The following is a 144,179-nucleotide window of genomic DNA, read 5'->3' as shown; positions in this document are numbered from 1 at the left end:
TATGTTTATTGCGGCACTATTCACAATGGCAAAGACTTGGAACCAATCCAAATGCCCATCAATAATAGGCAGGATTAAGAAAATGTGGTACATATACACCATGGAATACTATGCAGCCATGAAAAACGATGAGTTCATGTCCTTTACAGGGACATGGATGAAGCTGGAAATTATTCTCAGTAAACCAACACAGGAACAGAAAACCAAACACTGCATGTTCTCATAAGTGGGAGTTGAACAATGAGAACACATGGACACACAGAGGGGAACATCACACACTGGGGCCTGTCAGGGGTGTAGGAGTAGGGGAGGGATACCATTAGGAGAAATACCTAATGTAGATGATGGGTTGATGGGTGCAGCAAACTACCATGGCATGTGTATAGCTATGTAGCAATCCTGCAGGTTCTGCACATGTATCCCAGAACTTAAAGTATAATTTTTAAAAAATGAACTAGAAAAAACAACAAAAAAAAAGGAAAACATAGGAATGCTCTGAAAGATGGCAAGAAGGCATCACACTGGCCAGGGACTTCAGGTCCTGAGAGATAACATGACAATGAGTTTCCTGAGTTTTCTTTCTGCTTCATGTATGTCCCACTGGGTGCTTAAATACTGGAAATACCACATGTGTTCAGACAAGAAGGACCTAAGAAAAGCTTACTCTTTCTAGTCAAAGAAGCAAGAGAGATGCAGCATAGCAAGACACAAAACTTTTAGACAGCAACTGTCCTACTTCAAGCAAACACTAACTGAAAAACTTTGGCCTTAACTCATCTTGGTCATCAACAGTTGAGTGGAGGAACTTAAACTTCCACCCTCACCTGGCTGTGTGTGGTAAAGCACTGCGATGGGATCAGAGAAGTCTGAGTGTGGAGCCAGGACTTTCATCTACACACTGGATAATAACAAGCACTGCCCCTACCCTGTAGTGTCAGTGGGGGCAATTTGAGGAGGCATAGTGAGATGTCATCCCTCACCCAAGGTATAAACAGAGACTGAGTGAGAAGTCTAGATTATCCCCTCAAATTGGCATAGGATTTTTTAAGGACCAAAAGAAAAAAGAACTGTCAACCCAGAAATTTGTATCCAGTGAAAATGTCTTTCAGGAATGAAGGAAAAATAAAGGCATTCTCATATGAAATAGAATTAAGAGAATTTGTTACTAGCAAACCTATGCTAATATAATTGTTGAAGGAAATTCTTAAGACAGAAATTTAGAAAGGAAAGTATTTTGGAACATCATGAAGGGAGGAAGAGCAATGAAAGGAGGAAAAGATGGGAAATACAATAGACTTTTATTATCGTCTTAAGTTTCTAAATTATGTTTGATGGTTGTGACAAAAATGACAATAATGGCTCTGCTATCTGGCTCCTCTGGAACCATGACCCACCAACCTAAGAATCAGTCAGACTCTTGCATGCACCATGTCTGGTTCCTCCAGTGTAACCACTTTCTCCTATGAAAAAAGTGGTTCAACAGCTCTGGCTGGAACCTCGGCTCAACAGTATAAATATTTCCCAGGTAGCTACAGACTTGAAACAATTGTGTCTGCACAATGTTCAACAAGACAGACCTCCGCTGACTGGAGTATCTTCAAGTATGAATCCCTTTAGTCCCAGAAGGTCTGTTTCTTTTCATAGTAAAATGAATCTTTCAAAGGTTTCCCAAAGTATTTTTCATGAACCAGTGAATATTCAAGAGAGCTAAACTTGAAGCCTGTACAAAAGCTTATTCCTGTAACACATGTGCCATAATACACAAAGTCTACTTTTGTCAGTCCTTAACGTCTACCTTAAAGTCTACCTCTCTGAATTTCCATGAATTTCTATTTCACAAGGTAATTGTTTTATATACACTGGCAGCAACATACAATAAAATACTTAGTACAAAAAATGACAATATTGTCTGACAAGATTTTCAACATATATAGAGAAATATATAATATCTTTATATGATTAATGAGAAAGATTAAAAGGACTTAAAGGAGAGGTATGATTTCTAAATTTTATTCATAATGGTAAAAAATCAACACCAATATACTGTAATAAGTTATGTCTCTATAATGTAATATCTATTGCACCACTAAAAAATACACACAAAAATATCTAAAAAATTATAAAAGTAAAACTACAGAAAAGTAAAAATTAAATTCCAAAAAATTCAAGTAGCCTATAGGAAGGCAGGAAAAAAAAGAAAACAGAAAAGGAAAAATAGAGGAAACAAGCAGAATAGCAAGAAATATGTCAGATATATCAATAATTACATAACATTAATAATTTAAACATGCCAACTAAAAGACAAAGATTAGCCGAGTGAGGATAAAAGACCCACTACATGTTTTTGTTTTAGTCTCCAGATTTATTGAGTTTGCTGCATTTCTTTCACACCATTCATATTTCACAGTACTTTCATATATTCATAGTACTATGAATTTCATATATTCATAGTACTCCCAAGGTTCCTGCTTTCCTCTCTTTACTTTTTGAAAAATTTTTTATTTTAATTTTTGTGGGCACATTTCTGTGTGTATTGTATGTCTGGATTGAAACATTTTTTATGTACTTTATAAACACCTACCATGTACCCACAAAAATTCAAAATACATACCTACTATTTTATATCAGGTAAAATGGGGTATCCATTCCCTTGAGTATTTATCCATATTTCATATATTCATAGTACTCCCAAGGGTCCTACTTTCTTCTCTTTACTTTTTGAAAAAAGTTTTTATTTTAATTTTTTGTGGGCATATTTTTGTGGGAATTGCATACTTGTATCAAAACATCTTATCTACTCTATAAATATACACACGTACCATGTGCCCACAAAATTTAAAAATATATACCTACTATTTTACATGATGTAAAATAGGGTATCCATCCCCTCGAGTATTTATCCTTTGTATTACAATAAATTACACTCTTTTAGTTACTTTAAAATATACAATTAAATTATTATTGACTGTAGTCACTCTGTTGTGCTATCGAATACTAGGTTTTAGTCATTCTAACTATATTTTGTACTCATTAACTATCCCCACCTCACCCCCTCAGACCCAACTGCCCTTCCCAGTCTCTGGTAACTATTCTTCAGCTTTCTATCTCCATGATTTCAATTGTTTTTAATTTTAGATCCCACTAACACATGAGAACATGCAATGTTGTTGTTGTTTTTTTTTTTAACCTGGCTTATTTCACTTAGTATAATGACCTTCCCTTCCATCCACCTTGTTGCAAATGACAGGATCTCATTTTTTTTATAGCTCAATAGTACTCCACAGTATATATTTATGACATTTTCTTTATTCATGTATCTGTTGATGTGCACGTAATTTGCTTCCAAATCTTGGCTATTGTGTTTACTGCTGCAATAAACATGAGAGTGTAAATGTTTATTCGATATGCTGATATCCTTTCTTTGGGGTATATACCCAGCAGTGGGATTGCTGGATCCTATGGTAGCTCTATTTTTAGTTTTTTGAGGAACTTCCAAACTATTCTCCATAGTGGTTGTACTAATTTACATTCCCACCAACAGTGTACTGTGTTCCTTTTTCTCCACATCCTCGCCATTATTTGTTATTGTGTGACTTTTAGATATAAGCTATTTTAACTGAGGTGACATGATATGTCATGTAGTTTTTGTCATTCTCTGATGATCAGTGCTATTAAGCACTTTTCATATGCCTGTTTGCCATTTGTATGGCTTCTTTTGAGAAATGTCTATTCAAGTTTTTGCCCGTTTTTAAATCAGATTATTAGATTTTTTTCCCCAGGGAGCTGTTTGAACTCCTTATATATTTTGGTTATTAATTCATTGCCAGATGGGTAGTTTGCAATGGGTCTTTTTCTCCCATTCTGTGGGTTTTATCTTCACTTTGTTGTCTGTTTCCATTGCTGTGCAGAAGCTTTTTCACTTGATATGATTCCATTTGTCCATTTTTGCTTTGGTTGTCTATGCTTGTGGGGTAAAAATTCAAGAAATTTTTGCCCAGACCAGTGTCCTGGAGAGTTTTTCTAAGGTTTTCTTGTCATGGTTTTATAGTTTTAGGTCTTAGATTTAAATATTTAATCTGAGAAGGGAGAAAAATGGCAGATAGGAGGCAGGACTGAATTGCAGCTTCCACTCAGACTCACAGAGCAGTGTGTGGATACGTGTACTTTTGCTCCGAGAACTACCACAGGAACATACCAGGAAGGCCGAGAGAATCCACAGACACTTTGAGGGAAGCAGATTGCTCCTGCAGATCCCAGGAAACAGCCCAAAAACTGTGAAGTGCCCAAAGTGTGAAAGTGGGTAAGAGGGATAGTCCATCCCCAGACACACACCCTCAGTGGGGAACCTGAAGGTCCAGATTATGGGAGAAGGATTTGACCTCACCTGAAGCTTAGACAACTTGAGAGAGTTAAGCGAAATACAGGGGTAGAAGAAGCAGCGGGAAGAGCCCTGTGGGCTTTCTCAGTTACCAGGAAGGCCACTTCTGACTTTGTCTCACAGAGGTCCTTGGGGAGGGCTGCCAGAGGAACTGAGAAAAGACCACAGAAAGAAGGAAACTTCCAGCTGAACTTTGTAACAATTTTGACCGAATGCAAAGATTCCTGGACAGAACTCCGAAGAAGAAGAGGTGAATCTGGAGTGCAGACACAGCACAGAAGCCACAGCAGGTGCAGAGGCATGAAACCTGAAAGCCAGGAGGCTGGTAGCCTGGGGCAAGTTCTCAGTCCTGCTCACCCACTGCCTTTAAACAAACTCGGTGCTGTTGAGGGGGCAGGGTGAGAGTGAGACCATCCTTTTGGGTTGCACAGGACCTGGGTGAAGCCTGTCACTGCCAGCTTTCCCCAGTTCCCTGGTGAGCTGCATGACACAGCAGAAGCAGTCATAATCCCCCTAGGAACATAACTCCATTGGCATGAGAACCACACCCCCATCTCCCACAGCAGCCACAGGAAGCCCTGTCCAAGAAGACTCTGAGCTCAGACATGCATAACCTTGCCCCGACCTGATAGTTTTTCTCTACCCACCCTGTGGCCAAAGATAAGGGACATATTCTCTTGGGAGCTCTGGGGCCCTACCCACCACATGGTCACTTCTATATTACCAGAGCTGATGCTCTCTTGAAAGCACCACCTCCTGGCAGAAGGCCAACCAACACAAAACTAGTGCAATAAACTACAACTTAGGACCCTCACAGAGTCCATTTCACTCCCCTGCCACCAGCTCCACCAGAGCAGGTGCTGCTATCTACAGCTGAGAGACTGAAGACGGCTCACATCGCAGGACTCTGTGCAGACACCCCCCCAGTACCAGCCTGGAGCCCAGTATCTCCATTTGGTGGCTAAATCAAGATGAGAAATAACATGCACTATAGTTTGGCACTAAGGAAGCCACATCCCTAAGAAAAGGGGGAGAACACTACATCAAGGGAGCACCTCATGGGACAAAGGAAACCTGAATGGCAGCCCTTGAGCCCCAGATATTCCTGATGACATAGTCTATACAAAAAGGAAAAAAAATAAAACAAGTCTGGTAATATGACAAAACAAGTTTCTTTAAACCCCACAAAGATCACACCAGCTCACCAGCAATGGATCCAAACCCAGCTCACCAGCAATGGATCCAAACCAAGACGAAATCTCTGAATTGCCAGAAACAGAATTCCGAAGGCCAATTATTAAGCTAATCAAGAAGTCACCAGAGGAAGGTGAAGCCCAACTTAATGAAGTTAAAAAAAAAAGTGATACAAAATATGAAGGGAAAACTATTCAGTGAAATAGCTAAATAAATAAACAATCACAACTGGAAATGAAGGATACACTTAGAGAAATGCAAAATACACTGAAAAGTCTCATCAATGGAATCAAACAAGCAGAAGAAAGAACTTCAGAGCTCAAAGAGAAGGCTTTTAAATTAACCCAATTAAACAAAGACAAAAATGAATTTTAAAAAATGAACAACGCCTCCAAAAAGTTTGGGATTACATTCAATAACCAAACCTAAGGATAATTGGTGTTCCCGAGGAGGAAGAGAAATCTAAAAGTTTGGAAAACATATTTGAGGGAATAATCAAGGACAGCTTCCCTAGCCTTGCTAGAGATCTAGACAACCAAATACAAGAAGCTCAAAGAACACCTGGGAAATTCATCGCAAAAAGATCATTGCCTAGGCACATAGTTATCAGGTCATCTAAAGTCAGGACAAAGGAAAGAAGCTTAAGACCTGTGAGGCAAAAGCATCAGGTAACCTATAAAGGATAACCTAACAGATTAACAGCAGATTTCTCAGCAGAAACCCTATAAGCTAAAAGGAATTGGTCCCTATCCTCAGCCTCCTTCAACAAACAATTATCAGGCAAGAATGTAAGCTTCATAAGTGAAGAAAAGATACAGATTTTTTTTCATACAAACAAATGCTAAGAGAATTTGCCACTATCAAGCTAGGATCACAATACCTGCTAAAAGGAGCTATAAATCTTGAAACACATTCTCAAAATACAGCAAAATAGAATTTCCTTAAAGCATAAATCTCACGGGACCTATAAAACAACAACAATAAACAAATTTTTTTAAAAAGTATTCAGGCAATGAACAGCACGATGAATAGAATAGTACCTCACATCTCAATACTAACATTGAATGTAAATGGCCTAAATGCTCCACTTAATTGGCAGAATGGATAAGAATTCACCAATAAAGTACCTCCTATCTTCAAGAGACTCACCTGACACATAGGACTCACATAAACTTAAGGTAAAGAGGTGGAAAAAGATATTTCATGGAAATGGATACCAAAAGCAAGCAGGAGTAGCTATTCTTATATCAGAAAAAATAAACTTTAAAGTAACAGCAGTTAAAAAAGACAAAGAGGGACTTATATAATGTTAAAAGGACTTGTCCAACAGGAAAAATATCACAATCTTAAATACACATGCACCTAACACTGGAGCTTCCAAATTTATAAAACAATTACTACTAGACCTAAGAAATGAGATAGATAGACAGCAACACAATAATAGTGGAGGAATTCAATACTCCAGTGACAGCACTAGACAGGTCATCAACACAGAAAGTCAACAAAAAAACAATGGACGTAAACTGTACCCTAGAGAAAATGGACTTAACAGATTCTTACAGAATATTCTGTCCGACACCTGCAGAACAGACATTCTATTAATCAGTACATGAAACATTCTCCAAGATAGACCATATGACAGACTGGAAAAGAAGTATTAATAAATTTTTAAAATTTGAAATTATATCAAGTACTCTCTCAGGCCACAGTGGAATAGAATTGGAAATCAACTCTAAAAGGAACTCTTAAAAACATGCAAATATATGTAAATTAAATAACCTGCTCCTGAATGATCATTGAGTCAACAATAAAATCAAGATAGAAATTTTAAAAGTCTTTGAACTGAATGATAATGGTGACACACAACCTATCAAAACCTCTGGGATATAGCAAAGGCAATGCTAAAAGGAAAGTTCATAGCAATAAATACCTACATCAAAAAGTCTTAAAGAGTTCAAATAGACAATCTAAGGTTACACCTCAAGGAACTAGAGAAACAAGAACAAATCAAACCCAAACCAAGCATAGGAAAAGAAATAACAAAGATCAGAGCAGAACTAAGTGAAATTGAAACAAAAAAGATACAAAAGATAAATGAAACAAAAAGCTGGTTATTTGAAAAGATAAATAAAATTGATAGTCTATTATCAAGATTAACCAAGGAAAGAAGAATCTCCAAAGAACCTCAATTAAAAATGAAACAGGAGATATTACAACTGATACCAGAGAAATACAAAAGATCATTCAAGGCTACTATGAACACCTTTACATGCACAAACTAGAAAACGTAGAGGAGATGGGTAAATTCCTGGAAATATGCAGCCCTACTAGATTAAACCAGGAATAAATAGAAACTCCAAACAGACCAATAACAAGCAATGAGACTGAAATGGTAATAAATAAATTCCCAACAACAAAAAAAATCTAGGACTAGATGGATTCACAGCTGAATTCTATCAGACATTCAAAGAATTGATACCAATCCTATTGATACTATTCTGAAAGAGAAAGAGGGAATCCCTCCTAAATCATTCTATGAAGCTAGTATCACTTTAATACCAAAACCAGGAAAAGACATAACAAAAAAACAAAACTACAGACCAATGTCCCTGATGAATATAGATGCAAGATTCCTTAACAAAATACTAGTTAACTGAATCCAACAGCATATGAAAAAGATAATCCACCATGTTCCAGTGAGCTACATACCAGGAATGCAGGGATGGTTTAACATCTGCAAGTCAGTAAATGTGATAGACCACATAAGCAAAATTAAGGCAATAATCACATGATCATCTCAATAGACAAAAAATAAAATTTGACAAAATCCCAGCATCCCTTTATCATTAAAATCTTCAGCAGAATCGGCATAGAAGGGACATACCTTAATGTAATAAAAGGCATCTATGAAAAATCCACAGCCAACATAATACTGAATGGGGAAAAGTTGAAAGCATTCCCCATGAGAACTGGAACAAAACAAGGATACCCACTTTCACTACTTCTATTCAGCACAGGACTGGAAGTCCTAGCCAGAGAAGTCAGCCAGGAGAAATAAAGGGCATACAAATTGATAAAGAGGAAGTCAAATTGTCACTGTTCACTGATGATATGATCATATACCTAGAAAACCCTAAAGAGTCATCCAAAAGCGCCTAGAACTGATAAATGAATTCAGCTAAGTTTCAGTATACAAAATTAACATACACAAATCAGTAGCTCTGCTATACACCAACAGTGACCAGGGCAGAGAATCAAATCAAGAACTCAACCCCTTTTACAATAGCTGTGAAAAAAAAAAAAAAAGAAACAAAAAGAAATACTTAAGAACACACTTAACCAAGGAAGTGAAAGACCTCTACAAGGAAAACTATGAAACACTGCTGAAAGAAATTATAGATGCCACAAACAAATGGAAACACATCCCATGCTCATGGATGGGTAGAATCAATATTGTGAAAATGACCATGCTACCAAAAGCAATCTACAAATTCAATGCAATTCCCATCAAAATAGCACCATCATTCTTCACAGAACTAAAACAATCCTAAAATTCATATGGAACAAAAAAAAACCCACATAGCCAAAGCACTACTAAGTAAAAAGAATAAATCTGGAGGCATCACAATACCTGACTCCAAACTATACTATAAGGGTGTAGTCACCAAAACAGCATGGTACTGGTATAAAAACAGGCACATAGACCAGTGGAACAGAATAGAAAACCCAGAAATAAAGCCAAATACTTACAACCAACTGATCTTCAACAAAGCCAACAAAAACATAAAGTGGGGATAGGACACCCTATGTAACAAATAGTGCTGGGATAATTGGCTAACCACATGTAGAGGAATGAAACTGGATCTTCATCTCTCACGTTATACAGAAATCAACTCAAGATGGATCAAGGACTTAAATATAAGACCTGAAACTATAAAAATTCTAGAAGTTAACATCGGAAAAACCCTTCTAGACATGGCTTAGGCAAAGACTTCATGACCAAGAACCAAAAAGCAAATGCAATAAAAACAAAAATAAATAGATGAGACTTCACTAAACTGCATTAGTTTAGTTTGTCTTGCACAGAAAAAGAAACAGTCAGCAGAGTAAACAGACAACCCACAGAATGGGAGAAAATATTTTCAATCTGTACATCTGACAAAGGACTAATATCCAAAATCTGTAAGGAACTCAAACAAATCAGCAAGAAAAAAAACAACCCCATCAAAAAGTAGGCAAAGGACATGAATAGACAATTCTCAAAAGAAGATATACAAATGACTAACAAACATGATAAAATGCTCAACATCACTAATTATCAGAAAAAGCAAATCAAAACCACAATTCAATACCACCTTACTCCTGCAAGAATGGCCATAACCAAAACATTAAAAAAAAAAAATAGATGTTGGCAGGGATGTGGTGAAAAGGGAACACTTTTACACTGCTGGTGGGAATGTAAACCAGTACAACCACTATGGAAAACAGTGTAGAGATTCCTTAAAGAACTAACAGCAGAATGACCATTTGATCCAGCAATCCCACTCCTGGGTATCTACCCAGAGGAAAAAAAGTAATTATACAAAAAAGATACATGTATACATGTTTATTGAAGCACAGTTCACAATTATAAAAATATGGAACCAACCCAAATGCCCATCAATCAGTGGATTAAAAAATTGTTTTTTTAATATATATATATATATACACACATATACATATACACACACACACACACATACACACATACACACATACATAATGGCATACCACTCAGCCATAAAAAGGAATGAAATAATGGCATTCGCAGCAACTTGGAAGAAATTGGCAACCATTATTCTAAGTGAAGTAACTCAGGAATGGAAAACTAAACATCATATGTTCTTACAAGTGGGAGCTAAGCTATGAGGATGTAAAGGCATGAGAATGATATAATTGACTTTGGGGACTCCAGAGAAAGGGTAGGAGGGGGTGAGGGATAGAAGACTACAAATTGGGTACTGTATATACTGCTCAAGTGACGGATGCACCAAAATGTCAGAAATCACCACTAAAGAGCTTATTCATGTAACCAAACACCACCTGTTCCCCCAAAACCTATGGAAATAAAAAGTATATATAACATACATGCTTAAGATAGCTTTGGCAATTCTGGGTCTTTTGTGGTTCTATATAAATTGTAGGATTGTTTTTCTATTTATATTTCTGTGAAGAATGTCATTGATATTTTGATTGAAACTGCACTGAATCTGTAGATTGCTTTGGGAACTATGGATATTTTAACAGTATCAATTCTTCTAATTTATGAACATGGAATATCCAAGATTTTCCAAAAACTACAAACACTGGCGAGAGAAATACAAGACAGGCTATACAAATGGAGAGGTATTTATGGATTAGAAGAGTCATTGTTTTTTTGAGACAGAGTCTCACTCTGTCACCCAGGCTGGAGCACACTGGTGCGATCTTGGCTCACTGCCACCTCTGTCTGCTGGGTTGGAGCAATTCTCCTGCCTCAGCCTCCTGAGTAACTGGGATTACAGGTGTGTGCCACCATGCCCAGCTAATTTTTATATTTTTAGTAGAGACAGGCTTTCATCATGTTGGCCAGGCTGATCTCAAACTCCTGACCTCAGGTAATTCACCCACCTCAGCCTCCCAGAGTGCTAGAATTACTGGCCTTAGCCACCGTGCCCTGCCTCATGTTGTTAATATATCAGTTCTCCCCAAATTGATCTACAGCATCAATACAATTCCAATTAAAATTCCAGCAGGTATATTTTTAATCAACAAACTGATTCTAAATTTTATTTAGAAAATGCTAAATACTAAAATAGCCAAAACAACTTTGAAACAGAACACTATCTGATCCAAAATTTACTATAAAATTATAGTAATAAAAACAGTATAGGGCTGCTATAAAAGACAAATATATCAATGGAACAGAATAAAGAATCCTGAAATAAACCTATATGTGTGTGTGTGTGTGTGTGTGTGTGTGTGTATTGATTTTTAATAACTGTCTCAAAGCAATTCAATGGCAAAGGATAATGTTTTCAAAAAGTTGTGCTGACACAAGCAGATATTCATATGCAACAATATGAACCTCAAACAATATATGAAAATTAACATGAGCCACAGACTAAATATAAATTAAAGTGATATAAAATCCAGAGATACATTTAGGAGAAAAAGCTTAGTAACCTTAAGCTTAGCAGTGATTTTTAAAAATATGATATTTAAAAGCATAAAGTATAGAATAAAAGATTAATACATTGAAATTTATTAATTTTAATAAAATTTTCTTCTTCAAAAGACAATGTTAAGAAGAAGTAAAGGTAAGTCATAGATGAGGAAAAATATTTGCAAAATATATATATAAATATATATTTATATTATATGTAATTATATATTACATATAATATATACATATATAATATAGTATATTATATATGTAATTATATAATTATATATTATATGTAATTTATATAATATATAGTATATAATTTTATATAATATATATTTATAGATAATTATATTTAATATATATTTATAGATATATATAAAAATATATTATGTATTTATATTATATATATATATATATATATAATGCTAGCACTCTGGGAGGCTGAGGTGGGTGAATCACCTGAGGTCAGGAGTTTGAGACCAGTCTGGCCAACATGATGAAATTATATATATATATATTTATATATATACATTTATTATATATATATTTTTAAAAGATGCTTAAACTTGTGATTCTGGAACCAGAACTATCACAACTATTTGCTAAACAATCACTACAGCGACTGAAATTAAAGACTAACAATACTAAATATTACCAATACACAAACTAGAATTCTCATATGCTATGAGTACACAAGTGTTTGAGAGTCTGCACTAAAGCAAAAGTGTGATGCCATATGACCCAGTGATTTCATTCCTAGATGGGTGTACACAGGTTTCTAAAAGTATATATGTTCAATAAATGTTTATAGCAGCACTTTCTTTATTACACTAATCAGAAACAACCTAATTGCAATGGTAATAGCATAGTGGTCCAGTCATATAATAGGATATTATATAGCAATGGGAATTTATTGGCATATGGATGGATAATTTCACTAACATACATTTGGCAAAAGAAGACAGACACAGTAATATATACTGTATAATTCTATTTACATAAAGTTTAAAGAAGGTTGCAATAAACAATAAACAATTTTGATAGAAGTCAGGATGGTATGTAATTTTGCAGGGAGAGGATCATGACTGAGGGCACAGAGGTTGTCTAGAGTGCTGCCAATATTCCACTTCCTGTGATAGTGGGTGGCAGTTTCATGGGTGTGTCCACTTTTTGAATGTTCATCAAGCTGCACACTTACCATTTGTGCATCTTCCTATGTACAGAACCTGTCTGGCAAATAAAATGACCTTTCTTTAGAGGACGGCAGGGGAGCCAGAGGAAAGTGGAGATGAAACAGGCATCAACCAGACCTGTTGTTTCCATACTAGTAATGAGAGATGTTGTACTAATAATTTAGGTCTACTGTACCCTGATTCTTTGAAATGTTCTCGGAGTTTCTTTTCCATGTAGTTCCAGTGTGTGCTGGCAAATGCATCTTGTTTTGTTTTTGCTAAAACACACCAAGAAGTTGTGCCTGAATCTGATCCTCTATGCTATTAGCAGTTCCCAGATACCAGGCCCCACCTGCATGAGTACTACATGGACAAGCTACTTTGATGGCTCTCAAGTCTCATCTGCCCTGGAGAGGTCTCCACAGTGTCCTTGAAAGATTCAATTTTACTTTCCTCCTCCTTCCTCTTCCCCCTCCTACCCAAGGTTTCTTTAGGGAGAAGAAACCCTTTTATTCTTCCCTACTATCTGTTTTATTCTCCTAGAAGGAATTTCTTCTTTTTTTCTAAAACATTACCATCAGAAATCAGAAATGGTCACAATTAGTTTGGAAAGAAAAATGCTTTGTTGAGGTATGACAGATATTCACAATGCTGTGTATATTTAAAGTGTATGATTGGATGAGTTTGGCAGTATGTATACACCTGTGAAACCATCACCACATTCTACATCATAAACATCCATCTACTCCAAAAGTTTATTCCCATCCTCTTTATTACTATTTTTTGCATGCAATAAGAACACAAGAGCTCTGGTCTTAGTGAGTTTTAAATATACAATACAGTATTATCTATAGGTACTATGCTGTACAGTGATCTCCAGGACTAAATCATCTTGTATAACTGAAACTTTGCACCCTTTGACTAATTCCTCTGTTTTCCCCCGTCTCCCTCAACCCCAGCAATGACCACTCTACTCTCTGCTTCTTTGGCTATTTTCATTTCCTCATATAAGTGGTATCAGGAAGTATGTGCCCTTCTCAAACATTGATAAGTTATTAAAGTTGCTAAGAGAACATGCAAATGTACATTTCTCCTGAGGAGAATTTTTTATTGGAGTGGAAGTGCTATTTGTCTCAAAAAATGTCATTGTCTTGTTTGATTTTTCAGAAAAGGGGATGAGGAGGTAGAGAATATTTGTGTTTCTTTTGTTCAAATACATGATGTCAAGTGTTCTCCACCTGCTGTTTATATGAATGTAGACTGGTTCAACAGTAATGCTGCTGTCAGCCCTGGAAGAGGATCTCAACTTCTGAGGAAAGCATATTGGTAAATAAATATTGATACATCCTACAACCTTTCATAGATATTGCTTGGATAGACCCAGAATGTAAAAGGTGCTTTCTTTTCTCTTTCCTTTTCCCTCCCCTTTTTCCTTCCTACTTCCTCATTTTCTTTTTCTTTCTTATTTATTTTCCTTCTTCTCTGCTGCCCAAGCAGATCACTGTCTAATGCATACTCACACATATTTCTGATTAAACCAAAAACTTGAAGGACAAAAATGAATTTGAGCAATGGCCATGTTTCCAGGCAGTTTATTTCATTTCGAGTGGAGACCGGGGTCCTGGAATAAAAATGTGAAGAATTTGCTGTTCTAGTAGTTGGATTGAAGAAGGAAAAATTCAATTCAATTATCTTAGAAATCCATTAGCTAATGAAGAGTTTTATCAGTGTTCCCAGAAAAGTTTGGCTCAAATGCTTTGGTGGACAACTGCTCAGCTTAGAAGAGACCGAAGAGGGGATGTACTAGGGGAGATGTGGCCTGCAGAAACTTACGTTGTAAGCCAGAATCTGTCATTTGGTAGGAATCATTTGGTGGGGAACATCAGAGAGCTGGGCTGAAGATAATGTAGCCATAAATTCTATTAGAGCACAAGCACAAGGCTTCTGAATTTGTAATGCTTTTCTTTGAAAGGTGAATGGGTGATTGAATTCATTGAGAACCTGTACCAGTTACATGCTTTGTGAATAGGGATTGATTTGATAGAGTATTGAATCTATAAATGCTTACTTCTCAAATTTATAGCATAAGGCTCAAGTATTTGCATCATAAACTCAGAAGGGCAAATTCACAAGTGCCATATTATTGAGGATTCACATTACATATTCCTTTCTCAAAGATGCCTTCCTCAACCCTTTAGGGAATGAATCCTATTTCTAGTTGCAGTGCTACCATATTATGCTGCTATTTTCTGTTTATTGTCTGCAGACCTCCTACACCACAATGCAAGTTTACCTTATTTTGAGAGCAGGAACTCAGCTTGTCGAGTCCAGAACACATAATTTATTAAATATTAAATTGAATAATACGGCAACTAATTGTCAAACATCCTCATGATGGTGTCCATGCAGATGCATTTTAAAATCTCCTAACACTAAGAATAGAGGCAGATGTATAGGAATAGCCTCTTAAAAATTTGTGAATAAACAGATAAATGGTTCAGTGACTGAATGAGTACAGGTACATAATCAATCGAAAACCCAAGTGTGGGCTGAGAGTAAGAAATAATGCGTCAGAGCTTTGATGGCTTATTAAATGACAGTGACATGTTTCAGGGACATTTCCACCTTGTGTGCCTGAGATATGCACATTGAATACCTGAGGTTCTAAACCAAAGTATAAAAACAATTCAAAGTTCCTGGTACCTTTTAAATATTAGTAGTTCCTGGAAGCTCCTCCACTCACCTCTGTCTCCTCTAACTGAATGTGTATCAAGTGACCCTTTTCCACACCCCTTCTTAGGTTGTATACTGCTATATGACTTCTCTTCTCTTGAGCTCTCTGAACAATCAGCTAATCACTAATTTACTTTTACCTTCATCATCTCAGTCACCACAAATAACTGTTGAGCTCCTGTCTATGACAGATAAGCACATTGGGATGGGCAGTTAGGAGGGTCTGCATTGCAGTGGGAAGGATAATGACCCCGATAGATGCCCACATTCTCATCTCAGAACCTGTGAGTATGTTACATGGTGAAGACAACTTTCTAGCTATGTTAAATGTTATAAGATGGGGAGATTAACCCTGGGTTATCCATGTTGACCCAATGAAATTACAAGGGTCCTCATATGAGAGAGGTAGCAAGGTCAGAGTAAGAACAGATGATCTGACAGCAGAATCAGAGGTTGAAGGAATGGAGGGTCATGAGCCAAAGAGTGGGGGCAGCCTCAGAAGCTGGAAAAGGCATGAGAACAAACTCCACCTTGGAGCCTCCAGAAAGAACTCAGTCCTGTTGACACCTTGATGTTAGCGCAGTGAAACCCATTTCAGATTTCTGATCTCCCAAACAGCAAGATATTAAATTTATATTGTTTTAAGTCACTAGGTTTGTGAGAAGTTGTCACAGCAGCAAGAAAACTAATTCAACAGAAGAACCTTAAGGAGCTTACAAGACAGTTTATCTTTGACTTTTCACATATGACCTTTTACATAAAGTAAGTTATCTAGTCTTGAACACACCTGCATGCTCTCTTTACATTCTCTATAGCTTTTATTACAACCTTTACATCCCCACCCAGGCTTTCACCTTCAATTTCCAGTTAATGGTTTTATTATTATTATTATTTCACAACTTAGCTAATGTAATAGCCTCATGATGGTTTTCTCTCTTTCTGAGTCTTTCATCCTTCATGGAGCAACTTGGTTAATGTTCTTACAAAGCCACCTGATCACGGAGTTAGACTCTCAGAGTTTATGGGTTAAAGAGTAAATCTATCATAATTATCATTCAGTGCATCAACAGAGCATCAGCCCTGCTCAGAAACATTCAGTTCTTCCACATTCCTGCCACACACAGAGCCTTCTCTGTAGGCTGGAGTGTTAGTAAGTCTTTTGTTATATTAAGTCTACTTTTCTATTTATATCTCTCTCCATTTATTCCCCAAAACTAGTGAACTAAATGCTCAAACACACCTTCTATACCTTCTTCACCAGTTCTCATGGCACTTCTTTTCCTAAACATGTGCTTCTCACAATATTATCTATCAGAATTGTATTTCCTCCTCAAAGTGGTGGAACCATTCACCGAGAGAGGACTAGGTTTGAAGTTTTGTAGAGTGTAAGATACCAATCCCTGTAATTGTTTATTTCATGTGGTATCTTTCAGGGTCAATCTTGCACTGTTGTTTTAGTATATGCGGCATCCCTATCATCTAGTACTCACTCCACAGCACCTAACTACATACTTGCACATGGTAGACACCCATAAAATATTGATTTAAAATGAGTTCACAAAAATATTGACAATCCATTAGCCCACTTGCAAAGGCAAGTTATATTAGTGTTACGATGATTCACAAATAATATAAGAAGTACAAGAAACAAATTGTATACCTGTATCTTCCAGTTTTGTGCAAGATTAAAAGATCAAATTCTAGGAAATGATTTCAAATAATTAAAGTGGATAATCTGTTTATAACATCTTCAGGGTTTATAATCATTGACAGTTTTTATTTAAACAGGTTATCTTAGCTGTCACACTTGTAAATCCCTGGAGCTGAAGTTGTAAGGCGAATAGAGTATCTGGCTCCATAGTTCTGCTTTAGGCCACGTATATTTCCATGTTTTCTGAAATGTATTTATTTCCTAACTAGCTCTTTCCCACTGTTACTGTGAGGGCACATCACGGCTTTTAAGTGACAGCTTGTCTGTCTCCCTGGGTGTATGCCTCATGGACTATAATGAGTGAGGCAGCTAGGGCAAGTAAAGAAAGCTCTGGTCTAAGAGCAAAAAATCCTGGCTAATTCTCCTGACTTTGCCACTATTGATTTATGTAACTGCATCAAGTCACTTACCTTCTTTGACCTTCAGTCTTCTCATGTGTGACTGAGGAGTACTCCCAACTTCAAAGGAAGCTCTAGAAGTGGGATTCATATGATTATAGATGACTTAATTCCATGCTTCTTTATATAACTTCTTCCTGGGGCCCCCAGCACTGGGTCTCCCTAGTGATATGTCTTCCGTATACCCAGAGTACCTCCTTCTGTGAGAGAGGAGAGGGAAAAGTCTTCATGCTGGCAGTACTCTGGATAATGGGAACTTGGGGTGTCTCTTTGTCGCCTCCTGGATAAGGAAGAATTATGATGGGAGGCTCTCAGAGCCAGCACCTGCTGCCGGCAGTGATGGTGGGACATCCCACTCCTCTCTGTTTGCTTGGTCTTAACCATATAATTTTTAAAAATTTCATCGGAGATAGAACAGGGTGGGAATAAAAGCCTAACCTTGCAATCAGACTGCCTGCTGTCCTGACTGTCAAGTGTTAGCTGTAATGGTTGGCAAACTACTTAATCTTTATGTGCCTTAGTTGTTTCATCTGGTGAATTTAAGATGATATTAATAGTACCTAATTTCAAAGGTATTACAAGGATTGAGTGAATAAATGTAAAATGTTTAAAACAGTCCATGGCAGATAGAAAGTAAACCATGTCATTTAGCTATTATCATGAAACTATCAGTAGCAGGAGTTAGCAGGAAGAGGAAGAGAAAGAGAAGGATGAGAAGGAGTAAAGGTTCAACAGCTTTCCTTCCCAGCAGAACACAGCCCCCAGTGCTCTGCAGGGCACTCAAAACCCACGCCACCTTGTCCTGGACATGCTCGTCTCCTTCCTCCATGTCCTCCAGCCAAGTAGCCTGACTGCTCTTCTAGAACCCAACATACACTTCCTATTTTCTTTGCTGTTTTCTTAGTCAGAATGTTCTACCTTTCCTTTTCTGCATATCAAAATTATATCCATATTCCAACTTAAAGCTAAATGGCATCTTTGTAAAGCCTTTCCAAGTCATCCAGTCATATTTAAGTTCTCTTTCCCATGTTTGTCCACCCTTTAATCTTCTCATGTGGTACTGCTTTCCATTCTCTTTCATATTGGAGTTAGTGGTTTCCATTTTAGGATCCCCAGCTATACGGTAATTTCCTAGAGGCCATAACCCTCCAGGGCTTACATTTGCCCTCTCTATCTTCTGGGCTAAACTACCCATCAGCACAAGGCACTCAGTGGCCAGGGAAGCTGGTGCCACACATCCTTCTCCATGTACATCTTCCTTCCTTAGACAGTTCCTGCTTGCATGCTATACAACTGTGGGCCAAGAGAAATCAATGGAGAGCAATAACTATAGCCATCCTCATCGCTTTGAATAAAGCTAATAACTAAAGAGAAGGAGAGAAATTTGCTGATACTACATTGTGATTCTTTGATTGGGACAAAAATGTAACCCCTCTACCTGTTATTACCCTCCAAAAGGTTCATAATGTACCATCCTTAACATTAAGCAACACTCATATTAGAAGTCAAACATAAAGATAAGCCTAATTGCACAGTGATTCCAAGTTTGAGCAATGGAAGAGAGATGGGTAGAGAGCAGAGGGTGAGACATTGCAGGAAATGGAACAGAAATTGAAGCCTGAGAATGAATCCAGGAGTCAACAGATAAAGTCTATCCTTAAAACCTAGGCTATTTTACATATTCTTCATGACAGACTCTAAATACAGATTTTATTTCTGTCAATTGAAAGAATTTTCTATTTTATATCAAAAAACTGAAAGAAAGAAATTCAGCCGAACTTTAATATTCATACTTCTCTCTGGGGAAGACATACTGTCATATTGAAAGGTTTTAAGTATTTTGCATTTTTTTGCATCTGATTTCATCTCCCTTCAGTATTTAATATTCTGAGTGTTTCATTTTTCAATTATAAATTACTTCTGTTTAGTTTCTTGGCCACATCTCAATGGTCTTTGTAACCAATTTAATTTTTTAAACACTTGAAATAAAAGAGGATTTCTCAGTATTGAAAAAAGGAAGGTTTTCCCTTCATCCACACAGATCGTTTTATCTTTTTTTATTTTTAAAAGAATTGTTGTTAAGCAAGTAACTGAGAAACAGGTCTAGATATTATGTTTGAAAGTAATGTACTAGAGTTCTTTAAATGAAAAGACTAGAAGAATTTTCAAAGGACATTGTCTCCCATATGAGTTACTTATATGCTAAAACCATGTTTTCTTTTAGTTAATGTCAATTATATGATTTCCATGCTCAAAAGGAAGAAATTCAGAATTGAGGGCAATGTCAAGGTTATGCCATGAAGGAAGATCTAATTCCTAAAGTGAGGGAGAGAACTGAACCTTCTCACCTCTTGCTCTTTCATTGCTACAACCTGGAGAAAAAACAACTTGATTTTGCCCTTTAGTGTAATGGACGAGGTGGGAATAAAACTTGGCTTTTCTTTCAGCACCTCTGTGCTTTTCAGAGAGAACTCCTTGTGAATAGGGCAGTAGGGACTTCTGAATCTAGGGAACGAAAACCCTTTACTTAGCCTTTTTATTTTCAGGGAGGGTGAAGGTGGGGGTGTCAATTCTATTCAGTATAATTCTGTTTGAGACAGAGTTCTAGTTAAGTTTTTATTCTAAAAACCTGGTCATCATGGTATAGCAATTATCTTCCTCAAACTCTCAAGCCAATGTTTTTCAATATGTGATCCCTGAGCATTGTGGGCAAACAGGGCCATCTTCTTTAAGCCCATTTTTCTTTGATTTGGAAAAGCTTTTTAGAAGACGATCAGAAGTGAGGTACCTGCAAAGATCAAAGGAAATGTGTACTTACAATGTTCTTGGTTACTCTGCTTGTTGGAAGCCTTAGTTTCCATGTTTCAGGCTCGGTTTGGTGGAAAGAATTTAAATTTGTACCTACAGGTTTCATTACATCTACACTATAAGATAGTTGGTATTATTTCAATGCAGAGGCAAGATGGTATAGAAGCTTCATTAAGGAGGAGTAGGCTTTTACCTTTTTTTTTTTTTTAACAGTCCTGTATGATATGACATGAGCACACACACACATACACACTCCATTCAAAAAACAAAGCATCTGTTCTCAAAGAACCCACCATCTAAATAGGTAACTGATCACATGAGGAAGGCACAAGAATGTATACTTCAACACACAAACTAATTTCCTATTTAAGAATAATAATAGCAACAACCCCTTAAATACCATGTACCACACAGTAGGAATTGTTTGAAGCATTTTATATGCATGTATGGATTCATTCCCCATAACAATCTTACATAGTAAGTACTATTGGAATGTGAGTTAGGCTGAGTAGAAGGAACATGTACTCTATCTTTCTCCCAACCATAGTGCCAAGACCAAGTGAGCTCTTTGAAATTTAAGATCACAATTCTTCTTTGCAAGAGATTGCTTTATTCCAGCAACAGTGATGAACAACAGTGGCTTACAGTTTACAATGCCAGAATGTCAGTTGGTAAACTATGCTATACAGATTTTAATTAATACATTGTCATATATTTAATTAATATAGTTTTAATCCCCTACACCACATTTGCATGAAGTAAACATGCCTATGATGACGGAATGAATGAAAACTTAGTTCTGTTGGAAGAAAAGAGATTAGGAAGAGAGGACTGTCCAGGAATCAACTCAACACCATAAGCATTTATTGTAGATAAGGAAGAGAGGATTGTCCAGGAGTCAATTCAATAAGCATTTAATGCAGATCAAGCTGCATGTGGGGTGTCAAAGCACAGAAGGATGAGTCAGGCAGCACTTACTGAACAATATCTTGGAGGCAGAGTGGGAAATGAGCCCTGATATGCAGAACTCTGGAGAACACATCTGTCAGGATATGAGGAAAGGATAAGACAGAACAAGGAAAGGCCTGAGAAATTTCAGAACAATTAACTGCATATGGTGGCATGCACCTACCCTCGGGTGTCATCTTTGATGAAATCTCTTTTTTTTTTGAGATGGAGTCTCGCTCTGTCGCCCGGGCTGGAGTGCAGTGGCCGGATCTCAGCTCACTGCAAGCTCCGCCTCCCGGGTTTACGCCATTCTCCTGCCTCAGCCTCCCAAGTAGCTGGGACTACAGGAGCCCACCGCCTCGCCCGGCTAGTTTTTTGTATTTTTTAGTAGAGACGGGGTTTCACAGTGTTAGCCAGGATGGTCTCGATCTCCTGACCTCGTGATCCGCCCGTCTCGGCCTCCCAAAGTGCTGGGATGATGAAATCTTAAAAATTAAGACTTAATTATGGTAATGAGTTAAACCTAAGTAGACATGGGTTCTGAGATTTCGGTTAGAACTGTTGTCTTGCTATAGCTTTCGTGTCTCTTTCTATGCCCTTTGAGTTTCTAAAGAACTATGAAGTGAAGGCAAAGATCTGCTTTTTTCTATTTCTATGAAAACTATACTTCTTTTATGGGGATGATGGTACATAACCACGTCTAACTACGTACCACTGACGTGAGTTTCAATATGTGGCTCTCTCCACGAACAAGCTTCAGTTTTATATGGTCATTCTCAAGACTCTACTGACGTTCACTCCATAGGACCACAGGATACCAGAGTCTCTTACAATGTTAATCAAAAGTAATCTCTCTCTGTTTGTCTCTGTCTCAGTCTCTTTATTTCTCTCACTGCCACTCACACTCACACACACGCCTGTGCTCACACAAGTTATATAATCCTGTCGCAGGTCCAAATACTATTTCTAACTGCTTCATAGATTTTTATTATTTCAACTAAGCTATTTAAGGGCATCCTAAGCACTTTATAATATGTTAAATAACATAAAAATATGCTGATATCATAGAATCTAATTGAGGAGAAAAATACTTATGTAAGTTTTAAATGCTTAATGAATATAGCATTTTATGCTAATGTAATGTTTCTGCTTTTAATGAACCTTCTTATATGTTATCTACTTTGATCTTCAAGCAAAGGTTGATGGGAAGTTAAGGTTGACGGGAACATTATCAGTATCACCATTTTAGGGATGAAGGGCTGATGCAGGGAGTTAATAACCAGTCCACGATTACATAGTTAGCATGTGATATGGTTAGGAACTGAAGCCTTCATAACATCTGATATCTGATCCACTGTTTCACAATTGCCCCATTTGTCCTTTGAATAGGACCATGGAGAGACAAATGCTCACATTATAATAAAGAGATTCTGGGTCACAGGACTTGGAACCACACCATTCTGTTGGGAGAGGAAAGCAGAGTGGGGAGTCTGAAAGTGAATGGGGCCTGAGGCCAAACCAGAGAATGGCTGAGTGGGAACAGAGCCATCACAGATTGAACAACGCTGAGTGGACATGGGAAAGGTACCAGCTGGAAATGCAGAAGGCAAAATGGATAGCTACTCCTGCCAAATAGGTACGTGATTGAAGCAGGCTGAATCAGTAATTGAAAGATAGAACTTTCTTCCAGGAAAATATTTCACATCTCTGTCCTACCAATAAGAAGACCCAAGAGGGGCCACATATTAATCAGATGACTAAGTACATGTATAGCTATCTGAAGCTTGGGCAAGCCAGCTTTAAGAAAGAGGAGATAATTCTCCCTAAATTGATTCAACACAAAGCCTGTCAAAATGCCAACAGAAATGAAGAAGTAAATCCTACATTTTATATAGGATGCAAAGGATCTGGAATAGATTAGATAAAACAATTTTTTAAAAGAAGAATAAAGTTAGAGGACTTTCACTTCCCAATTTCAAAACTTACTCTAAGCCACAGTATTTAAAACAGTACAGTGCTGGCACAAGGGTCGACATACAGATCGACAGAAAAGAATAGAAATTCTGAAATAAGCCCTTATATTTGTGGTCAACTGGTTTTTTTGCAAAAGTGCCAAAGGGATTCATTGAGGGAATAAATCATCTCTTCTGCAAATACTGCTGGGATAATTAGGTATTCGCAAATGAAAAGATTAAAGTAGACCCTTACCTTACACCATGCATAAAAAAGTACCCCAAAGGGGATCCTAGACCTAAATATGGTAGAGAAATATACAAAATTTTTTAGCAGAAAATCTTTATGACTTTGAGTTAAGCAACATGTTCCTGATATGACACCACAAACATAAGCCATAAAAGAAATAAAATGATAAACTGGACTTCATCTCATACTTTTAGATTGTATTTATTTGGCAGTTCAGTAGGATCCAACGAAGGAGAAGTGTATGTTCAATGGATTGAGACCCCTTTGTGTCAATAAGCTTGTCCTCCGCTCTGCTCTGGGGGAAAACAAACAAACAAACAAACAAAAAGCCAGTAATAGTAATTGTAGTAGTTTCCTATCGCTGTTTTAAAAAATTACTGTGAAATAGTGGATTGAAATGTCACAAATTTATATCTTACAGTTCTAGAGATCAGAAGTCCAAAATCCATTTCACTGGGCTAATGCCAAGGTGTCAGCAGGGCTGGTTCCTTCAAGAGGTACTAGAGAAGAATCGATTTTATTTCCTGTTTCAGCTTCTGGAGACCACCTACCTTGCTTGTTCAAGGCCCTTTCCTCCTTCAAAGAAGGGGGCATCACAATGCCTTGCAATTCTCTGTCCCTGACGTCTGCTGGCATTAGCACATTGCTTTCTCTCCTTCTGCTTCCCTTTCTGACCCTTCTGCCTCCCTCTAAAAATGAACCCACCTGAGCAATCCAGGATATCATGCCATCTCAAGATACTTATTTTAATAACATCTGCACTGTTCCTTTTGAGATGTAAGGTAGTATATTTCGCAGGTTCCAGGTATTAGAACGTGGACATATATACATATATTTTTTTAGGGGGGTCATAATTTAGCCTATTTCAGTCATTAACAGTATCACTAAAAATATTGATTCTGAAATTACCCAGTGTATCAATTCTTTTAGATGGTACAATTAACTACATAACATTTTGATATAATTTAATCTTAATAAATTGTCTCTTTTGAAAGAAATGTGTGTGTGTGTGATTGTGTTGCTGTGTGAAGGAGACTGTCAGATTTGAGAGCTGATTCTGCACTTTTCGTTTGATACTGAGAAACTAAAAATACCACTAAAAGGAAAATTACAGATATAGGGATCATGGTGTGAACAGACTATCACATTTCTAGTCCTTTTGAGGAAGGGCTATACTTTTGGGTAATTGTAGGACACCAGCTGGCAGAATATTTAGAACGACATTATTTCTTTATTTTTTTTTTTAATTTTCTTACACATCTGGTCTCTTCTAGATTTTTATGTCAGAGAATTTTAATTTTCTCTTGAGTTCTTGAAATAATTACTCCTGTCATATGTTCACAGCTTCAACTTGATTTCCTTGCTAAAATTTAAGATTATTTTAAATCCTTGTGTTAGAGTTTGTGACTCTCTGATATAATAATTTAAGGATGTATTGATTACACTTCCCCTAGGTTAACAATTTAATAGTGTCCTACTGAATGGAATAGGATCTACTTAGGAAAAGTGATGTCAGTGATTTTAGAAGTTTGATGTTTTTAACATGTCTCCTGCCATTCCATCCTGTACCTAGGGGTAATTATTATTCTCCAAGGAGAAATAAATTCATCTATTCACTTTTATTTATATCCTGCTTTGTTAAAAAGCTTTATGAAATTTGTTTTGTTTTCTTTTGAATATATGTGTCTGGGGCAATTATATTTGTTTAAAAAATCTCAATGGCACTTTTAAAGTTTCTCCTTGAAACCTTCTAGCTCAGAAGTGAAAAAAGCTTCCAGCACTCTTTAGAGCTGCATTTTGGACTCTGGTGTCTATAAACCGTCTCAAATAGTGGATTGGAGTTGGCACATCAATGACAGCTAATATGTTGAGTGCTCTCCTGGACACTGGCCTGGTACAGTGTGGACTCCCTTCACTAACCCTGAAATCTATGTATGTATGTGCAGTGGAGTTCTAACGCATTCAGTGCCAAGGGATAGTGGGTGCTGTGCTCCCAGTGGGTTAGGCCTGCTCAACTGGTGCTGGGAAGTTGATACCCACTCTGTGGCTGGGGGATCCCACATGGCTAGAGTCTAAACTTCAGCTCAAGGTGAAGTACTTTGCAGGCATTATCTTGGTTAATCTCATAACTTCCTTATGAATAGGCATCATAGTTATTCACATTTTATAGGCAAGGACTCTGAGACAGATCCGAAAATAATTTCTCTCGTCTCTGGAACGAATTCAAGAATTTCTCATTCACTATTTTGGCTCTACTTTTCGATATTGTATAAAAACATGGGTTTGGGGTCTGTCTGAATTTCAATCCCGAGTCGAGCACTTAATAGCCCAGTAGCCTTGAGCAAGTTACTTAACTGCTCTGTGCCTCAGTTTCCCCATTTGTAAAATAAAGATAGAAACAGTGCTTTTCTCAAAGGATCGTCACAAGATTGTCTGAGGTAGGACATGTAGATTACTTGAAACAATGCTTGACACAGTGTAAATATTGACTACATCTCAGTTATTTTTATGTTTTTTACCTCACTCTTTGTATTTTATTTTGTGTTTTTGTTTGTTTGTTTGTTTGTTTGTTTTGCAGTTAGAAAGTAAGTTCCCTGAAGAAAGGATTCTACCTTATTCATCCTGAATGCCTTGGAGTACCTAGTACAGAGCAGTCCCTCAATATTTATTTTGTTTGTGATTTATTTTTCCATTCACATTAGGAAATACAGTTTCTGTCCACATTAAATTTATTATCATCAGAAAAGGTCCAAACTTGTATTCATACAGCAAGCCAACAAAGTTAAATAATGTGGTACCTGCTAGACTGAATAAGAACGCTGTGCTGTGTATTGATGGATGGTCTGAACAGATTTCAGGGGAAGAGAGGACTATTTATCTGCTGACATGCTTTTATTGGCTCCTGCCATTTCTGGTGACACTTCTCTTGCATAATAAACTCTCACTAATTACAGGCAAATAACTTTTTTTCTTAGCTGCTATTTCATTAATTTATATGAAACTCCTTTTTTCAAAATCTGTCCTAAGCAAAAGAAAATAAGATTCTGGGAAAACAGCAAAGTAATTAAAGCCTATTGAAACAGCTTGATGCTACAGGTAGAATACTTGGAAAATATTCAGAGATACAGATCGCCATATCTGAGTGGTATCCATCCAAGGAAGCTATGCAAATTTACTAGTTTATCAAGTCACTGGCAGTTGTTTTCTAAGGTCAACAGAAAATTAGAAAAGTATTTAGAGCATTTGAAAGGAACCAAATCTAGTTCTAATATATACCCCCCAAAAAGTTATCCAGGCAATTGGTTCGGTACATGAGGGCTTTTGGAACATTTTGTTTGCTTTGTACACTGGAATGAGAACAAAATGAGGTAATTCATTTGATGCTGCTTTGAAAAATGTTATTGCAGACTTCATTGTTAGTGCATGTAAAACACTATTAGTACTAGAAGAAATCAGCCCATAAACCCTAACAGTAATAAAACTGATATTAGGGACATGTCATTTAATTCATCAGGATTAACTGAATAATTTACAATAATTTCTTATCACCTGTGATTCTATATTGTGCCCATAATAACAGCACTAGTTACCACTTGTTGAGTATTTACTATGCACTGGATCCTTTATATTTCATACATCATTTATTACTCACACTATTCTTGAAAATTATAATTTCCATTTTATGGGTGAAGAGCTACAGGTTAAGAGAAATTAAGGGGTTTGCTCAAGATCACACAGCACAAAAAGGCCTGCGTCTTAGGAGGGGGTGTAGCTCAGGGTTAGAGCATTGGGCTGCAGACCAAAAAGGCCTGCGTCTCTTACACCTTAGAACCCACGTCTAATTGCTCCAGGTCCCTGCTGTTAACTTTAAACCATGCCATCTCTTGCTCTTCACTTTAAGCTCCACAGAGACCCCCTACTTCCGTGGACTGCCTATGCTGATCCTTGGCCCTCTATATTCCTTGTGCTCTCTTCTTACTTTTAGTACTACACAGTATAATTGTTTATAAAAATCAAAGTGATCTGAAGTATTAGACTTTTTAAAATCCCTAATAAGGCATCATAATATATGTTCTTCAAAACTCAATAATACTGGTGTTGGGAAACTCAAAGGTAAAATGGAGACCAAAAGTGCTTTACTGTCACAGAAACTAATCCTCAGTGGACAGAAAAGCACTATGTGACACATTAACTGTGACACTTATATGCCACCTCCATACTCTCTGAAAAGAAACATTCCATTCTTTATTAGCTCATTCTCTTACATTGCTATAAAGAAATACCTGAGACTGAGTAATATTTATACATTAAAAAAAGGTTACATTGGCTCATGTTCTACAGGCTTTACAGAAAGCATAGCAGCTTCTGCTTCTGGGGAGGCCTCAGGAAACTTACAATCATGATAGAAGGCGAAGGAGAGGCAGGCGTATCAGATGGCAAAAGTGGGAGCAGGCCAGAGCAGGGGCAAGAGAGAGAAAGGGAAGGTGCTATACACTTTAAAAAAACTAAATATTGGCTGGGCGCAGTGGCTCATGCTTGTAATCCCAGGACTTTGGGAGGCCGAGGCAGGTAGATCATGAGGTCAGGAGATTGAGACCATTCTGGCTAACAACAGTGAAACCCCATCTCTACTAAAAATACAAAGAAATTAGCCGGGCGTTGTGGCGGGCACCTGTAGTCCCAGCTACTCGGGAGGCTGAGGCAGGAGAATGGCGTGAACCTGGGAGGTGGAGCTTGCAGTGAGTCGAGATCGCACCACTGCACTCCAGCCTGGGCGACAGAGCGAGACTCAGTCTCAACAAATAAATAAATAAATAAAATAAAAATAAATAAATAAAATAAAAAACTAAAAAACTAAATCTTGCGAGCACTCACTCACTCACTCACTCAGTCTCAGGTATTTCTTTATAGCAATGTAAGAGAATGAGCTAATAAAGAATGGAATGTTTCTTTTCAGAGAGTATGGAGGTGGCATATAAGTGTCACAGTTAATGTGTCACATAGTGCTTTTCTGTCCACCACTGAGGATTAGTTTCTGTGACAGTAAAGCACTTTTGGTCTCCATTTTACCTTTGAGTTTCCCAACACCAGTATATTGAGAGGAACTATTGAGAGGATAGTTCCATGGGGGAAATCCACCCCCATGATCCAATCATTTCCCACCAGGCCCCACCTCCAACATTGGGGATTACATTTCAACATGAGATTTGGGTGGGGACACAGATCCAAACCATATCACCACCTTTCTTCTCAAAAGAAATCATTAAGTATGGCTATATTTGCTATTTTTCGTAAAACATGGATATCTCATTTTAGTACTTAACAGACTCTTAAAGATCACAGATTATCTTAAGTTTAAAAACGAGGCTCAAAAGATTTGTACCAAGTACAAGGCCATAAAGATGCCACATAGATGTGTTCATGTGCACCTCCATCAAGCAAGCACAGTTACATTATGACTTTCATTCATTCACATACTCCTGCATTCACTAGTTCCATAAATATTTACCAAGTCCTGGCTAAGCATCATGTACTGGGCAAAGTCCTGGAGAGTCACTGTCTCACTCCTTAAATGCTTATCAGCTGGGGAGCGGATACCAATATGAAATTAGACAATAGCAAATCTGGGTAATAAGTGATAAGCAGGGAAGTATAGGGTACCTGGAGAGCCATGAAGAGCCATGTCACCCACACCTAGAGAAGGTGATGTCAAAGCCAGAACTAAAGAATGAGTGGAAGTAGCCAGGAAGTGACAACAGCAAATACATGTGTCTCAATATCCGGTGATGGAAACTCTGGCTCAGAGAAGAGACAGGAATCCTTCCAGGCTTCTGACCCTGCAACATATGTAGAGAGAATTTCATGTCTGCTGAGAATATAGACATGCATAAAGAGGAATCTTCTGAAAGTGATACCAGGAGTTACATCATTCATTTTGAGATAATAGTGAGAAATCCAGGTGAGGCAAGCTTAAGGGATTTAGGCCCATGTTTCCAGCAGATGGGTAGCTTGGATGAGATGCAGATGTTTTACATTTGCAATTTTTTCTCCAAAGAAGACACACAAATGGCCAATAGGTATAGGAAAGAAATGCTCAGCATCACGAATCATCAGAGAAATGCATATTCACAGCCAAGGTAAGGCATCCTAGGGTTGGTGGATAAAGTTAGTCTCATCAAGTCTAATTTCTCAGTATTCACAGCACTCAAATGTGAGAGTGAGACTGTCACTGTGGGATGCATAAGTGATCTTCGCTGGCAGCTAGTCTCTCATCCTTGGTACATTTTGCCATAGTGAATGCACTGGTTATGTGCACATTTGTTTCATCCTTGGATGCATTCTTTTCTCACCAGGGGCTGATTCTGACCATCTGTAGCATCTGAACTCCTTTCTCTCTGGCTTCCAAATTATTTCAGTGAAAGAAAAATATTGCCAGAAGATCAGAAGTTGGGAGGAGAAAAGGTTTTGAATATTTCCCCTGGTCTCTTACCCAGCTTCAGCACATGTGTCTCTTTACGAGCAGCATCTGCTGGCAAACCCTCCCCCATGGATCTGACTCCAAATGGGCTACAGGAACACTATTTCTTCCATCTACCCCATCAGCCTCAGGGTTGGTAATGGGTTTCTGGAGTTGTTCATCACTGGTGACTCAACATCTGCTGTTTGTCCTTTACCCCAGCTTATACTTCTGTAACTGTTCCTTCATTAAAGTCTCTATTTTCTGCCAGAACCCTGACTGATACAGTGACTCAACAGTGTTAACTCTGCTTCCTATTTTATTTTGAAGATGAGGGAACATGTGGTTCTGGGACAAAATGCCAAATGGCTTCTGAAGTTTTAAAGCAACACAATTCAGTCTGACCAAAACTTTGATCTTCTAGAAGAGAAATAGACTAAACCATTATTTCCAGGTGCCATAATAGATATAGTTAACCTTTACAACATCACCATGATGCACAATGCACCCATTTTATGGCTTATTATAGTATTTTTAAAAATTAAGAAATGTGCTTAGTATCATGCACTTAAAAAATGGCAGGGATGGCGTTTAAACTGGGTCTACCTGACTCCAATGTCTATGACTTTTTACGTGAGTTGCTCCCACACAATTCACAAACTTATTCTTCTGATTTGAAATCTTGCATTTTGGTTCCACTTTACATAATCATCTACAACTGGATGTTTCATTGTCACCTCAAGAACGAAATCTCTCCACCTCCTATTCTCTCTGTCTTTCACTCTTTTCCTCTGCCCCAATGTCCCAACTCAACAGTGTTTCAGGATCTTGTTTGCTTGTTCCACAATGTCAGAAGCTCAGAGGTTTCTCTTTGTTGTCACATCAGTTTGTTATCAAGATCCCAAAATGTATTCCAACAAACTGAGTGGTGCCTTCAGCTGTGGCTCCTGCCCAGAATGAAGCAAACATCCCTTTTCCTATTTCTTTGTACATTTTCCCTCTATATACTTAGCTATAATCTAAAAAATGCCAGGATTTTAAGAAGATCCTTACCCACCTCGTTTCTCTTCCTTCCCACTTTACACATTTCCCACCATTAATAATTCTTCCCCCTTTTCTATCCAGCCTCCTTTCTCCTTACTAAACTCCTCATATAAAACTAATCAGAAAATGTAGGGAGAGAAAATACCTGCAAACCACACATCTGATAAGGGATCAATATCTAAAGTATGTTGTATAAGGATTTTAATTCAATAGTAAGAAAACTGATTTTTTCTTAAATGAGCAAAGGACTTGAATAGACGTCAAAAGAAGACATACCAATGGCCAATAGGTATATGAAAAAGTGATCAACATCACAAATCATTGGAGAAATGCAAATTAAAACCACAATGAGCTATTACATCACACCAGTAAAAATGTCTATTATCAAACAAAAGATTAGGATTGGTGAAGATTTGGAGAAAAAGTAACCCTTGTACATTGTAAGTAAATGAGAATGTACATAAGTAAAGTCATACTAATAAAGAAAACTGCAGGAGGGTTTGTCAAAAAATTAAAAATGAAACTACTATATAATTCAGCATTACTACTACTTTTTATGTATCCAAAGAAAATGAAATCTATGTGCTGGCAAAAATGCCATCGATTACAACAACATAAATTAACCTAGAGGACATTAGGATAAGTGAAATAAGCCAGGCACAGACTGACAAATATCTCATGGTGAGACTTACGTATGGAATAAAAAAACTGAATTCAGAGAATCAAAGAGTAGAATAGTAGTTACCAGAGGCTAGGCGCAGGGAAATTAGGCATAAGTTGATAAAAGACACAACGTTTCAGTTAGACAGTAGAAATAAGCTTAAAAGATCTACCTTATGATGACTATAGATGAAAATAATATACTGTATACTTGAAAATTGCTAAAAGAGTAGATTTTCAGTTTTCTCACCACAACAAAATAACTGTGAAGTGATGCATATGTTAAATAGATTGATTTAACCATTCCAAAATGTATACATGTATCAAATCATGTTGTACACCACAAATATATACAAGCTTTAGTTGTCAATTTTAAATGAGAAAAAAATTCTATATAACACAAAGAATATGTTTATAAAATGTAGAGATATGCTATACAAAAGATTGGGAGACTCAAAACTGTTAAGATATCAGTTCTCCTCAAATTGGTCTATAGATTCAATAGCATTCCAATCAAAATTGAAACACTGATCTCAAAATTCATATGCAATGCAAATGGCCTAGAATAGCCAAAATAATTTTGAGAAAGAACAGAGTTGGAAGATTTATTATATCTTATTTGAAGACTCACTGAAAAGATGCAGAAATCCAGGAACTATGGTATTAGCATAAATATAACTAAATAGTGATCTATGAAATAGAGTAGACAGCCCCAAAATAGATACAAAGATGCTATTTGGAAGAGTACCATGGTATTTCAATACTGAAAGGGTAATCTTTTCAACAAGTGGTCTTGGGAGAACCGGCTATTCACATAGACAAAAATAAACTTTGATGTCTACCTCATATATATAATATATATGAACATTAACTCAAGATAGACTATAGACCATAAATATAAATGCTAAAAGCATCAAACATTTAGGAAAAATAGATAGTAATTATTTTGACAACCTTGGCATAGGATAGATATCCAGTGACCCACTAGGCATTAAGCTTAAGAGAAACAAATGATATAATGGACTTTCTCAAATTAAAAGGTTTTTGTATTTAAAAGTACTGTTACAAAACTGAAAATGCAAACAACTAAGCTGCAAAAGATACACTTGTATATGACAAAACAACTCATATCCAGAATATATAGACAACTTCTCCAAAGTAGTAATAAAACAATATTTGAAAGACTTGAACAGACTTTTCTCAAAAGATGATAAAGGTAGTCAATAAGAACATAATTATAAGCTTTATATTATTAAGCCTAAGGTAAATACAAATTAAAAATATATGACATATCAGTTTCTATGTGCAAGATTGGCTAACATTTTTTAAAACGACAATATCAAGTTTTGGTGAGTATATAGAACAACTGGAACTCTCATATTTTGCTGGTTGGAATGCAAATGGTACAACCATCTTGAAAAATAATTTGGGCTAGGAGGTGGCTAGGAGGCAGGACTAACTTGCAGCTCCCACTAGGACGGACAGAGTAGCATGTGGAGAAATGAAGTTTCCCTCCAAGAGCTACCATAGAAACGTACCAGGAAAGCTGAGAGAATCCACAGACCCTTTGAAGGAAGTGGATTGCTGCTGCAGGCTTTGTGGGACAGCTAAGGAACTGTGAGTCAGCTTGCTTTCTCAGCTGGGAGGCTTGTAGCCTGAGACAAGTTCTCAGCAGTGCTCAAAGGCTGCCTGGAAATAAACTTGGTGCTGTTGTAGGGGAAATGGTGGAGGTGAGATCAGCCTTTCAGGCTGTGGGCTGCATGGGAGCTGGGTGAGGTCTGTGGCTCCTGGCTTTCCCCTACTTCCCTGGCAACCTGTGTGATGCAGCAGAGGTGGCCATAATCCCTCTGGAAACATAAATCCATTGGCCTGGGAACCCTACTCCCATCCCCACAGCAGCTGCAGCAAGCCTCACCCAAGGAGAGTCTGAGTTCAAACAGGCCTAACCCTGCCCCCACCTGATGGTCTTTCTCTACCAGCCCTGGTAGCCAAAAACAAAGGACATAATCTCTTAGGTGCTCTGTGGCCCTGCCCACTGCCTGATCCTCCCTATACTACTGCAGCTGATGTGCTTTTAAAAGCGCCACCTCCTGCCTGGAAGTCAACCAACACAAAACCAACACAAGAAAAGTACAACCAAGCACCCTCACAGAGTTCACTTCACTCCCCTGCTACCTCCACCAGAGCAGGTGCTAGTATCCACGGCTGAGAGACCTGAAGAGAAATCACATTACAGGACTCTGCAGACACTCCCCAGTACCAGCCAGGAGTCTGGTAGCTCTGCTAAGTGACTAAAACCAGGAGAGGAATAATAATCACTGCATTTCGGCTGTCAGGAAGCCCTATCCCTAGGGAAAAGGGGAGAGCACCACATCAATGGAGCACCCCATTGGAGAAAAGAATCTGAACAGCATCCTTTGAGTCGCATATCTTCCTTCTGACATGGTCTACCCAAATGAGAAGGGACCAGAAAAACAATTCTGGTATTATGACAGAACAAGGTGCTTTAACACCCTCAGAAGACCACACTAGCTCACCAGCAACAGATCCAAACCAAGATCAAATCTCAGAATTGCCAGAAAAAGAATTCAAAAGGCCAACCATTAAGCTAGTGAAGGAGGCACTAGAGAAATGTGAAGTCCAACTTAAAGAAATCAAAAATATGATACAAGATATGAAGGGGAAGATCTTTGGTGAAATAGATAGCATAGATAAAAAACAATCACTACTTCTCGAAATGAAGGACACACTTAGAGAACTGCAAAATGTGAAACTGCCTTTGCAAAATTATAACTGAGGAAATTATGACAATGAAAGAAATCAGACCTAACCAGCTTTATCTTGCTTTTAACCTTTAAGCTGTCCTTATTTATTCCTGGGCATAGGCCGAACTAACTTTGGGAAGGAATTCAGTTCACAGTTTGACTCCGAAACAAAATTGATAACAGCCCTTTCCTGAAAAGACCCCCTTCTTGCCTGGGGACCAGTCTGACTTTGCAGGAATAACAAATTAGCTACAAGATTAGAAATTACAATTTAGGGGTCTTGCAGCCTTTGGCTCCAATAGTCTGAACCTTTCCAGATTGCTCCTGGGGGTAACTTCACTATTGTAAAACCTAAGATCAGTGCTTAAGATATTTTCCAGACCCTGCACTCAGTGGATCAGCTGACATCACCCAGACTGGTCATCTGGCTCAACCAGTTCTGCCATCCCACCCAAGAACAGAAGACCCCCCACGATTCCATCTACAACCTGACCAATCAGCACTCCTCACCTCCCAAGACCCTACACACCAAACTATCTTTAAAAACACCAATCCCCAGTGTTCTAGGAGACTGATCTGAGTAATAAGAAGACTCTGGTCTCCCACACAGCATGAATTACTCTTTCTCCGTGGCAGTTCCCCTGTCTTGATAAATTGGTTCTGTCTAGGCAGAGGGCAAGGTGAACCCATTGGGCAGTTACAATTGCACTGAAAAGTCTCAGCAATAGAATCAAACAAGTAGAAGAAAAAAACTTCAGTGCTCAAAGACAAGGCTTTCAAATTAACCCAATCTGACAAAGACAAAGAAAAAAGAATTTAAAAAATGAACAGGGGCCAGGTGCAGTGGCTCATGCCATAATCCCAGCACTTTGGGAGGCCCAGGTGGGTGGATCACGAAGTCAGGAGTTCGAGACCAGTCTGGCCAACATGGTGAAACCCTGTCTCTACTAAAAATACAAAAATTAGCCAGGCGTTCTGGTGGGTGTATGTAATCCCAGCTACGCAGGAGGCTGAGGCAGGAGAATCACTTGAAACCGAAAGTCAGAGGTTGCAGTGAGCCAAGATCAGGCCACTGTACTCCAGCCTGGGTGAAAGAGTGAAACTCTGTCTCAAAAAAAAATTTTTTTTGAACAAAGCCTCCAAGAAGTTTGGGATTATGTTAAATGACCAAATCTAACAGTAATTTGTATTCCTGAGGAAAAAGAGTAATCTGAAAGTTTGGAAAACATATTTGAGGGAATAATCGATAACTTTCCCAGCCTTGCTAGGGATCTAGACATCCAAATACAAAAAGCTTAAAGAACACCTTGGAAATACATCACAAAAAGATGATTGCCTAGGCACATAGTCATCAGGTTGTCTAAAGTCAAGATGAAAGAAAGAAACTTAAGAGCTGTGAGGAAAAACCATCAAGTAACCTATAAAGGATAGCCTGTTAGATTACCAGCAGATTTCACAGCAGAAACCCTATAAGCTAGCAGGGATTGGGGTTCCTATGTTTAGCCTTCTAAAATAAAATGATTATCAGTCAAGGATTTTGTATCCAGTAAAACTAAGCTTCACAAATGAAGAAGAGATAAAATCTTTCTCGGACAAACAAATGTTGAGAGAATTTGGCATTACCAAGTCAGCATTATAAGAACTGCTAAAAGGAGCTCTAACTCTAGAAACAAATCCTTGAAATACACCAACATAGAATCTCCTTAATGCATAAATCTCACAGGACCTATAAAACAAAAACACAATGGGGAAAAAAAAAAAACCCAAGGTATTCAGGCAACAAATAGCAGAAAGAATAGAAGAGTGCCTCACATCTCAATACTAACACTGAATGGCCTAAATCCTCCACTTAAAAGATACAGAATGTCAGAATAAATAAGAATTTCCCAACCAAGTATCCACTTTCTTCAAGAGACTCACCTAACACATAAGGACTCACATAAACTTAAGGTAAAGGAGTGGGAAAAAATATTTCATGCAAAGGGAACCAAACATGAGCAAGAGTAGCTATTCTTATTCCACACAAAACAAACTTTAAAACAACAGCAGTTAAAAAAGACAAAGAGGGACATTATGTAATGATAAAAGGACTAGTTCAACAGGAAAATATCACAGTCTTAAATATATATGCACCTCACACTGGAGCTCACAAATTTACAAAGCAATTACTACCAGACCTAAGAAATGAGATAGAGAGCACCACAATAATAGTGGGGAACTTCAGTACTCCACTGACAGCACTAGACAGGTCACCAAGAGAGAAAGTCAACAAAGAAATAATGGACTTAAACTATACCCTAGAACAAATGGACTTAACAGATATTTACAGAACATTCTACCCAACAACTTCAGAATATATATTCTATTTATCATATATTCATTCATTCATCTATTCATTCAGCATATGGAAAATTCCCCCAGACAGACCACATGATAGGTCAAAAAACAAGTCTCAATAAATTTAAGAAAATATAAATTATAACAAGCAGTCTCTCAGACCACAGTGGAATAAAATTTTCCTAAACAGGGAAAAGTTGAAAGCATTCTCTCTGAGTAGTGGAACAAGATAAGGATGCCCACTTTCACCATTTCTATTCAACATAGTACTGGAAGTCCTAGCCAGGGTAATCAGACAAGAGAAAGAAAGAAGGGGCATCCAAATTGGTAAAGAGGAAGTCAAATGGTCCTGTTTGCTGATGACATGATTGTATACCTAGAAAAGCCTAAAAACTCATCCACAAAGCTCCTAGAACTGGTAAATGAATTCAGCAAAGTTTCAGGGATACGAAACTAATGTACACAAGTCAATAGCACTGCTATACACCAACAGTGACCATGCTGAGAATCAAATCAAGAACTCTTTTTCAAATAATTGCAAAATAAAATAAAATACTTGGGAATATACTTAACCAAGGAAGTGAAAGACCTCTACAAGGAAAACTACAAAACACTGTTGAAAGAAATTTTATATGACACAAACAAATGGGAATACATCCCATGCTCATGGATGGGTAGAATCAATACTGTCATTGAATCAATATTGCCAAAAGCAATCTACAAATTCAATGCAATGCCCATCAAAATACCTCCATCATTCTTCACAGAACTAGAGAAAAACAATCCTAAAATTCATATAGAACCCACAGAGGGTCCACAGAGCCAAAGCAAGACTAAGTAAAAAGAACAAATCTGGAGGCATTACAGTACCCAAATTCAAACTATACTATAAGGCTATAGTCACCAAAAAAGCATGGTAGTAGCATAAAAACAGGCACATAGACCAATGAAACAAAATAGAGAACCCAGGAATAAAGCCAAATACTTACAGTCAACTGATCTTTAACAAAGCATACAAAAACATAAAGTGGGGAAAGGACACCCTATTCAACAAACGGTGCTGGGATAATTGGAAAGCCACATGTAGAAGAATTAAACTGGATTTTTATCTCTCATCTTATACAAAAATCAACTTAAGGTGGATGAAAGACTTAAATCTAAGACCTGAAACCATAAAAATTCTAGAAGATAACATTGGAAAAATCCTTCTAGACATTGGCTTAGGCAAAGACTTCATGAGAAAGAACCCCAAACCAAATGCAAGAAAAACAAAGGTATATAGATGGGATTTAATTAAAAAACTGCTGCATAGCAAAAGCAATAATCAGAAGAGTAAACAGACAACCCACAGAGTGGAAGAAAGTCTTTGGAATCTATACATCTGACAAAGGCTAATATCCAGAATCTACAAGAAACTCAAGCAAATTAGCAAAAACAAAACAAAACAAACAAACAAAAAATGACCCCATCAAAAAGTGGGATAAGGACATGAATAGACAATTCCCAAAAGAAGATACACAAACAGCCAACAAATATATGAAAAAATGCTCAACATTACTAATTATCAGGGAAATGCAAATCAAAACCACAATGCAATATCACCTTACTTTTGCAAGAATGGCCATAATTAGATGTTGGCATGGATTTGGTAAAAAGGAAACACTTTTACACTGTTGGTAGAAATGTAAACTAGTACAACCACTATGGAAAACAGTGTGGAGATCCCTCAAAGAACTAAAAGTCAATCTATCATTTGATCCAGCAATCCCACTCCTGGGTAACTACCTAAAGGAAAAGTTGTCTTAAATGAAAAAGATTCTTGCACATGCATGTTTATAGCAGCACAATTTGCAATTGCAAAAACATGGAACCAGCCCAGATGTTCATTATTCAATGAGTGGATAAAGAAAATGTGATATATATATATATATATATAAAATGTGATATATATGCCATATATATATATACACACACACATATATATACACACACACACACATATATACACACACACACACACACACACACACATATATATATATATATATATATATATATATATATATATAGAAACTGAAGATCATTATCCTAAGTGTAGTAACTTGGGAATGGAAAACCAAACATTGTACATTCTGACTTATACGTGGGAGCTAAGTTATGAGGATTCAAAGGCATAAGAATGACACAATGGACTCTGGGGACTCGGGGGAAGGGTGGGAGAGGGTAAGGAATAAACGACTACACATTGGATACAGTGTACACTGCTCTGGTGACGGGTGCACCAAAATCTCAGATATCATCACTAAAGAATTTATCCATGTGACCAAACACCATCTGTTCCCCAAAAACCTGTTGAAGGAAGACAGAAAAATAATTTGGCATTTTCTCATAAAGTTTAATATGCTTCTACACCATGACCTAAAACTTATAAGATATGGACACCTATTTCCACAAGAATATTTGTACAAGAATGTTCTTATGTAACAAGTTTTATTCAAAACAGTTAAAACCATGAAACTATTAAATATCTGTCAACAAGAGAAAGTTGTTGTATGTATTCCAAAAATTAAATATTACTTAGTAATATAAAGGAACAAACTGGTGATAAATGTAACTATGAGAATAAGTCTCCAAAACATTATATTGAGTTTAAGAAACCAGATATAAAACAGTAAAGACTATATAATTCAATGTATATAAATTTCAAGAACAGGTGGATTAAATTTATATGATAAACATTAGAATAATGGTTGCCTTTGGGGGTTGATGAGGTGTATTGACTGGAAGGGGAATGAGATTATTTTTAGAATTAATCAGGGTGTTGTCTTAACTTGGCGATGGTTATATTCATCAAGCTGTTAGGGTGAGAACTATGTAAAGTACACCATGCAAAATGATAATAGAGATTGTATTTAAAAGAATTGAAATTTTTAAAAATGTGACAAGACTGAGTTATCACTTAACATTATCACTGGAAACATACGAAAAACTCAAGAGTTGGTTCCATACCAGTCAATGCCATATTAGTGGACTCAGATGGTGTATTTTGCATTAAATGTTGTATGTTATGGTCTGAATGTTTATGTAACCCCACATTCATATGCTGAAACTCTAACCTCTGAAGTGCTGGTATTAGGAGGACGGATCTTTGGTAGGTGATTAAGTCATGAAGGAAGAGCCCTCATAAATAAGAATAGTGCCCTTATAAAAGAGGCCCCAAAGTCCGGGCGCGGTGGCTCACACCTGGAATCCCAGCACTTTCAGAGGCCGAGGTCAGGCGTTCAAAACCAGCTTGGCCAAGATGGTGAAATCTCATCTCTGCTAAAAATACAAAAATTAGCCAGGCGTGGTGGCAGATGCCCGTAATCCCAGCCATCGCTTGAACCTGGGAGGCAGAGGTTGCAGTGAGCTGAGATCATGCCACTGCACTCCAGCCTGGGCGAAAGAGTGAGACTCCATTTCAAAAAAAAAAGAGAGAGACCCCAGAGAGATCACTTGCCTCTGCCACCACAAGATTACACAGAGAGAAGACAGCCATCTATGAGCCAGGAAGTGGGCCCTCAGGAGACACAGAATCCACTGGTGCCTTGATCTTGTATTTCCAGTCTCCAGAACTGTGAGAAATAAATTTATGTTGTTTATAAGCCATGGTATTTTGTTATAGCAGCCTGAATGGACTAACACATTGTACTCATCAACTTTTAATACAGGTTAAGTATCAGTAAGAGGAATAGTAAAAATAAATAAAAACTATTCTGTTCCTGCCGGGCGTGGTGGCTCACGCCTGTAATCCCAGCACTTTGGGAGGCCGAGGCAGGCAGATCACGAGGTCAGGAGATCAAGAACATCCTGGCTGACACAGTGAAACCCCATCTCTACTAAAAATGCAAAGAAAATTAGCCGGATGTGGTGGTGGGTGCCCAGGGTCCCAGCTACTCAGGAGGCTGAGGCAGGAGAATGGCATGAACCTGGGAGGTGGGAGCTTGCAGTTAGCCAACAGCATGCCACTGCACTCCTTCCTGGGCGACAGAACCAGACTTTGTCTCAAAAAAAAAAAAAAATATATATATATACACATACAAAATATGTATTGTATATGTATGTGTATATATATATTTGCACATACACATGCATGTGTAAACATATATGTTTACATGAGTGGTGTGTATATATAGGAATATACATATACTATTTTGCAAATAACTTTCACTGAAATGTAAAAAAGTCAAAATAAAAAAATTTGACTGTATTTAAATATTCCCTTTATGAAACTCAATAGTAAATATTTAGCTACATTTCAATACTTTACATCATAACAATATCATTAATTTTGTTGTTTTTAAGCTTTATTTGTACTTGTAAATTTTTATTTTGTAGTTACATAAGAACTAAAGGCAAAATTGATTTATATTTTTCAATTCTGTTATTTCAATAAAAATAGTCCTTTTTATTCATTGGATATCCTTTTATCATTCAAATGTGAAAAACACTGTATATAGATATACATGCATACACACACACACACACACACACACACATACAAATAATGTGTGGTCTCTGTAGAAAAAACTTTAACCACAGAAAAATATACTGAGTATAAATGAGGAAACAAAAAGCACAATCCCAGAGATAGCCAGTGTTAACAGTTTGCCTTTATCCGGATTGATTTAGTCTATTTGTGCTCCTGTAACAAAACACCACAGACTGGGTAATTTATAAAGAACAGAAATTTATTTCTCACAGTTACAGAGGCCGGAAAGCCCAACGTCATGGCACCAGGATTGGTGACTGGTGAGGGCCTGCTCCACCGATGGTGTCTTCTCATGATGGCATCCTCACATGGTGAAAGGTGAAAGGGCAAAAAGGGGCAAGCTACCTCTGAAGGCTTTTTTTTTTTTTTTTTTTTTGAGGCGGAGTCTCGCTCTGTTGCCCGGACTGGAGTGCAGTGGCCAGATCTCAGCTCACTGCAAGCTCCGCCTCCCGGGTTTACGCCATTCTCCTGCCTCAGCCTCCCGAGTAGCTGGGACTACAGGCACCCGCCACCTCGCCCGGCTAGTTTTTGTATTTTTAGTAGAGACGGGGTTTCACCATGTTAGCCAGGATGGTCTCGATCTCTGACCTCGTGATCCGCCCGTCTCAGCCTCCCAAAGTGCTGGGATTACAGGCTTGAGCCACCGCGCCCGGCCTGAAGGCTTTTTTAAAAGGGCACTTATCCACTTGTGAAGGGGGAGTCCCATGACTTAATCACTTCCCAAAAGGCCTCGTCTCCTAATATTACCACAATAAGGAATAAGTTTTAACATGAAGTCTGGAGGGGATGCCACAATCAAACCATAGCACAGGTTTTTATGCATTTTACAATTTTAGTCATGTGTGGTGGGACCATTTTATATTAGTGGGACAATCTTATTTTGCTTAAGATTTTATCATGTTTTTCCGCATCCCAAAATGTTCCTGAGAAACATGATTTTAATTAGCTATATGTATAACTTGTAATTTATTTAGTCAATCCTAGATGTATATTTAGGTTTATGAATTTTTTTCTATTATTAAACATGCTGAAATATGCAATTATTGTTTATAAATATTTGTTACAATTTTCAAGCCTCTTAAAATTTATCTTACCCATAAAAAAATCAGCTAAATTTCCTCTTTTTCCATATAATCAAAATGTAACAGTACTCTACATTGATTAGAAAGAAGAAGTCAATAGAGAGGCCTTGGTTTAATGTTTCCTTGGAATTGACCAAAATGATCAATCACCAAATATTGATTCAGCACTTACCATGTGCCAGACCCTGTATTAGACTCTACTCCACATGTTAAAGAAGTAAGTTTTAAAGTCATGTGTCTTGAGACCAAGCAAATCATAGACCATATTAGTAAATTTGTTCATGTGAAAAGCAGGGATGACAAGAAGATAATAAAGCAATTCTAGAATTTTAATCTATATAAAGAAAATGAGAGGAGGTGGAGGGGGGAGGGAAGCTAATTGAAGAAACACCAGTAAAGCAAAACTTCTCCTACAATAAAATCTTCCTGTCTTGTCATAAGTATAGATGACTGGTAACTGTTATTGGATTTTAAGATGATTCTGTTTATGTAAAACTTCTCATGGCTATAAAACCAAGTCCCCACAGCCCCAGCTACTAACCTGGGGACACACATATTTAAGATATGGTCATTGTCATTTAGACATTGCAACCAAGGATGGTGAATTCTGTCTGAAGTAGCCAATTATCTGTCCAAATCTGTCTTCAGCCTTTCAGCCAGAAAGTTATTTTTGTCCTTATAGTTTCTTGTTGACAGTATACTTAGAGTCCTTTCTGTTACAGAAAATGACGCCCAGTGCAGAGCCTTCTTTCACATATCTGAAGTCTGCTATTGAGTCACCAAATAATAGACATTACCTTTTGTTTTATTCCAAACAAATGTTTCAGCTCCAGTGGGAGCTACTGGTTAGTGATGCCTTGGATGTAGGAAATTGGTTCCTAGGGTTGAAAATACATCGACTCCATTTTGAAACAGCAGGAATCCCACAACACAACTCCTATTCTGAAAATACACTGTAGAAGGAAATCTGTGTTTACCCTACGTGGAAACAAAACCATGAATATAGAATCATAAAGCATTCTGGATGGATCTGTATATAAAGTCAAAGTCCTGTTTAATATTATGCTTATGGGGAAACTTCACTTTAAGAACACCAAATAATTGACCTCCAAGCAGGCAAATGGAAATTCTGCCTATTCTTCACAAAAGCAACAACAGGAGACTCTTTCTCTGAGCTATAGAATATGAACAAAAGCAGGATTGGCTGTGATTCTAGATCTGCTTATCTTTTGAGAGACTGACAGCACTGGAGCTTGGAACTTAAAAGTCAAATTGCTAAGGGGCATACATAAGAAAAATCCGGCATATCTTAGTGTCTTCAGAAATCACTGCCCTGAATCCCATCTTCTTTATGAAAAATAAAAATTAAAATGAAACATAGATCACTTACATGGGTAGGCCCTAATGTTGTGATTATTAGGTCAAAATTTAAAAACAGGTATTTTGTTAATTATCAGTATTTGATGATAATAGATTATACCTAACAAGCTCCAAGCAGTGCCAAAAGCAGGAAGCTATTTAATAGATGATTTTGATTAGGGTGATAGTTATGAGCCATTTTATAAATGAAAATGAGCCAAACAAGTTAGCAATGTGATGGCTATAATTTCCACACTAGTAAAACATTTAGATTTTTCTATGACATCATTAAAATGTAGATAATTGCCACTTTTTCTATGCTCATGAATTTCCTCTGAGAAACGTTCTCAAAACTTTAATGTTATATTGACAACCAACTTAGCTCTTAGAGAAAGTAAGCAGATTAATAAAATTTTTGTAAGCATTCTGAGTCCTTCAGAAGGAATCCCTGCTCTGAGTATGTAAATGCTATGGGTTTACATAAGCAATTTCAAAGTTTTATGAAGCTAAACTAATAGGCAAGGCTCATTTTGCTTTGACCAATTTACAATTCTTAAAGCCAGATTTTATTAAGTCATAATTCAAACCCTCTGAGTTATTCATTTGACTCTGCTGTTGATAGGGGCATGAAGATCCATTCATGTGTGAAAATTGCTGCTGGATTATAATGGACAACACAAAAGAGTAAACTGTTTATTAACTTGTAAAATTATACTGCCACAGACAACCCAAAACATCAAACTGATGTGTGAATTCGCATCCCTCACAGAGGATCATATGCTCAACAGCACATGCTGGGAGACAATTCCTGTATCACAGAATCCAATGACATTAGCCTGATTCCATCCACTGAGGAGACAGGGAATGATTCGGACTCACTTTTCACATAAAATGAAAAAAAAAAAAAAGCGGGGAGGGGAAGAAAACAGGCCCCAAATCATGGATATTTTTGCTTTTGCTTGCCCAGCCTACCTTCTTTTGGTAACAGCAGTCTGTCTTTTAGGGGGAGGGAATACTCCTCCTTCTCATTGCACTGAGTCCTGATGGAACTTTATAATTAATGAGCTCTTCCTGCCACCTGCCCTAGGCATGTGACCCAAGCTCAGCCAACCAGCCTCTATTTCCTGGGAAAGAAATACTTGGGAGAAGTATTTTTCCTAAAATCTGGTTACTTAGCCTTTGTCTTAAAAAAAAAAAAAAAAAAAAGGTCTTGCTCTGTTGTCCAGGCTGGAATACAATGGCATGATCTCGGCTCACTGCAACCTCTGCCTCCCGGGTTCAAGCAATTCTCCTGTCTCAGCCTCCTGAGTAGCTGGGATTATAGGCGTATACCACCACACCCAGCTAACTTTTTTGTATTTTTAGTAGAGATGGGGTTTCTCCATGTTGGCCAGACTGGTCTCGAACTCCTGACGTCAAGTGATCCATCGGCTTCGGCCTCCCAGAGTGCTGGGATTACAGGCATGAGCCACCGTACACAGCTATTTAGCCTTTCTTTAGGATCCCTTAGCCATCTATTTCTTCCCAATAAAATCCTGTCTTGTTTAACTTAATTGGAACCCATCTCTGTTGCTTACAGCCAAAGAATCTAGACACAGAAAACTATCGATCTCTATTGTTGGCAGGGAGCTTAACTGGAAAAAAGTGTGTAAAAAACTTGGGAACTTGGAAATGGAAAAGAAGATGTGAGAGGAATACCTAAGCCACAGTATTGGGCTGTGTGTACAATCGTCCTTAATAATAATGGAGGGAAGATTGAAGGATGGTGTCGTGGCATACATATTGAAACAGGAATCAAGAACCTGAGCTCAATTCACTTATTTCACAATGAAGGTCACTAAAGCCCAGAGAGAAATTATTTACTGAATGTATTACAGCAAGCACCAGAATTGAGGTATCCAGGATTCTGACCGAAATGTGCTTATGTTTGCATCATATTCATCTTCCTATAAATTTTACTTTCATTCTTTTTAAGCTTTGACATGTCCTAAATTTATAGCTGCTTCCGGAATTGTACTCTGTCCTCCAAAGTAATCAAACATATTTTCTAAAAGCTAGCTCAAGATGGTACATAGGAAGGTGTAACAGTCTTCTGTCTGACTTGCCCCTTTCAGTCCTCCGAGCCCTATCCTAGGCACCATTGCGTCTGTTCATTCTTATTTTTGTATTTCAATTTTCCATTACTTTTTCAGATTTCCCCCACCTTATACCTGTATGATTGATCCTGGTCTTCAGGCTGAGGAGGTCAGACCTAGTCCCATGAAGTCAAACTTACTTGGCAAAGGATATAGGAATAAATAAGATTAGTCAAAAATATCGGATATTTTTTCCAGTTTGGTAGCTGACTTACAAATCAAATCTAACCAGAGTCAAGAAGTACTTATGGAATATCTCTAGTGTTTTCAGCACTGTTCTAAGTTTTCTGAGAACAAGGACAATAAAAATCATTCTTTAAAGAAATAAAAAATATATAAGAAAAACTTGTCTGTGTGCTAGCAACAAAAGATACCACATAAACAAGTCCTAAATTGTATGCGACATACCACATCCCCTATTTCTCTGAGAAAGCACCTTTCTGATCCATTGATCACAAAACTCCTGTCAAAATATGAAGCCTATTAAAAATTGAAGTTGGCCAGATTCCACTGCATATAAATTCATATTATGGAATTTATTAAACTTAACGCCAAAAAGAACTCATAAAAACTACAGGCATAATTTTCTTCTAAGAAGCTCAAAGCTATTTAGGGATAATCTCTCAATTTTCTATTCCATTTCTCTGAGAAAGAATTGAGGTATGACTCTACCCTCATATATTTTTTTCTGAAGTATAAATGGAAGGAAAGGCTAATTGTGGCTTTAGAAGTGTTCAAGAAAGTCTAATTAACTAGCATTTTGTCCAGGGTCATGAAGCATTTTTGAAGAGTTGAAGCTGGTTGGGTACTGATTGCTCCGTAAGTAAAATAGTGAAACTGAAGGAAGACTCTCCCATAGCAAATTCATCAACTTTGACCAACAGCAAACATGTAATTTTAGAAGGAATTAAAGCCAATAATACAGTAGTAGGTAACACATGTTAGCAAACAACCAAACACCTCCAGTGTCTAATCTTGATTCTGCTGCTTGCTAGAGGTATAATTTTAGACAAATTATTTAAATATCCACACCTGTGAAATTATAAGATCTATTTCTGGTAGTATGATGGACTAAATACAATGACCATTTGAACTAAAATTCTAGATTAAAAATATATTTGAAATCTTTTAAAAATACATTGTGTTTTTGACTAAGTAAGAAATTCTGTGAGGCAGAAAACAAGGTGAACGAGAACTTTTTCATGGAGTCCTTTGATAAACTTTGGGTTTTAGTTTTGCTTTGATGCTACAAAGATGTGAGAACAAGGGGGCAAAGTACAGAACTTACCCTAAGCAGAGAGTCTAACAATAAAGACTGCATCCAGTCTGCATTTCTAAGGAATGGCAGCTTCAGTGTAAGGTGAATGGATAGCAAAGCAACCTTCAATTAAAGGACAAAGATTGAAAACCTGGAAGAAGAAAATACTCATCTCCATTTATGTTGCTCACAAGAGATACATTTAGCATATAGAAACACAGAAATATTAAAAGACTATAGAAAGGTATACTAACCAATAAAAGCTGGTGTTAATTATAGTTGTTTAAAGCAAAATAGACTTTAAAGCTATCTATCGCTAGAGAAAGAGGGTTATTGTAAATGATAAAGATTAGATTCGTGAAGAAGATATAACAACTCTAAATTTGTAGGCAAAAAATAATATGGTCCCAAAATATGTAAATGAAAATAGAAAGACAAAAGTTAAAAACTCCAATCATGGCTGGGCGCAGTGGCTTACGCCTGTAATCCCAGCACTTTAGGAGAACAAGGCAGGTGGATCACAAGGTCAGGAGATCAAGACAATCCTGGCCAACATGGTGAAACCCCATCTTTCTTGAAAATACAAAAATTAGCCAGGTGTGGTGGCACATAGTCCCAGCTACTCAGGAGGCTGAGTCAGGAGAATCGCTTGAAACCGGGAGACGGAGGTTGCTGTGAGCCAAGACCGCGTCACTGCACTCCAGATCTGGCGATAGAGTGAGACTTTGTCTCAAAAACAAACAAACAAAAAAAAAAAAAAAACTGCAATCATATTGATAGATCTTGACACACTTCTTTCTACAGTTAAGGCAAATAAAAAACAAATATATAAGTAAGATCATTCAGTATTTGTCTTTCTGTATGTGGTTTATATTTAACATTATTACCTCTGGGTTCATCCATTGTCGCAAATGACAGGCTTTTCTTTTTTGGGGGCTAAATAGTATTCTATTATATATGTTTATTGTATATACCACATGTTCTTATTCCATTCTTCTGTTGATGACACTTAGGATGGCTCCATGTCTTGGCTTATTCCATATCTTGTGAATAATGCTGCAGTGAACATGGCAGTGCAAATATTTCTTTGACCTATTTACTCCATTTCATTTAGATATATATACATGGTAGTGAGATTGTTGAATCATATGGTGCTTTTATTTTTTCATTTTTGAGAAAATTCCATAGAGTTTTCCATAATGGTTGTGCTAATATATATTCCTACCAACAGTATGCAAGGGTTCCCTTTTCTCCACATCCTGGCCAATACTTTTTATCATTAGTCTGTTTTATAATAGTCATTATAACAAATGTGAGGGCGTATTTTTTTATGATTTTAATTTGTATTTCTCTAATAGTTAGTGATGTTGAGCATTTTTCCATATACCTGTTGGCTATTTGTATGTCTTATTTTGAGAAATATCTATTCAGGTCCTTTGCTGATTTTTAAATTATTTGTTTTATTGCTAGTAAGTTGTCTGAATTAAATATACATATATATAGATAGATACACATATATGTATATATACATATATTATAGCGTATGCACTATATATATATGAAATATATTTAGAGAAAGTCTCACTCTGTCACCCAGGCTGCAGTATAATGGTGTGATCATAGCTCACTGTAGCCTCCAACTCCAGGGGTCAGGCAATCCTCCCATCTTAGCCTCCATGTAGCTTGGACTACTACAGGCACACACCACCCTGCCTAATAATTTTTTTTCCTTTTTTATAGAGATAAGATCTCATTATTTTGCCCAGGCTGGTCTCGAACTGCTGGCCTCAAGTGATCCTCTCACCTCATCCTCCCAAGGTGCTGGGATTACAGGTGTGAGCCAACAAGCTCAGCCTCCTTATAGGTTTTGGATATTCACCTCTTATCAAATATATACTTTGAAAATACTTTCTCCTATTCTGTAAGTTATCTCTTCACGCTGTTCATTGTTTCTTTTGCTGTGCAGAAGCTTTTAATTTGATGGAATCCCATTTTCTTCATTTTGCTTTTGTTGCCTGTGTTTTGGGGGTCATATTCAAAGAAATCATTATCCAGACCAATGTCATGGAGCTTTCCTCCTACTTTTCTTCTAATGGTTTTACAGTTTCAGGTCTTACATTTAAGTCTTTAATCTATTTTGAGTTGATTTCTGTATGCAGTATGAGATGAAGATCTAATTTCATCCTCCTGCATGTGATTATCCAGTTTTCTTAGCATCCTTTTATTAAAGAAACACTATGTTTCTCCATTGTGTGTTCTTGGCACCTTTGCTGAAAATCAATTGACTATAAGTATATGGATTTATTTGGGGCTTTCTATTCGGTTCCATTGGTCTATGTGTGTCTTTTAGGCCAGTACCATCCTGTTTTGTTTACTATAGCTTTGTAACATATTTTGAAGTTAGACAGTGTGATGCCTCCAGTTTTTTGTCTCATTTTGCTTTTGTTTCTGTTTGCCCATGGATACTTTCGCTGTTTGGGGTCTTTTGTGGTTCCACATGCATTTATTATTTTTTTTCTATTTCTGTGAAAAATATCATTAGATTTTGATAGAGATTGCACTGAATTCTTAGATTGCTTTGGGTCATATGGACATTTTAACAATATTAATTCTTTCAATGCATGAACATGGGATATCTTTTAATTTATCTGTAAATGTGCCATTGAATTTGGTTTGCTAGTATTTTGTGGAGGATTTTTGTGGCATTATTCATCAGGGATGTTGGCCTGAAATTTTTTGTATTGTTCTTGTGTTGCTTTGTTATTAATATTGGACTCATAAAATAGTTCTGGAAGTTTTCTCTCCTCATCAATTTTTTGGAAGTGTTTGAGAGTATTGACATTAATTTTCTTTAAATATTTGGTAGAATTTACCAGTGTTGTCATCCGGCCTTAGGTGGTGTTGTTCTTGTTGTTCAGAGATTTTAGATTACTGATTCAATCTCCTTACTCATTATTAGTACTTTCTGATTTTCTATTTCTTCATGATTCAATCTTAGTAGGTTGTATTTCTAAGAATGCATTCATTCCTTCTAGGTTAACTCATTTGTTAACATATAATTATTCATAGTAGTCTCTCATGATCCTTTCTCTCTCTGTGATGTCAGTTTTAATGTCTTCTCTTTGATTTATAATTTGATTTGGGTCTTCTCTCATTTTCTAGTCAGTCTACCTATTTATCTCTGCTATTTTGTTCTCTCGTTATTTTGTTGGCATAGTTTGTTCTTATTTTACTAGTTTCTTGAGGTGTAGAAACAGGCTATTGGAGATCTTTTCTTTTTCCTCAATCTAGGTGTTTATTGATATAAACTTCCCTCTTAGAACTGTTTTTGAAGACTTGTAAGTTTTGATATGTTATGTCTCCATTTGTTTGTGTGTCTCAAAATATGGTTTTATTTCCCTTTTTAGGTTTTATTTCCCTAACATTGTTTTCCATTTTTTGTGTGTGTGTCTCAAGATATGGTTTTATTTCCCTTTTTAGGTTTTGTTTTCCTAAGATTTGTCTTAGAACCATTGATCAGGAGTGTGTTAATTTTCACATATTTGTGAATTTTTCATTTTTCTTCTGTTACTGATTTCTAGTTTCATAACATTGTAGTCAGTAGAGATTTCATATGATTTCAATCTTTCTGAAGCTGTTAAGACTTGTTTTATGGCCTGACATATGACCTGTCTTGGAGAATGTTCCATGTGCACTCAAGAAAAATGTGTATTCTGCTGTTTCTGGATGGGATGTTCTATACATGCCTGTTAGGTCCATCTGCTCTGTAATGTTCCAGTCAGCTGTTCCCTTGTTGGTTTTTCTGTCTGGATTACCTATCCATTGTTAAGAGTGGAGTTAAGAAGGTCCCTCGTACATTCTATCACTTTATACTTCTCTCTTCTGTGCAGTTAATACTTTAATTACATGACTAGTGTTTCACACATACATTTTTGTAATTGTTATTCTGATTAATTGGCCCTTTTATTATTATATAATGACCTTCTTTGTCTCTTTTGACTATTTTTGACTTAAAGATTTTTTTGTCTGATATAAGTATAGCCACCCCCACCCCTGTTCTTTTATTTATTTATTTATTTTTACCATTAGCATGGAATATCTTTCTCCATATTTTAACTTTTAGCATGTGTGTGCCCTTAAAGCTAAAATAAGTCTCTTGTAAGCAGCATGTAGTTAGAACTTTTTTATCCATTCAGTCACTGTATGTCTTTTGAAGCATTTAATTCTTACAACTGTGACACAAAAGATAAATGAAGTAATTATTGATAGGAAAGGACTTACTATTGTACTTTGTTAATTGTTTTTTGACTGTTTTGTAGTTTCTTACACTTTCTTTCTGTCCCCTCTTTGTGATTTGATGACTTTTTGTAGTGGTATTCTTTGATTCCCTTCTGTTCATCTTTCGTGTAACTACTACAGGTTTTTTTTCTCTGATTACAATCTAACAGTTACAGTTGCCTCATGAGCAACTGGTAATGTCAGAATTTTGAATTTTTATAAATGTTAGCCATTTAATAGGTACTAGTATCTCACTGTTGTTTTAATTTACATTTTCTAAATGACAAATGATGTGCAGCATTTTTCATGTGTTAATTTACCATCTGTATATCTTTGGCAAGGAGTCTGTTCATGTTTTTGGTCCATTTCTTAATTGGTTTGTTTGTTTTCATGATGTTTAGCATTTTTTAAAGTAACAGTTTATTGAGATATAATTCATATGCCACACAATTCACCCACTTGAAGTGTACAAATCAGTGGATTTTAGTATATTCATGGGGTTGTGTAACCATCATCACAATCAATTTTAGGATGTTTTCATCAACACAAAAAGAAACTTCGTACCCACTAGCATTCAATCTCCACTTCCCACAATGCTTGCAGCACTAGGAAACCACAAATTCATTCTTTTGTCTCTTTGGATTTGCCTATTTTAGACATCTCATATAAATGGAATGCATTTTATGATTATTTGTGACTGGCTTCTATCACTTAGCATATTGTTTTTGAGGTTCATAATGTTGTACCATGGCTAAATAATATTTCATTTTCTGAATATATACCAGATGTACTTTATTTATTCTTCAGTTGGACATGTGGGCTGTTTCCACTTTGTGGCTGTATGAATAATGCAATAATGCTTCAATGGACATTCATGAACAACTGTTTTGTAGACATATACTTTCAATCTCTTGGGTATATATATGCCTAAACATGGAAATTATGACTCATAGGAATTCTGTATTTATGCGAGTGAGGAATGCTGAACAGTTTTCCAAAGTAGCTGCACCATTTTACATTTCTGCCTACCAACTTATCCTTGTCGGTATCTTTGTTTTTGTTTTATTGTTTAAAATATACTTACCTTCTAGGTGTGAAGTGGTATATCATTTGAAATGCATTTCTTAGATGACTAATGAAGCTGAGTAACTTTTATGTGCACTTGGCTATTTATATATTTTTTGAAGTAATGTCTATTCAAATCCTTTGCCTATTTTTTAATTTGATTATTCATAATTTTTACTGTTTAGTTAATGGGTCCTTTACACATTCCAGACACTAGTCCTTACCAGATATGTGATTTGCAAATATTTTTTCCCATTTTGTGGATTGTCTATTCACTATCATATCTTTGAAGCACAAGATGTGTGAATGGGTGTGTAGTACAATTTATCTATTTTTTCTGTTGTTTCTTGTGCTTTTACTATCATATCTAAGAAAGAATTCCATAATCCAAGACCATGAAAACTTACTTCTATGTTTTCTTCTAAAAGTTTAGACCTTAGCTCTTCTTTAGAGTTAATTTTTGGATATAATGTGAGATATGGATCCAAAGTCATTCTTTTCCATCTGGACTCCAGTTGTCCCAGTAACTTTTGTTAAAAAGACTACTCTTTCTGCATCAAATGGTCTTGACAACCTTGTTGAAATCAACTGACCACAAACAAGAAAATGTTTACTTCTGAACTCTCAATTATATTTTATTTATCAGCATGTTTATCCTATGTCATTACCACTCTGATCTGATTACTGTAGCTCTGTTGTAAGTTTTGAAATTGGACAGTGTTCGTCCTTCAACGTCATACTTTTATTCTTAAAATTGTTGTAGTCATGCTGGGTTCCTTGCATTTGCATACAAATTCTGGGATCAACTTGTAAATTTTTGCAAAAAGGCTGTGGTAATTCGGATGAGGATTATATTGAATCTGTAGCTCAATAGGAGAGTATTGCCATCTTAATAATATTAATTTTCTAGTCCATGAACACAGATACCTCTCCAATACTTTAGGTGTTCTTTTGCTTTTTTAAGTGATGTTTTGTAGTTTTTATTGCATTTTTTCTTTATGATGTTATTGTACATGGAGTTGTTTTCTTAATTTTTAGATTGTTCATAATTAGTATATACAAATACAACTGATATTTGTATATTTATTCTGTGTTATATATCCTTGCTGAACTTGTTTTTCAGATATAATCGTTTTTTCTTAAATCCTTTAGGATTTTGCATAAATAAGTTTATGATGTCTGTAAACAGATAATTTCACTTCTTCCTTTCTCATCTGGATTTTTTTATTTTTCTTGTCTAATTTTCTTAAGAAGGAGCACGATGTTGAATAGGATTAGTGAGAAGGAATGTCTTTGCCTTGTAACTGATACTAGGGGAAAACCTTTCAGTTATTTATCTATAAATATGCTCGCTTTGAGGTTTTGTGGATGCCTTTTACCGGGTTAACAAAGTTTCCTTCCCATCTTAATTAACACTCAACACCAAGTATTGAGTGTTTTCATTATGAAGGATGATTAATTTTGTAAAAACATGTGTATCTATTCAGATGATCATATGGTTTTTGTTATTTGTTATATAATGTATTAATTCATCGGTCTTTGAAATAAACTTTATTTTTCAATTGTTTGAGGTATGATTGACATATGAAAAGCTACATATACTTATCATAAACATCTCAATGGGCTTAAGGATAACTATATGCCCATGAAACTGTCACCACCACCAAGCCCATAAACACAGATATCACCTCTCACAGTTTCCTCACATCCCATTTATTATTGTTGTTTATGTGTATGTATTAAGAACACTTATTGTGGAAAGCTTATAGCAATAAATGCCTATAGTCTTTCTTTCAGAATAGAATAAAAATCTCAAGTAAACAACTTAATATTATACTCCTAGGGACTAAACAAAAAATAAAATAAACCCAAAATCAGTATAGGAAAGAAGAATAATAAAGATCAGAGCAGAAGTAAATAAAATAGACACTAAAATGACAATAGAAAAAAATCAGTGAAATTAAGAATTGTTTTCTGAAAAGATAAGCAAAATTGACAAAACTCTAGCCAGTTCAAGAAAAAAGTGAGAAGACTCAAAAAATAAAATTAGAAATGAAAGAGGAGATATAAAAATACTACAGAAATACAAAGCATCATAAGAGACTACTATGAACAATTACACACCAATAAATTGAATAACCTAGAAGAGATTGTTAAATTCCTAGAAATGTAAAATTTACCACAACCGAATCAAGAAGAAATAGAAAATCTGAACAGACCAACAATGAGTAAACAATGAGTAAGGACATAGATTTAATAATTTAAAAAACCTTCCATCAAAGAAAAGCCAAGGACCAGATGGTCTCATGGTGGAATTATATCAAACATTTAAAGAATACCAATGCTTCTTAAACTCTTCCAAAAAATTGAAGGGAAAGGAATATATTATATGACACCAGCATCACCCTAATACCATAGCCAGACAAGGACACTATGAGAAAATAAATTACACGCCAATACTTTTGATAAATATAGATGTAAATTCTCAACAAAATACTAGCAAACTGAATTCAGCACCACCTTAAAGTATTATTTGTTATCATCAAGTGGGATTTATCTGTGGAGAGCAAGGATGGTTCAACATAAACAATTCAATAAATGTGATACACCATATTAACAGGATAAAAGTCAAAAAACATATGATCATCTCAATAGCTGCAGAACAAAGCATTTGATAAAATTTAGCATCTCTTCATAAAAACTCTCAGTAAATCAGGCATAGAAAGAATGTGTCTCAACACATTAATGTCTATACATGGAAAGCCCACAGCTAACATTATACTCAACCATGAAAAGTTGAAAGATTTTCTTTTAATATTAAGAACCAGAAGAGGATGCCCATTCTTACCAGTTCTATTCAACATAGGCCAGAAGGTCTAACCAGAGCAATCAGACAAATAAAGAAGTCACATCCAAATAGGAAAAGAAGAAGTGGAATTATCTTTGATTATGACATAAAATGTTAAAGACTCTATTTTTTAAAACTGTTAGAAATGATTTTTAAAATTCAGTAAATTTGAAGGATACAAAATCAACAGGCAAAAATCAGTAGCATTTCTTTACACTGACAACAAACTATCTGAAAAAGAAATTAAGCCCTTTCACAATAGCATCAAAAATAAAATACTTAGGGATAAACTTAATCTGGGATGAATTTAACCTGGGATATAAGTATAATCATATGTGTGTGTTATAGAGAATATATATTTATCAGATATAGAGAGAAAACTATAAGATATTGAGGAAAGGAATAGTAGATGATACAAATAAAAAGCTATATTGTGTTCATGGATTGGCAGGATTAATGTTAAAATGCCCATACTACCCAAAGCAACCTACAGATAGCAATCCCTATCAAAATTTCAGGATCATTTTTCAGAGAAATGGAAGAAAATAATCCAAAATTTTCACAGAATCACAAAAGACCTGAAAAAACTGAAGTGATCTTGAGCAAAAAGAACACAGAGCTATTACACTACCTGACTTCAAAATCTATTACAAAGCTATAGTAGTCAAAACGGCATGGCACAGGCATAAAAAATACATTGACCAATGGAACAGAATAGAAGGCCGAGAAACAAACCCCTGCATTTATGGTCAATTGATTTTCAATGAGCCAGGAGCACAAAATGAAGAAAGGAGAGTCTCTTCAATAAATGGTGTTGGGAAAATTACATACCCACAAGTAGAAGAATTAAATTGGAGCCTTGTCTCACACCATATACCCAAATCAACTCAAAATGAATTAAAGACTTAAACCTAAGACCCAAAACTATAAAACCACTAGAAAATAAACATGGAGGATGTGCTCCATGACATTGATCTAGGCAAAGATTTTTTTTTTTTTTTTGATATGACTTCAAAAGCCCAGCATAAAAGCAAATGGGATTTCATCAAACTCAAAAGGCTCCGCACAGCTAAGTCAACAATTAATAGAATGAAGAAACAACCATGAATTGGGAGAAAATATTTGCAAACCAAACATCTGAAAAAGAACAAATATACAAAATTCAGTTCAAGCAACTCACTGGCAAGAAAATAAATGACCCAGTCAAAAATGGGCACAGCACTTACATAGACATTTCTCAAAAGAAGGCATACAAATGGCCAATAGATACATGAAAAATGCTCATCAGCCGGGCGCGGTGGCTCAAGCCTGTAATCCCAGCACTTTGGGAGGCCGAGACGGGTGGATCACGAGGTCAGGAGATCGAGACCATCCTGGCTAATACGGTGAAACCCCGTCTCTACTAAAAAATACAAAAAACGAGCCGGGCGACGAGGCGGGCGCCTGTAGTCCCAGCTACTTGGTAGGCTGAGACAGGAGAATGGCGTGAACCCGGGAGGTGGAGCTTGCAGTGAGCTGAGAGCCGGCCACTGCACTCCAGCCTGGGCGGCAGAGCAAGACTCTGTCTCAAAAAAAAAAAAAAGAAAAAAAAAAGAAAAATGCTCATCATCACAGATTATCAGGGAAATGCAAATTAGAACTACAATGAGATATTACTTCATACCTATTAGAGTGATTATTATTTTAAAAGATGAAAGATAAATGTTGGCAAGGGTGTGGAGAAAAGGAAACATTTGTGTACTGTTGATGAGAATGTAAATTAATATAACCATTATGCAAAACAGTATGGAATTCCTCAGAAAGCAAAAAATAGAATTTTCATATGATCCAGTAATCCCATCTCTGGGTATGTATTCAAAGGAATTGAAATCAGTATGCTGAAGAGATATTCGCACTCCCATAGTTATTGCAGTATTATTCACAATAGCTAAGATATAGTAGCATCCTAGGTGTCCATCATCAAATGAATGGATAAAGAAAATGTGATATATGTTTGCAATAGGATGCTATTCAGCCTTAATAAGGGGAGGAATCCTGTCACTTGCTACAATGTAGATGAACATGGAAAGTGCTTTCTGTTAAGTGAAACAAGCCAGGTATAGAAAGACAAATGTTGCATGGTCTCACTTATATGTGGAACCTAAAAATGTTGAATTCATAAAAAATAGAGTAGAATAATGGTTACCAGAGGCTGAAAGAAGGAAGTGGATGAGGAAAGGAGAGATATTGATCAAGAAATAAAGTTTCAGTTAGACAGGAGGAATAAGTTTTAGCAATCTATTGCACAGAATGGTGACTGTAACAAATAATGCATTATATATTTCAAAATGGCTAAAAGAGTATGTTTTAAATGTTTTCACTATAAAAATCAGTATTTGAGGTTATAGATTTAAGTACTCTGATTTAATTATTTCACATTGCAAACATATCGAAACATCACATTGAACCCCATATAGAATTTTTGTCAATTAAAATAATTGTTTAAAAAGAACACTTAAGTGCTACATAATGAATATATGTATACAATACAGTAGTTATAGGTATAAGCACTATTCTGTATACTGTATCTCCAGAATTTATGTATTTTGCATAACTGAAACATTGTACCCTTTAACCATCACTTTTCTTACCAGTCCCTGGCAACCAACATTCTACTCTCTGTTTCCATGAGGTTTACTACTTTCGACTGCACATGTAAGTGAGATCATACAGTATTTATTTTTGTGTGTCTGGGTTATTTCAGTTAACATAAAGCTCTCCAGGGCTGTATTACTTTCATTGTTTTTCATGTGTAGAACCAACTTTGCATTCCTGGGATACATCCCACATGGTCATGATGCTTAATCTTTTTCCTATGTTAATGGATTTATTTTGTTAGAATTTTGATAATTTGTGCATCTATTTTCATAAGGGAACTTGTTCTGCAGTTTGTTTTGTTTCACTTTTCTAGAAATGTGTGTGGATTTGTTATTAGGGAAATTCTAAATTCATAGAGTAAGTTGAAATGTATTCACTTCTCTTCTGTGTTTTGAAAGGATATTGTGAAGAACTGGTGTTAATTCTTTAATTTTGGGTAGAATTTACTAGTGAAGCCATCTGAAACTGGGATTTATTTCTGAAATCTATTTTGATTATTAATTCAGTCTCATTACTTGTTATAGATCTATTCAGGTGTTCTAATTCTTCTTTAGTCAGTTTCACCAGTTTTCACCTTGCTAAGACATTTTCTATATCATCTGGGTTATCTAATTTATTGGTATATAATTACAGTGTTTTCTTATAATCCTTTTTATTTTTGTAAGGTCAGTTTGGATGTCCACTCTCATTCCTGATTTTAGTAATTTGAGACTTATCTAGATTTTTGTTTCAGTCATTTAAGTGAAAATTTTGTCAATTTTGCTAGTTTCTTGAAAGAACCCATTTTTGTTTTTATTGTTTTTTGTATTCACTTTTATTTTCTGTTTTATTTATTTCCAAATTAATATTTGTCTCTTTTCTTCCATTTGCTCTGAGTTTTGTTTGCCCTTTTTTTTTTTTTTACTAGTTTCTTAAGGTAGAATATTATGTTTTTGATTTGAGATCTTCTTTTTTAAAATAGGCACTTATCGTTATAAATTTCTAAGCACTTCTTTAAATACATTCCATAAATTTAAGTATGTTTTCATTTTCATTCATCTCAAAATATTTACTAATTTCCTTTTTGATTTTTTCTTTGACCCACGGGTTGTTTGGGAGGGTGTGGTTTAATTTCTACATGCTTATAAATTTCACACATTTTCTTCTGTTATTAAATGTCTAATTTCATCTCCTTATGGTCAGAGAAACTACTTCGTATGATTTCAATATTTTTAAATATACTGAGACTTGTTTATGACATAATATATAAACCATCCTGGGTAATATTCCATATGTAGTAGAGAAGAAGGTGTATTCTGTTGTGGGTGCTATGTTCTATATGTGACTATTATCTCTCGTTGTTTTATAGTATATTTCAAGTTTTCTATTTCTTACTGATCTTCCATTTAGTTGTCCTATCCATTATTGAAAATGGGTATTGAAGTCTCTGTTATTCTCAAAATTATATCTCCATTCAATACTATCACTTTTTGCTTCATATATTTTGAAGATTTTTAGTTAGGTGCATCTATAATTATAAATTGACCCTTTTATCATATTTATTTACTTTTGAGATGAAGTTTCACTCTTGTTGCCCAGGCTGGAATGCAAAAGTGCAATCTTGGCTCACTGCAACCTCTGCCTTGGGGGTTCAAGCAATTCTACTGCCTCGGCCTCTCGAGTATCTGGGCTTACAGGCACCTGCCACCACACTCAGCTAATTTTTCTATTTTTAGTAAAGACAGGGTTTCATCATGTTGGCAAGGCTGATCTCGAACTCCTGACCTTGGGTGATCCACATGCCTCAGCCTCCCAAACTGCTTGGATTACAGGTGTGAACCACCATGCCCGGCCTCCTTTTACCGTTTTCAAAAGTTCTTTGCATCTAGTAATATCTTTGTCTTAAAATCCATTTTATCTGAAATTGTCACTCCTACTCTTTTAAATACTGTCTACATAGCATATCTTTTTTTCCTAGTAATGTCTATTTGTGTATTTGAATCTATAGTGTTTCCTTTGTACATAACATATAGTTGAGTTACTTTGTATCCATTTTGTCCATCTGTACTTTTTGAGTGCTTAATCATTTATATTTAATGTAATTATTGATACGGTAGAATTTATACAGATAATTTTTTTTTTTAAATGTGAATTGGCCAAGATTTAACTTATACTTATTGTTTATGGGGTACTTTGAGTTTTTTTATTATTATTATACTTTAAGTTCTGGGATACATGTGCAGAACATGCAAGTTTGCACCCATCAACCCACCATCTACATTAAGTATTTCTCCTAATGCTTTCTCTCCACTAGCCCCCCACCCCTTGACAGGCCCCAGTGTGTGATGTTACCCTCCCTGTGTCCATGTGTTCTCACCGTTTAACTCCCACTTATAAGGGAGAACATGCGGTATTTGGTTTTTTTGTTCTTGTGTTGGTTTGCTGAGAATGTTGGTTCCCAGCTTTATTCATGTCCCTGAAAAGGACATGACTCATCGTTTTTTATGGCTGCCTAGTATTCTATGGCTTATATGTGCCACATTTTCTTTGTCCAGTCTATCATTGATGGGCATTTGGGTTGGTTCCAAGTCTTCACTATTGTGAACAGTGCTGCAATAAACATACGTGTGCATGTGTCTTTATAGTAGAATGATTTATAATCCTCTGGGTATATACCCAGTAATGTGATTGCTGGGTCATATGGTATTTCTGGTTCTGGATCCTTGAGGAATTGCCACACTGTCTTCCACAATGGTTGAACTAATTTACACTCCCACCAACAGTGTAAAAAGATTCCTGTTTCTCCACATCCTCTCCAGCATCTGTTGTTTCCCGACTTTTTAATGATCACCATTCCAACTGGCGTGAGATGGTATCTCATTGTGGGTTTGATTTGCATTTCTCTAATGAGCAGTGATGAGCTTTTTTTCATGTTTGTTGGCTGCATAAGTGTCTTATATGAGAAGCGTCTCTTCATATCCTTAGCCCACTTTTTGAAGGGTTGTTTTTTTCTTGTAAATTTGTTTAAGTTCTTTGTAAATTCTGGATATTAGCACTTTTTCAGATGAATAGATTGCAAAAAATTTCTCCCATTCTGTAGGTTGCCTGCTCACTCTGAAGATAGTTTCTTTTGCTGTGCAGAAGCTCTTAAGTTTGATTAGATCTCATTTGTCAATTTTGGCTTTTGATGCTATTGCTTTTGGGGTTTTAGTCATGAAGTCTTTGCCCATACCTATGTCCTGAATAGTATTGCCTAGGTTTTCTTCTAGGGTTTTTCTGGTTTTGGGTCTTATGTTTAAGTCTCTAATCCATCTTGAGTTAATTTTTGTATAAGGTATAAGGAAGGGGTCCAGTTTCAGTTTTCTTCATATGGCTAGCCAGTTTTCCCAACACCATTTATTAAACAGGGAATCCTTTCCCCATTGCTTCTTTTTGTCAGATTTGTCAAAGATCAGATGGTTGTATATGTGTGGTATTATTTCTGAGGCCTCTGTTCTGTTCCATTGCATCTGTTTTGTTACCAGTAGCATGTTGTTTTGGTTACTATAGGCTTGTAGTATAGTTTGAAGTCAGGTAGCATGACGCCTCCAGCTTTGTTCTTTTTGCTTAGGATTGTCTTAGTTGTGTGGGCTCCTTTTTGGATCCATATGAAATTTAAAGTTATTTTTTCTAATTCTGTGAAAAAAGTCAATGGTCGCTTGATGGGGATAGCATTGAATCTATAAATTACTTTGGGCAGCATGGCCATTTTCACTATATTGATTATTCCTATTCATGAGCATGAAATGTTTTTCCATTTAGTTGTGTCCTCTCTGATTTCCTTGAGCAGTGGTTTGTAGTTCTCCTTGAAGAGGTCCTTCACATCACTTGTAAGTTGTATTCCTAGGTATTTTGTTTTCTTTGTAGCAATTGTGAATGGGAGTTCACTCAGGATTTGGCTCTCTATCTATAATTGGTGTATAGGAATGCTTGTGATTTTTGTACATTGATTTTGTATTCTGAGACTTTGCTGAAGTTGTTTATTAGTTTAAGGAGATTTAGGCCCGAGACGATGAGGTTTTATAAATAGAGAATCATGTCATCTGCAGACATAGACAATTTGACTTCTTCTCTTCCTATTAGAATATCCTTTTTTTCTTTCTCTTGCCTGATTGCCCTGGCCATAACTTCCAATACTATGTTGAATAGAAGTGGTGAGAGAGGGCATCCTTGTATTGTACTGGTTTTCTAAGGGAATGCTTCCAGTTTTTGCCCATTCAGTATGATATTGGCTGTGGGTTTGTCATAAATAGCTCTTATTATTTTGAAATACATTCCATCAATACCTACTTTATTGAGAGTTTTTTGTATGAAGCACTGTTGAATGTTGTTGAAGGCCTCTTCTTCATCTATTGAAAGAATCAGGTGGTTTCATCATTGCTTCTGTTTATATGAGGGATTAAGTTTATTGATTTGCGTATGTTGAACCAGCCTTGCATCCCAGGGATAAAGCCAACTTGATTGTGGTAGATAAGTTTTTTGATGTGCTGCTGGATTTGGTTTGCCAGTATTTTACTGATGATTTTTGCATCAGTGTTCATCAGTGATAATTGACGTGAAGTTTTCTTTTTTTGTTTTGTCTCTGCCAGGTTTTGGCATCAGGATGATGCTGGCCTTATAAAATGAGTTAGGGAGGATTCCCTCTTTTTCTATTATTTGGAATAGTTTCAGAAGGAATAGTACCAGCTGTTGATAATGTGGAGCAAGGGGAACTCTCCTACACAGTTGCTGGGGATGCAAATTAGTACAAATACTATGGAAAACTGTAGTATCCTCAAAAAACTAAAAATAGAAATACCACGTGATTCAGCAATTCCACTTCTAGTTATATAGCCAAAGGAAAGGAAATGTATATATCAAAGAAATATCTGGACTCCCATGTTTATTGCAGCACTATTTACAATAGCCATAATACGGAATCAACCTAAGTGTCTATCAGTAGATGAATGAATAAAGATAATGTGGTTTACATACACAATGGCATATTATTCAGCCACACAAAAAATGAGATCTTGTCATTTGCAGCAACATAGATGGAATTGGAGGTCATTATGTTGAGTGAAATAAGCTGAACATAGACAAATATTGCACATTCTCACTCATATGTGGGAGCTAATCATTAGAACTCAATGAAGATAGAAAGTAATTGATGGTTACCAGAGAACAGGAAGATTAGGGAGGAGGGGAGTGGAAGAGAAGTTGATTAATGATTACAGATAAACATATAAAAGAAATAAGACTTAGTGTCTGATAGATCAGTCAGGTGACTATAGTTTACAATAATCTATTACGTATTTCAAAATAGGTAGAAGAGAATAATTTGAATGTTTCTAGCCTAAAGAACAGACAAACATTTAAGGTGATGGATATCCCAATTACACTGGTTTGATTTACTTTTTACTTGGTATAGATTTTATTATAAAATGTATGTGAAGAAAGACTACTTTGTCACAATGTTTTCCTTTGTCATGTCATATTTCATATTTACATAAAAAATTCTGAAGGTATGCTTTCCATTTGCAAGATGAAAACTTTAAGACACAGAAATGCTATAAAATTGGCTATACCATACACACAATCTTAGGACTAGAACTTGATGAATGTTTATGTTTTTAGATAACACTAATTGATTATAGGAATTACCATTAGGACCAGAATAAAAACTTAATATCTAAAAAGCAAGTGCCTAACCTGAATTTACACTGGTTTTATCTTTACAAATTACATGAATGTATTTGCCACATGTACCTTGAAAATACATACATCTATTATATTTAAGTGAAAATACAAAATTATTCTTAAAAATGACTTTAATATTCACTTTTTCCAGTTTACTGACAGATTCTGAAGGTATAGTTTTTCCATATATATGGAGGTCAGACATCTTTTTTTCTCACTTGACACGTAGAATTCTTTAAAGTCACCACATTGTTCATCATTATTAAACATAGTCACAGGCCAGAGGGTGTGCCAGGCAAGAACCACTGTGTCTTCAGTCACTGTGTTCCAAGCAATGGCAACAGCAGATCCAGTATCCTTCAAACTAAACTCCTTTTGAAAACTTTGCACACCCATACCTCTGTGATTGCTGCTAGAATGCTGTTTAAGGAAGTGTTTTTATATTTGCTCTTCATTGATCTGAGGATTTCATAGTCATATGGCTAAATTAATGAAGTCACATTTGGTGGAAAATACATGGCATACACATTATTTTTGATGAAAATTTCTGCTGGAGAATCAGTAGAACAGTTGACAAGAAATAACAAAATATTATAGTCTTCACCCAGCCCAGATTCCCTGCAGTGAGCATGAGCTGCTGATACAAAGTGTTTGTGAAACCAATGAGAAAAGATATTCCTGGTGATTCATGCCTTTTTGTTAGCATAATAATGAACCAGCAAAAAAAGTCACTTCTTGAAAACAGCAAGGATGCAAGCTTTTGCCTACCACAGCAGGCTTACACTTGTGTTTGCCTGCTGCATTAATACATCCCTGCACAGTTATTCTGTCCTTGGTATCCTTAATTCCTTCAGGAGCTGTTTCATGAGTGGTAGTCAGTGTCTTTCTGAGGCAATAGTGCCAGAGCAGTGATATTCTCATTAACAGTGACCTTGGCAAACTCTTCAATGAACTTCTCCACTGCTTTGTGATACTTTAGCACACAACTAGCATTTAAAAATTTAATGCCAAGTTTATTCATAAATGTATGAAACAAACCTGTTTAATATTCACAGTTCTCTTCAATTTTCAGTTCACCGTGATAGATCTTTGCTTGCTTCATGACCAGCATACCACTAAGTGACATATGTTCACTGCAACCCTAACAGATCCATTCTTTCAATACATGATTGAAATCCTCATTTTTAACTTTATGTAGCATTTTTTTCTTAAAAACATTCATTAATTTCTGTTCATCATGTTTAGCATTGAACTTCAACAGTTTATCCTTGTTTCTGTGAGTCAGATAGTGGTCATTTTGACACCATGCTCTTTTGTAAGATGTTTCACACTTACACTGCTGTCCAGCTTCTCCAAGAGCTTGACTTTCTTTGCTATGGAGTAACATAAATGCTTCTTCTTTTTCTTATCACTGTTACCCATAGGGGTATCTGCAGCCCTTTTTGACATTTTCAACAATATTTTTGCACCACAGAGAATAAGTAGAAAAACATAGGGAGTAAAGCATGTGGGTCTTGGCCCCATGTGGGAAATTGTGGGAAACCTGTCATTCACAACCAGTTGGCACACATGCCATTTTATTACCCTTTGTGGAAGTGCTTATCTAAGAAAATCTGAGTGTATGTGAAAAAGTTATATTGCAGCTCGAGGGTGCTAGGAGGGTCTCATTTTCCTTGGGGATACTGAATAAGCAGTGTGCAACTGCATTTTGACTGTGACCTATCACATGAAGTCAAATGTGTCATTTGCCTCTTATGGCAATCATGTCAGTGCTCAAAAGTTTCCGATTTTTGGTTTTGGGATTGGAGTGCTTAACCTATACTTTGTAACTATATAGCTTCATTTCCTTCCCCCTCCTTTGTGCTGTTATTTTCATACAAATTACAACTATGTGCACTGTTATGTTCATCAGCATGCATTTATAGTTATGTATGCAAATGCCTTTTTAAAATCAGACTTTTATAAAAGAGTTACAAACACAAAGTGCATTTATACTGTCTATTTATTTACCGATGTAGGCACCTTTTCTGGCAATCTATTTTTCTTACGGATTTTACTTACTCTTTAGTGTCCTTTTATTTCAACCTTAAAGAATACTTCAGTATTTCTTAGAGTATACCTGGTAGTAATGAATTCTTAGAGTTTTTCTTAAATCTGGAAATATCTTAATCTTTCTTTTAAAAGTATAGTTATTCTCATCATAGAATTATTGTTTGCAGTATTTTAAACATTTTGAAAATATTATTCCACTGTCTCCTGACTTGCATGGTTTCTGATAAATAATCAGCTGTTAGTCTTATTGAGGCTCCTTTAATGTGAGGAATTGTTTCTCTCTTACTGCTTTCAGGATTCTTTGTTGCTTTTTTGTTTTTGACAGTTTGATTATTATGCAGATAGCTGTGGTTATTTATGTGTTTATCCTACTTGGAACCATTGAGCTTTTAGTACATGTAAGTTAATGTTTTTATCAAATGTGTAAAGTTCCTGGCCATTATTTCTTCCAATCTTTCCTTTTCCTCTGGGACTCCCATTTTGCCTATGGGTTACATTACATGGTGCTCCACAGATCTCTGAAGATCTGCTTGTTTTCTTTCTTTTTCATTTCTCTTCTTCAAACTGGAAAATCTTTGTTTACTTATCTTCAACTTCACTATTTTTGCTTCTGCCTGTCATATCTGCTGTTGAGCCCCTCAAGTGAATGAGTTTTTCACTTTCATTATTGTACATTCAACTCCAGAATTTCTATTTAGTTATTTAAAAAAATAATAATTTATATCTAGACCCAGGCATGGTAACTTGCACTTGTAATCCTAGCACTTTGGGAGGTTGAGGTAGGTGAATCACTTGAGTCCAGAGTTCAAGACCAGTCTGGGTAACTTGGCAAAACCACATCTCTGCTAAAAATACAAAAAAATAAAGAATTAGCTGGGCATGGTGGTGCACACCTGTAGTCCCAACAACACAGGAGGTTGAGGTGAGACGGTCATTTGAGCCCAGGAGTTTGAGGCTGCATTGAGATGTGATCACACCAGTGCCTCCAGCCTGGACACAGAGTGAGAGCCTGTCTCTAATAATAATGATTATTTCAATCTGTTAATATTCTCTATGTAGTGAGACATCTTTGCACATTGTTTTGTTCTTTAGAGATTATTTTCATTAGTTCTTTGAGCACATTTATAATAGCTTATTGAAAGTCTTTGTCTAGTCTAGTAAATCAAAATTTGGTCTTCCCTAGGGGCAGTTTCTATTGACTACCCTTCTGTCTTGTGTATGCATTCTAGATTTTTTGTTACTTTGCAAGTCCTATAATTTTTTGGAAATGGGAAATTTAAAAATATATAATATTACAACTCTATAAATCAGATTTTCATTCTGTTCAGGGTTTTTATTGTTGCAATTTGTTCTTTGAAGTAGCAGAACTAATTCTATAAAGTCAATATCTTCTGGAAATATCTTAATCTTTCTTTTAAAAGTATAGTTATTCTCAGCATCGAATTATTGTTTGCAGTATTTCACTTTAAACATTTTGAATATGTTATTTATGTTATTCCACTGTCTCCTGACTTGCATGGTTTCTGATAAATAATCAGAATTTGTGGGGTCCTTAATGTCTTCGTCTGACTAGTTTAGGGGTCATGTAATGATTTAACAGAGATTTTCTTAAACACTGAGAACCAACAAATATTCTAGCCTTTGCTGAGGTGCTCAATGTGTATATAGGGTCAGACTTCAACACTCAGCCCAGCAGTTTATAATTCTGCCTTGACCTTCACTTCTTGCTTATGCAGAGTCTTAAGGGCAGGTATAGGTGAGGGCATATGGCATACTCAGGTCTTTCCTGAGCATGTGGTGTCCGTACCATTCAGGTATGATGGATTACTTCAATTCCCTATAGACATCTCATTATTTAGTTTATTATGTTAAGTACGTTGGTTTGCGTGTTGTTCACCCACACAGTTATCACCATGTTAGGCAGACATTATTTTAAACAATTACCACTGATTTTTACTAACAAATGCCTCTAGGGTCTGATATTCACACTCAGTGATCTCAGAGTCAGCCAAAGAAGACAAGACTGATGACTACGATTTTTCTACAGAACTGCCAGACAAGTCGAATAGTTGTCTGGAAACAGGGCTTTTTTAGGAGCTCCAAACTTCAACTCTTATGTTACCCTCCAGTGACTGCTAGCCTGCTTATTTTAAATGTGGTTGTGGGCTGTTGGTCTTTAAAGCTACTATTGAGATGGGTTAAATGTGATGTAATTAAGCCAAGTTAAAAAAAAACCTCAAAGCTCTTTGTTCTTAGCAATATATAGCTTTTTTAAATAAATTGTTTCCAGATAGTTGCAGGCATTTGGTTAATTTCCAGAGATCTGAAAAAATTGTAATTTTTCCAGTGTTTTTGTTTTTATGAAGGAGAGGACTGACTCTAGAATGTCTTTACTCCATCATTTCTGCTGTCATCATCTAGTCTACTACTGAGTTTTAAAAGTTCTTAGTATATTTGTCATATATGTGTTTTGAAATTATTTTCTGCCAATCTGTGGCTTTTCTTTTGATTCTCTTAAAAATGTCTTTTAAAATTAGAGGTTTTTAAGAACATGGGGGGAGGGGCGCGGAGCACGATGGCTGAATAGGAACAGCTCGTCTCCAGCTCCCAGCACCAGCGACACAGAGGATGGGTGATTTCTGCATTTTCAACTGAGGTACAGGGTTCATCTCACTCGGGAGTGCCAGACAATTGGTGCTGGTCGGCTGCTGCAGACCAAACAGCAAGAGCTCAAGCAGGGCAAGGCATCGCCTCACCTGGGAAGGGCAAGGGAGAAAGAAATCCCTTTTCCTAGCCGGGGGAACTGAGACATGCAACACCTGGAAAATCAGGTAACTCCCACCCCAATACTGTGCTTTACCAAGGGCCTTAGCAAATGGCACACCAGGATATTATATCTCACCCCTGAACCGGAGGGTCCCAAGCCCGCGGAACCTCCCTCATTGCTAGCACAGCAGTCTGCCATCTAAGGGCAAGGCAGCAGCAAGGCTGGGGGAGGGGCACCCACCATTGCTGAGGCTTAAGTAGGTAAACAAAGCCACTGGGCAGCTCGAACGGGGTGGAGCCCACAGCAGCTCAAGGAGGCCTGCTGTCTCTGTAGACTCCACCTCTGGAGACAGGGCACAGCTAAACAACAACAACAAAAAGTAGCAGAAACCTCTGCAGACGCAAACGACTCTGTCTGACAGCTTTGAAGAGAGCAGTGGATCTCCCAACACGGAGGTTGAGATCTGAGAACGGACAGACTGTCTGCTCAAATGGGTCCCTGACCCCTGAGTAGCCTAACTGGGAGACATCCCCCACTACGGGCAGACCGACACCCCACACCTCACATGGCGTGGTACACCCCTGAGACGAAGTTTCCAAAGCAAGAATCAGACAGGTACACTCACTGTTCAGCAATATTCTATCTTCTGCAGCCTCTGCTGCTGATACCCAGGCAAACAACATCTGGAGTGGACCTTAAGCAATCTCCAACAGACCTACAGCGGAGGGTCCTGACTGTTAGAAGGAAAACTAACAAACAGCAAGGACAGCCACATCAAAACCCCATCAGTACGTCACCATCATCAAAGACCAAAGGCAGATAAAACCGCAAAGATGGGGAAAAAGCAGGGCAGAAAAGCTGGAAATTCAAAAAATAAGGGTGCATCTCCCCCTCCAAAGGAATGCAGCTCATTGCCAGCAACGGATCAAACCTGGTATAAAAAATAGTTAGAAGGAGTAAATAAGACCTAGTATTTGCTAGCACAACAGGCTGACTATACCAAAAAATAATTTGATTGTACATTTTAATATAAAAATATAGATTGTAACAGAAAGGCTAAATGCTTGAGTGGATAGATACCCCATTTACCCCCATATGATTATTACACATTGCATGCCTGTATTAAATATCTTATTCAACCTATAAATATATATACCTACTATGTACTGACAAAAATTAAAAATAAAAAAGACACACAAAAATTTACTACACACCTATCAAAATGGCTAAAATAAAAAACATTGGCAATATTAAATGCTGGCAAGAATGCCAAGAAACTAAGCCACTCATAAATTACTGATGGAGCTCATTCATATGTTAGTGATGAGAATGTAAAATAATACAACCACTCTAGAAAACAGGCAGGCCAGGTGCAGTGGCTCATGCCTGTAATCCCAGCACTTTGGGAGGCTGAGGCAGGTGGCCCACCTGAGGTCTAGTTCAAGACCAGCCTGACCAACATGGGGAAACCCGTCTGTACTAAAAATACAAAAAATTAATCAGGCATCATGGTATGCACCTGTAGTCCCAGCTACTCGGGAGGCTGAGACAGGAGAATTGCTTGAACCCAGGAGGAGGAGGTTGCAATGAGCCGAGATTCCACCACTGCACTCCAGCCTGGGTGACAGAGCAAGACTCCATCTCATAAAAATAAAAATAATAATAAAAATAATAATAATAATAAATAATAAAACAGGCAATTTCTTATAAATCAAACACATAACTATTATGCAACCCAGTGACTACACTATTGGGTATCTATCCAAGAGACATGAAAACTTATGTCTGTAAAAAAAATTGTATATAAATGTTTATAGAAGCATTACACAATAGCCAAATCTAGAGAACACGTAGATTTTTTTAACAGGTAAATGGTTAAAAAATAAAGTGGTACATTCATGCCATGTGTATTAGTCTGTTCTCGCATTACTATAAAGCAATACCTGAGACTGAGTAATTTATAAAGAAAACAGGTTTAATTGGTTCATAGTTCCACAGGCTGTACAGGAAGGGTGATGCTGGCATCTGCTTTGCTTCTGGGGAGGCCTCAGGAAACTTTCAATCATGACAGAAGGTGAAGGGAAAGCAGCCACATCTTACATTGCCCGAACAGGAGCAAGAGAGAGAGGGGAGGTGCTACACACTTATAAACAACCAAATCTTGTGAATACTCTATTACTATATTGTACCAAGGGGGGATGCTACTAAACCATCCATGAGAACTCAGCCCCCATGATCCAAACACGTCCCACCAGGTCCCACTTCCAACACTGAAGATTACAGTTGAAGATGAGTTTGCATGGAAACACAGATCCAAACCGTATCACCATGGAATAGTAGTCAATAAAATAATTATTGATATATGCTGCACCTAGATTAATCTCCAGGATATTATGCTAAGTAAAAAAGGCAATCACAAAAGGTTACATACTGTATGATTCCATTAATATAACATTCGTGAAATAATATTTCATGAATAATAAATTACAGAATATTTCACGAATAATAAAAATTACAGAAATAGAAAGTAGATCAATGGACCAGGCGCTGGAGATGGAGTGAAAGGGGAAAGTATGTGGCTATAAAAGGCCAACATGAGGGATCCTCATGGTGATGGAACTGTTTGTTCTGTATACTGACTGTATCAATAACAATATTCCACTTGTTATATTGTACTATAATAGTTCTTCAATATACACAACTTTTATTTGTCAACTATGCTTTAATAAAGCTGAAAAAGTCTTTAAAAATAAAATAAGTTACCATTGGGAAAACCATGCATGGGATACAACGGATCTTTTTGCATTATATTTTATAAATAAACTAGAATCTAAAATCACCTATAAATGTTTTAAAAGATGGTATATAAAACAAAGTGCACCAGGCAGAAAAAAGGCTGAAGGGCACACAGATTCTCTTAATGGAAAGATCTAGATAAAGGCAAAGAACCCAGTGCCTGCAATGCGGTAATAGTGGTGTGTCACTTCTTTGTTCATGCAACTGGCTTTCCACATTGCGTGATTTTAATAAAATTTTAATAAAATGATGGGTGGCAAAACTTTGGTTCATTGTAGTGTGTGTGTGTGTGTGTGTGTTGAGTGTAAGGACATTTTTGTCTATGAACATTTCAATATAGACTGTTTTTAAGGAGCATATGTCATTTTACATAGGTAATATAATCATATTCTTTTAAAAACGGATTGTTGGCCGGGCGTGGTGGCTCAAGCCTGTAATCCCAGCACTTTGGGAGGCCGAGATGGGTGGATCACAAGGTCAGGAGATCGAGACCATCCTGGCTAACACGGTGAAACCCCATCTCTACTAAAAAATACAAAAAACTAGCCGGGCAAGGTGGCGGGCACCTGTAGTTCCAGCTACTCTGGAGGCTGAGGCAGGAGAATGGCGTGAACCCGGGAGGCAGAGCTTGCAGTGAGCTGAGATCCGGCCACTGCACTCCAGCCTGGGCGACAGAGTGAGACTCGGTCTCAAAAAAAAAAAAAAAAATGGATTGTTCAGTTACCCTCAGAACCTCTTTCCTAAATTATTTACAGATTGGGTTGTCAAGTCAGACTTCTCAAATCTGAGGTCAGGTTGGTCCTCTTGTAACCCCAATTGTCATGGCTCCCCAAAGAATTTATAAGCACTGCAAGCATAGCCTACTTGTTCTAATGTATTATTTTTCAGAGTAGGGTTCTAAAAGACATCTCTTCGATGACCCCCAACGATATCCCTCTTGGATGTCAATCTTCCAACAACAAAAGCAAATTGCTTCCTCCCTGCTTCACGATCTCCATGGTTCCACCTTCTGTATGTCCTGTTATGTTTCTTGGGGTATCTTCTAATTTGTTTTATTTTTCTAAGGCTTAATTATTCATTAGTGGCGAAAGCTAACTTGATCCATTGGTAGACCTTAGTTTTAGCATATCTTTTCTATCAATTCAAATTTTGTGTGTGTGGCTTTGGTAGTGGCTGACAATTGTCCTTTGATCGCACCTAAATCTTGCCCATTCTATTTCGCTTTCTATTTCAAACAGAAACTGTGTTCTGTTTAAGATTTATATTCCACCCTTTAAGGGAAGGAGTAACATAGTAGCTAACACATAGCTGCCAGTAGCTAGTACATAAGCTAACTGCTCCAATTTTGGAGTCAGACTAACAAGAGCCAAATCCTAGCCCCAACACTTACAAGCTCTGTGACCTTGGGCAAGTTTCTAAGCTTCTCTTTAATTGCCTTTATTCTTTTTTTTTTTTAAATGGAGGTCATAGAGGTACCTACCTGTCAGTGTTTTTGAATGAAATAAATATGTAGTGTTTTCAACATACCAAGTCATCAGTCAATATACTACTGCTTAAATAAATCAATCAATGATTTCTGGATACAAAAATTAAAAGTAATATTCATTCATAGTCATTTTGCTTTTTATTCATCATTCATTCAAAAGACACTAACTATCCATAGATAAAACTAAATTACCAAAAGGAGGTTATTATCTGGTAGTGGAGAAATGTAAAGCAACAATTAGAAAGCATTGCAATCAGGGCTAAATAAAAGCATGGATGAGACACTGAAAACTAGCACAAATATTTATTCTATTAAAATCTTAGCCTGCAGCTCATATTTAGTATGGAGGCAGAAAGAGCCAAAGTTATACAAGAAAATTGTTAAATGTCACTTAGTTTCAGAATTCCATGGAAGGCTGATAGAATTTCTGGAAATCTAAATATGGATGAAATTAACAACATTTAACAAGGGCAAGACAAACTGGAAAATTCAATTTAAGTGATGGAATTAGCACTATCACTGTGCCTGACTACCAGCACATATACACATACACACACATACACACACAGTCTCCAAATTTGCTATTTGAAATAATAAAATGTTTAGTGCTGTATTGTAAAAATATCATTTCAGTTTCCTATAGTGTTATTTTCATTTTATTTTCTCTATTTTGTAGGAAGTATGTTTTGCCCAATTATTTGAAGAATTTTTATGCTGAAGATTTCTAAATATGTGTATTATTAAAATACACTTAAACGACTGAATATTGTATGCTATTTTCAAATATACACAGCCCCAAAGTTTCAACACCTGACTTGCTGCTTGAGTAAGCAAATGGACTAGCAAAGCAATACAAGACTAGAAATACTTTGATAAAAGGAGAAAAGAACAAACAGAAAAAGGGGTAACCTAGCGACATTTCAACAGTGAAATACCTAAAGCAAGTGTTTTGGAGATAGAACATTTATATTGGCAGTGTAGTGCTGTAAAATAACACAGTTCTAAGAGTGACACCTCATTTAAATTCTACTCTGCTACTGTGTAAACTAGGCAAGTTACCCTGAGCTGTACCTGTAAACTGGGATTGATAATAATAGTAGCTGGAATATTATTATTTCAAAGTAATATTCCAGCTACTATTTTGAGACAGCTATCCTGTTTCAAAAAGACAGAGTCTCACTCTGTCACCTAGGCTGGAGTACAGTGGCGTGATCATAGCTCACTCACTGTAGCCTCATACTCTTGGACTCAAGTGGTCCTCCTCCCTCAGCCTCCTGAGTAGCTAGGACTACAGGTGCACACCACCACACCTGGCTACTTTTGAAAAATTTTTGTAAGGATGGAATCTTGCTATGTTTTCCAGGCTGGCCCTGAACTCCTGGCCTCAAGTGGTCCTCCTGCCTTGGCCTTCCAGAGTGCTGGGATTGCAGACATGAGCCACCATGCCTGGTCAAGTAGCTGAAATATTTGATTGAGTACTTACTGAGGGTCAGACACACGCCAAGCATTTTACTTGGATTGCGGCACTATTCACAATAGCAATCCAAGTAAAACACTTGGCATGTGTCTGACCCTCAGTAAGTACTCGGTAAAATATTTCAGCTACTTGACTTGGATAAGCTTTTATTAATCCTAATATCAGCTCCACGAAGTAGATGCTATGTTTGCCCCTCATATAGATGAGGACACTGAGATGCAGGACAAGGCTGAGACTTGGTCAAGGATTTGAAGCTGGTGGGTGGCTGCATGGCATATGGACAGCGGTTACCTGACTCCAGTTCTAACCGGCTCCTCAGCTTGTGGTTTCACGGGAACCTGAGCTCTCCTCATGACCTCAGGAATTTCAAAGGCTTTGAAGGAAGCTTGGTGGAGTTCCCTGCATCTCTTATTGCCATCTCAAGGAGTGATGCTGGAAGAGTTATGTTCCCGGGCACTTCCCCTCTTTTGTGACGCTGTGGTGTGCGCCTCCTTATCCCTCTATTCATAGTAGATTTTAAGACATTGTTATTCACATAGCTCAACTTCTTCATGCTAGCCAAATCTTCTCTTCAGGGAATCCTTTTCTGCTATTTTTTGTTCCAAACTGAAAACACATTTTCTTCTCCTGAGAACTATACCTCCTCCCTACTCTCCTGTTCATGGTGTTTGGCATTTATAATCAGCTGCTAATTTCTCTTGGTTAAATACAGAGCAATGGGATTGAACCTAAAGGGAGGGAACCAGAATTTTCTCTATCTTTAGGGATCTAGGGCCCCTAGGTTTCACTACCATGAGGGTTAGTGGTCATATAAAGCTATTCACACTGCACCAGGCACAGTGTCAGGAACTCTGATCATCTAATGAAAGCTACAGACGCTCTTCCCAGAAAGTGAAGTGTATGTGAATGCTCTCAAAAGTTTTATATAACTACAGGAAAGTCCATGGACCCCAAAAGGCAAATCCTAGCCATGTTATCAAATAGATGTTCACTTAATAACAACTATCATTAATAGCTGACTGAAGAAATGATATGGCATCCATGTGTATACAAGCATATTGGCATTTATCTAGGAACAAATAAGGCAGTTCCTTTTCTTATCAGAAGGAGGGGCACTAGAACAAGGATCATACAAGCGAAGAGAGATTAGGATACAGTCAAGAACCACAGCGTTCCAACCGTAAGATAAGAGATAGCAATAAATAATCAGCGATAGGCATTTTGTAAACCATATTCTAAACATATGATAATGCATGGATAGTAACCAAAGATATTCTTCAAAGGGGAATGAGTCACTAACTAACGTAGTTATCCCAGTGCAAACTGTTGACCCGAGAGAGCAGCATGTGTCATGAATAAAAATGACAAGACGTCAAAGTACATAAGATGAGAACTACAGAGTACACTGCCACAGAAACACATGCTTGGCTAAAGGTTTTCACATGTTTCTGGCAGAGAGGAATTGGAAGTTTGTATTACAGCACATACTTATACGAGGTTGTTCATATACATACATATACTCTGGTTAACTATATGCTGCTCTCGTTCCATTGATTAGATTTTCTTGGTCTAAACTATAATAAAAGTTGACATTTCTTTTTCAGATAGTGTCACTCACTGTCTCACCTAATTTACACAACTTCTTAAAATAAGTCTTATTATTTAAGTATATAGCTAGAACTTAAAAAAAAAAAAAAGTTAGGATTTGAACTCAGTTTGAAATATCTGGTTCTTACCACTATCCTTTGTTGCTGCACTGAACTTTTTCTTTTGTAGTCTTCATAAAGTGCTGGATTAAAAATTCTCCAGGTTTTGTTTGAAATGGCTAGAGTGGACACACCCCAATTAACCACTGAAACAAAAATTCTAGTAGCTGGAGTAAGCAGTGAAGATAAGGCATGCCTCTTACAGAAGATTCATTCCAGAGTTAGTTCCTATGGCAAAGCCTCTCTGTTCATCTCTCTAAATGTATCCCCCACTTGCCCTACATTCATATTCTACTATAGTCAGGCTGTTTATACAGCATTCCCTTAATATTTTCATTTGATCTGTAAAATTTTCCACTTGCCTTTCTCTTTGTCCACAATGCTCATTCTCCTGCAGTCTTCTTGATCATACCTGCCATAGAAGTCCTCCTTGCCACTTTCAGACACAGTGATTATGTACCTATTGGCACTGTTTATATTCATTTGCCCATGGGCCAAAAATATAAATCCCTTTTCATTGGTATTTGTCTCTTTTCTGGTATGCATACTCTAGCTCTCCAATCAAATTGTCCGTCTCTGAAAGGCGATCTTAAATCTATTGCTTTTTCCAATGTCTTTCTGGTATCTGGCTCTCAACAAGCCTTCAACTAAAGTCAGAGGTTGATGATAGTGAGAGATGATGATGATGACAGTGATGTTTATGTTAACTGATATCTTAAGAACTAGTCTATCCACATAATCTAATAATATAAGCAAAAAAATTAGGCCTGGTGTAGTGGCTCACGTCTGTAATCCCAGCACTTTGGGGGGCTGAGGCAGGTGGATCACAAGGTCAGGAGTTTGAGACCAGCCTGGCCAGTATGTTGAAACTGTGTCTCTACTAAAACTACAAAAATTAGCCAGACGTGGTGGTGCATGCATGTAATCCCAACTACTCAGAGGCTGAGGCAGGAGAATCACCTGAACCCGGGAGGCAGAGGTTGCAGTGAGCCAAGATTGCGCCATTGCACTCCAGCCTGGGTGACAAAGTGAGACTCCATCTCAAGAAAAAAAAAAGAAAAAGAAAAACAAGTATAAGGCTAACATTCACTGAACACTTATTATACATTACAGACTGTTCTTATCTAGTCCTTTCCAAACCTCTAGGAGTGATAGAATTCTTCTCATTTTAATGGGTGCAGAGAATCTGAGGAACTTGTCCAAGGTCACACACAATCAGTGGCAGAGCCAAAACTCTGGCCATTCTGGGCCCAAATCCTTGCTCTTCTTCACTTTGCTGAAACATCATGAGAGCGGAGGAACCTTGATAAGAAAGCCAGGTTGCATCAGGCCCAGCCCAGGTAGGATGAACCAACAATTGCCACCTGGTGATAAAGATTTGCTTTCGAGTCTTTCTAGTCACTGAGATTCAAATTGGTATTTTGAAAGCACGAACTTTCCAGGCAATTCTTAGTTAACACTTTAGTATTTATGCCAATTTAGCTCCAGGGGTGTACTCAGACACAACTTAAATTCACAAAATATCTTGCTCCTGATAAATATAGCCCTTTATAAGACAAGTCACATCCAAACGGAAGGAAAGGATACAGCATTCTAAAATATCAGCACTCTTACAGAGGCTTTTACAAAAGAAAGATACAATTAACCATATAAAATACCCTTTTTAAGAATACTCTACCGTCGGTGTGCAGGAAGAAGAAAAATAAAAAATAAAAAGAAGCTCTAGATTCCAATTTTTTTTTTTTTTTTTGGAGATAATGTAAAATTATCACCCTTTGTTTCCAGTAACCTTCTTGACCAGCTTAGGACAAATGTTAGCTTAAAGTTCAAGAGACCTCAGATACTTGGCTTCCCTGTATCTGCTACACATTCTTTGGGATGCAATTGGCTTTTCCTGGCTTTATTTTTTCAATTTTAATGAAAATAAGTTGAACATATTGCTATAGAAATAAATGCTAACCATTCTGTATCATACGGCTTTCATTATGGTATAAATTCATCACTATTAATTAAAAGCTCTTAACAGTTAGAGACTAGATCTTCTGCAATTAAAAAAAAACACCACTGTTTAGTGATCTTTTGGCCATTTTGGAATTATGTCTTTTATTAGAATGAAGATAACTTTTAGAGAAACAGTATCGTTTACACAGCAGAAACATGCAGAATAATTTACTCAAAAACAAAAAAAAAGATTTCGCTTATTGCTTAATGTTTTATCTATTTTGATTGTTTTCAATCATTTGTAAAATAAAACAGATAAAAATCTAATTTAAATCTTCACTGTCTCTACCTATGTAAACACTAGCAAATTAGGGCACCTATGTCAGCCAAAAGTTTCAAAGCAATAGTCCACCATTGTCCCTAATTCCTAAAGACCCATTCGTCTCACAAGCCACTCCAAAAAACTGTTTATAGCTTGGTGAACATTATTTAGTCCTATTTTTATTGGACCTCTGCAATGCTTTTGGCACTGTTAAGGTCCCTTACTTTTTAAAATCCTTTCTTCATTGGATACCTCTGGCTCATCTTGAATCTCTCGTATTCCTTTCCTGTCTTCTTTGTGGGTTTCTCTTATTTTTCTCATCCTTAATTTTTGGTTTTCACCAAAGTTAGTTGTTGGTTCACAGCTTTTTGCTGCTATTTACTCTTCCTGCATCTTAGGTGATCTCATGTACATTTTTATGGCTTGTATTACTACCTATATGCATAGTGTCAGGCACTATGCTAAGTGCTTTATATTTATGTTCTCATTAATCTTTAAAAAACTCTAAGATAGGCCCTATTATTATCCTCACTTTACTTATAAGAGGTCAGAGGCTTAGAGAGATTAAGCTTCCCAAAGTCACACAATTAGGAGGATCGTGAGGTTGGCATTCGACCCACATCATCTGACTCTACCGTCTCTCATGGTATCATTTAACAACAACAACAACACAGAGTGTCTACATAGGCATTCATGGGAAGTCAGAAAAGTATTCAAAGAAAAGAGTATCTCTATATTGAGCCTTGAATATTGAGCAGAGGCCTTGAATATTGAGCAGAGGCTCCACATGGAAATACACACACACAAACACACACACACACACACACACACAGAGAGAGAGAGAGAGAGCGAGAGAAAAGAACATCCTGGGCTGAGAAAATCTCTCCGAGCTAAAATTCAAGGAGGGAAGAATGTAAGAATGTGGAATGATCAGAAAAGTTGAAGAACCTCTGGACCATGGGATGTGGAAGGGTACTGACAGGGTAACAGGCTGAAGAGGTGAGTTGGTACAAGTCAGAGGTCTATGGATACTGTGCAAAGAAGTTTAGAATATTTTCTTAATAAAGAACCAGTTTAGTTTTAATGCCATCAGAAACATAACTTGTTCAGGAAAGTGAAGGATTTATTGAAATGAGAAGACGTTATATAAAGACCAACACTTGCATTTTTTTGTATTTCTTTTCTTGTCTTTCTATATTTTAATATATTTATGAAGTACTTCAGATTGTATACATATATTATAAATATTAAATCTATAATTATATAATATCCTATATATGTGTCTCCAGCTTTATTTAAAATATTCAGGGCTATGAAAAACTTGTTTTCTATCTCTTTTGTTTATATCATAATGCCTCCCATGCTGCTCTGAACAAAGTAAGTGCTAAATAAATGCTCATTTAACAACTTAGTAGTGTATCCTTGAACATTAAGTTTTCTGGAAGGCATAGATTTACTGTTCTTAATCTTTCTTTGGAAGAGAACTGTTGAGATAAAAACACTTCTATGTTAAACATATAAAATACAAATTTTGAATCAAGTATTGGTTTTCCAGGGCAAAAAATTAACTATAACTTGAGATTATTGTAACTTTAAATATATAGGATATGTAAAGGTTAGACAAGGTGGTCACTACTCAGAAAGATGTGCTTTGTTTTCCAACTTTGATGTGGTATGGTTTTTTAAATGTGTCTTCTGTGCTGATTGCCTTTAAATAAGAAATTGTGTGTGTATGTGCATGCGCGTGTGGTGTGTATGTGCACATGTGTCATGACACATGAGTAACAATGAGCTTGAAGGCTTTTGTACAGGGTGATGATGACTACTGATTGAATTCATGAATTGTTATCTATGAGCTGCTTCTCTGTTTTTTAAGGGAATTGGTTATTAAGCAATGCGAGCTTTTAATGCTGAGTCCTATTTGTGATGTCTTTTCTAACAGCTGTGTTCTCTATATGTGTATTTTTAGCAAAGTGATTATAAAAGCAGAACTACATATCCTTCTGCCCAGAGTCCTCTCTACCTGCATCTATCAATTTTCCTGTCTTTTTCATCCAATAAACAGCCATCCCACTTACTTTGCAGTGAACTGTTGATTTTAAGGGATCTTATTTTAAATTGCTGGATATACTCACTCTCTTTTCTTAATAAGAATATGTCCTGGACAAGTGTTATATGGATATTTGAATTTTAATGGATATTCAATGTTTACATATGTCTTTCTCTAACTGAGATTGTGATGCCAGAGGATGTCAAGGTGTCATCAAATATTCTTAAAGGCCTTTGCCTTATCCCTCCCAACCTAATCCCACTTATTCATTTGTCAAGCATTTATAGGACATCTATTATGCATAAGAAAAGATTACAGTCATGAGCCATTTCCTCTCTGTGTTTACACTGTAGCAAGCAAACTGAAATTATAATATATGGCAAATGCCACAACTAGATATCCACAGAGTATTAAGAAAGCCAAAAGGAGGGAACTTAGCACCAGTGGGAGGGTCAGAGAAACCTAGAGGAGAGGCCAAATGAGGAGAAAGCTTTGAAAATCTCACAGCTCTTAGTGCCCAAGGCCTTTAACCAACCCATCCTTCCCAAAGCTATTTCCAGGTCTTCCCATAAGCCAAATGAAGCAGTTGCTTAATCTGAACATGAGAATCTGTCATATTCAGTTCTTAATTAACTATATTATATTTTATTTTAAAAGAAAAGTTAACAATAGTTATCCAACAAGCATTCACTGAGTATCTATTGAGTGTCAGGTATTATGCTAAGTGTCTGGTAAATATAAATAAAGCATTGTTCCTATATTAACGAAACTAAAAAGAAAACCTCAAATAATTAGTAATTAATGTATAAGTACAGTAATTAGAATTACATATACTGTGATTTGTTGGGTCACAGAGAAAGTGGTTGCAACCCAATAGCATTCAAAGTGGGGAATATGAGAAGTGAGAAGGCCAGCAAACACTCCACGCATGACACAACACTTGAGTTGAATAGGCTGAGTAGGTTGAGTAAGTCACACAATTAGAAGATGGTGGGGCTGGAATTTGAACTCACATCATCTGACTCAACTGTCTCTCTTGGTATCATTAGAAAATTATTGAGTGGTTACATAGGCGTTCATGGCAAGTCAGAAAGTCTTCACAGAAAAGGGTGTATGCTGAGTAAATTAATAATCTCAGAAGTGCAATAAACTATAGAGGTCTATAGCACATAAACTGTGATCAAAAAAGATTGTCCCAAACAGCATAGCATGAATGAATCTTGAAGTCTGAGATAATAATATCAGTTAGGTGTGAAAGGGAGAGAGGGTATGTCAAGGAAAAGTATTAACACATCAGAGAACATGGAGGCATGACACACCTTTTTTTTTTCAAGTTAAGAAAGTTATCTTCTAGCCCTAGTGTTTCTGATGATTTTTAAGTTATAAATAATCATTGAAATTTATCAAATGACTATAACTCTTGAGGCAGTTGGAACTATTATTCACTTTTAGTTCATTAATATGATTGATTTGATAAGTTTTTTACTTTTGAATTATTCTTGGATTCCTGGAATAAAACCTTCTTGATCATGATTTATTTATTTAAATGAACAGCAGATTCACTTGTGTAAAATTTTATACAGAATTTTGAAATCTATATACTAGGACTATAATCTGTATATGTGTGTGTATGTGTATGCATGTGCTGTTCTTAACATTTTTTAGAAATGAGTTTATAGAGGCTTTAAATAATGGACTGGGCATTTCCCCCTCTATTTTTCAGAAACAACTATAAAAATGTGAATTTTCTTTTGTCATTTTTTCTACTAGCATTTCTTATTCTATGTATTTGCATGTTTGTGGGTTTTTATTATTATTATGTTATCTCAGAAGTTCCCAGCCCAGGTCGTATATGAAAATCATCTGGGACACATATACAAACATATTCTAATAGCTAGGCTCTGCCTAGGTATGCTAACAGTTAAGTTAGAAACTCTGGAGTTGGTTGGGCACAGTGGTTCATGCCTGTAATCCCAGCACTTTGGGAGGTTGAGGCAGGCGGATCACCTGAGTTCAGGAGTTCGAGACCAGCCTGGCCAACGTGGAGAAACCCCGTCTCTATTAAAAATGTAAAAACTACACAGGCACAGTGGCATGCATCTGTAGTCCCAACTACTTGGAGGCTGAGGCAGGAGAAATGCCTGAACCAAGGAGGCAGAGGTTGCAGTGACCCGAGATTGTGCCACTGTACTCTAGCCTGGACAACACAGCAGGACTCTGTCTCAAAAACAAACAAACAAACAAACAAAAACAAAAACAAAACTCTAGAGATAAAGCATCATCTATTTAAAAAAGCACACACACTATTTTTCAAATCTTTCTATGTGATGGTAATGCACAGCCAAAACATTATTGGATTAGTGTATTCTTCTTCAAATAAAAAGCTGTTGGATGGATACATTTAATATTTTTCTGGTATTTGTCATTCTTTTTTATGCTTTTATATAACGCTTCCTTTTTTAATAGAAAACCATTATATACTTCATTGCACTTACACCATTTCTACTTCTATAGTTATATGCGGGCTACTTGTGTCTTCCCTGCTGGGGCCCTGCTTAATTAGAGGAGAACTTGTTGTGTCTGTTTTACTTATTCTTATATGTCTAGGGTCTAGCATAGTTCTAGGCAAGTATAGGTCCTTTACAAATACTTGTTGAGCTGAAAGTTTTAACCATATATGAGCAAACAGTCTAAAAGTCTCTACAAATTTACATGACTTTGATTATGCATTAAAACTTGCAGATAATCATACCATATTTTAAATCTGGTTGAACCCTAGAAGGATTTTGAGATACTTGAATTACTTAAGTCCATAAAGGTCAAAATAAAGTCAAAGGTTTATATACAAGACCCAGCTGGATGCTGACTAGACAAACATTGTCCTCTTTAGCCTTTGTTCTATTCCTTTACGGCAGTTACATGTGGACTGAACAGCCGTGACCAATCCTGCACTAGAACTACTGGGTCAGTTACACTTTAGAGCACAAGTCATGCTTAGAGGGAATCCATTGCTGTCTCCATCAACATCACCATTCTATTTCATCTTTGAGTCAGAACCTGCTAACTTTAAGAAGGTACTGCTTGCCTAGAACTATGCTAGATCCTAGATATATGAGGATTTCTGTTATTTTACCTTGAGACTCTCTAAAAGGGCAACAGAAACACTCAAAAATCTGAAAAACCAGCATTTATAAATGGCCATTTTTTATGAACAGGAAGTAGAATAGAAGAAAAATGTAAAGGAAGTTAAAAGAGCAGACTTTCAAATTATTTTTCATCTTGGTGGGAAAGAAAAAAAACCTCCCTGGAAGCTTGCTCAATATAGGAAGTGTGGATATTCTTGGCCTAATTCCTGTCTAGCACTTCTCTGCACTGTTCGTCTCTCTGCCACACCTCCCCCAGCCCTCAGCTAAGGAGTGCTTATTTGCATAATTAAACTGCTTGACAGGGATGCTGAGAGAGTGGAACAAGGCATGCATGGAGCCAAGTATTCTTCAAATACCATCCTTACCCACATCCCTACTACACAAGGGAAACTGTTAAACCATTTGAAGAGAAAGGGGAAGTTGCATATTGATATTCAAAATGTCTATGGCATATGTTTTATGAAATCAAAAAGTGTATCAGGGATCTACTGGCCTGAGGACGGAAAGAAATGAAATACAGCCAAGGGGAAAATATGAGGATGAATGAGAACGAAAATGGAAAATTTAAATGCATTTTGGAGCTCTTGGAGCTGGTCAAGGCTGACCCTATGTATGGGTGGAGCTAATGCTCTCCATGGTAGGCAGGACATCGTCCATAAGACTCTAGCCAGTAGAGGCACTCATTACCTTCAGGAAACTACTCCCAAGGTGCACACAAGTTATCTGATGGTTGATGATCTAGTAAAAACATATACATCTGTGAGAATTAATTAAGATTTTGCTTTTCCTCAGAGCACTGAGGAATAAGATGAAGGACTAATCCTGAGAAGGGGAGAATTCTGGAGGGACAGTAAAGGGAAAGTCTCAAGCAGGTCAAGTTTGACCTGAAAGAACACTGCAACATAATGCCTCAGGCACAAGCGTTGCTGTGGGAAGCAACAGGAACTTTGCCTTCCTCAGTTTTGCCTTAGGCTAGCGTTGCTAATGTTTCTAATCACCAGATATTTACTAATAATGTTAGCAGGAGAAATTGGTTAAAATATTTGTGAGGTGGGACATCTGGATTTTGATATATTTTGGCTAAAGACTGAATGGGGTGTTGGCCCAGAGCAACAGAGCCCTTCTTGGTGGAAGTTACTGGGTTTCCCACCAACAACACAGACTCAGCCTGAAGCATACCCTGTGTCTTTCCTGAACATCACCTGCTGGCCAATCATCAGCAGTTTAATGTCCACCATGCAGTAGCATCTAACAGTAGTCATGCTATTTAGGGTGAACCTCAGCATCCAGGAGCCATTAGTCCAAGCTAATGCCTCTCCTGCCGAATATAAGCATCATGACAACAGATGGGTCATATGATTTGTTTATTGCTGTATTCCCAGTACCTAAACCAATGTCTATTATGTGGTCTGTCAGCACTAAATAAATATTTAATCAACAAATGAATGAATGAGCAAACAAGAAGCTAACGTGAAAGCAAAGCAGAGTGACCAAATCATCTAGGTTTTAAAACTGAAGGTCCTGCATCCTGGAACCACCTCCACCCTTGGCAAAGCAGGAGCAGGGTGATTGATGAACTCAATGCGCAGCCAATCATATGGCTGAAGCTCATGGTATCAACATGAGAGTTTATCCCTCCAACAAATGTTTTCTGAGCATCTAGTATGTGCCAGACACTGCTCTAGGCACCGAGACTAGGGCAGTGAAGAAGACACACAAACGCCTACTCAAATGGAGCTTACATTCTGGTGTGGCTGTCATTAAATACACAAATAGATATACACATATTATAATAATATAAGATCAGCATGAGATTTTCTGTGGAGAGCAATGAAACAGCATAAAAGATAGAGTGATGGGATGGGAACACTGTTTTGGATATGGTGGTCAGCACAGGTCTCCCTGGAAAAAAAAGTGTATAGGTTCTGAAGCAGGATTATGCTAGGCCTGTTGGAGAAATCAGACATTGTTATGATTTGAATTACCTTCTAGGGTTGTAGGCCAGGAAAACCAGCCTGTATGACTACGTCTCTTTAGTTGTTCATTTCTTTATTCATTCCGTTATTTCAAAAACACTTTTCTAAGTGTCTACTATGTGCCAGGGGCTATGCTACATACTGGCATAGAAAGATGGCATTGTTGTGCCACATACTGGCACAGAAAGATGGCATTGTCTTACTCTTGTCCATCTATTCCCGTAAAGAACAGGGCCATTCCCCAATATTCTCAGGAGGTGTCAGAGGTTACACTCTAAACAGGCTGAATAGACTGCAACCCTGCAGCCTGACTCACTTCTATCATTGACATTGCTTGGGGCCTCTTGCTGTTAATTCTCACTCAGGAGGTTTGTCATTGCAACAATTACAGAGTTGAAAGGACTCACAAAACTTTATAGGGTTTATTTTACTAAAACTTTAATAAAGGTGAGGACACAGTATAGCAAGAAAATAAAGTGCAGACAAACACCAAAGAGGTCTGAGACTTGCAGGTAGAGTCTCTAGGGTCCTCTCTCAAACTAGCATGGGCTGCACTGCGTCTTTGAATTGTTAACCACAGAGATATTTGCAAAGATACTTTGGTCCCGGGGAAGCCAAGGCACAAATTTACAGAGAGATCTTTTATATTTTATTGATGGTGCAACAAAATCAAGCTGCCTGTTAAACCAGTGAAATCAGGGACAAACCATAATGCTGCACATTTTCAGTAAACAATGCAGAGAAGGTAGCACAGTTGCATGCAGGGGAGTTTTGGACTTTCACCAGCACATTATAAATCACTAACAACTATTTTTCATCCTTATCTTAGCTGAAGGTCAGTATTAGTGTTCCAGGAATCACCACAGTTAAGCACAGGGCTACCATACACCAGATACAAGTTAACTCAATCTATATATAGTTACTAGTTCCTTTCAAGAAAGCCTCCCTCCTAGGTGAGTTCATCTTGCCTTTCTTTCCTGTCCCCAATTCCTAGCACATTCCCCAATGTACTGGAATTTTAGCTTCTCTGTGCCTTTGCCACTGTAACTGACACTGCCCACAGCGCTAAGCTGCAAAAAAAATGTAAAACTCGGCCGGGTGCGGTGACTCACGCCTGTAATTCCAGCACTTTGGGAGGCCGAGGCGGGCAGATCACAAGGTCAGGAGATCGAGACCATCCTGGCTAACACGGTGAAACCCCGTCTCTACTAAAAACACAAAAAATTAGCTGGGTGCAGTGACGGGCGCCTGTAGTCCCAGCTACTTGGGAGGCTGAGGCAAGAGAATGGCATGAACCCAGAAGGTGGAGCTTGCAGTGAGCTGAGATTGTGCCACTGCACTCCAGCCTGGGCAACAGAGCGAGACTCCGTCTCAAAAAGAAAAAAAAAGTGAAACTCCATTTATGTCCATCTTTTCTTCTCTACCAGCTCATCGCACCTAGATGCATGAATTTAAACACACATATCACCTGATTACTCCTGAATCTACAGCTTCTGTCCATATATCTGACTCTACACTTAATAGTTCTGCTTAGAAATCTAGCAGGCATTCCCAACTTAACATGTTCAAAATAAAACTCTTATTTTTCTCTCTAAGCCCTTTCCTCTCCCGGGCATCTAATATGGTTTGGTTCTGCATCCCCATCCAAATCTCATCTAGAATTGTAATCCCCATAATCCCCATGTGTCAAGGCACATTCCTGGTGAGAAGTGACTGGATCATCAGGGCAGTTTCCCCATGCTCTTCTCATGATAGTGAGTTCTCATGAGTGTGAAGAAGGTTACTGCTTCCCCTTCTGCCATGATTTTAAGTTTCCTGAGGCCTCCCAAGCCATGTGGAACTGTGAGTTAATTAAACCTCTTTCCTTTATAAATTACCCAGTCTCGGGCATTTACAGTAGTCTGAAAACGGACTAATACAGCATTCCCATCTTAGCATGTGGCATGAATTTTCATCCAGTTTATACATCTATCATCTGGGGGATATACCATTAATGATTCTTCATTCTTGGCTTTCCCTTCCAATCTTCACCCAAACATCAAGTCAATTAGCTTTACTTTTATTTGTGTGTGTGTGTGTGTGTGTGTGTGTGTGTGTACAGTATTTCAATAGCTTCTGAGGTATAAGTAGTTTTTGGCCACATGGATAGCTTTACTTTTAAAAATATTCCAATTTTGACCCCAGCATGCCACACACTTGAGTTTTACTTGTGGAATGCATGAAGAGGGCAAGAGGGGGCCTGGGCCAGCTTAGGTAAGTCTGAGAACTGATTCCTGTGGGGAGTGAGAAGGACTGAGGCTCAGAATGCTCAGAAACAAGGGACCAGGAAAAAGAACTCAGAGTGAGGACTGAGATGAGCATTTAGGGACCTGGAAGCACATGGCTTCTCAGTATCAAAACGAAGCATTCTGAAGCACTAGCAACAAAAAACCCTCAAAATGGAAGAAACTTCTGCCTCATCCAGGAAACCTGTGACATAGTTCTTGCAGGGAAAATAAACTAAGAATAAGGCCACCTAAGTACTAGAAGAAGGAGGGAAAATCAACCTACCAAAGGTAAGATTGTGTAGCATTGGAACAATGGCAGATTCTGGTATAGGAAGATAGTAGTTGGGTTTACTTTGTTTAAGGTGGATGGCGTCAGTCAAAAAGTAAAGTTAGTTCCTTAATGCCTGACATGACAATTGGCAAATTCTACGAGTAGATAATTCAAAGAGTAAGCTCTATGTAAAAGCTTCTGCTTTGATAAGAGCTTTTAGAATTCAAAACATTTGCTGAATTTGACTTTCTGACATAGATGCAAATAAAACCAAAGAATTGTAGAAATCTAAATATACCACCTACATTAGGAACCATAATGACATAGATAAACAAAGTCATTCTCTCATAAAAACACAGTTCATGAGAATATTGCTAAACAGGCATTTTGCATCTTGCATCTTCAAAATAAATCACTTAAGTATGTTTTGAGGATTGCTAATACCAGTGCTATTTGTAAAGGTAATGAAAGATCACACACTGGCTTAAGTTGCCATCTCCCCTAAAAGAAGAATGTTCAGTTATCAATGAGGAGAGTAAAGGAAAGATGGGGTGCAACCAAAAGGTGCCACACAATAGCAGCATCTTTTAATTAATCAAGACTCCAGTAGTGGAAGCATCTTATTACTACTATTTTTTTAAAAAACATTAGCTAAAAGCACTCACTGGAGAAGAAGTTGCTGATGGGCCTTTCAGCCTTACAGGAAAGCAGTCCTGGAGTTTTATTTTGCATTCTACATGAACACAACTTTTGCAACAGAAAAGGGAAGATTAGACATTATTAAATTTAAATAAATAAAGTAACTAAAAGTTTACTGTGTTGACCTTAAAAGTAAGCTTGCAGACTGTGATTTACTAACTACTCTAGTAACTTAAAATATTTTTTAAAGAGGATAATGATAACAAATATAACTTGATTATATTTACACTTCAAAATGTTAGAGTAGGATAAGATATGGGTATTTTTAATGTGACAGTATTACATAAATGGTAATAAATACTCAGCTATAATAAAATTCTGCATGTGTGGGTGGGTTCGTGAAGAAACACAAAAAAAGCCAAATAAAAAAATCTTAAGTTGCAATTAAAAATCTGAGTTGCTGTATATTTATATTTTTATTGCTGATTTGTGTGAAAATAAATATTAATTGGTAAAGAAGCCCACTAAGCCAAACTATCTAATGTGGTGAATCATAAAGACTAAATTAAGCTGAATTTTAAATGCAGCTTTACCACATATCCAATTTCATTTTCTCAGGTATTCATTAAAAATACAGTCTTTTCACACATAAGTACTTTAGCTATATCAGAGGCTTAAATGTATTATGACACCACAACTAAAAATGAAGAGAACTGTTTCCCTGAGTCATGAGGCAGCCCGATGGTGCAGAATTAAATCATTTCAAATCAATCTCAGAATGCTTTTCAGCCTCAAAGCAGAACACTACAAGCAAAGGATTAACTTAGAAAAGGCTACAGGGAGCATGGGTTAAGAACTCTTTCTATGTCAGCTTTGGCAACTGTTCTACATTTCAGAATTAAGTGACTCTTCTGTTACAGAAAAAAATTGCTTGGTCTTCAATTTAAAGAAATAAAGCAGAATTAGTTAAATTCACAAGCAATCCTGTTTTGTTTTGCTTTTTCATTTAAGATCAGTTGAAAGTCCCATTGTACAAACTTTAAAGAAAAATCGAGGGAGAAAAGATACATTCTAGCTTTATTTGTTATATATTCAGATCCCCTAGTGGAATAAACAGTTTTTATTTGTCTTTGAGCTTCTGTGCTTTTCAATGTCTTTCAGAGAATGTGCAGTCAACATTTCTTCATCCCAGACTGAGCCTGCATCTAAGCTGCCAAAGTAAGATGAAGTAGCAGAGCTTTTCATCTACACAATTCAGGACCCCATTAGTTAACCCTAACCTTCTAATTAAGCCAGATAGATTTTTTTTTAGTCAGTTTTCCTTTCTAAAAAATTAAGTCCATTGACAAAACTGATTTTGGCAGAATGTGAGGAATATTAGATCCTTCTATGCTCTCAAAAAGAATCTCAACTTTAGAAAATCTATCTTCAAAACCAGGATTATTTGGGTCTAAATTTAACATGGCAAAAGCATGATACATTGAATCCTTTCTCACATTCCTTGAAAATATTGAGTTATTTCAGCCACATCACTTTAATTTTAATTTAGTCAGCAAATAATATTGCAATATTTTCTTGTATTAACTATAATACCTTTTGTGTTTTGTTTTTTGTTTGAGTCCGGGTCTTGCTCTGTCTCTGAGGCTGGAGCGCAGTGGCATGATCCCCACTCACTGCAACATCCACCTTCCCAGTTCAAGCAATTCTCCTGCTTCAGTCTCCCAAGTACCTGGAACCATGGGTGTGTGCCACCACATCCGGCTAAGTTTTGGATTTTTAGTAGAGACGAGTTTCGCCATGTTGGCCAGGGTGGTCTCAAACTCCCAACCTCAGGTAATCTGCCTGTCTCGGCCTCCGGAAGTGTTGAGATTCAGGCATGAGGCATAGGCCCGGCCATATTAACTATAATACCTCTTAATAGAAACTTTTCCAAGAACACCCAAATACTTCTATCCAGTGGCTTATTGGGATTATTTTGTATAAGAGGTCCTACTGTCCTTCTGCTTTCAACTAGATAATGTGTATTGTTTGTAAAGGGTTTAGAGTTTCAGAGGCCATGCCTTTATTTCAGTTATGCCTTGCTGCTAAGTGTTCAGAAAATGTGAGAAGGCTAAAATACAACTTTTGAAACTAGGGGAGGAAACACCAAACCTTGTCATCATCTTTGCAGTAATGAATTACACTCTCCTCCAGGAAGCCTACATAAATAAACAGAAAACGTGCCAATTTGAAGCTGCAAGCTATTTTCTGTGTCCACAAAAATGTTGAACTTACACTTAAGGCAGATAGTAGAAAAGTAATTTGACTGAGCCTAATTTAACCAAAAACAGTTTAAACAATCCCTAGGGAGGAAGACAATCACCATGAACCTTATGTTCATACATTAGACTGAGAAATTAAGGGTTTTACAAAGTAATGTAAGTTGTGAAATGTGAACCAGAGTTCTGTAGCCTTTGGAGAGATTTTGAGGGAGAAAAGTGTATCTTGACTATGAAAATATAGAGTGACTGTGCTGAAAATAGTTGTTCGGTCATAGGAAGTTGTGAGGGTTCTGGTGCATGCAAGTGTTTGCAGGAAAGCCAGAGGCATAAAAGGAAGCCATGAATGCATGTATCTGTCTTATGCTGGTAAAGAAACTAAAAATATAATGGCTTTGGCTTGACTTGTGCTAGACCCATGCTAAACCCACAGTTATTTAATATTGACCAACACAGAATGCTGTGATAATGGGCTATTATGGTTTGAAGTTACTGCCTTAAGGCCATAGAGCAAGGTCTCACACAACTTTGGAAGGTGAATGGACTTCAAGAAGCTTTCATGCACAGACATCCAAAACTAGAAATGGTATATTGTACTTCTAAGCACTTAGGTAGTTCCTTCCTTCATTTAGAGCTACCTAAACTGGACTAGAAGGAAGCAGGGCATGGGGCAGAGGAATACTTGATCTTAGCCAGCATGGGATAAAGGATGGTTCCTGACTTGAGTTATTTAGAAATCTGGTAAATACAGAAAATGAAACTTACAGTGTTGGAGGTCTTGTCATCCCCATTCCTCCATGGAAGGGAGCAGATTGGCCCTTCCTTAATATTCCCCTGCCCAGTGGTTTTATGGTGTGTGTAAACTCATAAAATTCATGGTACATATATGCAACCAGAAGGTTGAGTGAGACATCGCTGCATCACTTGCACTGAGATGCCAGTGTGACAGGCAGCAGGACGCTAAAGCGAATCTGAGGCTGATTCCCCCACTCCACAAGAAGATTGCCTGAAGAAATGTCCCCAAGAACCTGCTCCATGATTCTTGGTTGCTCAGCCTAATCAGAAATAGGAGGAAAAAAAAAAGCTTCAAAGAGAATGGACAGGAAAACGGTGAAAATTTTCTTTGGAGACAGTTGTTGCCACGTTGTGAGTCACCCTCCCCCTTTCACAGGTAGGGATGGTGCTTCCTTCTAACCACAAGCCTAGTAAGGAGGGCTTCAACAGACCCTCAGATAGCTTTGACATTGCTTTGCCCTGGAAAATCTCGGGGGTGGGGAAGCTTGGAGAACAAAACCAGGTGGGTCTGCTGTGCCTGCACCTCTCTGATCATGAAAGCAAGTGATATGTGGTGTTTTTCTGGACCAGAAGTGAGTCTTGTAGAAAGAGTCCCATACAAAGATGTCTTGAGTCCTCCCTACTAAGAGGGGAGAGTAATTATTAAAAAAAAAAAAAAAAAGAGGCTGTAAGTTTACCTTCAACATGCAGGACTGAGGGTGGGGCATTAGAGACTACCCAAAGTAGAGGTGTCCACTCAGGTTAGGGGAACTGCAGCATCCACTGATAGTCAAACTGAATGGTCGGCCAGGCCTTCCTCACCAGTGGAATCAGCAGCCAAGACCAGTGAACAGAAAACCACCCAGCCAGGAAGGAACTGTCTTGCCCCTTTACCTTTATTCTCTGCCCAGGTGTGGACCTTGGAGAAGTCCTAAAGAAAGGCAAGCACAGAGGATAAGGGAAAGCAGGTAGAGAAGAGACAGTCGTAGGGTTATCCCACCATCCCTACCTGTAGACTCACAACCAGAGGAATGTCGAACTGCAGAAGGGAAGAGACTTCTCAATAAGTTATGTTTGGCCATTCACGCTGCCATGAACTGAAGCTGTGTCTGTCACTTAAAGTAACCAAAGACCACTTAAGAGTAAGTGGAAAAGCCGGTTTGAAAACTGACAAATATTTCATGGAGGCAGGAGAAAGTTACCCCCATAAAAGAAAGGTTAAAGGGACAGTAGGTTTGAGAAAGGAGTATGTTGATAACGATCCATAAGCTTTGTTTTTTCTATGTTTAGGTTATAAGTGAGGAAAGTTTGGGGAAATAGCTCTTCATCAGAGCTTTGTGTCATGGTGACCCAAGGGGATGACCTTATGTGACCATAACACAAAGCTCTGATGAAGAACACATATGCTCCGATTTAATCCTGGACTTACTGAATTGTTAGTTTGTAGTGGAGTCTCAGCAGGTGTATTTTTGGGGAAAAAATGCCAGGGAATTCTGACGCTTACACTTGATGATAAATAATTCACTTGCATAAATGCATGGATTGTAGGCCAATAACAACAAGTCATTACAACAGAATAGGTTTGAGGAGGAATGTGACTACTTTTTTGAGTCAGAATTAATTTTGAGCTAGATAAGTCACATTGTGTAGTATTTCTTATATTTCTGTAAGGCTCGCTAGCTAATGCCAAAGGAGTAATAGCTAATGCTCCTAAAGAGCAACTTGTATGCAAACGTTGGTAATAGAAGGTAGTTGACTTGGGGAACACTAAATTATTGAAGCAGAGAAGGGAGCATTCAGTGAGAAGCATGCAGTTTTGCTCTTGTATGAAGACCATGGCTGGGAGAGGCCTTTGAACATCACCACCGAGTTTCCAAAACTCTAATACCTCCAGCTCCTTCACCTGGAATAAATGCTAGGCAGCTAAAAGTGCATCAAATCTTAAGCAGTCTTCATTTCCAATTCAAAAAGATAGCAAATTACGGTTAAGAAGGTTCAGAGGACAAAATTAAGATTTAAATGTTCTGGGGTTGCTAGAATTGGTCTACTCCCTTCAGACATCTTTTGAGTTCATACGTATTTTGCGACTGGGTCAGCACAGTTTGTAACTACATTCAACAGCACATGTAGATGTGACAAAATCAGGCTTATATTAACATTTTTGTGGTAAGAGAGACAGAACCCCTACATAGAAATGAATCTTTTTTCCCTACCTTAAAGTCTATTTGTGAATTGAGTTGTGAGTTCCTTTAGTATGAAAAGCAATCACCATAACTTCTTCAGCGCTTTACCTTTTCCAAAATGTTCTTAGAGAAAATATCACATTTTTCACTCATCAATGCAAAGAAGAAGCTAGGACAAGTACTAAAACTCAACCAAACAGCCTACCAACTGACGGGAGCTAAATACTCCAAATGATTAAGTCCAACTTTCGCTCTTCTCCTGGATGCTATAGACAGGCAGAGAGCAACTACATTGTTTTATATATACAAATAATGCAGCACATTTATACATAACAAAAAATCAGGTTAACTTGCTGCCATTTCAGAAGCATGCCTTACCCTGACAGGAGCCTTGTGTGAGCCACAGAAAGTATTATCATGAAGTTGCTCCAGATATCAAGCACCAAGACCACTACAGACCTCTATGAGTCAATTTTCTATGTGTGTGTGCAACCTTAAAACAGCCTACCAAGGGTAGGATTTCTCTCTTTTATAGCTTGTCACCAATTGTTTTCAGCTCAACAGCTGAGTTGTCAAGGATGAACAAACTTCTGAGAATTTAAAGAAGCTAGTTTTTCCTCACAATTAACAAGCACCTGCCCTCATAGTTGAAGACAATGTGGAAATGGCAAGAATGATCAAAAGCAAAGGCAGAACATCCAAACCTCGCTTCAACTGCACATCACAAGTTGCATAATTCTAGAATTCTCAATTACAAACTTAGAGAAAATAGCCATGAGATCAAATTTAAAACCTCCCCATGTAAGCCCATATGAAATCAAATTAGTAAACCTCCCACAACTCATTTGTCTTCCCATATTTCTGTCTATATTTATTGAAATGTTTCATAGACTCTGCTAGTCACAACTCAGAGTTCTAAATAAGGAAAGAGCATCTGGTTTGAGCCCTGATTCCACAGAGTAGCCATGTGACTTTGATTAAAGCCACTAAACTTCTACTTTCACTCATCATCTTTTTGACATCTGTAAAATCGTAATAACACCAGCTACCTTGTTCACCTTGTAAGTTTATGGTTAAGACCACATGGGTTGATATATAAAACATGTGAAATTATTTGATGAACTGCAGACCACTCTACAAACAGCAGGTTGTATTTTCTGCAGGAGGTCCCGTTCACTTAGGCAGCACATGATACAACACGTTTTGGTCTTCACCATTGCTGTTTGGAGCCCTTGTCCTTAAGATTCACATTTCTCCTACCATTGCTTACATTTGAGCCTTCTTTTGCATTAACCTGGCCCTCAACTTTCTAAGCACGGTCTCCTATTTCTGACCTTGATGACAGAGGTGACTTACCAGTGTCGACTCTTGGCAAACATCCTACCCAAGTTCTGGTCCCCAGGGCTCCATCCTAATGTGAGCAAGTCTGCTAGTGCCCCTCGTAGAATATGCCCCTGAAATAGAAAAAATACATTTTTTTCACCTCTCTATTCCCATGCCCATTTCCTGGGTTCTGGCAAAGTGAGTGACTCAGGGCAAAAGACAATCCTGTCAGACACCAAAGGATGAAGGGAGCTGGCCCACTCTCCACAAGCAGACAGCACTGAGGTTACCATGAATCAGCATGTCACGGAGGCACATGGGATTGCTTCCCAGAGGTGGTGTGAATCAGGGGACAAAGAACCCCTTCCCCTCTTTCTAGGGCAGATCATCTTCCTATGGCCAGGAAACAGAACACAGCTCACTGTCCTGTGCATTCTAACACTTTGTGCTGATGAGCTCCTTAACAAAAGAAAGCATCACAGAAGATTTTGGAGAGACTAAGCTGTCTCTTTGTTCCCACTTTAAGGCAAAGATTCAAAGGCACACTATTAGTTATGACATATAGGACAAATCCTTGACAGAATTCTTGAAACTCCACAGCATGATCTTTAAAATTCCCACAAGAGATGGAATGAAAGAAAAAAAAAATGATGTATTAGGAGCATGAGTGTGCCAGGCACTGTGGATGGAGCTTTACAATGTGATGTTGAATGTTCTCATTGGCTTTTTAAGTCAGCTTATGGACACCTGCCATATGTGGCTACCCAATATATTATGAACACCCTCCGTACATTTTCGTAGTTTCCCATGTTATCAATTTTGTCTGTCACCGGCATAATCAATTCAGGAAAACTGACGACTCCAGCCTCTCTTTCAACTATGGTGCAGGCAGATGACCTCAGTCAGGTCCACCAATCAGATGTACCTTCATGAGACTTCCATTTGGAAGTGAGCAATATGAGTGTGCAGGCTTTTGGGGGCATTTATATTGCTGACATGGGTGGTGGTAGAAGAGTCCAGCTTTGGAAATGGGAATAACAATTGCAGGAAGATCAAGTTCCTAGCAGCTGGATTCTAGCAGGCAGGTGGAGACAGCACCAGCAGGGTCCTCATGGTGTCACTCCTATAGCCTGGTTTTCATTATAGTTTTGGAAAGGATAGCCTTGAGTCTATTTCTCTAGCCCTCCCAGCAATTTTTGAGTGACTGAATATGCTTTAAGAAATTCACTTTGTGAGTATGAGAAAACTGACTTATGGAGGCCAAGCAACTGTTCAAAGGTCACACAGCTAGTTAGAGATGAGATGAAAATGAAAAAAATAAAATAAAATCTGTGCCATCTCTGCAAGATTTTGAACTGTTTGCCGAGAACATTGATTTCATTTTACCTATCCTCTTTTGTGTCCTGTAATATTTAACTTATCGATTCAGTCTTCTTTGCTCCAGGCTAGAACCTATAGACTACGTGATCAAGACATCAGGAAGCTTGGGGTGAAAAACAAAAAAAAAGGCAGTTTTGCAGAGGATTTCAGCAGCCACCCTTGGCATAAACATTTAAGTGCTACAACATGCTCTCTCTCGACTGAAATGGCCCTCAGTGATTCAGATGTGTTCTTCCAGTGGTGTGTTATGCACTCTGTGACTCTCTCTGAGTCATTTCAAGGCAAGCATATGTCACTGAATACAATCCACAGCTATTTATCAAACAAAAGCACATTGAGGAGGAATGTCACAGGCTTCAAGGGCCAGTAGGCTTGCTAGTGACTAAGAACGGAGCCAGAGCAGGAAGTGAGACCGTGACACTGTGCATGGTTTCCAACTACACAAGTTGCTGCTCATGTCAACACGTTCAAAAGGCGTAAGTACATATGAAGAAATTTTTACCCATAAAATTGGACAAAATAGCATTTGGCCCAGAATGTTAGTCCTGATCAGTAAGTTATGTAGTTTCTGCTTCCATAGAAGTCTGAGAAGGGGTCATACATTTTGAGGACACTCATGAGGGTAGAATAGATCCATTCTATGCATGAATACATGCTCTGCCTATTCTATTACCAGAGAGCAACCTTTGCTTTACAGTTATAAGATGTATATATTTTTAATAAGGTCTTTCTTTTCCTTGAAATTGGATACAAGCCAACAGTTTGTTGAGAAGTCCCATGTATACAATGGATTAAAATGATCAAGAGACCTATTTGTCTTAGTAGTGGTCTGCTGCCAATGAACATATAGACTAATCGGAGGTGAGGACACATCCATAGGAGTGTGTAGTCCACTAAATAGGTTTGCCTCCCAGCAAGCAAGAGAGTATTTTGCTATTGGTTGAGGAGCTTTATGGCAGAAAGTCCATAAGTCACTTGGTATACTGTCCATGTAAACAGAACAAACGGCACGGACTTTTGGCAGGACAGACACATTTTAACACTGAGAGTTAGAATTTCAACATATTAATTTCTGGGGGGATACAAACATTCAGTCTGTAACATATAGAAATAGGAAAATCTTTATTCCCAGACTTCAACATGACACACACACACACACGACAGAGAGAGAGAGAGAGAGAGAGAGAGAGAGAGAGAGCGAGCGAGAGAGAGCGAGAGAGAGCGAGAGAGAGAATTTACTAGTACCACATGTTCACAAGTTAGATATTTTCGTGGTTACAAAGATTAACACTGCCATACTACTCTTATAACTCATTTCCCTCAGAACTGCTTGTTGTCAATATCTGTGCCAATTAAACAGATTCTCACCCTGACTCCACACCCCTGCCTCACTTACTTTTGGCAGCATTAAGCATAGTTTTACACACAATCTATAAATCATTACATCTGTAGACTCTCCCAAGAGATATTAATGTTGCTGCTTGAGAGTTTTCCTGAGGATTTCAATTCCTACAAAATTTTCAATGTCAGGCAAACCCACTTAAAGAAAAAAAAAAGCTTTTTATTGGGTGGGATTTCTCTGGATGTATAGTCATGTATCCTTGGTCGAATTCCCACAACTGTAGAAGGACTAAATCCAGGCTCAGAGTCACAAGCCAGGACCAAAGTGCACCTGTGGCGGGTGCAGAATGAGGCTCATCCTCGATTGAGGTAATCAAGAGATTTCTATCTTGGTTCTTGGACACTCCATTTACAGAAGACACCTGGAAGCCTGACGAAGAGTAATGAAACTCAAGTTAGAGATTTTGTGTCACTTTTGTTGTGCCTGATGAACTACAGATTAACCTCAGAGACACCCAATCTGCTTGGCAGATTTCCTCAAAGGTCTAGGAGCAATTATTGGTCTTAGGCATACAAGACCTTCAATCAATGAAAATTCACAGTACACAATGTACAGAGAGCTCTTGTCGAAGACTACTGAAAAAGAGGAACATGGAATTGCTCTTCTCTTCATCCTATCCCTGCATATGAGTAAAAAGAAATTGTGAAGCAAAAAATTTTCATGGGACTCATGATTCAACACTAAACCCAAATTTACTTCAGACTCTTTCTGGAGCAAAGAATTTGGAATTTGGAATTTTCTAGCACCTCAGGTCTTCCTAATGAATAAAAACTCATTAATTCAACAAAAGCATCTAACAATATTAAAAGTTCTTAGGAAATGCTAAGTGTTGAGAGACATCCACCAGAAAACTCAAACTATATTACCCACAAGCCAATCTGTGTTTGCCTCAGCTTAAAGAACTTGAACTTTTATTATTTGTTTTAATGTATATGTCTTCTTTCACAATCTTCTGTTGCTTGGTGATGCTCTCAAGCAATATCTTTGAATCACCAAGCTTCCCCATCTCAAATTGGCTTTCTCAAGGGCAAAGGGCCTGATCAGTTCATAAGAGGCACTAGCCTAGGAGTCAAAAGATCTCAGGTACAATCTGAGTTCCATCACTTAGCTGAGTGGCCTTGAAAACATTTCTTAATTTCTCCGATGCTTGAATTTCCTCTCTGAATAAAGAGGAGATTGAACATGATAACCTTTCAGGTTTCATTTAGATATAAAGTTTTATATATAATTGACTTATGCAAAACCTATTTCTTATTTGAAAAATGTGGAGAATAACAGCTATCCTGATTGTCTCATAGAATATTTTGGAAAACATGTAAAACACTGAGGAAAGCAGAGTGTGCACACATTCCAGGCAAATTATATAAGCCAAGCATTATTCTAAACAATTTATGTACAACATATCAATGAGCCTGGCCAATAGTTAGTGGAATACGCTCTTTACTCACCAGCTTGCTCCACCCTCTAACCTATAATGTTTCTTTAGAAGTCACTCCCTTCGCATTGTACTATGGCTAGGGATGGGACTTAAAAAGGCATTTATGAATGTGAAATTCAATTGGATGAATGTAAACAGATCAATGCAAAGAGTAATTATTATGTGCCTAGAAAGCAAAGAGAAGAAATTTGCCTATATGAATTCAATAATAAGAAGACTCCTTTAACTTGAAATTGTAATTTTTGTTTCATTAATATATCTTTAGCTGCTTAGCACACGCTAAACTAACATACAGTGAGTTCCTCCCCACCTCAACAAAACATGGTTTTAAGTCGAAGGGAACCAAAAAATAATTTAACTCAATAGTCTCATTTTGTAAGTAAATAAATTGAGACTTGGATCTTGATGACTTGCAAGCATCACAGGGCTAGTTAGTGGTGGTCCTAGGACTTAGGTCACTTCTCTGGTCCCCAGTCTACTGCTCATTCTGTTACAGTTAAGCAGTCATTGGAGAGTGTAGGGGCACAAAGACCCAAGAGGAAGGGGAGAATACGGATTTGTATGAAAATTAACAATCTTGGCTGGGTGCGGTGGCTCACACCTGTAATCCTAGCACTTTGGGAGGCCAAGGCGGGCAGATTGCCTGAACTATAAGCAGTTCCAGACCAGCCTGGGCAACATGGTGAAACCCATCTCTACTAAAATACAAAAAATCAGCCGGGTGTGGTGGTGGGTACCTGTAGTCCCAGCTACTCAGGAGACTTAGGCAGGATAATCGCTTGAACCCAGGAGGCGGAAGTTGCAGTGAACCAAGATCGCGCCACCACAGTCCAGCCCACCCGGGGCGAGACTCGGTCTCCAAAAAATAAAAATAAAAATAAATTTTAAAATAACATAAAGAGAGAAAATTAACAATTATTGGCTCCTCAGACCCAGTACTCTTCCAAGCTTAGCTAATACCAGCTGTTTCCCTTTGTTTGTTTGTTAGTAGGCCGCTCTAGGCACTGATGAAGGAACCACCATGGTTCCCATTGCAGCAGCCCTGATTCCAGCATTAATAGGTCCCCCAGTAGAGAGCACAACCTCAACACAGCCTGACATTTAGATTAACTCATAGGGTGCTCTCAAAATTCTAACATTAAAATCACTGAGAAATGTCTAAATTTTCATTGAAAAGACTGTCTTGGGGTGAGCCAAAGTCAACCCAAAATATCCCTTTTCTGTTTCATTGTTTTAAAAATAAAAAGAAATTGTTAGAGGATGAATCTACATCCTAGGCTATTTAGAAAACAAAACACAACACAACAAGCTATTTACCAAGATACTATAATTAGCTAGATTATTCTGGTTGAACCCATAGCCTGCCTAGTCACGCATGTATTAAATGAGACTGGACAGTATCTTAAGTGACTATATTTCAGTCTGCTTGTGCAACCAAAGTACCTCTGATTAGACTTAGGGAAATTCTGTACAAGGGTGCAATTTTAGCATGGTTGGAATAAGCATTTTCTACATGAAGACTTTTAATATCTTAATTACTAGAAAAAAGAGGAGAAAACAGCATCTGGTAAACTTTGAACAGTGACTATAGTTTTCAGATGACAGGTAAGGAGCTGAGGTGGCTAATTATTATCCAGGAGGAGTCGTTAAAATATTAGCTCATGAAGTGTGATTAAAGAATGCAAGCTTATGGAAAATTGTGTATTTTTCTTTACACTGGGACCTGAAAAGTTACTTTTATTTATTATTATATATTATACCATCATGATTTCTAAAATGATAATATGACATTACATTACTAGCTTGAGTCTCATCACTTCCAAATGTGATCTTCTACTGACTTTCATGGAGGAATTCTAGAAGAATAACTTGTCAAAGGAGCAAATTTCTAGTATTTCCAAAACCGAGTGATGCAATTATTATTTTCAACCTGCTAAATTCCCAGAATATCAACATTTCTTATCATTGAGCTTACTCTGGGCCATTTCCTATAGATGCAAACTTTTCTCAAAAAGCCCTTATTAAAATATAATTAAACAAGTTTATCAAACCCTGTGGAGAAAGAAAGAGGTGAGTTTGACACCCAGACTTAGCCTGTGAGACACAATGGGAAGAAAAAATTTATTCAACTTTTAAATTTTTAAAAATCTAGTAAAGATGATTTTTAAATGTAAAGGAATAAAACAAAGAAACAATTACTGGCAGATAAGTAAAGTAAGTGAAAAGCACACCGAACTATAGATCAAAGTCAAAGGTTTAACTTCCACTTGAATATATCACTATTATTTTTCAAATCACATTTATTGAAGTTTAATTCATAAACAATAAAACTCACCTCTTTTTTAGTGTACAATTCTATGAGTTTTGACAATGCAATCACCACCATAATTAAAATATGGAACACTTCCATCATACCAAAAACTTCTTTCATGCCTCTTTATAGTCAACCCTTCGTTTGGATTGATTATAAACAATCCACAATGTCTAGTTTTTTTCTGATCCAATCCTCCTTGTAGTTTAGTTGAGCTAATATCAGCTGCTTTGTCTTCTCTGTGCTTCAGATGGCCCCTTCCCCACCAACCACCAAAGAATAAGACACTATCAGTTCCAGTGCAACAGCTTTGAGTCCAACATTTATATGTTATTCCTTTTGATGAAATTCAATATCACTTTAAAATCTATAAATTGATTGTATTTTTGTGTCTTATCTGAGAAATTATTTGTGAACCCAAGATCACAAACATTTACTATGTATTCTCCTAGAAATTTTAGGCTTTATATTTAGATCCATTCTGAGGAGGTGGTTTTTGTATGTGCATCTATATCCAAGATTGTTTGTGCAAGGTATAAATTATGGGTCTTTTTTGCGTGTGGATATTCAATTATGTGTACATTATTTTTGGAAAAGACTATGCTAACATATTGTCATTTGACACTGGCAGTTAGCTGGGACCTCAGCTGGTGTTGTCTACCATACCACTGATATGTGGGCTCTTCATTTGTTCTGGGCTTCCTTCCAACAAGCTTGTGACAATGTAGTCAGACTTCTTATGCAACAGCTTAGGGCTCCAAGAGCGAGTGCTCCAGCCAACAAGGCAAAAGCTGCATCACCATTTATTCCTTAGTCATAGCATCACTTCTGCCATACTCTATTGGCTCATGTGGCTACAAGTCCACTTGGATTCAAAAGAATAAAGAAGAGGACTGAGAAGGCCACACTGAAGAAAACATGCAGAAGATTAATATTATTGGGAACTTCTTTAGAAAATACAATTCACCACTTCAAGCCATTTTATTATGCTCAATCCAAGAAAGTCATTGGAAGTTGTCCTACTTCCAAAGTCTTACAAAGAGGCTTTTTGGATTCCTGGACAACATGAACTTCCATGAGGCAATATTAGCCCTGAGGGAAAAAATAGACTCATTGACTTGGCTGAATCCTGGCAGGAGGACAAGATACCTCAGAAAAAGTACACCTTAATTCTATTTTCCTTTGGGTGCCTGTATATGGTCACAGAATTTTATATTCCCCTGAGGTATTAGAGATGTGAAGACTGAGAAAGGAACAGGAGAGGAATACTTGAGGGATGCCTCCAGTTTTCTCTTGGTACCCCTCCCCCAATATCCCATGGCTGAGAAAAGGGATGAGACCCTGAGGGTTTGGGTGTTGGTCTTTTCCTTCACATGAATATATAGCTTGGCCAGAGGACTATAGACCTGGATCTGTCATCTCTCACTGTTCAGAAGAGCAGAGGGTACAATGAGATACGTGCACTTTAAAAATGGCTGTCTTCTTCCACATAGGTTAAACCCATCTTCTTCTTCTTTTTTTTTAAAGAAGGAAAACTAATAAGGTAATCAAATATCCAAGTAGAGACTGTCAAAGCTTACTAAGAAAGAAAGAATAACATAAATTAGCCTTGGGACTGTCCATAAAAAATAATTCAGTGGAACATATACAATGTCCCTTTTATGGTTTAATCTTTACAGAAACACATATTCTTCACTTACGTACTTCTCATAACACAGCCATTTGCTGATATTTGTGTTTAATCAAGACTTGCTTCCTAACCTCTGTTATTGGCTACATCTTTGGGGATCACTTTATGGAATGTGGGCAATCATCATTAGGTATGGTATCCAGGCTCTCGGAGGGTAATTCTTACCCTTTTACTCTAGTTCACATAGAATCAGTGTGTGGCACAGCTAAACAATTTAAATCTTCATTGTAAAAGCCAACAGGTTAAAATAATTTCTACAACTTCCAAGATTGGATTAGAAGCTTGCATAGGCTGGAGCCTCAGGAGAACCCTAAGTGATTTCACTTTGAGTTTCTGGAGAGGACTGATGCTGAGAAATGTGGAAGTTGCCCTCAAGAGGAGGAAAATATCCATGATTTTATTTATGCAGATGTTATATTCCTCGAGTATGAGGATAAAAACAGCTGGTTACTGGAGGGTTGAGCGTGTTAGGATTAGGATCTAGAAAAGTTGTTTTTCCAGGATATCTGAGTGGCTAATCAAAGAGCAGCACATGCTCTTTATAGCTTAAGTGAGAAATATGGCACAGGAAACAAGAGTGAAATCCTTTTAGATAGAAATAGGCACAAGTTCCAATCTGTAAACAAATGTAAAAATACAAATTGTAAACTGTAATAAATGTAAACTTCCCTAAAGTCCAAAAAATCAGCATGTGACATAAGTTGAAGGAAGTCTATTTTTAAAAGCCCAAAGATGGTGGTGGACTGGGCATACGTTTTACCTTCTGCATCACCAAGCTGCACGCCCTTCCCTCACAAATGATAAAAAGGGGGAGGTAGAAAAAGAAACAAGCACTAAAAGAAAGAGGATGAATAAGTGAATGAATGAAACATCATAACAAACCTTTGGAAGTAGGAAGCACTTAAGCAGGTTAATGAATGAAGCAGGCAGAGACATTGAAGCCTTGAGTATACTCGGAAGAAACTACAGAGAGGCTGGTTAGTTAGTTGGGCAGAGATCTGAACACCTCTGAGCCGAGAGTCAGCAGGTAGAGCAAGTGGCAGGAAGAAAAATTGCGACTGAAAATTAAACGTGTAATTGAAGGTCAATAAATATGCATTGCAGACCACTCATCCAAATAAAACAGCCACATCCATTATGTAGCCATAACCCCACATATATGTAATTGGAGTATCAAAAAAGAAGAAAGAATGGGAGACAATTTTATTTGTGAGGGAAGGGTGTGCAGCTTGGTGATGCAGAAGTGAACCGTATGACAAGGTCCACTCCCATCTTTTTAAAATTGTTATTTTCAAAAACATACAATTTCTAAGTACACAGAACCCAGACAGTGGACCTTTGCTCCTAAAAGGAAAAACCTGGCCTACTTGCCTGTAAAGAAATTAAATTAAGTGCTTGGAGAAAATGAAAATTTCTAGGGTCCACGTGGGCAGAAAATCATAAAGTTCTCTTCATTGTTATAATGATAGCTTCTAAAGTTCCAGCCTGTTAACTTCTGCTTCTGGCTATGACTGGAGTAACAGGGACCAGATTTATCCTCCTCTATTCAACAATTGAAAACCAAACAAAATATATAAAACAAGTTTTCAGACTTTAGATGAAAGGCAGTGCAGCTTCTTTAGAGAAGAGAACAAGTGAGATATGAGACCGATGATTTCCAGAACATTTCCAGGCTGAAGAGCAGGAAGGAGGGCATCAAACAGAGCATCTCAATGTCCCTGTGATAGGAAGATAGAGTTTAGAACTGAGGGATGACAAAGTGTTTAGAATTTGCAGGAAAGATTATAGGAAAGGAGAGAGTGTTGCAGAAAGAGAGCCTTGGGCATCTTTAGGGGGTTTCCCTCAGATCTTCAGCAGACTTTTCAGTGAATCTTTGTGAGGAAACTGCTTAAGGCTAAGAGAAGAATTTCTAGATAAAAGCAGGGAGAGAACAATTCTCAGAATCCTCACAGGGCTAAGAATAATTCACAATTCCAACAGTCAGAGTTGAGAAACCCCATACTGCACAGAACATTAAGTCGCATATTCACAAGGGTGTTTGTTGCCTAAATAATGGGGGGCAATTAGAGCTGGACTAAAGGCTGCTCTGGTCTCACATAGCAATGCTTACTTGGAAGCCTTGAAATAATCAAACAATTTCCAAGTAACTTAACTGCACCCCAGAACAAATCTCAAGATTAGAGGAATGCAGAAAAATGCAGCAGCCAACAATGAAAAATTCACAGTATCTGTCATCACATAAAAAATACTAGGCATGAAATAAGAAAGAAAATACAAAATATAGTAAAGAAAAAATCAATCTGCAGAATCATATTCAAAAATAACATAGCTGAGAGAAATACAAGGAAAGGATACTAAAACAGCCATCATAAATCAATTTCATATGTTCAAGAAAGTAGAGGAAAGCATAAGTATGTTAAGAACAGACATAGAAGATATTTCTTAAAATACACAAATTGAAATCTACAGAACAAAAATACCATGTGTGAGATTTAAAAAGAAAAGACACTGAATGAAATTAACATCAGATTAGACACTACAGAGCATATGACTACTGAAGTGGAAGACAGCAATAGATATTCAAAATAAGACAGATGGGGGAGGAAAGACAGAAAAAATTAAACAGGGTATCAGTGTGCTGTGAGACAACTTTAAGTAGCCCCATATATATGTATTAGAGTATCAAAACAAGCAGGAATGGGAGCAAAAATATTCGAAGAATAATGGCTAAAAATTTTCCAAATTTGGTGAAAACTATAAACGCACAGATCCAAGTAACTCAGTCAAAGCAAAGGAAAATAAACATGAAAAAAAGCCATTAAGGCACATGATTAATGACAAAAAAATTAATTCAAATGCTCAAAAAACAGTGATAAAGAGAAAATCTAAAGAAAGTCAGAAGAAACAAAAAGACACCTTATATGTAAAATAAAAATTAGAAATAACAGCAGACTTTACTTCAGAAACAATGCAAGCCAGAAGATAGTAGAGGAATGTTAACTTAGGAGTATTGAAAGAAAAACATCAAACTGAAATTCTATACTCAAAAAAAGTAACTTTCAAACACAAATGTGAAATATTTTCATATAAAAATAAAAGCTGAGCTAGTTCGTTGACAGCATTCCTGCTCACAATAACTGTTAGCCTTTTAGGCAGATGGGACATTATATCAGATTAATATCTGGATCTACAGAAAGGATTGAAGAGCACTAAAATGGTAAACATGAATAAATATACATTTTTATTTTTCAACTTTTAAAAAATGTTTAAAAGGTTTTAACATGTGGAATTTATAATATACGTAGAAGTAAATGTATGACAAAAATAGTAAAAAAAAAAAAAAAGAGAGAGAGAAATAGAAGTATACTGCTTGAAGGTTCTTAAACTATTAATCCATGTGAAGGAATACAATATTACTTGAAAGTAAATTGCAGTAAGCTGAAGAAGTATTCTATACAAATATCAATTCATCTAAAAGAAGCGATAAAATTCTTGTTTATAATAGAATTTTAGCCAGTAAAAGACAAAAATGAGAGAATTAGAAAAACAGTTTTTATTTTTTACTTTTATTTTAGGTTGAGGAGTACATGTGTAGGTTTGTTATACAGGTAAATTACATGTCATAGGGATGTTATACAGGTATATTACATGTCATAGGGATGTTATACAGGTAAATTACATGTCATAGGGATGTTATACAGGTAAATTACATGTCATAGGGATGTTATACAGGTAAATTACATGTCATAGGGATTTGGTGTACAGATTATTTCATCACCCAGGTAGTCAGCATAGTACACAATAGGTAGTTTTTCAATCCTCGCCCTTCTCCCACCCTTCATCCTCAAGTAGGCCCTGGGGTCTGTTGTTTCCTTCTTTGTGTTCATATGTACTCAATGAGTAGCTCCCGCTTATAAGTAAGAACATGTGGGATTTGATTTTCTGTTTCTGTGTTTGTATGCTTAGGATAATGACCTCCAACTCCATCTGTGTTGCTGCAAAGGATATGGTATCTTTTTTTTACGGCTGCATATTATTCCATGGTGTATATGTACCACATTTTCTTTATCCTTTCTACTACTGATGGGCATTTGGGTTGATTCGATGTGTTTGATGTACGATGAACATATGCATGCATGTGTCTTTATGGTGGAAAGATTTATAGTCCTTTGGGTATATACCTAACAATGGGATTCCTGGCTTGAATGGTAATTTTAAGTTCTTTCAGGAATCACAGAAAAAAGGGATTGCTTATACACCACTGATGGGACTATAAATTAATTCATCCATTGTGGAAAGCAGAAAATCATCATTTTAAAATGACTAATAAGAGAATGGGCATAACAAATTATTTGCAGTAATTATTAAAATCATAAAGCCTAGAGTTTTCATAATGAATGGATCAGGCTAGTATCAACTGAATCACCTGATACGGTTTGGATATTTTGTCTTCACCAAATCTCATGCTGAAATGTGATCTCCAATGTTGCAGGTGGGCCTAGTAGGAGGTGTTTGGGTCATGAGTGGCTTAGTGCTGTCCTCATGGTAATGAGTGAGTTCATATTCTATGAGTTCATGTGAGACTGGTTGATTAAAAGAGCCTGGTACCTCCTCCCTCTCTCTCTTGGTCTCTCTCTCACCATGTTACATGCTGGCTCCCCTTTGCCTTCCACCATGATTGTGAGCTTCCTGAGGTCTCACCAGAAGCAGATGCGAGCACTGTGCTACATATACAGCCTGCACAACTGTGAGCCAAATTATCCTCCTTTCTTATAAATTACCCAGTCTCAGGTATTCCTTTATAACAATGCAAATGGATTATCACAACACTTATGTCTTCTTATCAATAAGACTAGACGTGTGCCTCCTGCTGTGATGCAACAGGACATGCACAATACCACCAATGAAAGATTCTTGTCCTTAAACTACACAAAACAACAATTTTAATATAAACAAGTTTTTCCATCTATGTAGGATATAGAAAACTGTTAAACACAGGAACAGAAAGTCAAACACTGCATGTTCTCACTTATAAGTGGGAGCTGAACAATGAAAACATATGGACACAGGATGAGGAACAATACACAAGGCCTGTTGGGTATTGGGGAAAAAGGGAGAGACAGCATTAGGACAACTACCTAATGCACGCAGGGCTTAAAACCTGACGGGTTAATAGGTGCAGCAAAGTACCATGGCACATGTATACCTATGTAACAAACCTGCACATTCTGCACATGTATCCTGGAACTCAAAGTAAAATTTTTAAAAATTAAAAAAAAAAAAAAAACTGTTAAAGGATACCACGTGGATACAAGGCTAAATTCAGAATTTAAGATATTCAATAAAATAAAAGATCCAGTTCCTTTCACCAATAAATGTCATGAGAAAGTTTTAAGAGAACTATCAGCCAAATGCAACATGTGGGCCTTGCTTGGATCCTGATTCAAACAAAGCAACTGTAGAGAGACATTTTCATACAGTCAGGGAAAAAGTGAGCAGGGACTAGATACTAGATATCTTCTCCATAATCTCTCCTGAAATACAGAACAAAATAACTCTCAACAAATGATTTTTGTTACATTCTTCTTTATTTGGTTTGGTTTTAAAAGTCCCACTTTAATTATACTGACACCTGTTTTATTCTTTACCAGCTTTTTTTTTTTTTTTTTTTTTTCACATTAGCCTTGGCTTTTACTTTCTCTGGAGATCTCTTGAGCCTCCCCCTCATATGTGCACTGACTGTCAGACAGGTACATGTGGGGAGCTTATTTAGGCTCTCTGTGCCTCTCTCATTTCCAGTATCCCCTTATTAAATTTCTGGATATCTTTCTAGTCTGTCATTTTCTCCAGCTGGGACTACATTCTCATTTTAGCAGAGCTATGGGCCTTTCCCCTTTGTTTCCTTCCAAATTTGCTATTTTTATTGCCAGTACCACTAGGCATGGGTTTTTGCTCTGTATCCTAAATGACCATAGCCCTCTGGTTTTCACTGGCAACACTGCCCTGGGAAAACTGCCTCACTGATTGAGTTGGGTGGTTGTAGGGGGACGGTAGCTTCCCTTGGCAAAGAAGGCCACTTTCCTCTACTGTACTGTCATATCTAGCAGCTTTTTAAGAAAAAATTCTTCTCAATTTGTTGTTGCCTTTGCTTAGTTTCCAGAGCCCTGAAGTGATTGTTTTCTTCAGTGTACTTCAGTTTTATAAGTATTTTGGAGGAGTGGATTTGCTACCCTCATCATTCTGCTATACCTGGAAATCTCTCCTCAAATTTCCTAACCCCTTCGGACCCTGTGTCCCCTACTTGGAAGTAAAGCACTCCTCAGCAAATGTACAAGAACAGAAATTATAACAAACTGTCTCTCAGACCACAGTGCAATCAAACTAGAACTCAGGACTAAGAAACTCAATCCAAACCGCTCAACTACATGGAAACTGAACAACCTGCTCCTGAATGACTACTGGGTACATAACGAAATGAAAGCAGAAATAAAGATGTTCTTTGAAACCAATGAGAACAAAGATACAACATACCAGAATCTCTGGGACACATTTAAAGCAGTGTGTAGAGGGAAATTTATAGCACTAAATGCCCACAAGAGAAAGCAGGAGAGATCTAAAATTGACACTCTAACATCACAATTAAAAGAACTAGAGAGGCAAGAGCAAACACATTCAAAAGCTAGCAGAAGGCAAGAAATAACTAAGATCAGAGCAGAACTGAAGGAGATAGAGACACAAAAAACCCTCCAAAAAATCTTTACCAGCTTTAATCACTTGCACTGACAGTTAATGGAGAGAATGATGTATATAAGAGAACAGTTGCCAACTTTCAAATGCTAAGAAAACACTGAAAGACCACATGCATCTGTTAGGCAAGTAATAATTCATATGAGAAATTATATGAGATAATTATACAAGATAATTAAAACACATAAACAACAATAATTCAATATCACCACCGAATACTTCAAAGGAGCTAAGGGACTGAAGGATATGCTATCCCAAAATTTGCCAGATTGGTAGATTGCTTTTTTTCAAATTAAGAACACTGGAGAAATTGGAGTTTCAGAAGGGGCTAGATGACTTGTCCCTTTCTGCATGTGGCAAGCCATAAAGATTCTTCTGGGAGGGGTACTGTCCCTGTACCAGAGAGAGAAAACAGCCTTTACCCCCAGAGTGGTAATCAGGGGGCTGCAGTGGACCTGAAGAAAGGAACTCCGGAAGTAACCCTTACCTCGTAGTAGTTTTATACCCCGCCCACCATGTATCTCCTAGTAACCTCCCTAGAACTTACTGCCCCTAACCAGGTCCTCTTGTCATGTCATTTCTTTACAAATTTTTCATTCTTTGTCCAAAACATGTAAAAGCATTTTGCTTTGACCATGTCTGTGGACTTCACTCTCTTGTGAAGATCTCCATGTACATGCAAAACTAACAAAACGTATATGTTTTTCTCTTGTAAATCTGCCTTATGTCCATTTGGTTCCTGGATTAAGCTGAAGAGGCTCATAAAAGCTAATGGGGCTTGGAGATGATCTCTCACTGCCCTAGACAGCATTCTGTGTGACTCATCAAATACTCATTGAGTTCCTTACCATTGTCATTGATGCAGAGTATATTAACAATTTCTATTCTTCAGAAAAGCCCAGTCTTCTTTTTGAAAATAATATATAAACTGAGCCTAAAATCTTTTCAATCTTAAAATGTTCAGTCAGCAATATTTTGAATATCTCTTAAAAGCATAGGTTATACAACGGGTCTTTTGTCTTCTCTCCCCAGTCCAGCTAGTAGGAAAATGAACTGAAAGTATCCTTCGTTAGCAATTATACTCCCCTCACCTGTAGAGGCACCAGTGGGTTGCAATCAGAAAAATTCAGCAGAATTCTAATGCCTCACCAGTGAGATGGTGAGTGCAAAGCTTACCACTACCATGTTCTTAATTAAACAAGGAGATAAATATCACATTGAGTTTCTGAAATAAGCTGCCTAAGGAGTTGATATGTAGGTATTTCAGGCATTTTGATTTGTGACTTACATATCCCTGCTGAAAGAAATTTGAAAGAAAATTGAAAAGCTCCTTCTTTAAAAAAAAAAAAAATCGATTTTGTTCTCTTTTCAAATAGATTAACAAGAATCTGGTCTTACGTTTGAGAAAAAGTAAAACTGAGCTCCCTACCAAGCCAGGAGAATACATTAATAGGGCATAATAGCCTGTTTACATCAACAAAAGCTTCCCAGGTCTCCTGGCCTGGTTCTACATAGTGTTTTCTTTGCCATTGCCAAACATACGCTGCAATTTTCAACTTGCTCATTCTTTAAGACCTTATTCAAAGCATCTGTTTTCCACAAGGCATTTCCAGGTCCCAGTCAAAAATAGAATCCCTGAATTTATCATCTGGTACTCTTCTTTATTACAGTGTTATATTGGTGTAAATTTATCTCCATCTCCATCTCTATCAACATCTGCATTCTTATTTCACCATTTTACTAGACTCTCAGTCCCTAAAACCACTTTTACTCTAATTGTGTGCAGCATAGTGCTTGATACATGGTACCATATTTGTCAAACTAGATAAAAAGGCAAACAGGCTAAAATTGTGAACTGTCTCCTTATTTCTTCCCTCCCATTGTGTATTGAATTTCTTTTTTTTTTTATTATAATTTAAGTTCTTGGATACGTGTGCAGAACATGCAGTTTTGTGACATAGGTAAACATATGCCATGGTGGTTTGTTGCACCCATCAACCGTCATCTACAATAGGTATTTCTCCTAATGCTTTCCCTCCCCTAGCCCCCCACCCCCCAACAGGCCACAGTATGTGATGTTCCCCTCCCTGTATCCATGTAGTCTCATTGTTCAACTCCCACTCACGAGTGAGAACATGCGGTGTTTATTTTCTGTTCCTGTGGTAGTTTGCTGAGAAAGATAGTTTCCAGTTTCATCCACGTCCCTGAAAAGGACATGAACTCATCCTTTCTTATGGCTTCATAGTATTCCATGGTATATATGTGCCACATTTTCTTTTTTCTTTTTTTTTTTTTTTGAGACGGAGTCTCGCTCTGTCACCCAGGCTGGAGTGCAGTGGCCAGATCTCAGCTCACTGCAAGCTCCGCCTCCCGGGTTCACGCCATTCTCCTGCCTCAGCCTCCCTGAGTAGCTGGGACTACAGGCGCCGCCACCTCGCCCGGCTAGTTTTTTGTATTTTTAGTAGAGGCGGGGTTTCACCGTGTTAGCCAGGATGGTCTCTATCTCCTGACCTCGTGATCTGCCCGTCTCGGCCTCCCAAAGTGCTGGGATTACAGGCTTGAGCCACCGCGCCCGGCCCCACATTTTCTTAATCCAGTCTATCATTGATGGGCATTTGGGTTGGTTCCAAGTCTTTGCTATTGTGAATAGTGCTGCAATAAACATACGTGTGCATGTGTCTTTATAGTAGCATGATTTACATTCCTTTGGGTATATACCTGGTAATGGGATTCCTGGGTCAAATGGTATTTTTCAGTTCTAGATTCTGGAGGAATTGCCACACTGTCTTCTACAATGGTTGAACTAATTTACACTCCCACCAGTAGTGTAAAAGTGTTTCTATTTCTCCACATCCTCTCCAGCATCTGTTGTTTCCTGACTTTTTAATGATCGCCATTCTAACTGGCATGAGATGGTATCTCATTGTGGTTTTGATTTGCATTTCTCTAATGACCAGTGATGATGAGCTTTTTTTCGTATGTTTATTGGCCGCATAAATGTTTTCTTTTGAGAAGTGTCTGTTTATATTATTTGCCCAGTTTTTCATGGGGTGATTTTTTTTCTTGTAAATTTGTTTAGGTTCTTTGTAGATTCTGGATATTAGCCCTTTGTCAGGTGGATAGATGGCAAAAATTTTCTCCCATTCTGTAGGCTGCCTGTTCACTCTGATGATAGTTTATTTTGCTGTGCAGAAGCTCTTTAGTTTAATTATATCCTATTTGTCCATTTTGGCTTTTGTTGCCATTGCTTTTGGTGTTTTAGTCATGAAGTCTTTGCCCATGCCTATGTCCTGAATGGTATTGCCTAGGTTTTCTTCTAGGGTTTTTCTAGTTTTAGTCTTATGTTTAAGTCTTTAATTCATCTTGAGTTAATTTTTGTATAAGGTGTAAGGAAGGGGTCCAGTTTCAGTTTTCTTTATATGGCTAGCCAGTTTTCCCAACACCGTTTGTTAAATGGGGAATCCTTTCCACATTGCTTGTTTTCGTGAGATTTGTCAAAGATCAGATGGTTGTAGATGTGTGGCATTATTTCTGAGGCCTCTGTTCTGTTCCATTGATCTATGTATGTGTTTTGGTACCAGTACCATACTGTTTTGGTTACTGTAGTATAGTTTGAAGTCAGGTAGCATGATGCCTCCAGCTTTGTTCTTTTGCTTAGGATTGTCTTGGCTGTACAGGCTCTTTTTTGGTTCCATATGAAATTTAAAGTAGTTTTTTCTAATTCTATGAAGAAAGTCAATGGTAGCTTGATGGGGATAGCACTGAATATGTAAATTACTTTAGGCAGTATGGTCATTTTCACAGCATTGATTCTTCCTATCCATGAGCATGGAATATTTTTCCATTTGTTCATGTTCTCTCTTACTCCCTTGAGCAGTGGTTTGTAGTTCTCCTTGAAGAGGTCCTTCACATCCCTTATAAGTTGTATTCCTAGATATTTTATTCTCTTTGTAGCAATTTTACTGGGTTTTGTGATTATTAGGGTTACTAAATCAAGCTGAGGCTGGATATATTTCAAATTTAATTGATGATGTCCTACTGCTAGACTTCACATTGCAGTTATTTAGATTAAATAACTTACATATAGAGAGAATGTTTGTGATACAGTTGCTCCAAAGTCAGTTGTTTTGGGAGCCCAAACCTCTAGGTGGGATTTCAAAACCCATGCAGTGGGCTTTTCTGCTATCTTTCTATGTGAACAAAAGCAAGTTACTTAGAATACCTGTGCAAAATGGAAACAATCATAGAGTACTCATAGCCTAGCAACTTCTCAAAATTCTTATTTGACAATGTCTATAGAGTGCTTTCTGCTTATTAGAGGAAGAGGGACTTTGTAAAACAAGCCATTACTGGTATCGTTAAGGCAATACCTACTGGAGCAGGGAATTATTGCTCCACATTTGCCACCAGTTCTGTAGTTCTTTGAAGAGCTAAACTATCCATGATTGGAAATAATTTTAATAATGTGTGTACAGGGGCAACCTCAGTTAAATAACACAGAACTGGAGACTTCAAGCAACCAGCATTTCTCCAAACAGAATAAAATCCACCTCCTTCACAAGCAACAATAGCAATTAAAACAATACTTATTTAGCACTTACTATGTGTCAAGAACTCTTCTAAATGCGTTACATGCAATTCCTCAATTATCACAGCAACCCTGTGAAATAGACAGTATTCCTATTCCCATTTGATAGACTTTAAAAAAGGCACTTGGGGAGCTTAATTGGCCAAGGCAACTCAGAAATTGCAGTCATAGGATGTAAAGGCAGGCCATCAGATTCTGGGCAGAATTTTGACCACTATTCATATCTAGTCAAAGGCGAAAAAGCATGAGGACTTTAGGAGGAAGAAAATATTTCCCTCTTCACTTTGTGACATCAGCCAAATTATTTACATGATCCACAGATTTAAGGTTGGATGATACAAATTACAGAGACGAGGAAAGTAGAGGCCACAGCTGTGGTCCTTGAAAGGTTTGAGTTCCAGGAAGACCTGCTGTAGACATATGGATCCTGGAAAGGTAAACAATATACCTAGTTGTGACCTGTAAGGTAATGACCACATGCTCCTAGAGTTTAGCTAACACTACTCATATAACACTAAGCATAAAACTGGGATTGGCCACCATGTTAATCTCTGATGCACCAAAATTTCACTCAGTCTATCATTAATGACGAAAAGAAGTGACAGCCAAATGCATTCATGCATTCACAAGTTATACCAGGCTGATCTCATTTATTTTTTGAAAGAATTCCTAAACTGATAAAGAGAATGCCATAAAGTTAGAATACTAAAATTCAGTAAAGGTTTTGGACAAGATACTCGAATGTAGGCTGATAATACCATGGGTAGATGGATTTGGACCTTGTTGTAGGACTAGAGAGGGCTCGTTAATGAAACACAATTTAATGGAATGCACCTTGTCTCATGTTGCAGAGATTTTCCCTGCCTTTTTCAGTGTTTCTATCAATAATTTGAATGAGGACATTGATATGGTTAGGCTGTGTCCCCACCCAAATCTCATCTTGAGTTGTAGCTCCCACAATTCCCATGTGTTGTGGGAGGGACCTGGTGGGAGATAATTGAATCACAGAGGCAGATCTTTCCTGTGCTGTTCTCATGATAGTGAATAGGTCTTATGACATCTGATGGTTTTATAAGGGGGAACTTCCCTGCACAAATTCTCTCTTGCCTGCCACCACGGGAGAAAGACATGCCTTTTGCTTTCCACCATGATTGTGAGGCCTCCCCAGCCACGTGGAACTGTGAGTCCATTAAACCTCCTCTTTTTATTTATAAATTACCCAGCCTTAGGTATGTCTTTATCAGCAGAGTGAAAATGTACTAACACAGACATAAAAAGCAAATGTATGTAATTTGCAGATTCAAGAATCTGGGAAATACCTGAAAGCTGAATAACAGAATCAGAAACCAAAGAGTTTAACAAACTGAAATGAAGAATTCAAATAAACAAAATATAACATAAACAAGGCTTGACTCATTCTGTGTGGCACTGGAAAAGAGGCCAGAATTGGCCAGTAGAATTTACCTAAAGGCAAATTTTATTTTAATATGGAAAGTACCTTTCTGACAATACTATTTTCAAATATTTTAAAATAAATATCTTAAGAACAAAAGTAAAAAAAAAACCTATAAATTTTTATATTAGACAATTGGTTGCCTAAATGGTTTTCTCTTTAATAGAGTACTGAACAGCAAATAATTTTATAGGAATATATTATGTATTTTTGTATATTCAAGTATGCCATTGGAAATATAGAGGATATTAGCCTTTCTGTAGTTCAAAGAATTTCTTTGAAGAGTCAATTCAAATAAAAGAACCAGCTTATGGCATTTTCAGAACTCATGAAACCAAACCAGGAACATACGCTACAGCAATGTTGCCACAAAGTAGCAGCATTGCCTGTGTACGGCTATTGAATCATGGTCCTTTACACAGAGATGTAGCCCTGAATGAAGAAGAGAATATGCAGAGGAACCCAACAGTCAAAAGGACCTTGCTTTTCTTTTGTTTCAGCTTCACTTAATATACTACGCCTTCTATTGCATATGAGACCCATAAGGTTTTTAGCTATTTATAGATTGGTTATATCACCAGAAAAAACACACAGAATAAAACATTTCTGTAATAAAATTCAGCTTTTCTGAGTTCACTTGTTCAGTACCAACAGATTTTTTGTCCTGTGTATTTTTAACTTAGGTCATTTAACTTCTCAAGAGATTTTGTTGTCTTGATGTGTTTTAATTTAAAAGCTGTTAAGAGTTGTTCATTTCTTTGTTAAACTATTGTTAAAACACTAATAGTTTTATCACGTTTTGTCCATATATATATGGACATTAGAATTTACAAAACATTGTTATGTATAAAATTACTTGAGAGTAGATTCTTGCTAATACATTGGAACAGATTTTTAAAGAGACACTGTAAACATCTAGGTATATTGAAGCCATAGTTAATGATTACCATAAATTTTCAAAGATTTAAAAGTTCTAAAACTATTGGTTTCTCCAATGAGCAAAATGTAAACAGTGATTTCAGAGAGTACACTATAGATGAATTTCAGTAAAAATAATTGGTATAATGTCTTCTAACATCTAATATGGGAACATTTCAATTCAAAATGGTGCAATCAGTTTATACATGACAATGATACATGCACAGACACACACATGCATATGCACGCACAAAGAGAAAGTTGAAAAGACTTATCCAGATTAGAAAAAAAACATGTAAGCAACTCTGGTGGAATAACAATGTTAAAGGGTGAACAGGCTGAAATCAGAGGTGTGTTAAGCCCAGGATGCCGAAGCAGGTATTGAGGGCTTGGCTCTTTCAGAGTGAAGGAAACTAAAAGTGCTCCATATGAAATAGGAATTGGATTTAGGGAAGGATAAGAAGAATAATGGGAGTTGGAGTCACTGCTTAAATCTGGGAGCTCAGCTCCACCCATCTTCAACTAAAAGGTGTGCTTATTGTGCCTCCTTACCCACAGGTGTTACAAAAACTAATCAGAAGAACACTAAGAGCCTTACACTCATGAAGGTAATAGTACCAGGTGGTCCTGCAGTTTGTTCTGTGAGCATCTCAGGCAGAAGCCTCAAAGCTAAATTACAAGGCTTGGTATTTGTTTGGGGGACCAAAGGTCTAGAATGAAGACAATTTTAAAATTGATACATGGAAAAGAGGTGGGAACAAAGAAGAGAGAAGAGAGGGAGATTAAGAGTGAAGCTTGATTAGGAAAGAGGAAGTTGAAATATGGCAGCGAAGAGAACAACATGGAAAAGAAAACAGCAATGGAAATACACTATATATGAAACAAATGTGTGTATATATATATTCACTATCAAAATGAGCTTGACAAGAAAAATATTAAAATATATTAAGAATTTTGTTGAAGGAAACGGTACAAAATCAGCATTCAAAATGGAAATTACTTCAGGTGATATTAATTTTATAGAACACATACAAAATATTTCAATAATTATTTCTAGGATACTCAAAGAAATACATAAAAATGTATCTTCCAATAGTATAAGAGATTAGGAAACAGATCAGAAAGCTCAATCAAGTAGGAATTACAAATCATCAACCATAAATCTTAGAAGGGAAATATATAGTATTTAAAATTTTTAAAAAATCAGTAGAGTAGGGAGCGGAGCAAGATGGCCGAATAGGAACAGCTCCAGTCTCCAACTCCCAGCGCCAGTGACACAGAAGACCAGTGATTTCTGCATTTTCAACTGAGGTACTGGGGTCATCTCACTGGGGAGTGCCGGACAATCAGTGCTGGTCAGTTGCTGCAGCCCGACCAGCGAGAGCTGAAGCAGGGCGAGACATTGCCTCACCTGGGAAGCGCAAGGGGGAAGGGAATCCCTTTTCCTAGCCAGGGGAATTGAGACACACAACACCTGGAAAATCGGGTAATTCCCACCCCAATACTGCACTTTAAGCAAACGGGCACACCAGGAGATTATACCCACACCTGGCCGGGAGGGTCACATGGCCACGGAGCCTCCCTCATTGCTAGCACAGCAGTCTGCAATCTAACCGCAAGGCAGCAGCGAGGCTGGGGGAGGGGCGCCAGCCATTGCTGAGGCTTAAGTAGGCTGGGAAGCTCGAACTGGGTGGAGCTCATAGCAGCTCAAGGAAACCTGCCTGTCTCTGTAGACTCCACCTCCAGGGACAGGGCGGAGCTAAACAACAATAGGGGAAGCAGCAGAGGCCTGGGCAGCTGCAAACAACTCTGTCTGACAGCTTTGAAGAGAGCAGTGGATCCCCCAACACGGAGGTTGAGATCTGAGAAGGGACAGACTGCCTGCTCAAGTGGGACTCTGATCCCTGAGTAGCCTAACTGGGAGACATCCCCCACTAGGGGCAGTCTGACACCCCACACCTCACAGGGTGGAGTACACCCTGAGAGGAAGCTTCCAAAGCAAGAATCAGACAGGTACACTCGCTGTTCAGCAATATTCTATCTTCTGCAACCTCTGCTGCTGATACCCAGGCAAACAGGGTCTGGAGTGGACCTCAAGCAATCTCCAACAGACCAACAGCTGAGGGTCCTGACTATTAGAAGGAAAACTATCAAACAGAAAGAACGCCTATACCAAAACCCCATCAGTACGTCACCATCATCAAAGACCAGAGGCAGATAAAACCACAAAGATGGGGAAAAAGCAGGGCAGAAAAGCTGGAAATTCAAAAATAAGAGCGCATCTCCCCCTGCAAAGGAGCACAGCTCATCGCCAGCAATGGATCAAACCTGGTCAGAGAATGACTTTGACAAGATGAGAGAAGAAGGCTTCAGTCCATCAAACTTCTCAGAGCTAAAGGAGGAATTACGTACCCAGCGCAAAGAAACTAAAAATCTTGAAAAAAGAGTGGAACAATTGATAGCTAGAATAATTAATGCAGAGAAGGTCATAAACGAAATGACAGAAATGAAAACCATGACACGAGAAATACGTGACAATTCCACAAGCTTCAGTAACCAACTCGATCAACTGGAAGAAAGAGTATCAGCGATTGAGGATCAAATGAATGAAATGAAGCGCGAAGAGAAACCAAAAGAAAAGAGAAGAAAAAGAAATGAACAAAGCCTTCAAGAAATACGGGATTATGTAAAAAGACCAAATCTACGTCTGATTGGGGTGCCTGAAAGTGAGGGGGAAAATGGAACCAAGTTGGAAAACACTCTTCAGGATATCATCCAGGAGAACTTCCCCAACCTAGTAGGGCAGGCCAACATTCAAATTCAGGAAATACAGAGAACGCCACAAAGATACTCCTCCAGAAGAGCAACTCCAAGACACATAATTGCCAGATTCACCAAAGTTGAAATGAAGGAAAAAATCTTAAGGGCAGCCAGAGAGAAAGTCGGGTTACCCACAAAGGGAAGCCATCAGACTAACAGCAGACCTCTCGGCAGAAACTCTACAAGCCAGAAGAGAGTGGGGGCCAATATTCAACGTTCTTAAAGAAAAGAATTTTCAACCCAGAATTTCATATCCAGCCAAACTAAGTTTCATAAGTGAAGGAGAAATAAAATCCATTACAGATAAGCAAATGCTTAGAGATTTTGTCACCACCAGGCCTGCCTTACAAGAGACCCTGAAGGAAGCCCTAAACATGGAAAGGAACAACCGGTACCAGCCATTGCAAAAACATGCCAAAATGTAAAGACCATCTAGGCTAGGAAGAAACTGCATCAACTAACGAGCAAAATAACCAGTTAATATCATAATGGCAAGATCAAGTTCACACATAACAATATTAACCTTAAATGTAAATGGACTAAATGCTCCAATGAAAAGACACAGACTGGCAAACTGGATCAAGAGTCAAGACCCATCAGTCTGCTGTATTCAGGAGACCCATCTCACATGCAGAGACATACATAGGCTCAAAATAAGGGATGGAGGAAGATCTACCAAGCAAATGGAGAACAAAAAAAAGCAGGGGTTGCAATCCTAGTCTCTGATAAAACAGACTTTAAACCATCAAAGATCAAAAGAGACAAAGAAGGCCATTACATAATGGTAAAGGGATCAATTCAACAGGAAGAGCTAACTCTCCTAAATATATATGCACCCAATACAGGAGCACCCAGATTCATAAAGCAAGTCCTTAGAGACTTACAAAGAGACTTAGACTCCCATACAATAATAATGGGAGACTTCAACACTCCACTGTCAACATTAGACAGATCAATGAGACAGAAAGTTAACAAGGATATCCAGGAATTGAACTCATCTCTGCACCAAGCAGACCTAATAGACATCTATAGAACTCTCCACCCCAAATCAACAGAATATACATTCTTCTCAGCACCACATCGCACTTATTCCAAAATTGACCACATAATTGGAAGTAAAGCACTCCTCAGCAAATGTACAAGAACAGAAATTATAACGAACTGTCTCTCAGACCACAGTGCAATCAAACTAGAACTCAGGACTAAGAAACTGAATCAAAACCGCTCAACCACATGGAAACTGAACAACCTGCTCCTGAATGACTACTGGGTACATAACGAAATGAAAGCAGAAATAAAGATGTTCTTTGAAACCAACGAGAACAAAGAGACAACATACCAGAATCTCTGGGACACATTTAAAGCAGTGTGTAGAGGGAAATTTATAGCACTAAATGCCCACAAGAGAAAGCTGGAAAGATCTCAAATTAACACTCTAACATCACAATTAAAAGAACTAGAGAAGCAAGAGCAAACACATTCAAAAGCTAGCAGAAGGCAAGAAATAACTAAGATCAGAGCAGAACTGAAGGAGATAGAGACACAAAAAACCCTCCAAAAAATCAATGAATCCAGGAGTTGGTTTTTTGAAAAAATCAACAAAATTGACAGGCTGCTAGCAAGACTAATAAAGAAGAAAAGAGAGAAGAATCAAATAGACGCAATAAAAAATGATAAAGGGGATATCACCACGGACCTCACAGAAATACAAACTACCATCAGAGAATACTATAAACACCTCTACGCAAATCAACTAGAAAATCTAGAAGAAATGGTAATTTCCTGGACACTTACACTCTTCCAAGACTAAACCAGGAAGAAGTTGAATCCCTGAATAGACCAATAACAGGCTCTGAAATTGAGGCAATAATGAATAGCCTACCAACCAAAAAAAGTCCAGGACCAGATGGATTCACAGCTGAATTCTACCAGAGGTACAAGGAGGAGCTGGTACCATTCCTTCTGAAACTATTCCAATCAATTGAAAAAGAGGGAATCTTCCCAAACTCATTTTATGAGGCCAACATCATCCTGATACCAAAGCCTGGCAGAGATACAACAAAAAAAGAAAATTTTAAACCAATATCCCTGATGAACATCGATGCAAAAATCCTCAATAAAATACTGGCAAACCGGATACAGCAGCACATCAAAAAGCTTATCCACCATGATCAAGTGGGCTTCATCCCGGGGATGCAAGGCTGGTTCAACATTCGCAAATCAATGAACGTAATCCAGCATATAAACAGAACCAAAGACAAGAACCACATGATTATCTCAATAGATGCAGAAAAGGCTTTTGACAAAATTCAACAGCCCTTCATGCTCAAAACGCTCAAGAAATTCGGTATTGATGGAACGTACCTCAAAATAATAAGAGCTATTTATGACAAACCCACAGCCAATATCATACTGAATGGACAAAAACTGGAAAAATTCCCTTTGAAAACTGGCACAAGACAGGGATGCCCTCTCTCAGCACTCCTATTCAACATAGTGTTGGAAGTTCTGGCTAGGGCAATCAGGCAAGAGAAAGAAATCAAGGGTATCCAGTTAGGAAAAGAAGAAGTCAAATTGTCCCCGTTTGCAGATGACATGATTGTATATTTAGAAAACCCCATTGTCTCAGCCCAAAATCTCCTTAAGCTGATAAGCAACTTCAGCAAAGTCTCAGGATACAAAATTAGTGTGCAAAAATCACAAGCATTCTTATACACCAGTAACAGACAAACAGAGAGCCAAATCAGGAATGAACTTCCATTCACAATTGCTTCAAAGAGAATCAAATACCTAGGAATCCAACTTACAAGGGATGTCAAGGACCTCTTCAAGGAGAACTACAAACCACTGCTCAGTGAAATCAAAGAGGACACAAACAAATGGAAGAACATACCATGCTCATGGATAAGAAGAATCAATATCCTGAAAATGGCCATACTGCCCAAGGTTATTTATAGATTCAATGCCATCCCCATCAAGCTACCAATGACTTTCTTCACAGAATTGGAAAAGACTGCTTTAAAGTTCATATGGAACCAAAAAAGAGCCCGCATTGCCAAGACAATCCTAAGCAAAAAGAACAAAGCTGAAGGCGTCACGCTACCTGACTTCAAACTATACTACAAGGCTACAATAACCAAAACAGCATGGTACTGGTACCAAAACAGAGATATAGACCAATGGAACAGAACAGAGTCCTCAGAAATAATACCACACATCTACAGCCATCTGATCTTTGACAAACCTGAGAGAAACAAGAAATGGGGAAAGGATTCCCTATTTAATAAATGGTGCTGGGAAAATTGGCTAGCCATAAGTAGAAAGCTGAAACTGGATCCTTTCCTTACTCCTTATATGAAGATTAATTCAAGGTGGATTAGAGACTTAAATGTTAGACCTAATACCATAAAAACCCTAGAAGAAAACCTAGGTAGTACCATTCAGGACATAGGCATGGGCAAGGACTTCATGTCTAAAACACCAAAAGCAATGGCAGCAAAAGCCAAAATTGACAGATGGGATCTAATTAAACTAAAGAGCTTCTGCACAGCAAAAGAAACTACCATCAGAGTGAACAGGCAACCTACAGAATGGGAGAAAATTTTTGCAATCTACTCATCTGACAAAGGGCTAATATCCAGAATCTACAAAGAACTCAAACAAATTTACAAGAAAAAAACAAACAACCCCATCAAAAAGTGGGCAAAGGAGATGAACAGACATTTCTCAAAAGAAGACATTCATATAGCCAACAGACACATGAAAAAATGCTCATCATCACTGGCCATCAGAGAAATGTAAATCAAAACCACAATGAGATACCATCTCACACCAGTTAGAATGGCAATCATTAAAAAGTCAGGAAACAACAGGTGCTGGAGAGGATGTGGAGAAATAGGAACACTTTTACACTGTTGGTGGGATTGTAAACTAGTTCAACCATTATGGAAAACAGTATGGCGATTCCTCAAGGATCTAGAACTAGATGTACCATATGACCCAGCTATCCCACTACTGGTATATACCCAAAGGATTATAAATCATGCTGCTATAAAGACACATGCACACGTATGTTTATTGCGGCACTATTCACAATAGCAAAGACTTGGAATCAACCCAAATGTCCATCTGTGACAGACTGGATTAAGAAAATGTGGCACATATACACCATGGAATACTATGCAGCCATAAAAAGGATGAGTTTGCGTCCTTTGTAGGGACATGGATGCAGCTGGAAACCATCATTCTTAGCAAACTATCACAAGAACAGAAAACCAAACACCGCATGTTCTCACTCATAGGTGGGAACTGAACAATGAGATCACCTGGACTTGGGAAGGGGAACATCACACATCGGGGCCTATCATGGGGAGGGGGGAGGGGGGAGGGATTGCATTGGGAGTTATACCTGATATAAATGACGAATTGATGGGTGCTGACGAGTTGATGGGTGCAGCACACCAACATGGCACAAGTATACATATGTAACAAACCTGCACGTTATGCACATGTACCCTAGAACTTAAAGTATAATAATAAAAAAAAAATCAGTAGTGCAAAACCTAAATTGGACATAGTCAAAGAAAAAGTTATTGAAAAATAGCACCAAGAAGTTTACCAACACAGAGAAACAAAAATATATAAATACAAAAACCATTTAAGTCTAGTGGAATTTTTTTTTTTTTTTTTTTTTTTGAGATGGGGGTCTCGCTCTGTCGCCCAGGCTGGAGTGCAGTGGCGCAATCTCGGCTCACTGCAAGCTCCGCCTCCCAGGTTCACACCATTCTCCTGCCTCAGCCTCCCGAGTAGCTGGGACTACAGGCTACCACGCACGGCTCATTTTTTGTATTTTTTAGTAGAGACGGGGTTTCACTGTGTTAGCCAGGATGTTCTCTGTCTCCCTGACCTTGTGATCCACTCACCTTGGCCTCCCAAAATGCTGGGATTACAGGCGTGAGTCACTGTGCCCAGCCCCAGTGGATTATTTTTAATGTAACTCCCAGGAACAAGGAATGGAGAAGAAACATGTGTAGGAATAATTGCTGAGACTCTTCCAGAAATAATGATATGAATCCTGACTTTGACAGTACACTCCGAATAGAAAGCTAGATACAAATCTAAACATAAACATATATCTGTATATATCTTTCCATATTGCAATAAAATGAAGTTGCAGGGTATCAAAAATCAAGAATTAACCACAAAGACCATTGGAGAGAAAAATCATACTCCCTACACAGATATGGAACTAGAGGAAAAGCAGACTATTATTTATAACAGAGATGGGATTAGCTATGTTGACTGTCATTTCCCCTCATCACTCTGAAGATTTTCTATTTCTGATAGAATAATAGAAATAAAATACAAATATTCTATCTGAAGATTGAATAATATCTTCAGAGTGATAAGGGGAAATGACAGACAACATAGTAAATTATTCAAGAATGAGAATAAAACGATAATATTAAAAGATATAGAAACACTAAAAGGACTAACTCATTCACAGATTTGTACTAAAAAATCTATTGAAGTATCTACTAGAGGAAAGATGAAAGAAAAGAAATGATAAGCACTAAAAGTGATTTAAAATATTGATATATATCTCAAAGCAAACACAGAGATAATTATGTTACTGTTAGAAGTATAACATTAAAACTTGAGGGAGTTTTTTGAGATAGGGTTTTCCTCTGTTGCCCAGGCTGGAGTCCAATGGTGTGAACATGGCCCCTTCCAGCCTCAACCTCCTGAGATCAAGCTATCCTCCTGCCTCAGCCTCCTAAGTAGCTGGGACTACACAGGCACACCACTGTGCATGGCTAATACTTGCATTTTTTTGTAGAGGTGGGGTCTCACTATGTTGCCCTGGCTGATCTCAAAATCCTGGGATCAAGCAATCCTCCCGCCTCAACCTACCAAAGTGCTGGGATTACAGGTGTGAGACGTTGCACTTGGCCAAGATTAAAACTCTTAACAAGATTAGGAGGGATGTTTAATAAGTAGACAAAACAAGTTTCTTGACAGCAGGATTCAAATACTGATTTACTGGGAATATTATAATTTAAAATTTCTATTAAAATGTAAAACTCAAGAAGATTGGGCTTCCAAATAAAAAAATAAAAAACTATATCACATTTTCTCAATTCAAGATAGAGAAAAATAGAAAATAGGAATAATAATGATGATGATCATCATGTCAAGGGGAAAATATAAGAATCATGGGTTACTACTTTGCTCCATGCTAAGTAATTACTTTGGAATACCTGAATAAAATGGATATATCACATATTACATGTACATATGAATTGTATAGATTATATTAACAGCTTTCTTAATATTGAAAGATATTTCTAACTCCCATTTCAATGCCCATATTATGGTGTTAATATACTGCATGAATATAGTTTTTAATGGTGTCTTTAGGATAATCCCATGATTATTCAGAAGAGAAAATGATTCACAGTATTTTTTAATGTATTCTTCGTAAGATTTTTTTGTGCCCACATAATATTGACTTTGTAAAAAGGATTTGAAAAATTTACTTGCCTGTCTATGCTATGAAATATTTGAATATAATAAGAATTAAAGATTAATTTAAGGATTCCTTTACTTCATCTGTTAAATTCTTTTTATGAAGGCAGCTGTATAGTCCTTTGACAGATTCATTGTTTTTTATAGTAATTGGTTTGGGTATTTTTCTCTGTATGGGTGGTTATTTTCTAAACAGACTGTCCATCTCTTCTGGTGCCTGTTTTGGTAGGTATATTTTCTTGGAATAGTGTCCTGGACAATGAAGAAGAAAGACATGTGGAACCTGGGCCATTGAGATAATCACACAGCCACGGCACAGTGTTTACATCCTTGTATTTCCACTAACATGTAGCTGCTGAACTCAATCGCAGCCTAAAGTCATAGGTGAGAAATTGGTGTTTATCAAACGTATGGATGGATTAACAAATGAAATCCACACAAATTAAATATACCATAGATAAGTGAAATATGTAGAGATAAAATACAGCTAAGATTTTTATTTTGGCTATATGGAGAATTTTTACTTCTAGATAGGATTCCTCTATAAATGTGTGCTTGTTTAATGTAACAACTGAAGTAGGAACACACCAAATTCACTAGTACATTTTTGGTTTTGCTCACATTAGGTATGACCTAGTCTGACCTTTAATGATAGTCTAGCCAAAGTATGTCATCTTCTCATTAGGTAACACTTCCTGCAGGTGTGTGTGTGTGATGAAAACAGTAATAGCTGTGCTGTGTGATCTCAGCGGCTCCCCCGCTTGGTTCTCTGATCTTTGATGTTTCACACCTTTTTGTTCTCCAGTCATGTCATCAATGTTGCTTTATTGTATCAGGGTTCTATAGTTAATCATACATTTCTTTACTTAATGTATTTATTTAGCCATTCAACGAATAATTGTTGTGTTTTTAGGCACTGTTCTAGACATCAAAGATGCTGGCAGAACAAGAAGCTGACTGGAGGAAATAATTCAATTGTGCTCAAACACTTGTGCACAGTTCGCTTAAGAATCAGGTCTCTGTCACATTATTGCTCAGGGATTTTACTTTATCCAGTACTTCTTCCCAAAGGCCAGGTTTTTACATGATGACTTAAATGTGGGTTTAGGTGCCTGTATTTTTTCAGCTATTGCTTTAATCATGGTGCTATGAGGTGAGCACAAGAAATTTCAATATAATTAGGAAACTGAATCAATTGTTAAGGGTGTTATGTGTGCAACAGAATCAACTGTGAGTTCTGGGTGATGCTAGACAATGCCCACAGCTATAGTCCTGGGAAAAGACATTTGTTCCCCTCAATTAATAGGGTGATGCAAAAAATAGAATAAATGAGGATTTTGGCTGCATTGAGAATTCCAGCTTCCAAATGCAATTACTATTATGGCGATTGCTATCTTGTTTTTCCCAGTGTTAATTAAAGTTCTTGTTAGATAATTCTGAGGTAAGAAAGGCTGCTCCATGGTTTAATTCTTTCCAGTGGTTCTGGAAAAAGTAACTAAGCAAACAATGACCATACTATTCAAGACCAATTAAGTTTCTTGAAAGTGTATGTTATTCATGCTATAACTTTTTTTCTGTAAAATTGCTTAATATTGTAGTTATTATTTTCAAGATCCAGCTATAGAAAAAAGTAATTTAAAAATTAATTAATATGTTATTCATCTTTTCTAGCATCCTGCCTGCATAACTACTTCTAGATGGAAACTCACTGTGTAAGGTGTATGCTATCCTAAGGTAAGTGATCTGCGGGGCTGGTATTGGTTTCCAATGCTCAAAGCACATATGAGAAATTCTGAGGTCAATTGCGAATTCTCAAAATGGGGAAGGAGAGACTAGTTGTTTGGAATTCTAGAGTTGGGATTTCTACACAGGCTTTCCTAAAGCCTCTTGCTTATGAGGTTTAAAACCCACTGATATTCACGTTACATACGCCCCAAAATTATCAGCCTTATTGCATGTGTGTCTTTTTTCCCCCCATCATCAGTATAATCAGAGCAGAGAAAGTAGTACGGGATAGTAGGGTACGCATTCCCCTTTATTTCCAGCTTGAAATTTGTTGTTTTATTATGCATTTGGCTGAAATGTACTCCCTTGGTAAATGGTAAGAAAAGAATGTTTTGCAAATTTCTATTTTATTTATTATATAACAAGCTTTGACCAAGCAAAAACAGAAAATTAACTGGCTCCAATACCCAAACCATGAAAAGGGTCAGCATATGTAGATTTAGAAACCAAGTTTGTTAAGAGCCTTTCTTGATTTCTTGTCTCTAATCTGCTTTGAGATCTCCATTGTCTCAAATCATCTGTTCTCCATGGCTATTACAGTCAACTCTGGACTCACATTCTATCACCTCCCATTCCAGGAAGAAAAGAAGTTTCTCTAACCTGCTATACATTGAAAACATCTTAGGGAAAGTCTCTGGTAGTCCTAGCCCCAGTCCTGTATTACCATCCGGGGTTCATGGAGGCAGGTTTGTAAGTGTGGGTAGCCAAATTATGGCCTCTGCAGAGGTGAGGTCTGCTGTCTACTCATCATTACATCTGTCACATGTGTTTCTTCTCTGGTAGACTTTGAGTTCCTTAGAAGCACGAACCATATAAGCATTCACCTTAATATTCTCATCACCTAACCAGGAGCCCAGAGTTGGTACTTAACATTTATTAAATAAATATTGCTAAACTGTACTCCAGGAGGACACATTCTAAATGTTTACCCAGAGTTCTGCCAAAAATGAATTACATCACTTTAGTCTAAATTTTCTAGACACTGACAAAGAACACCTTAAGTAGAAAAAAAATTGAAAAGAAAAACATACCATAAAAGGATCGTGGTGGTAGGGAGCAGGGGACCGGTCAAAAATTTTGGAAGATCTTTGTCCCTATAAGGCCTTAAGTTATAGAACTCATTATGAAAGAAACGTCTCTTTTAAAGCTTGAATTTTTTAACAATTTTTGTGGAAAAAAAGAAACAAAAAGCCTAGAACAATACCGACTGATTTTGCAGAGATTTCAGTGAATTCAGAAAGTATTCCAAGGACTCAGAGTCAACATAATGCTTTACCATTGAATGGGCTTCTTATTTTGGAAACACTATTTACACAATCAACCCTGAGATAGGTTAGGAATATCTGTAGCAAATTTTATTATAAACTTGCTCTCAAAATCATCAAGATTGAAACCCAAAGCCACTCATTGGTAAACACCCAGGGACAACAGACTATTAATGGTGGATACTATTCCTGTCTAACAAGGACAATCATGAAATGTATTAAAAACCCCTTATTAATTGCTTTCATATTATCACTGCTGCCCACATTAGAAAGAATAATTTAAAAATTAGTACACTTCTGTAGTATCTTATACCTTCTAAAATACTTCCAGATTCCATCTTATACCTTATAAAGTACTTCTATCTTATACCTTCTAAAGTACTTCCAGATTATATCATATTGTTCCTTTTGTCAAGAAGAAGCCTAGTTCTTATTTCTGTTTTATTTCAGATAATATCTTATGGACACACACTGAGTTAATAGTACAAGGTCAAGGCTCCCAAAACCCTCCAAAATATACATTTCAAGAGCATTTAAAAGGACATTCTATAGCTGAAACTATATATTAGTCTTAAGCAACTAAGGTGTTCTTAGACTCTAACAGTAAGTCATTGTTTTGACAGCAAATCCAATGGCCTTCCTTTAAAAAGAAAAAAATTATCTAGGACACTATCACTTAAAATGTGGTGAGTACGGTCATCATGAAAAGAGTGAAAAGGTTGCTGGATTTAAGTTACAGGACTTGGATTCTTGTTTATGCTCTTGGTGTTGGCAGTTGAGTGACTTTGACCAAGTTGCTCAACTTCCCTGAGCTCCATTTTTCTTTATATAGAAATGGAGAAATAATAATAACTATTTCAAAAGTCCTTGTGAAGATTAAATGAGATAATACATGTAAAAATACTATAAAATTGTAAATCATTGTTTATAATTATATGACACAACTGCATTTGTTTACTTGACTGAATACTAGACAAAATATTTCATTAGGTGGGACGCCAAGATGGCCGAATAGGAACAGCTCCAGCCTCCAGCTCCCAGTGTGAGTGACAGAGAAGACGGGTGATTTCTGCATTTCCAACTGAGGTACTGGGTTCATCTCACTGGGGTGTGTCGGACAGTGAGTGCAGGACAGTGGGTGCAGCCCAACGAGCGAGAGGAGCGAGAGCCGAAGCAGAGTGAGGCATCCCCTACCCGGGAAGCACAAGAGGGAAGGGAATTCCTTTTCCTAGCCAAGGGAAACTGAGACACACAACACCTGGAAAATCTGGTCACTCCCACCCTAATACTGCACTTTACCAAGGGTCTTAGCAAACGGCACACCAGAAGATTATATCCCACGCCTGGATCAGAGTGTCCCATGCCCACAGAACCCTCCTCATTGCTAGCACAACAGTCTGAGATCTAACAGGAAGGCAGCAGCGAGGCTTGGGGAGGGGCACCCACCATTGCTGTAGGCTTAGGATCTTCTAGGAGCAAGTATTCTTTAATTAGAGAAAACATGACCATTACATGAGACATAAAACTTGCTTACACTGTGATAGAATTTGTTTTATTGTTCAAGCCTAATTGTATCCTCGTTAGTAAGAAGTAAACCAGAGTGAAATAATAAAACAAACAGTGTTTCTCGACACAGCAGGTTCCTGGGAAAAAGGTTCTGGGCCACTTTGAGCTGTGGTTCCCTGAAGGAGGATTTGCTAAAGATAAGAGGTTGTCCCTGAGGACAGATGTACCTTCTTGATTTTATTTAGGGTGGTTCCTAGGTAATGAAAGGAGATATTTTTTAGCAGTAAGAAAGTAACTATGATTCTAGTATTTAAACTTTGGGTTATCCTTTAGGCATGACGGGTTAAATGACTTGCTGAATTGTGAGATGCTCGTGAATTAATCCCTCATGGAGAAATTTTGCATACAGGCTAAAGCCCTTACTGAAACTGAGTAGGACACTGGGGCTAGATCATAAGCTTTCTTTTATCTGGACTAACTTCTCCCAAGAGAGGGTGATAGGGAGTGTGTTTTAATGTATTGTAAAATGCCTCTTAAGCGAAGTAAGTTTATGAACCAGAGAAGAACCTGAAAAAGATGACACTGAAGAATATGGCCGGGCGCGGTGGCTCAAGCCTGTAATCCCAGCACTTTGGGAGGCCGAGACGGGCGGATCACGAGGTCAGGAGATCGAGACCATCCTGGCTAACATGGTGAAACCCCGTCTCTACTAAAAAATACAAAAAACTAGCCGGGCGACGTGGCGGGCGCCTGTAGTCCCAGCTGCTTGGGAGGCTGAGGCAGGAGAATGGCGTAAACCCAGGAGGCGGAGCTTGCAGTGAGCTGAGACCCGGCCACTGCACTCCAGCCTGGGCGGGGCAGAGCGAGACTCCGTCTCAAAAAAAAAAAGAATATGCCACAAATCGGCATTCATTGATTCTGAAATTAGAAGTAGTAGAGAGGGAAAACTCTTCTCTCCTCACAGTGGTCCATCATAGCACCTAGAGTAGGAACTTATGCCCCACCCAATCTGCCCTGATAGGGAAGAACTACCATTTAGACAATCCTGGCCGAGTCTGAGGAGATAGCACTGTATTAGAAATCCTAATTCACGCCATTATATTTCAAATGTTCTTCAATGTAGCTTTCCTGGTAATAAAGCTAATATTTCCATGGCCAGATATAGGATTCCTGTATTCATCTCTCAATTGGTTATGAACTTGGGTTAGAACTGGGGGTTAAATAGGCATTATTATTATCCCTAAACTCACTGAAGTACTTTGTTTACATTCTCTATGATGCTTTTAGGCATGGGAAGTCAGCAGGAAAATACGACAGAATGTCACTCATGGGTCTCACCCCACCTGCCCTGGCAGTCACTTCATTCTCCAGCCCTTGACACTCACTCAAGATGTGAAAGAGCTTTTTCTCTCTCACTCAGCAACTTGTTTTTTTTTTTAACTGATTTTGGCAATCTTATTCTATATTCTGGGAAATTTGACAAGTAAAATAAAGTTGCTCAACTAGAATGACATCTTGGTTCTGCATACTATTTTTTTTAATTAATTTATTTTTTTATTATACTTTAAGTTCTAGGGTACATGTGTATAACGTGCAGGTTTGTTACATATGTATACTTGTGCCATGTTGGTGTGCTGCACCCATCAACTCGTCAGCACCCATCAATTCGTCATTTATATCAGGTATAACTCCCACTGCAATCCCTCCCCCCTTCCCCCTCCCCCCTCCCCATGATAGGCCCCGATGTGTGATGTTCCCCTTCCCAAGTCCAAGTGATGTCATTGTTCAGTTCCCACCTATGAGTGAGAACATGCGGTGTTTGGTTTTCTGTTCTTGTGATAGTTTGCTCATTAAAAAGTCAGGAAACAACAGGTGCTGGAGAGGATGTGGAGAAATAGGAACACTTTTACACTGTTGGTGGGATTGTAAACTAGTTCAACCATTATGGAAAACAGTATGGCGATTTCTCAAGGATCTAGAACTAGATGTACCATATGACCCAGCCATCCCACTACTGGGTATATACCCAAAGGATTATAAATCATGCTGCTATAAAGACACATGCACACGTATGTTTATTGTGGCACTATTCACAATAGCAAAGACTTGGAATCAACCCATATGTCCATCTGTGACAGACTGGATTAAGAAAATGTGGCACATATACACCATAGAATACTATGCAGCCATAAAAAAGGATGAGTTTGCGTCCTTTGTAGGGACATGGATGCAGCTGGTTCTGCATACTATTTTTAATAAAACTACTGATTTCAGACTCACAGACACCAGAAACACACCAAATATTCAACAACAAACTCGGAATATGTTTCTCTTTTATGTAAAGACAAAGATCCCACCTGACTTCTGTGCTCTACTTCTGATACCTGTATTTAATAGGCACTAAGATATTTGTTGAATAAATGAAATGAAGGAGTGTTACTAGACCCTAGGTCAGTTATTGGTAAAAATTCACTACAAACTTATGTCACTTCTGTCTAATATATAGATAAGATCAGGGCATACAAAATTCTACCTAGTTTTCTTCTTTTGTACTGAGGTGATATTCCCAGAAAATGAGGCCAGAAAAATGACATTGCCTATTATGGGATTTGGCCTCAAGTCCTTCTACAGTCTCCTATGGAGAAGACGTACACTATACTTAAACCACAGACTATTTCTCCCTAGAAAGAGGCAAGCTTGGGAGCTCTGGGTCTCGTTTTGCCCCTTTGACCCTACCTGTTCCAGCTAGGCATGCTAAGGAAATTGGAAGGGGATCAAGGGCAAAAGGTGTTATTTTTTCTTCCCAAATAGTAACCAATCTGTGAACTATCTTACAGTACCAACCCCATAGGAGGAAAACAAATGAAAAGTGACTGTGATGCCTAATTTTATGTGGCAACTTGACTGGGCCATGGGCTGCCCAGATATTTGGTTAAATATTACCCTGGATTTGTCTGTGGGGGTATTTCTAAAAGAGATTAACGTTTGAATCTGTATGCTGAGTGAAACAGATTGCCTTCCCCCAATGTGAGTGTGCCTCATTCAATCCATTGAAGACCTGAATAGAACAAAAAGCTCAGTAAGGAAAAATCTGCTCTCTCTGTCTACTGTTTTGGGGCTGGGACATCAGTCTTCTGCCTTTGAACTCAGACTCAGACTGGAGCTTACATCCTCTGTTTTCCTGGTTCTCAGGCCTTCAGACTTGGACTGGAACTATACCACTGGCTCTCCTGGGTCTCCAGCTTGCCAACTGCAGATCTTGAGACTTCTCGGCCCCAAAATCATGTCAGCCAATTCCTTATAGTCAGTATCACTTGATAGATGGATGGAGGGATGGATGGACAGATAGATGTTCTATTGGTTTTGTTTCTTCAGAGAATTCTGATTAATACATGGACCAAAGGCCAAATAATCCATATGAAGAAAATGTCTCCACAATGCTAATTTTTTAATCTCTTTAGTCATCACATGGAAAACACCACTCTCTAACATGGTTAGTTTGTATCCATACTCTTGATTCAGACCAAAATTCCTTATCCCTAATAAAAGGCTATGGTTACTGGCCTAGCAACTGGAATGTGAACTAAAACCCACCAGTCAGAAACAAATGAAGCCATACACAAACTGGGCATTAACTTTATTCTGGAGAACAAAGCATTTTCTTCAGATGACTGAGATAACCTAGTTTGCTTAGGATATTTGTCCAGGATAGGGATTTTCATAAGGAGAATTGTCAAATTCCCTGCATTAGATGAATTTCTCACAGGTTTACTGCTTCATGAAAAGAAATGTCACTTACTAAAGGAGTTGCAAGTCAATATGAATTCTGAAATTGCGGTTGTGATTCTTGGAGGTTGCCAGAGCACATAAAACACAAAACATAGTGAAAATATCTGTCTACACAATGGAAGTTAAAGTGAAAAGTGGGAAACATCATGAAAATAAAAAGTATTTCCTAAATTTAGTTTTGGTCTTACAGGAACATTGCATCTCTTTATGAATAGATATAAAGAGAGAAAGAAAAGGGTTAAAAATACAATTAAACTTTAAAACACAGAATTATAAGATCTATAATAGGAAACACATGAGGCTTGAAAGGAGCGGTAGAAACAGCAAACAAACAAGTGCCAATTAACTACTTTTGAAATTTTCATTTCATGTATAGAAAATCCTCAAAGCTGTTTTGGTTACTGTAGCCTTGTAGTATAGTTTGAAGTCAAGTAGCATAATGCCTCCAGCTTTGTTCTTTTGCTTAGGATTGTCTTGGCTATACAGGGTCTTCTTTTATTCCCTGTGAAATTTAAAATATTTTTTTCTAATTCTGTGAAGAATGTCAATGGTAGTTTGATGGAAATAGCATTGAATCTATAACTTACTTTTCATGATATTGATTCTTCCTAACCTTGGGGATGAAATGTTTTTCCGTTTATGTTCTCTCTTATTTCCTTGAGCAGTGGTTTGTAGTTCTCCTGAGGAGGTCCTTCACATCTCTTGTTAGCTGTATTCTTAGGTATTTTATTATCTTTGTAGCGATTGTGAATGGGAATTCATTTATGATTTGTCTCTGGGCTTGTTTATTGTCAATGTAAAGAAATGCTTCTGATATTTACACGTTTATTTTGTATCTTAAGACTTTGCTGAAGTCGCTTATCAGCTTAACGAGTATTTGGGCTGAAAGAATGGGGTTTTCTAAATAGAGAATCATGTCATCTGCAAATAGAGACAATTTGACTTCCTCTCTTCCTATTTGAATACCCTTTATTTCTTTCTCTTGCCTGATTGCCCTGGCCAGAACTTCCAAATACTGTGTTGAATAGGAGTGACGACAGCGAGCATCCTTGTCTTGTACTGGTTTTCAAAGAGAATGTTTCCAGCTTTTGACCATTCAATATGATATCGGCTGTGGGTTTGTCATAAATAGCTATTAATATTTTGAGGTATGTTCCATCAATACCTAGTTGATTGAAAGTTTTTAACATGAAGGGATGTTGAATTTTATTGAAGACCTCTTCTGCATCTACTGAGATAATCACGTGGTTTTTGTTGTTAGTTCTGTTTATGTGATGGACTCTGTTTACTGATTTGCATGTGTTGAACCAGCCTTGCATCCCAAAGATGAAGCCAACTTGATTGTGGGGTATAAGTTTTGGATGTGCTGCTGGATTCAGTTTGCCAGTATTTTATTGAGGATTTTTGCATCAATGTTCATCAGGGATATTGGCCTGAAGTTTCCTTTTTTTATTGTGTCTCTTCCTGGTTTTGGTATAAGGATGCTGCTGGCTCCATAAAATGAGTTAGGGAGTCCCTCTGTTTCAATTGTTTGAAATAGTTTCAGATGGAACGTTACCAGCTCCACTTTGTATTTCCGGTAGAATTCAGCTGTAAATCCATCTGGCCCTGGGCTTTGTTTTGATTGGTAGGCTATTAATTACTTTGTGAATTTCAGAACTTGTTATTGGTCTATTCATGGATTCAACTTTTTCCTGGTTTAGCCTTGGGAGGGTGTACGTGTCCAGGAATTTATCCATTTCTTCTAGATTTTCTAGTTTATTTGCATAGAGGTATTTATAGTATTCTCTGATGGTAGTTTGTATTTCTGTGGAGTTAATGGTGATATACACTTTATTATTTTTATTGTGTCTAGTTGATTCTTCTCTCTTTTCTTCTTTATTAGTCTAGCTAGTGTTTTATCTATTTTGTTGATTTGTTCCAACTCCTGGATTCATTGATTTTTTGGAGGGTTTTTCATGTCACTATCTCCTTCAGTTTTTCTCTGATTTTCGTTATTTCTTGTCCTCTGCTAGCTTTTGGATTAGTTTGTTCTTGCCTCTCTAGCTCTTTTAATTGTGACGTTAGGGTGTTGATGTGAGACCAAAACAGACATATAGACCAATGGAGCAGAACAGAGACCTCAGAAATAACACCACACATCTACAACCATCTGATTTTCAACAAACGTGACAAGAACAAGTAATGAGGAAAGGATCGCCTGTTCAATAAATGATGCTGGGAAAACTGGCTAGCCATATGCAGAAAACTGAAACTGAACCCCTTGCTGACACCATATACAAAAATTAACTCAAGATGGAATAAAGACTTAAATGCAAAACCCAAAACCATTAAAACCCTAGAAGAAAATCTAGGCAATACCATTCAGGATATGGACACCGGCAAAGACTTCATGACAAAAACACCAAAAGCAATGGCAAAAAAATCCAATATTGACAAATGGGATTTAATTAAACTAAAGAGTTTCTGCACGGCAAAAGAAACTATCATCAGAATGAACAGACAACCTAGAGAATGGGAGAAAATGTTTGCATCTACCCATTTAACAAAGGTCTAATATCCAGAATTTACAAGAAACTTAAATTCACAAGAAAAAAACCCCATCAAAAACTAGGCAAAGAATTTGAACAGACACTTTCAAAAGATGACACTTGCACAGCCAACAAATACATGAAAAAAAAGCTCAACATCATCGATCATCAGCGAAATGCAAATCAAAACCACAATGAGATACCATCTCATGCCAGTTAGAATGATTATTAAAAAGTCAGGAACAATAGATGCTGGCAAGGCTGTGGAGAAATACGAACACTTTTACACTGCTGGCGGGAATGTAAATTAGTTCAACCATTGTGGAAGACAGTATGGCAACTCCTCAAGGATCTAGAACCAGAAATACCATTTGACTCAGCAATCCCATTACTGGGTATAGACCCAAAGGAATATAAATCATTCTACTATAAAGACACATGCACATGTATGTTTACTGCAGCACTGTTTACAATAGCAAAGACATGGAACCAACCCAAATGCCCATCAATGATAGACTGGATGAAGAAAATGTAGTACATAGACAGCATGGAGTACCGCACAGCCATATAAAGGAATGCGACTATGTTCTCTGCAGGGACATGGATGAAATTGGAAGCCATCATCCTCAGCAATCTAACAGAGGAACAGAAAACCAAATACTGCATGTTCTCACTCGTAAGTGGGAGTAGAACAATGTGAACACATGGACACAGAGAGGGGAGCATCACACACTAGGGGTGAGAAGAGGGAACTTAGAGGACGGGTTGATGGTGCAGCAAATCACCGTGGCACATGTAAATCTATGTAACAAACCTGCACGTTCTGCACATGTAACCAGTTTTTTTTTTTTTAGAAGAAATAAATTTTTAAAAAATAAATTTCTCAAAGTTCCACCCTCTAATCACCTGCTGCAGAAACACTTGGTAGTTTTTTTTTTTCTTTTTTTACATAAATGCAGATCTTTAGACCCCATCCCAGATCTGCTGAATCTGAGTAATATCCAGGAATCCACATTCTAAACAAGCCTTAGGTGGTGTTTATATATTCTAAAACTTGAGAACTTCTGCTGTTAATGCATCTTAGTTCCTGTAAGGTGTCCTAGTCCTTTATCCCTTTGCACTGCTACTTTGAACCTAGAGGTACATCTTTGATTAACTGGAACTTTAAAGGTCAACGTTCCTGTAGAGAAAGACTGGAAAACCTTTCTAGTTTACATTTGAAGCAGTGTATTCATTGCTAGAAAAGAAGGAACAGGTCGATTTTACTCTGGAGAAGCAGATCCACCTTGTGAGGTTCCCATTTTTATAATTTGGACAAGGTTGCAACTATCTTTGTGAGACCTGGCACCCTCACACTCAGTTTGCATCATTAACCTTCACATGAGTCCCTGGACAAGTTCAACAGGGAACCTGTCCCTGGAAAGCTAATGAGATCTTCCATAAGCATGTATTGCTTTCACTGATTTAAAATAAACATGTAACAGAAAGGACTCCTTTTCAAGCTAAAGAGAAACATGGAAGTGTGCAAAAGGTACTGTGTCAGGGTCCAGAGATTTGCCTCTGTCAACATTGTGTTCGGGGACTTCAGGTGGGCACTACGTTCTCAGCAATCATTACTAATTTCTAAAGGTAGTGAGGTTGGATTTAAGAACTGCTAAGCTTCCTTCAAACATCAACAAAACGTGTTTTATTTTTTCCTGTAAGGTTTAGAAATGATTTCATTTACAGTTATTAGTTCTAATAGAAAATTGTTAGTTCCTATATGTGTAAAAGTCTAAAACTAGCGCTGAGAATATGCATAGCAAGGTTTTTAGCCCACACTTGAAATATAGATGTTATAAAGCATTATTATGCCTGAGAGGAAGTTTGGAGTTCTGAACACTTTGATTTGCTAAGATTACACTGCAAAACATATCAGTAAACAGTATTTGAGGAGTAATTTTACTTCAGTAAAAGAGACTTCATCTTAGTTATTTTTATTTATAAAACATCCTAAGGAATATCTATTTCAATATTACTATGTATAGAAATTATTAATACACCTTGATCTCTTAGTTCTTTTACTATAAAGAACCTAGACTTTATCTTTATTTTTATAGATTCATGGAGTACAAGTCAGTTTTGTTACATGGATATATTGTATAGTGGTGAAAACTGGGCTTTTAGTGTACCCATTACCCAAATAGTGAACACTGTACCCAACAGGTAATTTTTCAACTCTCTTCCACCCTCCCTGCTTTTGGAGTCCCCAGCGCCTATTATTCCCCTCTGTATGTCCACATGTACCCATTGTCTAGCTTCTACTTATGTGAGAACATATGGTATTTGAGTCTCTGTTTTTGAGTATTTCACTTAGGATAATGGCTTCCATCTCCATCCAGTGTGATACTAGTTTCATAGAATGAGTTAGGAAGAAATATCTCCTCCATTTTTTGGAATAGTTTCAGTAAGATTCGTACCAGGTCTTCTTTGTATGTCTGGTAAAATTGGGCTATGAATGTGTCTGGTCCTGGGCTTTTGTTGGGAGATTTTTTTACTACTGATTTAATTTCATTGCTCATTATTGGTCTGTTCAGGATAATCCAGATTTTATATTTCAAACATCTCACAATGTCTTCTACTAACAGCATTTTAGTAACTCAGTGATACCCTACTCTATGATCCATATGTCTTAAATTATCTTTAAACTTTAAGCTTTAAAAGTGATAAAATAATTAAGATACAAGGTTTATATCTCAGATACTAACTTCTCTGGAGTGCACTCTCCAGTATAAACTGTACTAGAAAATCTGAGAATGGAAAGAATCCTAATCAGATTATCATTTATCCTCCTGCCATAGCTCCACTGAGTCATGATAAAACTTGTGGAACAGGATTCTTCATTGTCCTACGTGACAAGGCTAATGTTTTTTAATTCATTCATTATCCAGAATTTTCCCCAAAGTCTTGCCCAAGCTCCAAAGAATGTAACTTGAGCCTTAAGTTTCCTTTCATTGTTGGTTGCATAATTCTCTGAGAGGCAATGACCAGAAAGTCCTTCCATCCCTAAAGCTAGAAAACACTGACCTTTAACTTAAAGCCTTTCTCAAGTTTGAAAATATGAGGCCTGTATGTGCAAAATATTCTAAGTCCTATAGAATGCCAGCCTGATATAAATCTAAGTTATGCTTCCTTTAAAAACAAAACTTTAAACTTCAAACTAAGCCTTTTCTTATGTAAAAATTTCTACAGTAGCAAATTGAGGGCCCTGAAAACATTTCTTCCAGCAAAACTGATTCCACTGTCTCCCCAGGCCTCCTTAACAGAAAGCAGGAACAATAATCAAACCCTTTGTAGCTGCATCATAAGCAGCTCATGTCATCATCCAGCAAGTACAGTGTTACCAGAAATCTTCCATCTTAGACTGTGAAGAGTCTTGGGTTTTCATTTGCACCTGTGTGTATTTCATTAAAGCAATGAACCTCAAATTTTACAATATCAAGGTTCAGATTACACAGGTAAATGGGACTTACTTTGTATAATGCATTGTCTACCTGATCAGTAGCCACTCCCTGCCAACTCTGCCTCCATGTGACCAATGTGCTGTAGGGCATATGGTCAAAGAGAAGAATGCAAGGGAAACAGACTGGTTATGGTATTACAATTGATGGTCACGTATTTTGGTTCTGCATTGAAAGAGAAGTAGCTGTAGTTTAGTGAACTGGTTACTGCATATGACTTCAAAAACCCTAAGTTCAAATTCCTAGTCTGCAACTTAGTGGTGTGTAATGTCGAGATGATCACTCAACTTCCCTGAGATTATTTCTTCATCTATCAAAATCAGGCATAATGACAAAAGAACAGATATATAGATCAATGGGTCAGAATAGAGAGTCCAGAATTAGACTCACACAATACAGGAAGACAGTCATCGGATCTTTGACAGAGGTGCAAAGGCAATTCAATGAAGAAAGGATAGTCTTTGTCTTTTCAACAGATGGGACTTGAACAATTGGGCAAACCCAGACTCAGACCTTATGCCATATGCAAAAATAATTAACTCAAAATGGGTCATATGCCTAAATGTAAAATGCAAAACTAGAAAATTTCTAGAAGAAAACACAGAAGAAAATTTAAATGACCATGGGGTTGGCAATTACTTTTTAGATAAAATATCAGAAACACCATCCATTTTTTAAAAAATTGTTAAGTTTGACTTTACTAAATCAAAGACTTCTGCTCTATGAAAGACATTGTTAAGAGAATAAGACAAACGACAGACTGGGAGAAAATATTTGTAAGAAATATATCTGACTTGGAGGGGCGGAGCAAGATGGCCGAATAGGAACAGCTCCAGTCTCCAACTCCCAGCGCGAGTAACACAGAAGACCGGTGATTTCTGCATTTTCAACTGAGGTACTGGGGTCATCTCTCTAGGGAGTGCCGGACAATCGGTGCTGGTCAGCTGCTGCAGCCTGACCAGCGTGAGCTGAAGCAGGGCGAGGCATCGCCTCACCTGGAAGCGCAAGGGGGAAGGAAATCCGTTTTCCTAGCCAGGGGAACTGAGACACATAACACCTGGAAAATCGCGTAACTCCCACCCCAATACTGCGCTTTAAGGAAACAGGCACACCAGGAGAATATATCCCACACCTGGCCGGGAGGGTCCCACGCCCACGGAGCCTCCCTCACTGCTAACACAGCAGTCTGCGGCGATCTATCCCCAAGGTAGCAGCGAGGCTGGGGGAGGGGCGCCCGCCATTGCTGAGGCTTAAGTAGGTAAACAAAGCCGCTGGGAAGCTCGAACTGGGTGGAGCTCACAGCAGCTCAAGGAAACCTGCCTGTCTCTGTAGACTCCACCTCTGGGGACAGCCCACAGCTGAGGTCCAATAGGGAAAGCAGCGGGGGCGGTGCAGAGGCGAACGACTCTGTCTGACAGCTTTGGGGAGAGCCGTGGATCTCCCAAGGCGGAGGTTGAGATCCGAGAACGGACAGACTGCCTGCTCAGGTGGGTCCCTGACCCCTGAGTAGCCTAGCTGGGAGACATCCCCCACTAGGGGCAGTCTGACACCCCACACCTCACAGGGTGGAGTCATCCCTGAGAGGAAACTTCCAAAGCAAGAATCAGACAGGTACACTCGCTGCTCAGCAATATTCTATCTTTGGCAACCTCTGCTGCTGATACCCAGGCAAACAGGGTCTGGAGTGGACCTCAAGCAATCTCCAACAGACCAACAGACAGTCCTTCTGACTGTCAGATGGAAAACTATCAAACAGGAAGGACACCTATACCAAAACCCCATCAGTACGTCACCATCATCAAAGACCAGAGACAGATAAAACCACAAAGATGGGGAAAAAGCAGGGCAGAAAAGCTGGAAATTCAAAAAATAAGAGCGCATCTCCCCCTGCAAAGGAGCGCAGCCCATTGCCAGCAACGGATCAAAGCTGGTCAGAGAATGACTTTGACGAGATGAGAGAAGAAGGCTTCAGTCCATCAAACTTCTCAGAGCTAAAGGAGGAATTACGTACCCAGCGCAAAGAAACTAAAAATCTTGAAAAAAAGTGGAAGAATTGATAGCTAGAATAATTAATGCAGAGAAGATCATAAACGAAATGACAGAGATGAAAACCATGACACGAGAAATACGTGACAAATGCACAAGCTTCAGTAACCGACTCGATCAACTGGAAGAAAGAGTATCAGCGATTGAGGATCAAATGAATGAAATGAAGCGAGAAGAGAAACCAAAAGAAAAAAGAAGAAAAAGAAATGAACAAAGCCTGCAAGAAGTATGGGATTATGTAAAAAGACCAAATCTACGTCTGATTGGGGTGCCTGAAAGTGAGGGGGAAAATGGAACCAACTTGGAAAACACTCTTCAGGATATCATCCAGGAGAACTTCCCCAACCTAGTAGGGCAGGCCAACATTCAAATTCAGGAAATACAGAGAACGCCACAAAGATACTCCTCCAGAAGAGCAACTCCAAGACACATAATTGCCAGATTCACCAAAGTTGAAATGAAGGAAAAAATCTTAAGGGCAGCCAGAGAGAAAGGTCGGGTTACCCACAAAGGGAAGCCCATCAGACTAACAGCAGATCTCTCGGCAGAAACTCTACAAGCCAGAAGAGAGTGGGGGCCAATATTCAACGTTCTTAAAGAAAAGAATTTTCAACCCAGAATTTCATATCCAGCCAAACTAAGTTTCATCAGTGAAGGAGACATAAAATCCTTTACAGATAAGCAAATGCTTAGAGATTTTGTCACCACCAGGCCTGCCTTACAAGAGACCCTGAAGGAAGCCCTAAACATGGAAAGGAACAACCGGTACCAGCCATTGCAAAAACATGCCAAAATGTAAAGACCATCGAGGCTAGGAAGAAACCGCATCAACTAATGAGCAAAATAACCAGTTAATATCATAATGACAGGATCAAGTTCACACATAACAATATTAACCTTAAATGTAAATGGACTAAATGCTCCAATTAAAAGACACAGACTGGCAAACTGGATCAAGAGTCAAGACCCATCAGTCTGCTGTATTCAGGAGACCCATCTCACATGCAGAGACATACATAGGCTCAAAATAAAGGGATGGAGAAAGATCTACCAAGCAAACGGAGAACAAAAAAAAGCAGGGGTTGCAATCCTAGTCTCTGATAAAACAGACTTTAAACCATCAAAGATCAAAAGAGACAAAGAAGGCCATTACATAATGGTAAA

The sequence above is a fragment of the Trachypithecus francoisi genome, unplaced genomic scaffold, assembly GCF_009764315.1.
Source record: "Trachypithecus francoisi isolate TF-2019V2 unplaced genomic scaffold, Tfra_2.0 Lachesis_group18, whole genome shotgun sequence".
Taxonomy (NCBI): domain Eukaryota; kingdom Metazoa; phylum Chordata; class Mammalia; order Primates; family Cercopithecidae; genus Trachypithecus; species Trachypithecus francoisi.
This window is presented reverse-complemented; position numbering follows the sequence as displayed.